The 144179-nt window shown below is 33.8% G+C and overlaps 4 protein-coding genes and 5 non-coding genes across 10 annotated transcripts; 5 read left to right on the top strand and 4 right to left on the bottom strand.

The window, feature by feature from the left end:
• Nucleotides 1-28065: 28065 nt before the first annotated feature.
• LOC142983127 (glucose dehydrogenase [FAD, quinone]-like) lies at nucleotides 28066-52352 on the top strand. The gene is made up of 4 exons (XM_076129970.1): nucleotides 28066-28821; nucleotides 43882-44039; nucleotides 50264-50378; nucleotides 50620-52352. The coding sequence occupies exons 1-4, from the start codon at nucleotides 28168-28170 to the stop codon at nucleotides 51934-51936; spliced, it is 2244 nt and encodes a 747-aa protein (XP_075986085.1). The 5' UTR covers nucleotides 28066-28167; the 3' UTR covers nucleotides 51937-52352.
• Nucleotides 45375-48020, top strand: LOC142983128 (glucose dehydrogenase [FAD, quinone]-like). The gene is made up of 2 exons (XM_076129972.1): nucleotides 45375-46186; nucleotides 46559-48020. The coding sequence occupies exons 1-2, from the start codon at nucleotides 46082-46084 to the stop codon at nucleotides 47882-47884; spliced, it is 1431 nt and encodes a 476-aa protein (XP_075986087.1). The 5' UTR covers nucleotides 45375-46081; the 3' UTR covers nucleotides 47885-48020.
• An 18677-nt stretch (nucleotides 52353-71029) lies between the features above and the next one.
• LOC142983182 (uncharacterized) lies at nucleotides 71030-73297 on the top strand. 2 transcript variants are annotated; one of them, XM_076130068.1, is made up of 5 exons: nucleotides 71030-71194; nucleotides 71462-71665; nucleotides 71949-72155; nucleotides 72676-72766; nucleotides 72946-73297. In XM_076130068.1, the coding sequence occupies exons 2-5, from the start codon at nucleotides 71480-71482 to the stop codon at nucleotides 73218-73220; spliced, it is 759 nt and encodes a 252-aa protein (XP_075986183.1). In that variant the 5' UTR covers nucleotides 71030-71194; nucleotides 71462-71479; the 3' UTR covers nucleotides 73221-73297. The 2 variants fall into 2 exon arrangements, with proteins under 2 accessions (XP_075986183.1, XP_075986184.1); XM_076130069.1 differs by having other exon boundaries at nucleotides 71459-71665.
• A 5022-nt stretch (nucleotides 73298-78319) lies between these two features.
• Nucleotides 78320-78392, bottom strand: TRNAK-CUU (transfer RNA lysine (anticodon CUU)). The gene has a single exon. It is a non-coding gene; the product is annotated as a tRNA-Lys (tRNA).
• Nucleotides 78393-79513: 1121 nt separating this feature from the next.
• Nucleotides 79514-79586, top strand: TRNAK-CUU (transfer RNA lysine (anticodon CUU)). Its single transcript has one exon. It is a non-coding gene; the product is annotated as a tRNA-Lys (tRNA).
• Nucleotides 79587-82313: 2727 nt separating this feature from the next.
• Nucleotides 82314-82386, bottom strand: TRNAK-CUU (transfer RNA lysine (anticodon CUU)). Its single transcript has one exon. It is a non-coding gene; the product is annotated as a tRNA-Lys (tRNA).
• Nucleotides 82387-109001: 26615 nt separating this feature from the next.
• On the bottom strand, nucleotides 109002-109074 carry TRNAK-CUU (transfer RNA lysine (anticodon CUU)). The gene has a single exon. It is a non-coding gene; the product is annotated as a tRNA-Lys (tRNA).
• Nucleotides 109075-110103: 1029 nt separating this feature from the next.
• On the top strand, nucleotides 110104-110176 carry TRNAK-CUU (transfer RNA lysine (anticodon CUU)). Its single transcript has one exon. It is a non-coding gene; the product is annotated as a tRNA-Lys (tRNA).
• Nucleotides 110177-132292: 22116 nt separating this feature from the next.
• LOC142982990 (uncharacterized) lies at nucleotides 132293-140513 on the bottom strand. Its single transcript, XM_076129747.1, has 6 exons — nucleotides 140429-140513; nucleotides 139649-139829; nucleotides 137146-137305; nucleotides 134194-134367; nucleotides 133590-133756; nucleotides 132293-132433 (listed from the first exon to the last, which is right to left on the bottom strand). Exons 2-6 carry the CDS (start codon nucleotides 139817-139819, stop codon nucleotides 132293-132295), a joined length of 813 nt encoding a protein of 270 aa, XP_075985862.1. The 5' UTR covers nucleotides 139820-139829; nucleotides 140429-140513.
• Nucleotides 140514-144179: the final 3666 nt, after the last annotated feature.

The following is a 144179-nucleotide window of genomic DNA, read 5'->3' as shown; positions in this document are numbered from 1 at the left end:
AGTGTGACAGGGGTGGTCTTTTAGGTCAATATTTAAAAAATAAATAAAATATAAGCATATTTTTTGTGACTTGCAAATTTCTTGTTTGCATGCAGTGTGGTGGATTCAGGGCATTACCCTTCTCTCGATAAGGGAGGATAGGCTACTCTTGACCAGCAGTGGGATAGCAACGGGTTCATATTAACTGCTCATAGTAGCATTTCTAAAAATCTTGAGTCACCACATTCAATGACACACAAATCGCCTAGCTTATTAACTGGAACAGTAAGCAAATTCAACCAAGCAGTCGATAGCGTAGGTGGAATCTAGTAATTTATAAATAGACTCTATCTATTTTTATCACGAAATAACTTTGCGTCTTAAGTTGCCCACGTCCAAAACTGCACTAACACATAAATCCTTTTACAGCCTTACTGTCCCGACTCCCAAGCAAAGGTTCCGACATTTACCCACTAAAATATTAACACGTAACCTTACACCTTCAAGAAATAGAACCTACTATGTACAGCTGGCAACGAAAACTCCCGAAAAAAGTAGGCTGTCTAATGTTATACGGTAGATTGCGAACTTGCGTAATGCCATAGTAAGCTGACAACGCTAGCCAAGGTTTAAATCAGGAAACCCTGCTAGCTATCCAAGTAAGTATTCCAAGTATTCCAAGCTAAAACACATGTATGTCGTATCGATTTCTGGAGAAATAAGATAGTAAACATGCAACGCAAACGCCTAGAAGTTATGATTTTTTTAATATTATCTTGCCTGTCAGGAGAAGTCCAATACTGGTCATAGGTATTTTCCACAGAATTCTACAACGCATGGTACTTTGCCGCCCTAATCCAACCGATTTCAATTATACAGCATTAACAAGAAAAAGGAGCTTACGTCTTTCCCTGGAGTAAAATCTATCGTTTTGTCAAATATTATGCATATCTTGTTAGCTGTTTCGACGTTAAAGGAGATTTTTATTTGCTTGTTTTTTTTTGTAGACTGTACACATTTACACTCGTGACTGTACACGTACTTTTACAAACTATGATTTAAACACTTTATCTTGACATTTGAGAAAATATTGTTGAACAATAAATAGTTTCTTATTTCTCTATCTTTTCCTTTGGGACGTTTTTTCCGCTCGAAATATAATGAATATTTACACTTGTTTTTATCGCTAGTTTCTTGAAAAACTAGGTTTGTATGTTATATTTTGTGAATTGATTGTACTTATATCGTTATTTCCCTGGAGTTTATGTATAGGTGTATGTTGTTTCGGCAATCGTAATTGTAGGTCGTTGACTTTGAAAGGTTTTATTTCAATCTTATTTCCTAGCTCTTACATTATTGTTAAAGTATCGAATATAATTTACTCTTATCAGCCTTTCTTGAAGCTCCCACCATACTCAAATGAAAAATAAAGCAAATTAAATTACAGTGACGTGACGAATATTTTGTGGTGCTTTGATTCCTGTGTGTAACAAATTTAATTTATTTACTTACTGTGAATTACATAGTCCTCATATCTATCGTCCTAGTACCTACCTGGAATAATGCAGAAAAAAAATTTAAAGCTACGAAACCTTTCCATTTACGAAATCGCAAGCAAAAGTTGGCTTAAGTAAACATAATATAATGGTATATATAATTATATACCGTGCCTTTGACCTTCGTCACTTCTATAGCGACTGCATCCCATTAAACTTTTTAATTAAACAAACAAACGGGTGTCTGGAACAGCTGCAAACTTTCATGAATTTAAAACGATTCTTTAGTTGATGTAAGATATCCATCACTCAAACCTGTTGCCTCTTGCATAAACGTCATTTTATTATGGAAATAAATGCAGCCGTGGTGTATAAAGTTTCTTCAATTTTCATCTTTACACATTTTGAGTTGCGACGCTGAATATTGTAGGAATCAAGATGGATTGTTGCTTTTATTTGTGTTTGTGTCATTTTATTTATATTGGTAATGTTTCTTTAAGTCACACGGTAACGGACTTACTTATTTTGTAAACATTTCAAACCAATCTTTGAACATGCTTAACTTGAGCTTAATTTTAATTTGTGTCTAGTTTTAAGGTAATAAATTACGTTTAATACATCATTTAAATTAAATATACATACATTATACAGGACCCGATGTCACCAGTTCTGGATAAGTATGAGATAGCTTATCAGACGAAACTTTGAAAAATATACTAGCAGGCAAGTTACCTAACACTTTTTTTAAATTTGAAACTTACCCTTAGTCTCCAAAACCTTCACATTCTTCTCTGTTAGAGTGATGACAGATTTTGCCTAGAAACTTGACTTTAGTCTCAATAACATTAAATTTAAACATACTTCCTAAAAATATTACACGAACTGTTTTTGCAAGCTCCCAAGCGCTCCATAGATTATTATGATGAAGCGCTCACATTACAACAACAGACTGTGCTTGTAAAATGAGTGCGTCCGGTTGAATAACAAGTACTGCGTTCAATTACAACTCAAAAGCTCGTTGCAGGTGCTCGCGTGAGTAGATTACTGGCGCGAGTTATGAGAGCCAGAGATTTTAAACTGATATGTTACAGTCAGCTTGTGATCTCAGTCTGCATGAAAATGTCACCCGTAGCCAGTTGCGCTTACCGGTTGGTAATCTATCTGTGGGTTAAGCAAACCTTGGCGCGGTCTATCCATAGAGGGGTGACCGCATAGTGGTATTTCAACTGGGCATCGTCGTGCTTTGGAGGCCACGTAAAGTAAACTTTAACACTAGGTTGATCACAAACCATACGATAAGAATAAGATCAAAACGTTTAGTATTCGTCAGTTGTGTATTTGAGGACTTCGTGGTTGTAAACAAACCAGTGGTAAAGATAGTCACCGCTGCCGATGTATCGAGAAGTGATTAACAATCCCTGCGAGACTATATCAATTTTTACTGCAGAAGTTTAAAGCTAAATTTTCGTATAATATAATGAGTCAGCGTGGGAAGAGTAGAGTGGTGTTAAGCGTGGTAACAATCGAGGGGAGTTGGAGTGCGTTTGAGAGAGACTCTGGGATACTGGTAGTGGTCTTGGATAACGGGTATCTAGGTTCTGCTGTTTTTGCCACTTCCGGAACAAAATTGTTGTAAAATTGCCAGTCTGTTTAAAAAGAATGACAGCTATTTATTTTATAGTTTTAAAATTCAGGTTTTTGCAGTTACAGTTATTTAAATAAAATTTTAAAGGCAACATAATAAAACGCATTTTTTTCAGATTTCATCTTTTGAGGTACCTAACGAAAGACAGACTTTAGCATTAACAATATCACAAAACTATGACTAACACTTAATGAGCCGACTACATTAGACAACTGTAGAATGAGTGCCTTCGCTTGAATAACAAGTACCCGCGTTCAATTACAACTCAAAGCTCGGTGCAGGTGCCCGCCGCTTGTTCATTACGGTCTAAGTTACGACATTTTGAGGAATGCACTCTTTAAGAACTTCATTATAAATGTAATTAAGTTATTATTATATACACTGGTATATACACTGTCATGGGACCCCACGATACAGGCTTGCCTAGTGTGGGGACCACGGAACGTCACCAACTGTGTAACCTTGCAATACGCAAAATGATCTCAGTAGTTGTAAGATAGAAGTTATAATAATGTTTTAATTTTGTTTGTATTTTAATAAACGTTTTTTCATTTTCATTTTTCAATTAAGACATTAATTTTGACGACTTTCGTGGTGCAGTGGTTTAAATGGTTTAGTGCGTCGGGAGGTCGTGAGTTTGATTCCTACACGGTACAAATATTTATAAATACGATCCATATGTAGATGTTTCGGGACTTTGTGTACGTCCTTTTGTAGGTTTGTAAAAGTGGCTACGACACATGCGCTATTAATTAATGCGGTAATAGTTTTTTAAAGAAATAATAAATCATTATGTTGCCCAAAATCATTTGACTTTGAAACTATTATGTTGTTTTATCTTTTTGTGATTTTACCACTCTTTTACAAATTTCAGAGGACATCTATAGTATCGGTAGCTGTCAATAAAGAAGAGAACAGTCGTAAAACCACATCAGAGGTCTAACGGGTGGTTTATAACTTTAAATATCTTCGGCACAAGGTTGACTAGAAATACGATTAAACATAATAAACGTTATCTGGCAAATACTCAACATTTTCCCGTAATTTGAAAGATAGTAAACTTTTTATTCTTTCGCAATATCTCGCTGCCTCCCCAACTTGCACCGCACACTGGTCCAGTCCGCATCCATTAGTCGATGCATAGTATTGTTCACAGAAGTAACAAGTTTGCACTGAAGCAACTCCATTGTTCCGCTATATGACAATTAATCAGAGGGAAAAATGCGAATAAGCTGTAGGAAATGCGAACACAATCAGCGTAATGAAGTATGAATAGATAGGGAAGGTTTTTTTTCGATTACTTTAGTGGTTTACCTTAATATTGGATTTGTGTACGAAATTATGTGATTAGGATGTTTATTTTCGTATTAGAGTATATGTGTTTATGTGGGTCAGTAATATGTGTCATAGTTAATCATCTGCAATAGATGAAAATAGGCCTATTATGTTGATTATGAGTGGCAGTTAGGTAAAGGATAGGATGTTGTCTTGTTGTTAATGTTTTGGTATCCGTCTTGCACCTGTAATTTAGTTCCTAAATTATGAAATACAAAGTTCTTAGTTAGGCAGACAATTTGACATAAAATGATGGCTACAAGCAACCAAAAGGCATGGAAGTCCGCGGAATGAGTGTTTGCCCAGCAGTTGGTATATAGGCGAAGTAAATGTACATAAAACTATCTTATTTACTTTTTTCAAAAATCAGTTCAATTTACTTCCTGCACTAAAAATAAATACTGACAAAATAGAAACTACTTATACAAAATTAATGGACCTTTGATTGCCCTGACACGATTTTGTCATTTTTAGGCCAATATTGGCCACTTAATGATTACTTTGATGTGTATCTATCAACGTAGATTTTTCTCAGAAACTCGTCTGACGCAGAAAGTGAATTTGTGGCACACAGGAAATGATGTCTAAATTGATATCAATATTTTTTGTATGATTTTACCTGTTTGTTTCTTGTGATATTAAGATTAATAGATTTTACGGAGAATCGTGGCTTTTTTCGGAAACCAATTTTTTATAAATATTTTTAACAGCATCTGAGATATTGAAATAAAAAAACTTAAAACTACAACGGACTTATTACTAAATGACTTTACCTCAACAAAATATACACTTAAACCTCTTCTAAAATCGCTCTAACTTTTGATAAAAACCTCATGAAAATCCCTTCAGAAGGTTCTGAGTTTATTGCGAACAGACTGACAGAAGTGGCGAAGGCACTTTGTTAATAAAATAAGAAGGAATGTAGTACGAAGAAGAGAATATCTACCAATCTATGAAAAACATCTAATGCCTAATAAAATAAGAAATAAGACCTCTAAAAATAAAATGACCGACAATCACTTATCCCAAAATTACTATTCGAAAAGTTCAATTGTAATAAAAAGATATGGATTAGCTAATTTAATTAAAGCTTTCGGTTTAGGGTCGTAATAAAACCTTGTTGATGGATTGATTTTATTTGAAAAAGTATCTACTTGTAATAAATTCTTTTAATTTTGCGGAGTATTTTGGTCAATAGGTCAATGACCTGAATATGCCATTTGGTACAATTTTTTTTCTTTATTTGTTTGTAGAAAACATTGATGGTATGTTTTAGGATTGAAATTGTAATTCCGATATTTTTTTGAGTTTCTTCAGGGGTTGCTAAACACTAACGAAAGTTTATTTGAAATTGTAACGATAACTATAAAATAAAATTACTTAATATTAAGCGTTTTGTTAATTAATTAACCATTTCTTAGTAAAGTCAAAATTATTTCAATAAAAGAGCCCGTTTTAATAAAAATATTATTAAATTCTAACTACAAACTGAAAACACAGCTTAATCAAATTTCGAATTCATGATCAATTTTATAAATATTTGTTGCTTTTCCAAAAGGCATTTAATAATTCAAGGGAACTGTATTTCATTGTAATAAGAAAGTTGGAACACCAAAGAAATTGTTGGTAAAACAAACGGGAAAATTTCTTTAGGAGATTTTTGTTTATTTTCAATTTAAAACTGGGAATTGTAAAGGTTTGAATAACAAATTGATTTTAAGGCACAACTCATAGATTTATTGTTTAATAGAGAAAACATTTTGTTTTAAATTTTTACGAAATATAATAGGTAACTCCTAATTAAGTTCTGAGCTAAAAGTAACACGGCAAAAAATCAAAAGTCTTCCGGAGTAATAGTTTTTGAATTCGAGCCAAATTCAAAACGTTTCATCTCATTTGAACTTCGAGGCAAAGGCAAACATTACATTCGGCCTAAAAGCATTTGGGAGTTGGACCGAAATTACTGCAACATCAGAGCGTTTGCAGTCAACACAATCATCGTATTCTAGGAATAAGGACTCAGTTTAAATTCGTCAAACGTTTCAAAGCGACTTGATAACCGCTCAAATAATTTTATTTGCTACATGTAATATGTATCTACGTAAAATACATTGTGATATATCTGTTAAGGTTGCTGTTCAGGCTCGTTGAACTTTGAAAAATAAATTTTTGAAGCGGCCAAAGATCTGCTACTAAAAAATCTAATAATGGATATTTTATTAAGCATGTCATTATCGAATGTCGCAGTGGGTTCGATTCCCACACGGAACAATAAAATTATTCGTGCATTCCATAAATTGTGCATTCTTAGTGCAGGAGTTGTCTTTAAAAAAGATAATGGTATCGTAAGGCAAAAAAAGGTAAAAATATTTGTTTGAATAAAATATCTTTTAATAAAATGCTGATAATGACATTATCTCATAAGTTGAGTTACAGTTAATTTCAAAAACACTTTTAAATCCTGTATAGGTTGAAATACATTATTCACAATTTTCCATCTCAATAACGGGTGGAAGGCAAACATCAAATATGCTGAAAGGTAACCTAATTTTGTTCTGCAAATTCTCAAGTCCCGAGTTTGTAGCACTTAAATATTTTGAAGTGAATTTATTTTATAGTACCTACTAGCTTAAAATGGAACGAATAAATAATAAACCGGTGATATTTTTAGAAAATTTAATATTATTCTCTGAATCAGTAGAATTATCATAAAATATGGCAGCTAAATTAAAATACTGTAATACTTCAACAACATTCAAATATTTTTAATAACGATATCATTTTAACCTTTATTTTTTATTGACCTTAAGCTATGCAAGGACTTCACCTTTGACCAAATTGGTGGATCGTTGGCTTAATTCATAATCACTACATAGTATAAAACAAAGTCGCCCATTTTGTCTGTAGTCCCTTCGTATGCATAAAACTTTAAAACTACGCAACGGATTTTGATGCGGTTTTCACTAATAGAAAGAGTATTTTCTCCAACAGGTTTTTATATATAATTGAAATACATTGAAACTATATTAGCTGAGTTATAGTGATTTATGTCCAAGAAGTCAGAAAAAAAATCTAATTGAAGATTGCATTTGTGCGTGCGCCGCTTATACCGTTGGATACAAGTTAGAACAATGTATAGCAAAAACATTGGTCTTTATTAGTTCTACAAAAAAGTCCGCGATGACATATATCCAGCTTTTTTATTTAAGTCACAAAAACAACTTTTCTGTATTAAAAAAACATTTAATTCGTTGGGTGATGTTTAACTGGTGATATAACCAATAATACATATATCCTTATCAAAATAAGTAAGTTCATCATCACGAGCATTTAATTTAGATTATTTTTGCAGTTTACAGTGTGTTATTTAGACATATAGTTTAGGAGATATCACGATATTAGTATTGCGGCACGGTACGGGCCGGCCGCGGCGGCGGGGGCAGCGTCCCTATCAATAGCGCGTCGGCGGCTGCGGCTCTTTCAAGAGTAACCTCTCGAGAAAACATGTTTGTATTGTCTAATGACAAAAAAGCTGTGAACGTTGTATATAAAGACATTCTGTAATATAATAATTGTTGTAAAGATAAAATAAAAATGTGAAAAGTAAATAAGTTTAAAATGTAGGTACACAACGTTAATCTTCTAAAAATTAATTGTTTTAAGTAAATAAAAAGTAAAAAAAAAGTCCATAAGGAATATAAAAGATACAAAAAGTACTAAATCAAAAATTAAAATAGATAGTGTACCTACATAAATAAAGTACAATCTAATACATAAAAAGGTAAAGAAAAAAATAAAAAAAAATAAAAGGAAAATAAAAAAAAATAACATGTATATCTACCTACAGGTAGTTTTTAATTGTAGATAGTCTTTAATTTTAAATATATGGGAAACCTTTCTCATCGTTGAAATGAAAATGTATGTATACCTTATATTATATTTCAAAAAATGTAGACAAAGTTAATCTTCTAAAAATAAATGTAAATAAAAAATAAGTAAAAGTAATAAAATGTAGAATGTAAATAATTTAAAAAGTAAACAAGAAAATAATAGTTAGATGTATATAACAAAAGTAGGTAAGTACATAAAAAAAAAACTAAAAATATAAAAAAACGGTACATCAAAAATATATAATATTAAAAAGTAGGTACTACGACTTTGATCTATACATATAAGACAAAAAAAAATCTGTACATTACTTAAATATTTTTCCAAAAACTGATAGGGGGGGCGATCAAAGTCGTAGTACGTAGTAGCGAAAATTTAATATTTTAAACGTGGTTAAGGGAAAGAGAAGTTATTGTGAATTGAAAATTAGTATCCAATATGTGTTGGTGCGTTGACTGTATTTGTCGAAGTAGCGGGATACACGCAAACGAAGTTGCGCGGGTCAGCTAGTTATTTATAAAAAAAATGTTTTTTCTTAGTTCAATTTTCGTTAGTTTGCTTGACGTTTCCCGAAAACATTGGCAACCGGGTCCGCTGTCAGTCCCCGTAAAAAGACTAAGAAGAAGACCCAAGACCACGTGGACAGAAGTGTTGCGGTGAGACATGAAGGCATGTGAGGTTGAAGGAGACGACGTCAAGGATAGGGCGAAGTGGAAAAAGAGTTGACGGAAGGCTGACCCCACCACCATGTAGGACATATAATCAAGAAGAGAGAGAAAGAGAGAGTTTTCTTGACGCAAATATCAGGCAAAGGCAACTATTAATTCAGCCTGCACTGGCCATCTGACATCATACGTTACATGGACGTTATCGGCCTAACTTAGATTGAGTTAGTTGTCACATAAAAACGTACGTCGACTTACGACTCTCTTACTTTATTGTTTTGTTTTGAAAACAATATTAGTATTGTTTGTTATGAATACATGTGAAGATATTGTTCTCTCAGGTAATTACTGACGGTCGTTAAAGGAGAGATATAATTATACGGTAAATGAATCTTGAAGAAAACATTCAATAGAATCTATAACTCTGGCGAAGACTTTTACAGTCATAACCAGCAATGGATAGTGGACTACCCAAACATTTGTTCTATATGGGCATCGAACCTACAAACACGCGCAGTGTTAGGTTGGTGACCATCTTAACCGCTGTGTCATGATTCTTATTAATTTTTGGGCTACTGTTTATTTTCAGGTTGTCTTGAAAATGATACCTAAGACCTCTAGTGACCTGAGCGTAATTACCTATGCAACTAATTTTCCATACATAAACTTAATCACGGTTCTATCTACCTAAAACATTTAACAAAATAAACCGAAAAGCATACGCTCAAAATTGCCATGCAAAAATAACTCCACGCCACAAGTATCTAAATCACTTAGGCACCTAAAATCTATGTTCAAATTTAAGGCAATATTAACAAAACACAGAGTTGGTCACATGTGCAGTTCGCGAACGTAATGCGAGGACATTTATCATTTTTACGACCCCCCCCTTCCCCTCTCTCCACCCCTCAACCGCGGCCCTACGCGGTGTCCTTACCGGTCTAGTTCATAATATCACCTTGTATGGCCAGATTTTTTTATTTATGCTTTATTTATGACTGGCCGTAGTTTCGCGTTAATGGCCCGTGATTTCTTTTTTTTTGGATTCGAGATTTGAAATAGTGGGGCAGATATTTTGTAGCGATTTAGGTACTTATGCTTGATGTTTTTATATTTATTTTTTAAAATAGGTTTTTTATTTAATACCGTTTGCAATGGTGTGCCCAAAGCACGAAGTAGGATATCTTCAAAATTCGTAATAATCTTTGAGAGTTATTACAAAATTAATTCAAGTTGGATGCCATTTTTAGATGTAAATCGGTGTGACCCTTCGAATGATGCATTGCATTGATCTAGCTTCTAAATAAAAGTAACTGGACTTCAAACAGTAACACGATGTTATTATAACTAACTGTGTCACACAAAAGATATAGGCAAAGGTATATTTCAATACCCATTTCTTCATTCAATGCTCCTATTAATTCAACTTACAACCAACCACATAATTCAACTACAGGCAACAATAAAAACAAATAAAACAGAAATTTGACAATCCAATGGCACTTCGGGAAACGGACCTGAGACGTTATCTGTACCTCAGCCAAATAGGCAATCAAACAGATAATTTGCAGATATGCAATATCAAATCGAGTCCTATAATATCCTGGGACCACAAAGGGAGGACATAATTGCAGCCTATAACACGTCACACGCATTGAGTCCAAGCATTGTAGCAGAATTTCAAGCAACATCTTACACTCGATTGGATCTATGCATTGCAATCCAACAATACACTTACGAGAGCCTACAATCAGGCTATGGAACAGTTACAGTAATACCAGGTTGAATATTCATGATAGATTGCAGATTAGGATCGGCTATTCAGGGGCATGCGTGGATGATTGTGACGCCTGTATTTCGTAATGATTATGGTTTTGACGATGATTTGTAGGAAATGATCTGTGTATCACGTGGTCTGATATATGCTTAAGGGTTTAAGAGAGTAAGCTAAACATGTTTGACGATTACGTTGCTTTTGGATTCTATAAGAAAAGTTGGCTGAGATTATCGTAGTTCCAATATAGGAACTATTGTTTCTTTAATTGCATAGTTTAAGCGATGAGATGTGTTAAGTTGATATTCGGAGTTCAGAACAAAGATCATTTTCCAATATTATTATTTATTGTTGCTATAAGTCTTACGGGAGGAAAACATACAGAAATTGTGAAAATGTATTACGTTTTCTTTCATTTCTATTAAGTTTTCGGGCGTCTGGCTTATGCGTGTACCTCTAGTACCTAATGATTAAATTTCAATGGTATATTCCTACTGCAAACCTAACAATCTAACAGATCAACTATAAGCACGTTATAAATAGGCTTCGTGGAACACCCTATCGGTATCAATTACACAATACAGTATTACGTAACCAAGTTACCGTGTACCAAGAATAGATAGCGAACAATATGTTTAACTAATTTCACCTAAAATCAAGTTACCCTGAAGCTATTTTGTATGCACGGCGGCTTCGGCTTAAGCAACAAGTAAGTGTATATTTTCAAACTAAGACGTGTTTGGAGTAGGCGTATGGTTTGTTGGTGAATGTTTGCTAGTATATAGTTAGCTTGGAAAATCATGATCGCTATTTTCTTGAGCTTCTTCGACCTTAGTACCTTCTTTCCTAAATCTTAAGTTATTGAAATATTTTACCAAAAAATGCAATAATAAATGTTGATTTCGGAAACATGTACACGGTTTAAGGTTATGTCTTCTATCAAGTCTAGGGCGTCTAGTCCTAGATCTTAGGGGGTACTGGAGAGTTTTTAAAGTTCCAGAGCTCTTCCATTCACACTCATCAGAAGAAAATTGCCGGGGGGCTTTTAAATGACAGCACATGACCTGGTCTATTCCCTTAAAAAAGTCAGGTATCCAAAAGGCTTTTTCTCCTCGAAAAAGGAAGTAGAAAAAAAGAGAGAAAAATTGTCTAGATCTTATTTTTTTTTTTTTTTTAATAACCCATATCCGTCCCACTGCAGGGCAAGGGTCTCCTCCCAAACGAAGGGAAGGGGTTATTTTACCAGAACATAAACACTGCTCACTTTTACCTCGCCATTTGAAATAGAAATATGATAAAAATATTATGTGTAGTCGTTATATCTCTCCCACAACTATCTGGATTAATATTTCAATCCGCCAAATATGAATAACACCCTCGATCACATAACAATTTTCAATTAATTACTGCAGTAATCAGATCCCTTCATTTGTTCACCAAATCTGTATGATTTTGTAAATGCATTTCAATTAATAAAATCGTTGATTACAATATAACATTAAGTTTGATAACAGTTTTGGTTTTCATTTTAACAATCAACGTTGCTAAGTGCGGTTTCGCTTATTATCATTGTATTGAACAAATTGAAAACTTTTGAACAATTTAATAATATGACCCGAAATCAATCACGTGTTTTAATGCAGTAGTTACTGTTAACGTGTCCCACTGCTGGGCAAAGTTTCTTTCTATTGTCTATTATTCTTCTCGATCAACATACTAGCTCAAAATAATTTTTACTTCGTAATACTAGTACTCCGTTTAGCTTGAGTAATCAAGTATACCACTGCTCCAGCCAAGTACCTGTACCATGAATTTCCTCGAAAAATGTCCAGATCTTGTCGTCAACTCCACTTCGAACATTTCCGCGAAGCCAATGATCTGACGGTGGCGCCTTAAGATCATTGGTATAACAAAGCACTTAGAATGATGGACTAAAATTGCCAAAAACAATGATAGTCCATCATTCCAAGTGTTTTGTTATACTAGTCCAGCCTAACCCCACTTCCAAAACCTAAGTTTGTAAAACACATTGTTTAAATTACAAAATTGCCTCTATATTGATTTTCCCTTAGTTTTAACATCAGAAAGCATAAACTTTAAGCAACATTAAGCTAAATATCTGCATTCGCGTCAATAAATATGTAGAGGGTGATTCTAATCACTACATCTGACTTTTGAATCCCGATTCAAAGGTCGATACTGCAAGTGGCTTTCTAATCTACGATTTCCATACTACACAAAGATCACGTTAAAGCGAGACAGAAATATACCTAATAATTACTTCCATATTCACTGTTAATACGTAAAACAAAGCCTCAATTTATCTCCTAATAATAACTCTGAGCTAGCCTTTTTGAAGTATGTTATTCTCACAATTTAATTACTACCAACATTTCCAGGAAAAACGACATAGGAACACAAAAACACTCGTTTTATTATTAAAATGGAAGCCTGCTTACGTAAATCCGGGAATAGAAATTAATTTGTTTGTTACTCCGACAATTTTCATTCTCTACAATACAACATATACGGGGAATATAACAGATTTGTATGTATTACATACAATTAAAAAGCTTTATATCATACGCTAAAAATGGTACGCCAATTGGCAGATTAAACGTATCTAAATTAATCACAATTTAAAGTAACATTTTGGCATCAAAATATTATATTTTACTGAAATAATAAATAACGAATAATAAAAAACAAACGAATATTGTAAAGTTTCATTGTACGGTAAATAGTAGTGAACTAGACTACGAATTGTATATTGAGTGTCTCCTGTAGTATTTTACTGAAAAATATATGAAAATATAAATGTATATATTTTCATATATTTTTAATATATATATTTAAAGTAAAATATATAAAAATATGCATATATTTTGAGACACTCGATACAATTGGTACAATACAATTAATGGTACAATACAATACAATTAAACATAAATCGTCCTTATCACACATAGGTATAGTAACGACGATGTTCGGTATGTCAAGGTTAAAGAGGTCAATACGCGGTTACTAATTTGCGTGATGGTTGTAAGTTCGACTCCTACATGAAAAAAGTATTTTTGAAACCTACAAATAATTGTTTTCAATATGGTTGCACTTTGTGTCCGTTGTGGTTTAACCTATGTCTTGCATATGCATAACTCGTAACTCAAAGTACAGCGCTTTCACAATCCCAATTAAAAACTCGTTCTATTGATTTACCATAAAACAACATAAAGCCTTACAATTTCTTCTGACACTCTATAAACTAGATCTTAAAGGCAAACTACATTCTTAATTGCGTAACAGATCCTTTCACAAAATTTGCAAAATGAGTATCCTTGATTACTTGTTTTGAAGTTTCAATACAGCAAATATTTCGATGACCTTGTGAAGAAATGTAACACTTTACTTTAATTATTACTTGTTTTGTTCATAAATTAAGTAATCTGTTTAATGGTGTTACATCTGCGATCGGAAGAATTTGTTTTTAATGTTTTTGATTGTGTATGATATTATATTGATTGCTGTAATTTGTTAATTAGTTCTAAAATATTACATGCCATCAAAAACATTCTGTAAAAACCTCAAGTCTCGCCGTAAAAAGTTGTGAGATCTATATAATACCAAGTCGATTAATCTATTTAGTCTCTACTTAAAGGACCTTCTGTCTTAAGTTATTACGTATGTTATTATCATGCCAATTAATAAAAATACCTTTAAAACAAATAGACCGACCTGGCCATCGCATGATTTTATTATTAGTATGTATATTATTAGTATGTATCACACTAAATCAGCACGACGAGAAGACAAGTTAATGCTCCTGAAATGTTAATGGCGAATTTGTGTTTTCTTGCGATGACCAAGTCGATCTATTTGTTTTAAAGGTATTTTTTTAATTGGCATGATAATAACATACGTAATAACTTAAGACAGAAGGTCCTTTAAGTAGAGACTAAATAGATTAATCGACTTGGTATTATATAGATCTCACAACTTTTTACGGCGAGACTTGAGGTTTTTACAGAATGTTTTTGATGGCATCTCACTTCTTTTTGTAGAACGAACATAAGTCCAATTTGTATGGAAAGACGTTTTTTTTTCATAATTCAACATATTTTCCTATGGGATTGTTATTCAGTTTCATGGGCTAAACACCCTTACCCACCCTATACCCCCTCCCGTTATGCCTCATATAGTAGGTACCTATTTACACATATTTATTTTATTTTCTACAGTAATAATAATTCATTAACTGCAAATGTAACCTTGTAATCTTATACATTTATATGTGATTACAAAGTTATTGTTGCAGTTGGTGTATTTAGAAAACTGGACCGAAATTAGAAAATATTACATTTTTCCCATGATTAAGACACTAAACCCTATTTGTATTCTAAATTTTAAGCTTCTAAGTCTGCTAGAAGTACCTTATACTTTTGATGATCGGTGAGTCAGTGAGTCAGTGAATCAGTGAGTGACAAAATTCAAAATTTTAACAAGTTGTCATTCTTAAACCACTGGTTCAATTTGACTGAAATTTTAAATATACCGTGTTTATACAATGACTAATTAGTTGCTGAAAATCCAGGCTTCTTGTTTTATCCACAACGAAATTATAGGGGTGTCAAAAATAGCCCGAATTGCTTCGAGAAAAGGATGTTACGGCCGTGCCGCTTTTTTTTTGCTCGACTTGCGGGGGCACTTCCGTGCCCCCAGATACTTTTGCATCATCGCTTTTATAAAGCTTCTTTCATTTTTATTATTTCAAAAATATCTTGTTTCCATGACAACAGTTTAAACACAAGATGGATCTCGTCAAAACAAAATCAGTGTCTTAGACCATCAGAGTCTTACAGCTTGACCAAGGCTTCTCTCGTAGCCTTTTAAATCCTCTGAGTCGCTTATTTTCTCTAACCATCTTCCTATAATGCTACCAAAATAAAAAGTCACACACACCTCAACATTTCCATCAACACAAGTGACTACTTTATCCGACTCCATTAAAAGGTGGATAACGGCGGTGTCAAACGCTATGTTTGCGTGTTTTTCGCTACATTTGTGGCGCAATATTGGAAGCTCAAGGGATTCCGGCTGCTTTATGAACCTCAAAACGTGTACCTGCAAAGTGTTATGAGAACATGGAATTTTTATGTACTTATGGCTTTTGCGAAGATGGAAGGGAAATGTTTGTTTTTACAGAATACGATGGTTTGATTATTGGGGAAAAAAAGTGAATTTAACACAATATAGCTCGACTAGTCATTACGCGCTTGTCCTCCAATGGGCAGCTAATCCAAATACTGACGTTCAAACTCGCAATGGAGATAATTCTGAGATGATTAAGTCTTGAAAATTTGGATAAGTACTGTTTTTAGAACAGTTCTTATGCGAAAAATTATAACATATCTCAGAGACGATAGGTTTACTTACAATTTATACATTCACTGTTAGAGGATCACAAATGTTCTCATTCACACACTATCTTTAAAGTCATCAATATGGTTAATTAGGTTAGACTTCCGTCCACTTGCATAGTAAATGAATTCTTAAACTGATCGGTTGTTACTACGTAAACGAAAAAATAGGTCAATATTGTCCGTATCAAGTTCCGCAAAGCAATAAAAAATCCTCCATACAAAATGATAATCTACAATATTTTCCTCGTTCACACGCGTTAATTTCAGAGTAGGTATAATAATACATAACAATTTTCCCACGAAATAAAAACTTGGTGTTACACATATCCTGATATAAAATAAGAATGGTTATATGCTTTATTCGTACGAAATAAATACAATCTTACAGTAATTGAATCTTATTTAGATTTTGTATTTGTTTCCCAAAATAATGTTATTCTTGAAAATTAAAGTAAGTATACAGAACACAAATGATACTTACGTAACATATTTTGACAAACTTTTGAAAACTCGTTTTTTTTTAATAAAAAAATCCTTAATCCAATTCTCTGATTATATTATTTTTGGCTTCTTCCAAACATACAAGACAAAACTTACTTGATATATTAATTTCAGAAATAACCAAATAAAATCTTAATGAAGGTCAAAAACACGCACTAGAGTTAAAAAGACATTGCACCGTCTATCAATTTGGTGCACCAAAAAAAATTTTCTAAAGTTTGACAAAACATTATTGATACTTTACTTCACTATATATTTTTATCTCCACAAGCACTCCCATTCAACACTGTACGAAAAATCTGCATACAACAATCAAAACGTAATCACACACTTCATTGCAGTCATCGCCCATGTCTGTATAATTTCTCACGCGCAGATTACATGTCATGACGTCACTATACTCTGACACACATTGTTTAATACTTGAATGTTCCTGTTGCCGTTGAATGCATCTCGGATACTTTTTGTTTAAATATATGCTTGAATTTTTGTTTTTGGATATATATTCGGAGAGGGATTACTGGATTTTTGTTGCTTGTTTTAATAAAGCGCTGTACGATATTTAATTCTTAATTCTTTAAATTATTAAAGACAAATGTTGATGATATTCAATGAAATCTCCCCGAAAAATTCACAAGTTTTGATCCACTCCTGTAGACCATAGCGGGAGAGCCTAAGCTATTTTAATTGCAGAAACATCGTTTACCCAAACATGACATTAAGTGTTCAGTTTCATATCTAAAATCAGGCATACAAAAGCCATTCAAACTATAGGTTCTTTATAACAGAAGATAAAACCAACAAAAACTCGTATAATTCCGCACTCAAAACTGTCATAATCAACCAGATTTGAAACAGATCCGCCTAAAGTGAATACGGATCACAACTATCCCCACTTTACCGCAAACCCCCACCTCTATTAAGTAAATAGCCTACTTTCAATAAACGCTTTTGGATCCTTATTCCCATGTCCACGGCTGGGCATAACTGCGAGGATATTGAAACAACGTACCCGAAGTGCGCATTTCACAAATAGAGACAATACAAAGTGGTTTCACGGCAGTTCGCTTACGACCACTACTAATGGTTACTCACTTTACGATACTTAAAAGTGATAAAAGTATGAGAATTTTTACACAAAATTATCAAGTTATTACAATGAAATTTTATTTCAAATGCACTGCCTGTTTATAATAGTAAACAAGTATGAATAAAACTTATATTTCTTATCATGTGTTATTTGTTTTGAAAAGAATAATTAAGCACGCACAAGTAGTTTAATTTAGTTTTATGACCATTGTCTGGTAACAATGATCGTGACTCATTTACTACGTGATTTTGTGCTTGAAGGTTTTGGATAGTATCAAAATTATAAATTTTATAGTTTTGTTACTTTATATTAGTTGTACTTGTACCATAATAATAATAGATATTCATTTCTAGTTTTAATGACACTATTGACACTTCGAGCAAGGTTTTACGTATTATTTACATTCTCCAAAATTTTCGTCCAGCAATATGAAAACTTTTTAAAATATTCAACAATTTATTATACTTTTCAATTCAAACAATCGTTTCAATTACTGTGAATACAAAAAAGTCTAAAAAAATCTCTTGGCAAACTCGATCGTAACTTTGTTCTAGAACTTATAGTAAGTAACATAGTCTCTAGTGAATCTAACCCAGTATTCGTTGAAATGATTCGTCTGCAGCCACTTTTGCATACAATTGTCCGGCACTTCTTTGTTACATCCCACTTGGGTGAACACGTCGAGATCAAAAATAACTGAATAGAATGCGAGCTCTACTCCGCAAGGCTCTTTACTAAGAGTTCTGTATATTCTTGTAGTTTTTCTTTTATATCCAAACACGGATTAAGAACTGTATAACCATATAAATTTTATACAGGTGCCATGATGTATTATTATCGAATATACATAAAGAAAAGAAGAAGATAAGAAGAAGATAAAATCAATAGGAACTTAATTAAAGACAAATATATGGTCTGTTAACATCCTTCTGATTTTGTTCAAAACTGTCTAGGAGAATCAGAAAAAGTTGAAGGTTTGAATAGCACCTAGATGAACCATTTATGAAATTACTTAATCCACAAATAGTTATTTAATGTACTTTTAATCGTCTGACTGTTTCCTCCCACGGCGCATATTGTGACTATACATTTACAAAATTAGCATGCCCTTTACAACAATGCTAGTCTAAATTCATATAGCCTAATGTAATTAGTAATTTTAGGGTATAAACAGGAATTATGAGGACAATAGCCGGGGAACGTATTAGCGCTTGTTATTTGTTATCGAAACACACGTTCGCTAGATAATTAATATATTAGTAATAATAGTGTATTGTAAGAGAATATTAGGGGTACTACGAGTGACGGTGACCGAGCAGTATACTTAAGGCTTTTTTTATCATTTCCAGTATCATTTTGACTCGTCCTGTCGAAATGAGGACTATATTTACGGAAATTAGTATTTTATTTTAAGAAGAATATTAAAATTAACGTTAACATTATGACTTTAGAAATTAAAACATGCAATCTGTGTTTAATATTACAGATAACGTCCATTTCCTGTAGTTTCAAAGATATTTACAATGTTTTTTTTTTGCCCTATGCAAAAGTCTCTCTTTTAATTCCAAACTTGTCTATCCTATGTAATATTTTGCCGCGATGTACCCGCAGAAAGGAACTTACAAAACTATAAAAATACGACATACACGGCCATACACCTGTACAAAGTGATCAATAGTTTTATCTCAGTACAAAAACGTAAAAAGTATAAAATCTCATAGCGATAATGGTATATTCCGAGAAAACATAGTAACACTCTCATTCAAGTCAATACATTCAATACCTCTACATTGAAGTAACGCTAACAAAAATTCAACATAACTTTTGTAGATCGTAAAATACAAAGTCACAAAGAAAGTTGTTGTGCATAAATCGTGAACATCTGATATTGAAAATATTGGCAAACGTATCATAAACTCGGCTCAGTATCGAGATAAACTTGTAAAAATTGTATACGTTTTGTAGAGGATGTTGTTCTCAGTATCAGTTTAGAATTAGATACTAGCCCATGACTTCTGGAAATATGAAGGTCTAGTTTAAAAAAATACTTGTATTCGAGAAAATATAATTTAGGATGTAAGGAAATAATTGATTAACTGATCAGTAATGTGTGTAAAATCACATAAATGTCCTTCTAGTTGCGCAGCCGGGAAAAAATATTATACAGACGAATATTCGTTCAATAATCGTATAGTCAGTCTAGTGTCAAAGTTTTCAAAAGACCTTTATCTTAATTGTTTACAGCCCGATTTTTACATGCCTGCGGAAGCACGTAGAGGCTCAGTTCAATTTCTTTAATGCGAGGACCCATCTATAGAACTGCCGTGTTAGGGTTGCTTTGCTTTCTGATGGCTTAACGACCGGTGAGCGCAATCCTCACTTGATACAAAACTAATTCAAGATAATCTAAAGGTCCTAAATATAGCAAATAAAGTTCTATAGTGTCTAACCCACCGTCAGCAACGCAACTAACTCAATAAAACTCGACCACAACATTTTTACTTGTCGCTTGCTAACCGTACATACTTGTTCGAAAGCGGAAACAGTTGTAAAACACTTTATCTTTCCCTTTAAAAGATTATTCTCTTTCACAGAAATAAATCCATTAGGGGCCTGGCGCTTATGATTTTCATCTATGTTGGTACTGTGAAATATAAGACAGGTTTGAATTAAACGCTATTTTACTTTTATATAAACTTGCTTACTTTTATCTAAAAAGAAAGTTTATTTTTCCAAGTGTGCAATACTTGGAAATATAAACTTTCTTTTTTCTTTCTTAGTTTTGAGACCAAACTTCAGTTTAATAAAAAATAAATCTGTGTCTTCCTGCGTGACATGTATGGAAGGATTGTTTGCAGGGATTGTACCAAGACGCGTTCTCTGGCTATTGTCTATTCCTATGAAAAAAGGCGTGTTTTTATGCCTGTAAACATATAAAAACGTTTAAATCCATCGAACACAATGTAAGTAGGTAAGTCGCAACCGACTAATCAATTTATTATCTTAAATCAAAATATTAACAAAATGGCAAGATAGATAATTTGGATAGCCAGTGCAAAATACGTATACGAGATAGGGAAATCAAATCATTAGTTTACTTACCCCTGTTTGTGCTAATTATTATCTTAACCTAGCTTCTAATTACTGAAAACTGTTTACTTAGCGTGACGTTAAAGTAATCTCAGGAACTATCAATTAGGCTATTCTTTAAGGAAAAGGTGTGACGTAACAAAGACAATCAATATAACTGCAATCCAATAAGGAACTGCGATCAACAACGCAACCGATAGTATCAATGCAATCAAACTGTGGTATCAAACTAGTATGCAAACTGGAACTGGGACGTTTAGAATTCTATTTTACGAGACAATCTGTATAGAATCTTACTATGAGTTTGTATAACTATTGTAGTTAACTACTAGAAAATATAAGAATAATAAATTTAACCCATTACTGTCCCACCGCTGGGCAAGGGTCTCCTCCCGTAAAGAGGGAGGGGTTAGGCCTTGAGTCTACCACGCTGGCCAAGTACGGGTTGAGGACTTTGCATGCCCTCAATAAATGTATTAATTTCTAATACACACATAACTACGAAAAGTCATTGGTGTGTTGCCTCGGGTTCGAACCTGCGACCACTTGCGTGGGAGGTATCGACTTATACCACTTGGCTATAACTGCTGCAGAAAATATAAGAAATAACAATTTATTGCGTGTTTTACTCCTGGTTTCGGCTTCACTTAAAATAAGAGAGGAATTTAAGTCTAGGGACATAACATTGGACATGTACGAATTGGATTAAATAACTACTATATTGTTCATACCAAGGCCCTTATTAAGTTGTCGGACTATAATTTCTTTATAAATCGACAGAAGGCGCTAACTTTGTGTATCTGAACATAGCAATAAACTACCGCAAATAATTACAAAGGACGTAGGCAAGAAGTGCACGTGACGAAACCCAAGGACATCGTCACGTAGTTTTATCTTCTTTAATTTCTAGTTCTATCATATTTTTTGTGCGTTGCTTGTTACTACATTCAGACAATCAAAGTTAACTGGTGCATACTCTAAATAGTTAGCAAATGGTAGTAACACGAGTCTGCAAACAATATTTGGACGTTAAATATAATGGGCTATTAATGTTCGATTTCTAAAGGCCCTGTATCGTTTTATTAACGGAAATTGGTCAGTGTGGCCAATAGATTGGAGGTACGGCGGTAATATGGGACTGCAAATAGCATATTTGTATGAATTATTGTTTCAATTATACTTCTATGGAGCATTGGTGTCCTTTGGGGAGAACGTTTGGTTATTGTATTTAAATTATTTTTATTGTTTTGTTTGACTATCTATGACACCGTTTTCATAAAGGTTTTAACTATATTCTTTATTTCATTTCACAATAAAGTATATTTTTCAGTACCTTAAATTGCAGTACCTAATACTTCTATTGGTTTTAGTTATAAACTAACCACATAGTATTTGTTCCACGATCCTAAACATTTTATCTGGATATCAGAAACAATATATTTTTCCAGGTAAAACTTATCAGAGTCCAGTTATTATATTCTATTTACAATTATAAAGTTCAACTTAATAAATAAATAGCCCGTCCCATGGGAAAAGCTTTGATAATATTCATGTACTTCATAATATAAACATGTAAATGAGAATGCTCTAACAGGCTCAAATATAACACGCTCATAAATATTCAACAACATTTGATTACGTTGAGTTTTACAAATGAATTCGACATGTTTTCAGTGATCATTCATTGTGGTCGCATCGATTTAAAATCAAATTGTTTCGCTTCATTTGGGCTTTAAATGTACCTATAAAGTTTTGTTCAATAACGATTAGTTTTGTATGAACCATACCAATGTATCCGTATATAAAATGTATACGACTGCTGACTGCTGAGGTCTCCGGTTTAATTCCCGGGTGAGGCAAAGTGCATCCTGTATGTGTATTGTTTCCTGCTAATATACGAAACAGCTACAAACAACAGGTCTTCAGATGCAGACCTGCAGGTTTAACAGGCGTCAGATATTATACATAAATAAATTATTATGTCGAATATAAAATATAACAACAATAGAATGTCGCAGTTGCATAATTAAATAAACACTATTTCTACAATCAATACCGAATAATGGAATCGGATTGGTGTATAAAGACACATCTCCGTTTCTTACGGATACCGGGCCTTAGCCTACTGTTTTATCCACAATCAAAGATTTGTCTTCTTAACGATTACGAAAATTAAATACGTCTTTGAGGAACTATGTGCTAGCCTTACCTTGCCTTGACTTACCTTGACTATTGATTGGCTTTGATAACAGAATTACTATTTTTTATTCATAGTAACTGTCTTGAGTTATCATTGATACGAACTCTTTTCCTTCTTTGTGTAGATCAAAGCAATAAAATGCAGTGTAATCGTTATATGAAATCATTTTAAATCAACTAGAAAAGATAAGGATTTGTTCAAATATTGAGGAAGTATACGCAAGTTTACGTGATCTATTATTCAGAACAAATTTAAGAACTGTCAATACAATTTAGTTTTAGATATAAATTTCACACTTATTGCGCTAATTCATTCTTCGCGTCTCTTTGTTTATTATCGGGTCAATCTATCTTATGTATTGTCGAACTGTTTCATACATTTCACGGTCTAAAGAGAAACTAGGCTAGTTTTTATATAATTTTCAGATATATAGGGTTTCGAAAGTTATTCATTTTTTTGTTATGTCACGCCCTCGTATTTGCAATCGGCAGTGAACTAGGGTCAAGAATAGATTATATTGTGTAATTGATAGTAAATATTATAATTTGAATGTACACATTAACTATTTTTTTATAAAATAATTAAGCCTGTTTATTGTACATTCAAGTTCCCTTGAAATAACAAGTTTAAAAAGTTTGAATGGTATTTTAAAAAATCGTAATTTTATTATGATGTTTCAATGGGTGTAATACAATTTTTAAAAGTTTGTATGGTATTTAAAAAATCGCAATTATGATACTTCAATGGATTCAATATTAATGAACTAAAAGCACATTAAACCATTAGTTAGCGGGAATAATTCTTAGTTGTTACTACAACTAAGAACTAAGTACCTTACTACAATTAAAATGATCGAGAGTTTGACATTTAAAATGTACTGCCAAAATATTTTCTACAACGTCCGCTAGAGGCGCTGATCAGATTTCGGTTGTCGATACTTGATAGTAGAGAATCGGGCTACAGCTGTATTAGGTTTTGACAATACCTACATAATACTTGTTTATACCCAGAAATCATGTGATAGAATCACGTACTCTCCTAAAAAATCTCAGCCATAAATTATAACAATCATTGCAACAAAACGCGTAAATGATGGTGATTTCTTATTACGAAACAAGCAAGGGTTTTTGTAGGTACACTATAACAATTGTAACAATGTCTGTGAAAGTCTGTAACCTAGTTTATAACACCATTGATCTGTCAGTTGAATGATGTTAAGCTGTAGAGAAACTGCGATGACGTCATTGAGTTGAAATCAATGTAATCAATCAAATGATTCAAGTTGAAGAACAAACAAGTTGGCCCTGGCTTGTGTCGTTCGAGTGTCCAAATAAAAATGTAACTAATTGTTTTCTAGGTATGTCTCAAAATTGCGGAGTAAGTGGTATTAAATAGCTCAAAAGATACGACCCTGCATCTCATTTTTGACATTTTCTAAGAGTTTTCTTTACAGACCAGAAGCATTGCTGACATTTAAGATACCATTTGAAAAACGTAGACTTCTTATCGTATGGTTAGTGGTCAACCTAGTGTCAAAGTTGTTCAAGCCCATAAGTCTTTGACATTGCTTAACGACTGTTATCTTAATTGACAACAACCGGCACCGACTTTTTACGTGCCCTTTGAAGCACGGAGACGCCCAGTTCAAATACCACTATGCGGTCACCCATCTATGTTATGACCGCGCCAAGGTTTGCTTAACCCACAGATCATTTACCGACCGGTGAGCGCAACCGGCTATGGGCGCCTCAGACTCCTTAGTTTGTAGCAATGGACAAAAAAACTTAAACAAAATTAATATGCCTACAAACATGACAATAAATACTTTCCTGCTATTTCAAAGGCGCAAACTTCCTAAAACCTTACATAAAACTAATATCCCATAACCCCCTAACTAGCAGATCATTACCCCATAACGTTCCCATAGTGGTCGTTATCGGGAGTATTTTTGTAAGGACAGACTTTGTTTTGAACCGATCAGCTCATTGAGATGCCGTTAAGCCTAGATATCGTGATTTAGTTAAGGAAATAGGTGGTATTATGGTTACAAGATAGTATTAAAAGGATACTTTTATTAAGAATATAGTTATGGTTTATAGTGATGGGAGGAGATCGCAGCTAAGTAACAGTCACGTGGATCGATCTTTAAGATAGAGTAACACTTGCCGAGGTTGGTTACTGGATGGGTGACCATATTATACCGAGTTTCTTCGTTTTTCGCAAGGCACGATAAATTATGGTATTGTTTGTAATTTTTCGAGAATTTTGACTTGTATTCAGAAACTTAAAAGTCTACCAACAAGTCTTACCAAGGGGTATCGTGTTATTACTAAGATAACTGAGTTATGGAGGTCCAATAGGCTGTCGCTCTAAGTAAAATACTGGTATTCAGTTGTACACGGTAAGATTTGTAAACACAAATGTGCGATTGTAAGGCTAGTGAGATTTAAAAATCTAAAAGGCTCGAAAAACGTTGACAACAAGGACTTTGTGTTATCATTATCAGAAATCACCCTCACTACTTAATACAAAGAGACTTTCCAACAAATAAATTCTATATATTAATTGACTTCCTGCCTACAAAGCGGAATAAAACCATATAAATTGTCATTTATCCGTTAAAAGCGTAACTAAACGTTTATAACCTCGACCTTGAAGTTACCCTACATTTGCTACCACATGCTGTTTCTGACAAAAATGTAGTAATTTGAATGTGACACTGACACTTGGTTAAAAAATAAATACTAAAAAACCTATTATTTACTGGCGCGACCCTGGGCTCAGTCATTAAAAGGATGGGTGACCGCTTTGGAGTTTTTAACTGAACCTCTCCGTACTTTAGAGGGCATGTAAAAAGTCGCCATGTAAGAGGCTTTTTGGGCAGATTGAACAACTATGACTCTAGGTTGACCAGCAATAGTCGTTCCTTAAGCATTAATGAAATAACAATTTAATTAAACATAAATTTAAATTGTACGTAAATAGAACAAATTGACGGATATCATGCGTATTTTAAAATAACCAGTTTTAATCGTATTTTCAGAAAGCTAGGTCAAATAGATAATAACATTATCACCACGTATTTATAGAGTAAAGTCATCTTGCCGCTTGTGTGTCTATTTTTTTGCGACGAACTCAAAGTCTATTCGTCGTAGTCGTAGTCGTTTTCACCATTAGATAGCGCTGTCTATAGTGGTGAAAACCGCATGGTTTTCGAATATTTTAGGGTTTTTTTACATATTTTTTTTACATAAGTGGTTGAAAAAGTCGATTGGGTAGATTCTGATGGCAAAATAATGTCTAATTATAGCTACCAGTGCTATTTATGTATATCAAACAAATGAAAAATTAACAATACAATATGCATAACATTACATTCTTTGCCAATAGGGGTAAATGGAGACTAAAGAACGCCATCTGAAACAATCCGTACACGCTTCCACTGCTTCATGAGACTAAAGAACGACACTTTCTACAAGGGAAGGTAGAAAGTGTCGTTCTTCATTAACATCCATACATCTTGTCATACAGGATCGCCGGTTGCAGGTACTACGCACCTGTCATTTTTGCTAAACGTTATCGCTATGGTTCGTGCATATCTTTCTAGGGCATTCACTCCCAGCGTTTTCGTTTACGTCTGTGTAATAAATTTAGTTTTATAGTATATAATTATAGAAAATATTTGATTACTTTTGATGTATAAATTTAATATTTTTTTAATTTGATTTTATTTGTTAAGGTTTTACAGTTCATAAAGTATTTGGGCCAAATTGAATTCACATAATATATCTCATTTAAAAATTGTGAGCCTACTAACCCAGTTTTGAGTAATCAATATGATAATTATTTTTCAATCGTTAATCTTAGTATTAATAAGCACTAATAATTCATCTAAAGTAATAGCGAGATCGATTCTCTACCACTATCGACTATCGACAACCAGCTACCTACCAAATACTGTACGAAAATATTACAGCGCCTCTAGCGGGCGTCGTAGGAACTATTCTTATAGTACATTTTAAATGTCAAATCTCGATACTCGATAGTACCGAGAGTCGCAGCACTGAACAGATTCTGATGTGTCATAGGTGACTAAAATAACACAGTGAGTGTGTTTAACCTAACTTTGTATTCTTAATGTTTACGTAGATACTACCGTAAAATATACATAGACTAAAGAGATGTACTTTTGCCTGTAGTTTTGTGACCAAACATAAGCCATGTAACTATAGCCCACGCGAACGAAGCCTTGGGCAAGAGCTAGTTTGAAACGCAATTCATTCAAACAAGAACCTTCGTGTAGTTAACAAACAGTTTTAACCTAAAACCTATATTATCTACCCTTTGGTTACATAAGCAAGGGTTATTAGTACTTATTAATCAACAGTTTAACCGGTTATAAGTCTTAGTTTCGTGTCAATTTACTCAGAAATAAAGACAAACACATTATAAAAGACGTCAAATGATAAAAAGCTAATGAATCGGTGATGAAATATCATTTTGTATGACAAACTCACGCGACACCATGAGATTTATTGTTAGATTGTAATATATTGTATGAAAAACCAGTCACGAAGAAATAAGTATAATTAAAAATGTTTATTCAAGAGCAATTTGTCGCCAATTAAATTAACTTTAAAAAATGTATGTATTAGTAAAAAAAATGTACATTGTTATAATTTGTGTCAATATTTCTTTATTATATCTCTTTATTTTTAGTTTGTAAAGAAAATGAAATTAGTTTCAGCTTATCACGTACTATTAGCTAATTCATCCGCTCTAATGCTGATTTGTAATTTACAATATTTAAAATACAATGAACGAATATATTGCAAAATCTTGACAATTGTATTAATTTGCTAACAAAAACAAAAATCCAACAAAAATCTATCGACACACACAACCCACGCATTGAAAGCCGTTGCAACCTTACTCTCTAAATTATCGTTAATACACGAACAATAGGTAAAGAGATTGGAACTCCCACCTGTTAACTCAACATCGCACCGTAGCATTGTACCTTTAGTTACCGTGACAACCAGACGAGTAATGTGCCGCGAGTGAAACTGTGCTAAACGTGGTCAAAAATGTCCGGCCAAAGTTGGGTTCCTGCGAACATAGCATCTATATGTCCCGAGCAACACGGGACTTTAACACAATGTTCCCCAACCGGGTATATGTTCCTTGCTTTAATCTCCCAGTTGTATGGAGGGACCACAATGAGTTTGAAGCCTGAAAATGACTATGATTGGAAATATCACAGTCCAAGTCCCGGATTTTCAAGCTTTAGCAGTTTTGATGATGTACCTTTACGACCTACATACAGCAGTGATCATTCTTCTGTGCCTTCACTAGGCCCTGTGTTACACGATGATTTCTTGCCTAAATATTCTTCAAAAGTAAGAAGTCATGGTCCAGGTTACAGTGAAGGAATATCACACACGTCTTCGTACTTCCCTCATTTCGATTTTGATAAGGAGTATTCAAAAACAGACCCATTTTCAAAGGGCTATGAGAACCCTTTTGCTAAGTATGAAAGTTCACCGAGCTATAATTATCTAAAGAGGAGTTTGGATGTGGAAAGTGCTGGGTCTTCGGCAGCAGCTGTTAAACAGAAGGTGGAAAAAGGGAAGAGAAGAGAAAAGAGACAAGCTTATGAGACATACGACTTTATTGTAGTCGGCGCTGGTTCAGCAGGATGTGTTGTTGCAAGCAGACTGTCTGAAGTCAAAAAGTGGAAGGTAAGATCTTTTTTTTTACTTATGTTTTGGTAAGGTTTGAATGAGAATAATGACTAGATGACAATGAATGTAGCTTCAGTCAGTATTATTTTTTTTACGACAGTTATCACATTCCGTAAATATTTCAGGTATTCAATTCAAAAAACATGAGAATATTATCGCTGTGAGTGGGCCACATTCCTAAAAAAACAGTTAAAGTATTTGAATTGGTTTTGCAAAATATTTTCGTGTATATAATATGCAAACGCCTACTCATCATACTCATATAAATTATTTATAAATTTAAGCGCGTATTCCAATGATTATTTTCAGCGTAAATTTTTACCTGATTACGAAATAATATAGAATAACAAATTGACTTAAAATGAAGTGTAAATTTTCAAAATAATTATTTTTAATTAATGCAAATATACAGGCAATAACACAATTCCAGTATAAATTATTTAAATTTAATTTGCTTACAATTTATTATATTTAATAATAATGATTTAGTTCGTTTATAAAATACACACAGTGGAATAACAACATAATGCCATCAAAAACATTCTGTAAAAACCTCAAGTCTCGCCGTAAAAAATTGTGAGATCTATATAATACCAAGTCGATTAATCTATTTAGTGTCTACTTAAAGGACCTTCTGTCTTAAGTTATTACGTATGTTATTATCATGCCAATTTAAAAAAAAATACCTTTAAAACAAATAGACCGACCTGGCCATCGCATGATTTGATTATTAGTATGTATCACACACAGCACGACGAGAAGTTAATGCTCCTGAAATGTTAATGGCGAATTTGTGTTTTCTTGCGATGACCAAGTCGATCTATTTGTTTTAAAGGTTTTTTTTTTTAAATTGGCATGATAATAACATACGTAATAACTTAAGACAGAAGGTCCTTTAAGTAGACACTAAATAGATTAATCGACTTGGTATTATATAGATCTCACAATTTTTTACGGCGAGACTTGAGGTTTTTACAGAATGTTTTTGATGGCATCTCACTTCTTTTTGTAGAGCGAATAGAGCAAACATAAGTCCAATTTGTATGGAAAGCCGTATTTTTTTCATAATTCAACATATTTTCCTATGGGAATGTTGTTCAGTTTCATGGGCTAAACACCCTTACCCACCCTATACCCACTCCCGTTATGTCTCATATAGTAGATACATATTTACACCTATTTATTTTATTTTCTACAGAAATAATAATTTAATTCATTAACTGCAAATGTAACCTTGTAATCTTATACATTTATATGGGATTACAAAGTTATTGTTGCAGTTAGTGTATTTAGAAAACTTGACCGAAATTAGAAAATATTGAATTTTTCCCATGATTAAGACACTAAACCCTATTTGTATTCTAAATTTTAAGCTTCTAAGTCTGCTAGAAGTACCTTAGACTTTTGATGATCGGTGAGTCAGTGAGTCAGTGAATCAGTGAGTGACAAAATTCAAAATTTTAACAAGTTGTCATTCTTAAACTACTGGTTCAAATTGGCTGAAATTTTAAATATACCGTGTTTATACAATGACTGATTAGTTGCTGAAAATCCAGGCTTCTTGTTTTATCCACTACGAAATTATAGGGGTGTCAAAAATAGCCCGAATTGCTTCGAGAAAAGGATGTTACGGCCGTGCCGCTTTTTTTTTGCTCGACTTGCGGGGGCACTTCCGTGCCCCCAGATATTTTAATAAGTATGACATATGTATTGTGTAACAAGTACTTTTAACTTATGACCATTTTTACATATTCAAAATAGATGCAGATTTTCTTAGATTTACCGAGCCTTCTTCCCATAGGGGTAGGTAGAGGCGAATGGAATTCAATCTATATATATATATATATTTTGATAATTAACACTTTTAATATAACGCTGAAGACAAGCATCGTGATAACATTATATACCCAAAATTTGTTTAACCCATTTTTTGAAGGCATGCCCTCAGTCCTCAACCCGCACTCGGTCAGCGCGGTGGACTCAAGGCCTAATCCCTTTCTTAATTAAGAGCAGTGGCGCAGAAATGGGTTAAAAATAGTAACACTTATTTATTCACATCTAACTAGCATACATCAACTAGCACACAAAATCTCGCCTTCTTTCCATACAAGTAGACAGAGACCAGAGAACGACACTTAGTACGATTCTTTACTTCATTCACATTTATACATTTTGTCTAACAAGCAATATTTCGCAAAACGATACTTGTTTTAACTCTATGTAAGGTTCTATATTTAGACTTAGATTGGTAATCGTGACTTATGAATTGTAACTAAGAATGCGATTAAGTAATTGTCGAACATTCACACAAATCGTTTCACCTATTTTAAGTAAAATTCAGTTTGAACTTGGTCGGTCATTTTTATAATTGCTTTTTTATTTATAACCTTGTCTGCTACATTATTTATATCACATTGTAAAGTAAGTGGTAAAGTGTTTTAGGTAATTCGCTATATATGTTTTTCCTTTTTTTTGTAAACCCGTGGCTGTCTCACTGCTGGGCAAGGGCCTCAACCTGAACGTGGAAGGGGTTAGGCAACCACGCTGGCCAAGTGAGGGTTGGGGATTTTGTTTTTCATTACTGTAATAATTTTATATGGGTTTTGACTGTTTAAAAGTACTAAGTGTATTAAAATGAAACAGGAAAAAATAGTTTTAAGGAAGTTATTAGTCTCTTTGTCTGAGTGTAAATTCACATCTGTGCAAATGTCCTTCCGAGTCCAGCCCAGGGATATATAAAAAAAACAATCTATTGAATATAAAACAGTCTAGCCATTTCGATGTTATTGCGTGACAAACAGATATGTACTCAAATAGTAGCAGGTATCACTCATGTACAGATTGTTTTTACAATATATTTGTTCCATAGTTTCAATTAATCTAATTCCTTTCCGACTATATCTGGCAACAGTAAAGTCTAAAGAGAACTAGCTTTGCAGTGATCTTCTCTTGATCTATATCAACAGCCGATGTCAGTGCAGGCATTAAGGATATTAGAGATTGGTCCAAGACTATTGTAGGAGATCAGACAATTCAACTGAAAATAAATAATAGATACGTTACGTAGAATTGAAGAATATAATAGTTTTATATTATTTTTATAAGCTTGGTGCCAGTTGGTGTCAGATAACTTAATTACCCATAGATGTAGTGACAGCAAATTACGAGGCGCCCATAGCCAGTTGCGCTCACCGGTCGGTAAACGATCTGTGGGTTAAGCAACCCTTGGCGCGGTTATTCCATAGATGGGTGACCGCATAGTGATATTTGAACTGGGCGTCTCCGTGCTTCGGAGGGCACGTAAAGAGTCGGTCCCGGCTGTTGTCTCCTAAGATAACAGTCGTTAAGCCACGTCAAAGGCCGCTCGGGCGGCTTGAACAACTTTGACACTAGGTTGACCACTAACCATACGATAAACAAACAACAAACAAAACAACTAGATATGCTAACTGAGACTTTTGCAGAAGTGGTGAAACCAGCCATTATTATTATATACATACTTCATTGTCAACTAATAGCAATGTTATGTTTCTCTAAATTTCAATAATACCAATTCGAATGTATTAGCCCAAGATTTATATTATTTCCCAAACAGATTTTAATTCCAAAAAGTAAAATAAAAAAAGCTTGTTATTTGAATTAATTGGAAATAACTAATAATTAAAATGTTTCCGCATCTATAATTATAAACAAAAAGTGTTTTCATGCAAATTACTGAGATTTTCCTTTAAATGCCATTGATTTGCAATGAGTGATGAAATCAATGAATCACTGCTAATGTCAGACAATACAACATAATGGGAATAAACGAACGATTTGTCGGAGAAAACATGCTAGACCAAGGTTAAGAGCGGATGATTGAGACATTGTTCCAATCTAATTAACTGGTGATGTTCGATTAGCTCAGTGATCTTGAAAAGGGCCGAGTTGCCTTCTACTCGATTAGTATCTAGCAGTTCCTAGTTATGTTATCAATTTGAAAGTTTACGATATTATATTGACAAATCTTTGGTCCTTTTTTAGACCAAGATGAATGGGGGTCTGGATTAGAACATATTTTTTTACCCGTGGTTATCCCACTGCTGGGCAAGGGTATCTTCCCGAATGAGGGAGGGGTCAAGGGCTTAAGTCCACAACAACAAAGGTTTTTAGGGACTTTGCTTGCCGTGAAAAAAATATTTTAGGCATGCAAGGTTTCATCACGATGATTTCTTTCTTGTGATAATTATTTCTAATACACACATAATTTCAAAATATTGATGTGGTGCCTCGGGTTCCAACTATCGACCAATGACGTAGAAGGTGTCAATTTATACTACTCGATAATAATCACTGCCCTGACATTATAACTACAAAAAAAAACTCATGAATAAAGTCACAGGTAGATGCTAGTACTTCAATATAATCCATATCAAAGGTTTCCAATTCACTACAAGTGCACAAGTGCAACCACGGTCATAAAGTTGTCCAATTAAAAACTGCATGCACGCCATTGTAATCCGTTGAGCAATAGTTGAGCAACCAGTGTTGCACCCATGCACTTCAGATTTTTATTCTTTCGACCGTAAAAATATATAATTATCAGCGTTCGGCTCGTGTTTAGGTAATCGGCTATATAATGTATTTGAATGTTATAAGAAAACTGAGATTTTAACTAAATGTATGGTGATAACTCAGAGCGAGAAGGTTATAGAGAAATATAAGATAGATATTTTGTTGTGAATTTCTCTTTCCTTTAGAAAAGGATTTTTTACTATTGGAGTGGTAACTCTAGATATAAAAAAACAAAAAAAACCGTTCAAAGTACAATTCGTGGGTCAAATGGTTTGTAAATAAATGCTAATTAAAGTTACATACATTATATGTACCTGTTATACCCAATTTAAGGCAGAGGTGTATTAAATCATCCACTTGCATTTTTTTAATAATATGTTTCATTCTCACATTAGAGTTATTGAATTATTGAACGTTAATTTTATAAATATACATACTTCTTTAAAATATAAATTGTATTTTATGAACTTTTTTGCATTCCCACCTTGAACTCAATTTTCTAGTTTACTTTATTGGTTTGTGATTGTGACTCCGATTATATCAAAATTGTGTCGACAAAGTTTTTGTTGAAAACAGACGCCTCTTTTTATTACAATCGCTAATAAAAATAAATTGTGTAACCCTTTTTTAAACTGTACTTTTAAAGCAAATTACTAAATCAAAACCAACCAATATTATTATAAAACAAATGTCAATAATATTCGTGCATATTATTATGTTAAGTAACATTCTTTATACGGCATTCACTGTTTTTGAAACACTCAGTTACATTTTTTTTAGTCTTAAATAAACAATGTACGTACTTTTTTTATAGACCTACAAAAATAGTCATTTTCGCTAATATTTAAAACTACAGAAAATCTATCACCACCGGCACACAGCCAAAATTCAACCAATAAATTATTAATATTCATTTCGAAAGCCAAAACTATTCAATACTAAATCAAGAACGTCTATTGAAGTTCAATGACCGATTACACCACGTGACCTTGAGTGAGGCTAAACCGAAGATATTCGCTACTTGCGGTTCAGCAGCTGTAGTTGTTATTTATATTGTACCGCTTATTATAGTTATAAATAGATTTTATTGATCTTGTGGTATTAGTATAATGGTATGGTTATTCATGTAATACGTAGCGAAAGATTTATTCTGATATATTATGATTTAAATGAGAAGTTAAGAGGCGCCTTTAGCCAGTTGCGCTCACCGGTCAGTAAACGATCTGTGGATTAAGCAAACCTTGGCGCGGTCATTTCATAGATGGGTGACCGCATAGTGGTACTTGAACAAGGCGTCTCCGTGCTTCGAAGGGCACGTAAAAAGTTGGTCCCGGTTGTTGTCCATTAAGAAAACAGTCGTTAAGCCACGTCAAAGACCTTCGGGCGGCTTGAACAACTTTGACACTAGGTTGACCACTAACCATACGATAAGAAGAAGAATGAGAAGTTATTTTCTTTGAACACGTTATTTTCTGCAACTACAAAATAGACAAATCTAAAAAAAATGTGTATGATATATGAGCTACGTTCACAATGAAGGATATCTGATTATTTCAATACATATTAAAGGTTATCTAACATAACTAACCTACTCAATATGTGCAAGTGAAACTGTGAACGAACTACTTGAATAAAAAAATGCTCTTTTTAAAGAGACAAGAAACAGTAAAGATTATTCGTATCAAATCAAGAATAACGATAATATTCACTTTCTATACATTAACTTATGCATATAGAAGTAAATTATCTATCAATAAATGTGTTCAAAAACTTCACAGGATTACCAGACGTGTACCTATAGAAATCAGAAAATCTTTTTCACCACACTTAAAAGTCAAAATTAAACGCTTTTGGTTTTCGATTACCAGACAGAAGTCATAACATGCTTTACCGTAATTTTTATTATTTTACGTACAAAATTTAATGCATTTTTGGTTTTTGTTTACTAAACAAAATAGGCCCACACCTGTCGAACCCACCTTAGGTCAAGGGCACCATTTAGCAATAATATGTTACGATATATCTTAACTGTCCAAGATCGAGTAAACCTTGCACGCACGTGTACTTTCAAAACCTTTGTACCCACATTTATTTTAAAAAACCTCTTTTTGACACAGACGAGGTTATAAAACAGATATCATTTTTAATTCGAATAATTAATAAGTTAGGTTTAATTTATGTGTTTGTGTGTTACGTGTTCGTTTGTACTTGTTTTAATAAATTTTTAACGTTTTAAATGGTAAATAATTTAGTAATTATTAAAATTTGTTGACACTTTAAGCTGTTCAATAGCGCGATTGTACCGACTGTAGAGAATCGTATTGTAACTACTGTCGCGCGATTCTCTAGTGCTATCGATTATCGAAAACTTGTCTAACTTTCGAGAAATGATTATACAAAAATCAGCGGGCTTATCACGTATCTCATTTGACAACTAGTGTACGTCAAATTGATAGTCACTATTCAGTACATTTCTGCTTTGACTTAACGTGTTAATTACTATAATGTAAGGAAGAAGGCAATGCACAACATAGTGACTTTTAAATGGTTGTCAAATGAGATACGTTATAGCCCCCCTGATTAGCGCCCCTAGCGGGCGCCGTAGAAGCTGTTTTGGCAGTACGTTTTGAATGTCAAACTCACGTTACTCGATAGTGCCAACTGTGGAAAATCGCACTACTGTTAATACCTCTAATTTAATAAAGTTACGATTATGTTGACACCTTAAACTGTTTAGTAGAGCGATTCTCTACATCAACTACGGCTAGCGGCTATTGACGACAACCGGCTAGCTATGAAAAAAAAATTATGTAAAAATCGGATAAGTACCTCTAGCGGGTGCCGGAGGAACTATTTCGGCAGTAAATTTGAAATGTCAAACTCTTCATACTTGATAGACCGACTTTATAAAGGTTGATTCTCTACAATCAGTACGATTGAGTTGATAGATCGAATTTATTATTCCCTGAAACATACAGAGCTCCAGATATTTAATAAATAACTTAAAAATAAAGTACAAAAGATAAACACTATTACCCTCATTCTGGTTATCGCTATCTGAGATCGTCTTTAAATTAGTATGTCTTAACAGAAGTTTCGAATGGACTTGCGAAGAATTAAAATACTGGATGAGATCCGTTTATTACAAAATTCGGGGCGATATAAATAATTTATTATTGAGACATTAAAAATTTATGGCATGAGACACCTGGATTACGTGTCATTTAGAATAAGTCATACTTTGTATGTATTAGACTATTTATATTTTTAAATTGTATTTTGTTTACTGATTACTACGGACCTCAGGTTGCCTGAAATAACGGAATAAATAAATAAAATACAAAAATAAATAAGACATTTCCTACAAATTAAGAAAAGTCCTGTCAGTAAGTTATAGTAATTTTGGATCACTCGTTACTCAACTCTAAAAAAGCCAGAAAGGCATTTTGTTACATGATGATTACTTTTTAAAATAAATAGGTGTACCTACTCAACAATGTATGTATGAAAAATATTGACGCAAGTAGCACTTATCCTGTAAAAGAATTGAACCCAAGACCGACAGAAATCGGATGCCTTTTCACCAAGACCAAAAATTCGGTTGATTACAATACTTTTATTCTGCACCGGGCATTATTACCTTTCTGAAGGCATAAAAGTGCTCTCAATAGTATCAATACACACGTTTCTTTACACAACATAGATCCTTCAGCAACTTAGAAAACACTTTATTGTTAAAAAGTCATTAAAGGCAACAATACTATTGCTTCATGTTACCTTTTAGACATTGAGCACTGTGTGTCACTTCATTGTACGAGTTTCGCAATAGATTGACTTCAATACTCTGAATAGTGACAATCAATGATAGTTTTTTTGTTGTTTGCAACATTAAGTATTTAGAAAATAATTACTATTGTACAAATAATTGGATTTTATGGCGTTGCATGATTAATGTATAACAAAATACGGGAACACGCATTTTACCTTAAAATGCCTAACGTTTCGGCGCAGGTTGCACTCGCCGTGGTCAGCCTACGACCATGGCGAGTGCAACCGTAAAAATGCGTGTTCGCGTTAATTACGCGCGTATTCTATTATACATTAAATAATAGGCTGTTCATTGTTCAATCTATATGCAACATGGCAAACGAAACACTCATTATACATATTTTTTCATCCGTATTTAGTAATATCCCTAGCAATAGGCCTCTATAACATAGAATTAACTATGTAAAAGGCAAAACATATAATATTGCGATATATTTCATACACCGCTGTCTACACCTTCGAGTATAAGAGGCGTGGTATTATATAAGTATGTGTTTCAATATTTCCTAATACTCTCTTTTTTTGTTGAACTAATTAGAATCAATTTCACAAATGACAGATTATAAATTGACTGTCCGAATAGAATCGCGGGAAATTTTTCATCAACTGTCAATCAATATAATATAATAATAGGATTTATGTTAAGGTATAATAGTGTGAACAAAATATAATATTCGCACTACGGTTGATTGTTTTGATTGATGAGTGATTTGATTACAATAGACTGTAATTTTATAATTTTTATTGCATATTGCTTTATACATATACATACTCGCACACAATTACAATAAGTGCTTTGGTAAATTGCGATGGTACTACGTGGTAAGACTACAAGGAACTGCCCGAAAATCTTCATATATTTTTTAATACTTTTGTCAGGTCAAAACAGTTAAACTAATTTAGACAAAGTATGACTGGATGATAAATTTTATCCTGGAATGATCATAAGTTTTAGCAGAAATATAACACGAGAGATAAATGCACTATGTTTTTAAAAATTAAAACACACCAAATCCATTCACAATTTGCACAATAGTTATCAAACAATCTTAACCGATTAGTACAATAAGTCACACAAAACATCAACTCAAGGAAACGCACAGTAAATAAGTAACGTATCTAGTGAAACTAACTCTATGGTACATAAAACAATGAGACTTGGGTCCCAAAGCGAAAAAGTTTCACAATCGCTGCTGTACCCGGTTAGGGTGTAGTCATACTGTCACAACTAAATACTTACTAAGTTTTGACGACTGTAGGCTAGTCTCCAACATTAGATATTACTTTTTTTGAAGAATAGTTTTGAATATTTGACAGATCCTTTATACAATATTATACTTAATTCAGAAATATATGTAACAATTCTCTATAAAAATTTAACCACTTGTTTCCCCTTTCGGCAAGATACTATGAAATATGCGTTACCAGTAACAAAAAATGAAAATGTTGATAATTATAACGCAAAACGTACTTAATATTAAATAAGTCTACTCTGAAAATGCTACTAAATATATTTTGATATGTTTCGCTAAACCTTCTTTGATTTAAATTACCTTTTTTACTGCTCTTAAGTTTTAAAATAAAATGTTATCACTACGAACCACAATCCGATCAAACAATATTTTACTGATTATTTTGTTCATACCCGCTTCATCTAGTTTTAACCAGTGTGACCGATACCGAAGCCAATACTGTTTTGCTGGTACAGTACTAGTTTGCAACATAATAAATGGGAACTAACTTTCGTTGAAACGGAATGCTTTTGATTCTTGTTATTGTTAATTGGCTTGCAGTTTAAAAACTATACATTATGACGCTTTTTTAGGATTTTAAGTGGTTTGGTGATTAACTTAGATGAACATTGAATTACGTGTTCTTTGTTTAATTAAGACATATTGGATTTAAATCATCGGAGCATAGCATACGTTCGCAGGCTGCAAATCAAATATCATTAGGCAGTTCCCAAAAAATGGAAATAAATTATACCTTATATCCTTCATATTTTATAAATAGCAATATAAATACACATTCGTATTACTATTATAAATATGAAAATCTGATAGTTCCACTTTCACAATTAATCCGTCAAACAAATTTCAATATGTTTTTGAAAGAGATATTAAACAGTTCTAAGTTTAATTTGTCTACATCGGACCCACAGCTCGAGACTTGACGTCTAACATAGGCATTTTTTTTTATCAACACCTTTACGTCTAACATTAATACGGGATGAAACTTTGAACCGGTCACCTAGTCATATTTTGTTATGTAAACCAGTTCAAAATTTAAATTAAAATACTCGGTCAAGCTCAATTTATGAGTGAACAAAATTTCGCGGTTTTATTATGCAAACAAACAATATATAAATTATAGATTGTTAATATCGATTCCGGAACTGATAGCCATTTACTTGAAACAATTTATGCGATTGCAAATGTGGGCACGCAGGAATTTAGCCTTAATGATAGAAAGGCATTATTACTTTGTCACGGCTTAAATGGCGGGTTTCTGTTGCGAAATAAAGGAATAAGGAGTGGTAACCTTTGGTATTTAAAAGGGAGTGACTTTTGTGGTCACTGCTATTAATAAATAAATAAATAAATATTTTGGGACAATTCACACACAATTCAATAATAATTGATTACCTAAATTTTAAACAATAGCCGGCTGTCGTTATTCTTGAGATTGTTTCTCTTGATTTTGATCGCCGTAAATTGACTTAATAAATATAAATTACTGTTTCATCATAAAGCATAAGTCTCCATCTGGAATGAAGAAGCTGAAACCTTGAGTCTTCCATGTTGGCCAAATTTTCTAAAGCTATTCCCAATTTCTGTAACCCTATACTATACTATATACTATACTATACTATACTATATACAGGGTGTCCCAAAACTCAACGATAATCCGAGACAGGATAAAAGGCCAAGTCATACCGGTTATAGAAAAAAAAAAAAAATCCATATCACTTAGTTCAGCAATAATAGACACTTTTCAAAAAAGTTGAAATTCCACACCCTTGGTCGCATTTTCAAGTCCTGTGATCACCAATGTCACAATTTCGCTGTGTTTTTTTGAATTTCGTGATTTTAATTAAATATGCTATTAATTGTATAACAAATTAATGCACAAAACATCGTTAATTTAATAAAAAAACTTAAGTTTTAGTGAGTCATCTTTCTCAAAAATATCGTTAGTCAACTTTGACGCTTCATACTGAAAAAAAAATGTACTACACTACCCTTGGCAAGTTATTTCAAAAGTTGGCGCATTTAATCAAGATTTCAAAATGGTATAACACTTGCCACTTTTCTTGCCACTAAAAATGTTATTTTTATTTGAACGAAGAGTATCCTCGCAGATGGATCGAACGCAGTGGTACAATTTTATGGCATCCTCGTTCCCCCGATCTAAATCTAGTAGATATTTTTTACTGGGAATGCATAAAGAAAAAGTTTATTCAAAATCAAAACAAAATCTATCAGAACTTCGCCTGAAAATTGACACAGCGTCAGAAGAATTAAATGCAAGGAATTTCGCTTGACTGGTGAAAAAATCTTTTGTACGCCGTTGCAGAGCCTGTATTCGTGCCAGAGGAAACATAATTAGAACAAATTCAGTTTGGGAACACGCGCCGTAATTTGAAACTATAAAACCCCTACTATGAGTTATAGTTCTCGAAACTATCCAATATCATAACACGAAGTCGATTAACAACTCACTTTGTACATGACTTCTACTGCGGCTCGAGTTGTAGATGTCTCATCAGTAGTATAGGTTACTGCTTGCCACAGGGTACTGGCGTCGATTCCCAAATCAGACATGTTATTTCAAAGGTTTTTTTCTAACAAATAAATAAATAAAATTGCAAATATTTATTTCATTAGAATTATTGAAATAAATATTTGCAATAGTAACCCGGAACAAACCTGTTGCTTTAGAAAATAAATGTACGTACATAAGAAAGATCAATAATTGCATTTAACCCGACCCGGAAATCGAACCCGAGAGCTCGTGGTCAGCAATCGTATACACTACCTGCTGCCACAGCGGCATTTTCCTTAACCTACTACAACAAAAATTACACTTCCTCTTATATTTCGACTGAGACTTAAGCTCTTTCAATTCCGAAAGACTTTACTAATAGGTTAGCGTGCTGTATTTGAAAGTAGTACTAGAATCCTCCCAGACGCAATTAACGACTGGTGTCTAATGACTTTTTACGTGCTTCCAGACGAGAACCGCTTACCTCACATCATTAAATAGAGTCGCATCCGTAGTTAAACCCGATCGTAGAACTTAAAAAGATTTAAGAATATCGTAACTTTTAAACTTTCGTTATGTATATGTATTATCAAAAATGTTTTTCCATCCCGTGAATGTCCCACTGCTGGGAAGGACCTCCTCCCATATGAGTTAGGTTAGTCCCCCACAATCTGACAAAATGCGGATCGCTTTGCAAGCCCTCAAGTAATACGCTAAACAATTTTTAGACAAGCAATGATATATCACGATGCTTTCCTATACATATTTTTGAAACTGGCACTAAATTGTGCAGTGCCAATCCAAACTTATAGATATAGAGAGACATAAAAGAATGTCTGCAAATCTCACAAAATAATGTTGTTTGATTTTTGTAATATTTTAACGGATTACGAGCACTGATTTCCCTATCCAATACCAGAAACCAACCAAATTTTCAACGAACAAACTAACTACAACTTTTATTTACGTACATAATTTGAATCTAATATTATTCCAACAAATTACAACCAATTCCGAGAATTGATCGAAAATTTTCATTGCAAATTTTAAACAAACATAGTAGGGGTACGAAACATGAAACCAAAATATAAACAAGTTCCATTTATCAAGCCCGGGCAGCGCCAATTAATTTAATTCTGATAGTTTAGACCCAATCAAACTTTTCAACGAGAGATGAGTTACGTTTTTATGTTGGAGAAATATTCGCTGGCTCGCTCCACGTTTTCATACTTCGTTTGATATTTAATAGATGTTACGGAGTTTTCGGACGTTGGTTTTGCCGAGTTTATTTTGGATACTAGCAACTAGTGTGTTAGTAGTTCGTGTAATACTTTAGTTTGGTCTGAATACTTTATTTTCACGAAATATTTAAGTGAAGTGTTACACGAGTTTTACATATTTTGTACGATCAAATGCTGAATTACATGAATACTATGAATATCATAAAAACTTTAATGTAAAAGATTGGTTTTATCGCAATAAAAAAATTAGTACCTTTCAAAATCCTTTTTTGAACCGACGGCGACGCGACTAAAAACATTTCGTTATCAACTTACAATTACTACCAACCATCAAGGCAATTAACTTTTTCAGTGATATAATTTCTTGTAGACATTCGGTCAAGTACTTAAATCACTTGTGAAGGTCATGACCTAGATTATAGGGCTTGCGACGAACGTTACACGCCCTCTACTTCATTGAACGATCACTGAGATATATCACAGATTTGCTTTTTAGAATAACTTTATAACATTTTAGAGTGTGGAATTATTTGTTGATTCTGATAAATTATGTAGGTATTGAAAACTTATTGTATTTGTAGTCGGGGCGGTGATATAGACTGCGAATCACCAGGCCTCGTTCTCGAATCCCGGGTTAAACAAAGTAGTCTTATGAAAAATATATTGCAATCAATAGTAGCCGAGTTTAGTCACTCTCGTTAATATGTCAATGAGCTCGCTCCCTATCCTATAAGACGTGGATGCATTTCTAAAACTTTGTCCAAAAATTTCAAGTTCTAAAATGAATAATACCAAAAATAACCACAAATATTATTTTACCATTCATCTATCGAAAACATAGTAAGTAAGTAAGTAAAGTAAGCTTACTACCTAATACACTTATCCAAAGACAACTAGACAGATCGCTAAAACGGCTTATCTTCCTTCCCGAAGTTCAAGGCCAGCATAAATCGTGTCCAAAATAAAATATCTACATCATTTTTTACCCCATATCAATTCGGGACGGTAATAATCTTACGGTCATATTTCCTAGTCTGAAATCCAGTTTTTTGGCAACTGCTGAGTCGCACGTGATTCATAGTACCAGTTACTTTTTAGGTTGAACTTGAGTGTGTTATTACTGATTTTATGACCTAAAGCGGTAATGGACTTACGTTATCTTTCGGTTTCTTCACACATCTAGATAAAAAAAAAATGCGGAGTTGTAGTTGGTAAATCATACCAACTACCACTACGTTGGTCGTTGTCGTTCATAGCCAGTTGCGCTCACCAGTTGGTAAATGATTTGTGGGTTAAGCAACCCTTGGCGCATTGTGACTTCGTAGATGGGTGACCGCATATTGGTACCTGAATTGATTGTCTCCGTACTTCGAAGGGCACGTAAAAAGTCGGTCCCGATTGTTAACAATAAAGATAACAGTCGTTAATCCATGTCGAGAACCCTCGTACGGCTTTAATTTCTTTGACATTATAAGGTTGACCATTTTGTTGGTGAATCGTGGAACGAAAAGTTCGGTGTTACGACAAAGGTTAATTCGGCAGATACGTTGTAGGTGACTTGAATAACGTTGCAAGCATGTTTAGCAGAAAGTTTGGCACAGAACGTTGCGCAGGTATATCTCTGTAATGCGAGAGTGGTTTATTAATTTGTATTCAATTTTCTTTTCAGATTCTTCTTCTAGAAGCTGGTCCGGAGGAACCAGATGTGACAAGCGTGCCATCGTTGGCTCCGACGCTGGGAAGGTCCAGCATCGACTGGATGTACCGCACCCAGCCTGAGGAGATGACATGTAGGGCACAGAGAGGACAGACTTGTGCTTGGCTGAGGTATGAAACTTTAATGTGTGACGTATTTTTTACAACAAAGGGATTTTTTCTGTAAGCAGCTTAATATGTGGAATTACAATTGAGAGGTCTTGGAAATGATTCAACCGATTCCAGATTGACCTGTAGCTTCTACCTACCTTCTAGCTACCGGCTAGCTATCAAGAAATTTTAGAAATCCTTTCGAGTGTTGGCCTATGTTAGAAGAAGAAAATTACTATCAAGTCATTGGCAAAATCTTCTAGAGGTATTGTATTACCTGTCTTATAATTTTACAGAGGCGGTCATAACCAGTTGCGCTCACCGGTCGGTAAACGATCAACAGTGCGTAAAGCAACTCTTGGCGCGGTATAATGACCGTATAGTGATATTTGTTGTTGTCAATTAAGATGACAGTGGGCAACTTTGAAATAAATTTAGTTTACTTAATTTTATTAAGCAATTCGGGCAACTTTGAAACAAAGTTGACCACTAACATTGGAATACAATACTAATACGATATAAGAATAATAATAACTCTTCACGCGCCATATTTAAACAAAGTTTTCAAACACGATTGGAAAATGTTAGAATGATGGAAACATCACCAGAAAACCGGACGTTTAACATTTTATTCAAAACGGGTGTAATGTTCTGAGAACGACGATAAGCCTGTAATATTCTACGTGAATTATTGTTTCAAAGTGGATACGAGTTGAGGATTTAATGTGGTGACTAACATCCCTACTTCAACCATTTGCCAAGTTTCATATAGACTACGTTTAGGCACGGATTAACTTTAGACTATCGTTTGGAGCCAACTTATTGAAATATCTCGACTTATTAATAATAGAGATGTGTTTATTTTGTGGTAGGTAGGTACAGGTGAAATATTTTTTTGCCGTTTCCTTATGTTTTATTAGCACGGAATAAGCAAATATTATTTAAGAATAGGTGCTTTATGTGCGTGGTAAGTATATCTGAATATTCTACTGATTTTGTTCGAAGTTCTTAATTGTTCCTTGATTTTAACAATTTATTAAAGATAACCATTTACATTCATGAAAGTACATCATATTTGCATAGTTTTAGCTGTAATTAAATAATGTAAAAAGTATTTTTTTAAAGTATCGTGCTCTTGAATATTAAAACAGGGATTAAAACGAAAAACATTTGAAGATTACTTTTAAATCTAATTGTTTTTGGTTTAAAAAATCTTTCAATTAGGATTTTCTATGAATTTTTCATTTCATAATGTTACTCTGACACTAAATTTTAATTCGTATGCAAACAAAATATTTAAAAAAAAAATGTTGAAAATGGATAACTAGAATTTTAGGCTTTTTATTGTGGGGTTAAGTAAATCTGAGTAATACGTGTTGAGTTGAATTTTTGTGTGAGTTTACACAAAAATTATACATATTGAAAACATTACTAACATTTTTTATTTACCAAAGTCTTATCTAGTCCGCATACCACTAAGGGCCAATTTGACCATTCCTTCGGATTAATGACGTATATTTTATTACAAAAATGACTTAACATAAATTAAAAAACAATTCTATCGCTCGTTATATTAATACCACTAGCTGACCCACGCAACTTTGCTTGCGTCACCTAAGAGAATGGGTCAAAATTTTCCCCGTTTTTGTAACATTTTTCGTTGCTACTCCGCTCCTAATGACCGTAGCGTGATGTTATATAGCCTATAGCCTTCCTCGATAAATGGGCTATCTAACACTGAAATAATTTTTCAAATCGGACCAGTAGTTCCTGAGATTAGCGCGTTCAAACAAACAAACAAACAAACAAACAATCAAACAAACAAACTCTTCAGCTTTATTATATTAGTATATTAGTATAGATATGTAGCGTCAAAAGAAGTAAAACACTAAAATAGAAGAAATATTTTTTTAATTATTTCATTAAATTCTTAAATTTCATTCATTTAGTAGAATTACTAAATGGATGTAATGTGAACTACTTAACCTACTAACGTGATTTTTAAAAGCAAAACTAAAAAACTTGATAAAACTAACTAACATCTATATTACAGTGGGCGAGTAATGGGAGGTTCGAGCTCAATAAATTACATGGTGTACATGAGAGGTAATAAGAGGGATTATGACGAGTGGGCCGATCTTGGTAATGTAGGCTGGAGTTATAGGGATGTAAGTATTATGTGTTAAATTAATAGACAGCAATTGTATGTATTTGAGTTTCAAATTGCTTGTTGTGGCTTTTAGATTTGCTTTGACGCTTATAGTGAGACTTCTCTTGGTTATTTTATTATTGACTTTATGTATTTTTATTTCAACTTTTCCAAGGCAAAAGCCTCTTGCTTTTTATGCCAGTATATTTTTTTGCTCTCAGGATGTTTGGTATTTTAAAACCATATATTATACACTTTTCAATTTGAGTTTCTTAAGTATAATATAAATAAATGGAAATAACCGAGTAAAGTCTTACTGTAAAACATACAAAACAATAATTTCTAAGAACATGTTTGAGCATCTAATAATAATATTTTGATTTTTTTTTAGGTTCTACCTTACTTTAAGAAATCAGAAAACAATCGTGATATCGAAGCCAAAGATTTGTACCATCATGGAGTAGGAGGTCCCGTTAACGTAGAAAGATTTAGCTTCGCTGATAAAAATGTAGGAGTACTGCTGCAAAGTTTTCGAGAGAAAGGATTTCCTTTGGTCGATTTTAATGGAGAACAGCAAATTGGAACTATGACTACACAAACAACGTCTAAAGAAGGACTGAGAGTCTCAACAAATGATGCATTTATAAGACCTATTAGACATAAAAGATCTAATCTAGTCATAAGAACTAATGCTACTGTGACTAAGGTACTTATTGATGACAACAATAGAGCTTATGGTGTAGTTTATAGAAAAAACAGTCAGTGGTTTGAAGTGCGTGCAAAAAAAGAAGTAATATTAAGTGCAGGTGCACTGAATAGTCCAAGGATTTTAATGTTGTCTGGTATTGGACCGAAAGCAGATTTAGAAGCGCTACATATTCCGGTTATCAAAGATCTCAAAGTAGGCCACAATTTACAAGATCACGCTACTACGGAAGCGGTAGTAATGAGACTTAGTAATAAAACATCAACACTGTTACAAGGACCTCAAATGCTTCAAAGCATCAAAAATTATTCCAAAAACAGAAATAAGTATGATCCACTAGCTTCTGTTGGTATTTTACACATAGTAGCGTTTCATAGAACAAAACTTTCTAAGGAAGATGAGTCAGTTCCGGACATACAATTTCATTTTGATGGAAGAAACGTGAGAGATTTTTACACCGACCCTACAACATATTTAGCGACGTCCATATTCCCGTTTTCTTACTACGACGGTATAAATGTTAGACCAATACTCATACACCCGGAAAGCAGAGGATATTTAACTTTGAACAAAACAGATCCTACTTTCGGCCCACCACTGATTTATCCGAGATTCTTCACAGTTAAAAAGGATTTGGATACTTTGGTAGAGGCGCTAAAGTTTGCGACTAAATTGGAAGACACGAAAGCTTTTAAGGAAAATGGAGTGAAGTTTATAAGGAAACTAGTGGAGGCTTGCGCTCAATATAAATGGGGGACTTATAGATATTTTGCTTGCGTAATAACGAGGTATACTGGGACTATATACCACCCCTCAGGCACTTGCAAAATGGGTCCACATTATGACGAAAATGCAGTCGTCAATCCAAGATTGAAGGTGTATGGAATTGAGAATCTTAGAGTTGCTGATGCGTCTATAATGCCTCATATTGTTAGAGGAAATACTAATGCACCTTGTATGATGATTGGAGAGAAGGCAGCTGATATGATCAAAGAGGAATGGGACCATTGACACTTGTGTTCTTTAAATTTCTTAACATATGCAAAGCAGAGCAGCAATCTACCTCATATTCCGAAATTTGTTGATTTGTATATAACTTTGTAAGGTTCATACTCTTGTCATTGTAAATAAAAAAAATAAGCTAAAATGTCTTTTAATTAACTAAATAATCCTCATAAACTTTTAACCCTAAACTGTTTCGTATTGGTAAGTCAACTTTTCATTTAAATTAAGTCGTATTTTAGAATTGTTACTAAAATTATAATCGTGTTTTAGAGTGTAATAATTTTTATTTTAATCTTGGAGCATGTAAACTTAAAATTTATGGTGAATGCTGAATAATATTCTATTAGGCTTGCTTCACACCTTTTCAGTTTGACACGTTCGGTTCGGCAATATTAATCGAATAATGAACCTGACTCAAAATAATTACTGCACTTCTACGGCTTGTGCCGATCGGGTCCGATCGTCACATTCGGTATAAACATTCAGATGTGGCGATGTCAAGTGACATTTTTGCCGAACATTCATCTACACATATTTGACTTTGCCGGGCGGCTAGGCCGATAATTGTCGAACAGAATTTGTGTGTACCAAGCCTTACATACGTGTCATAAGGGTCTATTTTATGAGGCCTGTCTTCAAGCGATATATAATTTTATTATTTTCTTATGAAATGTAATAAGTTTAAATGCTCTAAGTAATATTGTTCACTAGTCAGTAAATCTGTAGTTACTCTGCTACATTTTTTCATTTTCTTGAACAGAACTAGGGCAGAGTTACAACTGATTTCGACTAGTGTAATTCATTTGAATACTTTTTATTGAAGTAGTATGCTAATTATTTTAAATGTGTTTTTTTATGTTTGTAGTTGTGTTGTGTTTTTTGTTCAATATTAACACATTTTTAGTTAATTTTTGTGTAGATATTAAAAATTGAAACTGACCTCTCAGATGTTAGGTACCATCATGACAAAATAATCCCTTTTTAGCGCAATTAGTGCTTCTTTGAAAGAACTATTTGCACTGCAGAAAACTAGCGACAATATAATTATGACGCATTGAACTAAGTCGTACACAGCACTATAACATTATAGTTTACTTCTATGTATCAAGGAGCAATCTCTATACAACCCAAAGTAAAAGATTCAAGAATATCTACCTATATATCATAAATCAAATCATCCTAAGTATATCAGAATTTAGAATATTTTCTTCTAAAATAGGTATATTTCAATATTGTTTGAATAAAACTGACCTATTGCTCCTTGCCTGTATAAGCGCAAAGTTTTAACATCAAAAATCTTCTGCTACTGACAGTTTTTAAATTGGAAAAAAGCCACTTCGATACGCGACGTGATGCCGACAGATTTATCAGAATATTCTTTGTATTTTGTTTTATTTCGACTATTATGTAAGAAACGTGTAACAAACGTAATCAATTTACGTAAAATAATATTCAATGTGTTTATTGTAAGGGCTGATAGCGATATAATTTTATATTTTACTAGCTGACCCGCGCAACTTCGCTTGCGTCCAATAAGAGTGAATGGATGAAATTTTTCCCCGTTTTTGTAACATTAATTACTGGTACTCTGCTCCTTTTGGTCGTAGCGTGATGATATATAGCCTATGTCCTTTCTCGGGTATCAAAATATCTCCATAAGATTTCATGCAAATTGCTTCAGTAGTTTAGGCGCGATTGAGTAACAGACAGACAGAGTTACTTTCGCATTTATAATATTAGTATGGAGTATGGATTTCGTGTCTCTTTAACAATTTTAGTCTATAGTCAAATCAATTAGTCGGTTTATCTTAGATTATACCTAAAACCTTTTAGTGGTAGTTATATGTGTATGTTTAGTCATTTATGTGTTCATATATTATATTATTGTTGAAACATTTCAGTAGTAGAAAGTAGATGTCTTTTAAAAACAATTTATGTGCTTAACACCAATTTGTTTCTGTTATTTTTAGTGTGTGTTATTGTTGTTTGTTTTTTAGATTTTGTGTTTGTTTTTGTGTGTCGTCGCATGTTTTTAACCCCCTTAGTTACTTATGTGTTAATAAATAATTTAATAAATTTCCCAAATTACGAATTATACTGTAGCACGAACATATTTAGATACACAGTGTCGAGCCCAGAAGCAAATAAAAAATATAAAGTAAAAATATAAATAAAAATAAAAAGCTTGTGGCAACGAGTTTATATTGAAACGAACAATTTTGAACCACTTTTTACCCTCTCATAACTAAAAACTTCATTTATATCATAATATCAAAACCAACATCAATCACGAATTAACCATTCTAAGAACAGTATCAATTCGTAATTTGGTTTGAAACTTTAACAATAATATTATGAAAATTAATAGTACTTTTATGGTTGCAGAGGAAAGACCATGGGAGGATCCAGTGCGATCAACTACATGGTGTACATAAGAGGGAACAGGAGAGACTTCGATGCATGGTCGGAGCTTGGTAACCATGGATGGAGTTATAGAGAAGTATGTCATAGAAAAATAAAATTAATTTAACATATTAATGTCCCATGGCTGGGCAATGGTCCCCTCCCATAGTTACAGAGGCCTTACCCCTCCCTAATTGAGTCCAGTTAATCTTTCACTCTACGGATTATGCTATTTATCAGAATTGTATAAACATACTAGTACATTCGGATTTGAACATTGTACTAATTAAATAGTTTAATGTTTTCAACCCCAGATCAATGTATTATTTTGTATTCAGGTACTGCCATTCTTCAAGAAAGCAGAAGACAATCAAGACGTAGAATCTCACGATACGCGCTACCATTCAACCGGTGGCCCCGTCAATGTGGAGAGATTCCGATACCTTGACACCAACGCTATGATGCTCCTCGAAGCCTTCAAAGAAACTGGTTTACCAGTCAATGACCTCAACGGTGAAAATCAAATGGGCGCTGATATCATTCAGTCTACTTCCAAGTTTGGACAAAGATTCTCAGCCAACTACGCATACATTAGATCAGTAAGACACAAGCGACCGAACCTGCACATCATCAATAATGCATATGCTACCAAAATTATGATTGATCCTATTACTAAAGAAGCTTTTGGAGTGGAATACCTCAAACACGGACAAATATACACGGCTCATGCAAATAAAGAAGTAATCGTGAGCAGTGGGGCTATAAATTCTCCGAAATTACTTATGTTGTCAGGCATCGGCCCGAAGTATCATTTGAAGAGTTTAAATATACCAGTTTTATCTGAACTGAGTGTTGGCAGTAATCTTCAAGATCATGTGACTACTGATGCTCTGGTCATTGCTCTGACTAATAAAACATCTACAGCAGTAAGCGAAGAACAATTGATGGAAGAAGTGCACAAATATCATGAACAACATTTACCTAAAAATGGACCGTTATCAAACACCGGTACATTGCCTATCACTGCATTTATAAGTACAGATTACGAAGATGTCCCGAACATCCAATTTCATTTCGATGGAAGAAACGTAAGAGACTTTTACTCAGACCCGACAACTTATATAGCAACGAACATATTTCCTTTGGCCTTCTATGACGGACTTGCAGTCAGACCTTTGTTGTTAACTCCAAAAAGCAGAGGATTTATATTATTGAATACTACAGATCCAATATTTGGTCCACCTCTGATTTATTCAAGATTCTTTACTGAACCGGAAGATATGGAAGCTTTGGTTGATGCGTGTAGGTATGCTGTACGACTAGAAGACACGGAACCGCTCAGAGCGGCTGGAGCAACTTATGTTAAAATACCTGTTGAAGCTTGTTCAGGCCACTTGTGGGGTACCGATGATTATTTCAGATGCCTGATGACACAATATACTTCTACTATATACCATCCAGTTGGAACATGTAAGATGGGTCCGAAATTCGATAAAGAAGCGGTTGTAGATCCAAGATTAAGAGTATATGGTATTGAGAAGTTAAGAGTCATTGATGCTTCAGTCATGCCTTTGATTGTAAGAGGAAATACGAATGCACCTACTATTATGATAGCAGAGAAAGCTTCTGATATGATCAAGGAAGACTGGTTGTAGAGGGAAACTGCAAAGTCAATAACAGTGCATATTAAGGAGTGTGGATTGTGAGGTTTATCTTCGTCTGAAAATATATCGATGTAGTTGATTCTTTCCATATGCAAGTTTGCTGTCTTTAGTCTGACTAAGGGTCTTTTAAGGCCCACCAATCGCTTTTAAACATTCCTACAAGCAAAAATTTCACCTTTGTTACAGTGTAAAGTGTGTGTGTGTAAAAATATTAAAATAAGGACACAAGAACCATTAATTCTTAAGTAGTTCTAACGTATTTAATTATATTACGTTTTAGTTGTAGTTAAACCAAAAAATGCCCTATTTTATAAGCCGCTAGTTTATATTGTTTATGGGATTATGATGTTTGGTGTAAAAAATAATTAAGAGTAAATTAATTAAAGTTATTTTCGATTATTTAACAAGTTGTTGTTTGATTGACCCCTAATAAGTATAATTATTGTTAGATGAAATTATATTAATTGAGCTCCATCTGGGACTATCCGTCGAATTCAGAAAAGTATTTGGGTATATTATAATACTCGCATTTTAGAAAGTAGAATGCTTAGCCAAAGTCTCTGCTATCATTTCGTGATGCATAGTAGAGGAACACAATAATTACTGAAATTCCTACAGTTACCATACAAAACACATCTTGTATTTAAACCATGTATTTTATTTCAGTTCTTTCTCTTCTACAAAGGCCTCATGTAAAGATAAAAGCATTATTTTATAACTTAATATAATTTTAACGATTCTCTGAAAAACATTTGATCAATGTGGATTTATATTCGAAGAATCCTAATACTACTTGATAGGAATTAATGGAAAATCTCCTCATTTTTTACAAAACCTAAGAAACATTGTACACGTGAACATTTCTTAAAACATTATACAATAAGATTATATCACAAATCAAAAGAAAATCATAAGGTAAATCCTATATATTAAAACGTCAAATATTTCGAAAATTAAGTACCTTTTAGTTTAATTTTAATTTGCTTTCTAAATATTTGTTATTTATTTCAAAGAGGTAAGGTGAAGTGTATTTCCCTTTTAGCTATTGTTATCATACTTCAAATATATAAAGGTATCAACTGAAGCGAAAACTCTTGTAGGAATACGACAATAAAATTAACTAAATCACACAAAAGTAATTACTTTTCAAAAAATATAACAATTTTGTTTTAAATTTACGAATGTCCCATTGCTGTACAAGAATTTCCTCATGAATCAAGAGAGGGGTATATCTTGAATTCACCACGCTGACTAAGTGTGGGTTGAGGATTTTGCCTTAAAAAATGCTTTGAGTAACTTTCAGGTATGAAAGGTTTATGTAACTTATATTTAACTATAAAAGGAGAATGGGCAAAATAGTATGGAGCCTGGGCGATCCGCGGCCAAACTTGATTTTGTGTTTTTTTAATGTAGCTTGGTCCTGTAATTACTGTGTAGAAGTTTTATTGTCGCGATTACACGCGACAATAAAATACATTTTGGTTTTTGAGCACTTTTAATACTATAAAAACATATCTTTGGCTTATATTCGGAGATTAAATAAAAAGTACTATTTCTATTATTGCATATAAATATAGACATTATTAATTTTCGAACAATCATAACAAATAAATATATAAATATCGCAACAAGTAAACATTAAGTTGTTGTCATTAACTGTTGATTATGATACACTTCTATGTTATATAAGCCCTGTCTTGTATGCTCAGCTTAAAAAATAAGGCGTTCATAGCCAGTTGCGTTCACTGGTCGGTAAACGATCTGCGGGTTAAGCAACCGTTGGCGCGGTCATTCTATAGATTGGTGACCGCATAGTGGTATTTGAACTGAGCGTCTCCGTGCTTCCGAGGGCACGTAAAAAGTCGGTCCCGGTTGTTGTGAACTAAGATAACAGTCGTTAAGCTATGTTCTTTCGAGCGGCTTGAACAACTTTGAAACTAGGTTAACCATATGATAGATAGATACGAGGTACGATTGTTGTTCATGTTGATGGCATTGCAATCGTTATATGAAGATGTAACGTTATTACACAACATTAAATGCATTACAGACACGAAATAATTATATTTGTTCTATGAAATTCCATTATATTTACATGTCAATATATTGTTTCCTAAAAGAATTGCAGCGAAACGTTCTTAGTAAAAGTTGTTCCTAGTTACCATTACTTTAATTTGACACTACTTTCATTAATGGCCGCCGACCGCCCAGGAGTGCCCATTCTCCTTTTATATTAAACCTTAACTTCTCTGTATTAAGTAAACTTTAGTTTACCGATAAACAAAGTTCCTAAATAAATTCACCATGACCTACATAATATAAGTTGTTAAATAGTACAGCAAAAACTGGTTGGTAGTAGTTTTAGACAAATATCAGAACAAATACGAAGGCTACATTCATTGCGGGGTGGCACAAGAAAGTTGGTACAAAGACTAACACAGTGCGCGCCGCTGAATCATCTACGAAGATGCCGCGGTCGGGGCTAGGGAAATAGCGAGTAATTACGCAATGTTCTATTGTGTTCGCTATTTATACTATAAATTAGATAGAATGTCCATGACAGGTTAATATCCAAGATGAGACAATTAGATGAAATAGTTAAGTTATTTAGGAGATGGAAATGCTTTTTAAAATATCAGAGTTTATGATTTGACATATGGCAGGAGCACGTGACTGATGATTGAAACTAACTATCTATTCTTTCATATCAAAGGTAGAAAAGGGCAAAACAACAAGTTTACCGCTCATTATTGGGTAGAAAAAACTTACAAGCAATAAAAAACTAAGCAATCTATTGTAATCAGGAGTATTTTTCTTCAGAATGGAAAAATACGATACATCCGCTTCTTTCGTGGCTTCAACCAAGACCCATCTGCCGTTCCTACGCCCCCATTATCTACTTCCATAAACCGCTGAGAAGCAAACAATCTGTAGCCTGTGTCCTCACTCTAAAATCACAACCGTTTTACTTAGACCTCCCACCTACTTCCCTCGCTGCAGTCTTTTTGATCGATGGAGGTGTCTTTGTTAAATGGTTATGTAGTAAATTTTACAACGCCATAGACTTAAAACTTCGTCAAAGTGCTATAAATAAATAGAAGTGTGTCCTCCGTGGTCTTGATCGTTTAAAACCCTCGTTTTAACACTTGTACGTGTGATTACTCTGTTATTAGACTCATCTTTAGAATCTGTTTTGTGACGCAGTAAACGTTTTTCGTAAAGTTCTTCAAAGAATTTCGTCAAAAATATTTTCTGTCAAGAAAGGTGGATTATTTTCCCTTGTAACGTAGTCATGTCAGAAATAAATAATATCCTCATTTTTTATATTCCAAAAACGTACGAAAAATAATTAACCAAATCAGAACATGGGTTTGGGTTTGGGTTATTGTCGTAGTTTCTCATAGTCTCATATGGTTTTATCTGAATGTACTACGTAACTACTACAGCCTTCTATAGTAACCTGTCATATAACTAAAGTACCTACGTACGCAAATACTTCCAAATAATTCTTGAGAACAAAATATTTCACAAACCACTCCAGCACTCTGAGGGAATAAATCTTTAAACTTTGACGTTTAATACAACAATATAGAAACTTCCCAATGTACGAATAAGACCGTGATTTTTATATATGAGCGGAGCGATAACCTAGAGTTTTAGCGCCATAGAATCATTTCGTACCGAGATTTTATAAAAAATATCAAGAAAATGGTGAAAAATATGTTATAATGTTCAGTCAAAAAGTAGTCCGTTTCTTAAACAAAATGATAATATTATCCTACAAAACTTTTATAGTGTAAGAAGCTTTGAGTATAGACCATTTAACAGTTTAAATAAATTACGACCATTCAAAAGTTTCAATAAAATATAGTGTGATTTTACCACTAATTTACTTCTCATTATGACAAAACAAGACTATTTACCGTTTGCTATGGATATTGGATTTATTGTACAAACAATTTATAGACGTAGCAATAAAAATAAGTTCCTCAACTCGCTACCTAACACCCCTTTAACAGCACCCCTGTAAAGTAACCACGTAAGTTAATGTCTCGCAAGGGAGCTGTGCGTTGCAATTCCTTCCACCGCGTATCTTTGATCGTGCCTCTTATTAACTGCAGCCGAGGTAAGTTTGAGCACAAACTCTTTAATTTGTTTGTACAATTGTTCTGAGCGGAACAAAGGAGTAAATGAGTAACGCCTGTCGTTTTGTTCATATGTGGCGTTTTGTTACATGTTGCTATACGTTTTGTGTCAGGCGTTTCGGCCATTATCAGAGCACGTACTGTTATAACATTCTACTTTCTTTTTTGAGCGGTTTATTATTATAGAAAATATTAAGTGTTTGTTAATATACTGTCCTAGTACTAGGCAATGGTCTCCTTTCGGAATAAATGAATTAGTTAGGCCTTATATCCACCACGTTCAACAAGGGTAGGATTTACTCCAAGAACTGTTTAAAAACCTCGATAACACACACAAAAATCCCACATAATTATAAAAAGCCTGAGCCGCTGCATTGTACGTGTTATTGAGGGAGGTAACGGAAGATTATCTCAACAACAGATTAACGGTCGTTAGTTCTTATTTCAGTCGTTACGGCACGTGACAATGCTATATAAATCAGAAGTGCGCTGGACTACGTGTTTGTAAAGTTACTGGAAATGGCGTTTAAAAGTTATGGGTATTAATTAAAAGTATTATATGTACAAAGATTTATTATACCGTGGACTAAGTTTGAGACCGTGATACGCTGGTGTATTTCAAGCATCTCTGCCTACTCTTCGGGTTATAGCATACGGGATGATAAGTATTTACATAATGTCTGACATTTCGGGAACGGTGTTTAAAGCTTTCAAATTATAAGTACCTATTTGTGCATGTCACAAGTACAAAATTTTTGTCAGTATTATGATTAATAAACCGACTTAACAACAAGACTCAAGAGATCAGGTTCATGATAATTTTCACGCTCAAGACAACCATGGCCCAATACCTACTTCCATCGTTATATTTCTAAACTCAGGATTCCATGGCTATTAAACTAAATTACGGACTATTATGTTTCTACTCTTAATTCTGTTTGTAAAGGCTCATCTTAATACATTTCCTGAACATAAACTTCGTCAATTTCGTTCACTTCCAGTAATAGCTACGTGTAACTGCATCGAAGTTTCTCAAGAGGACACAATTAGATGTGGCCCGAAGTCGCCGCGACACTTGTTCTATCTAGTTACCAGTACGCTCGGATTTACGACTTTGTTATAAGAGCGATTGTTTTTCAATTGATGCTTGAGTTTTGAGGGAATTTATAGGAACTTATGCTACTACTATCAAGTTACCTAAGGGACGTATAAACCTGTACTTTTCATATATCAATGAACAGACATACATAATATCACTCCTGCTATACCGGAAGGGGTAGCTGTATGTAACGCCACCGTTGCACGTTTCACCTCTAACACTATTGGTCGTATGTAATAAACGAAGCCATTGCCATCTTTCGGGCACCTTTCCTAACTCGGGGCTCCTATCCTTATTGAAAATTATTTTAATTTCAATTAGAAAAGACCTATAGTAATTTGATCGATTGATTGAACCGGGATTGAACCCCACACCATATGATGAGCAGTCGGATGCACTACAGCCTGCGCCAAATTGACAGTGTACCTACATAGTCAATCTATTAAGTCTTCTTTGATAAGCAAAGACCACTTTATTAAATAATTTATATCTCCACATAACTCCATACATTAAATCACTAATATTCCGGACTGCATTCATCTACAACAATTTGTAGTTGTCACAGATGTATTACCGGACATCCAGCCAGTATTCTACAAGATTTGGCTTGCACTAACAATGACAAACTGACTAAACAAACCATTAATTTAGCGCCAACTTAGTCCAAAAGATTTGTATCTAGTGTACAACAATAATAGTTGCAAGTGCAACATCTTCACTTTATGTCATAGGAAACGGTAACTCCCTCCACCTCCTATTGTGTTATTAGATTGTCTCCGTGGCGCAGTGGTTCGATTCCAACACGAGTTGCTTCGGGTCTGGTTGTACTTTGTGTCCGTTGTTTGTACGTTTGTAAAAGTCCCGCTATATAAGAGCAATTCTTGGTGCAAGAGTTGTCTTTACAAAAAGGAAACTGCCTGACTGAAGTGAACTCTCGTTCTTCACAATTCGAGCCTGAGACTCGTGGTCTCACTTCCGGTTCATCCTTATAGGAATCTATTAGGGATCGGAATTTTTATATTTGAATTCGAACGATAATTTTAACATACCAACTAGGTGGATATTAACTTTGCCGCGAAATATGGTGGTAAATACACATGATTGTTTTGATCATAAAAAAATCCGATTTACTTACCATTTGGCATAGAAAAAATCTGTTGACATTCATCACCTCGTAGGCATAGACACTCAAATGATTTGTCCCTTTAATAGAAATCTATTCAGCACGCACATTTCTAATTGATATTAGGTATACTCACCCATTAAGAGAAAATATCTCCAGCCACTCCCTTTCACCCACCAAAACCTTCACCAAACATTCTAATCAAACACGAAACTTGCAAACAATCTGAAGATCTAGACATAACTGGTCCATAACAAGGGATCTATTAATTAATAGGAAACGTTATAACGGCCACATCAGCTGGAATCCTGCCGATGACATTTGTAAACAGACCCAACAGAGAGTTGGGTCAAATATTAACTTATCTACTAGTTGCTTTACGTATGTTCTAGAGAATAAGAGCAAGCGAGTAATTAGAGGCATGTGACGTCATCACGATCTTATTTAATCAGGTAATGCTTAATGTATTGTAGAAGTGAGACGGGTTTTTGCGAATGGTAAGAAATTGTAAATCATTCAAGGCACAATCATGCATGTATGAGGAAATTAAAGGTCGGCTCAAAGACAATATTTTATAATGGGACTAATTAAAATTTTAAAGAATCAGATTTAATCTCTGCAATGATAGCACTTCATTACAGGACAAGATTGAAAAATCTATGAAATGAAGATGAATGAAGATTTATGGTAGGAATTCGTATTTTTCGTTTCCTAGCTTTTTAGACATCAGGTCAAACCAAACCTGACACTCTGGTCAGCACACTTGAGTTCTATACAATATACTTAATTTTGACAAAATACCCGTAGTACCTACTACAATTAACCGACTTCAAAAAAGGAGGAGGTTCTCAATTCAACTGTACGTTTTAAAATCAAAGATTTAATGACACCAGTTATATCGCTATCACTTCTACAAGCACCACACATATGAAAAGCGCGTATATTCTCGTATGTGCGCGTGTGTACATCGGTGTGCGACTAAATTGTTCGGAAGTTCGCGTCTTGCTCCAAAACACACAAAGCTTAATGGATTACACGTCTTGTTTTACTTGACGACTGCTAGTTTTGTGATGTGCATGATTTACGGTACTCTTTTATCATGTTTTCTGAATGTGGAATCGTAATCGATGATGGTCTAGTTTTTTGGCAAACGATTTATGAAATTTGAGTGGATTTTTTGAATGAAGGTTGCAGTAGCACGATTTGCGCCCGCTAGAGGCGCTAATCTGATTGTTTTTTTTTTGAAATTTTTTTCGACCAGTTGGCGATAGTCGATAGTGGTAGAGAATCGAGGTACAGGATTTTTTTTCTCTTCTGTAAAGTAGTGGTGTTACTTTTAATAAGTAGAAATTGGTTTATCCTGATATCAGTAAATTGTATAACTTTAATATATTTCGTATCAAGTTTAGTCCAAAACAGCTGATAAGATTATATAGGTATTATCATAATTAAATCACTTTCAATAATGTTAAAAGCATCATTGTCTACCACAAAATATATCCAGTCTTTTAAACTTATCGGGAGTATCTTATCAAAAGCACCCTTTCTATCAAACCAAAATTTAAATATTCTTTCATCGAGGCATCCCCGATGAGTAATATGCAAATTGACACCGACACTTTGAAATCAATACCTCTAATCTGATTTAATCAAACGACTTTCAACTTAAACCAAAAAACCTAACAAAGAAAAATTTGCAAGTAAAAATTGTTCAAACACCCCATAAAGTAATTAAAGCGAAATTTAAAAGCATTATACGAAACACAGTTAACGCATTTACCGCTAAGAATTAATCTGCGTCTTAAAGTATTACTAAGACAATTATTATGCAAAGGAATTCGTAAAAAGAAAGTCACTTCTCTCTAATACAAAGTCTTACAAACTTGGGAATAAAAGCGGATGCAACTTCAATATGAAATTTAAATGAGAACGGTTCAGTTAGGTACCTAATTCAGCTACATCCACCTGTAACTTCATTCAAATTCTCTACGTAGTTGGAATTAATTCTTGTCTGAATTATGTATTTTTAAAATGGTCGGATTCTATTTGAATAGTAAGGCTGTTTACTGCTCTCAAGCGATTGCCGGTTGCTCGAACAAAGCAGAAAACAAAGCAGGTTTGTAGCAGGATGTGTAACCACAGAAATATTCGACACATTTAGTTGACGGATTAAAATAGCTTTTTGTTTACGAAAATGTCAAGCAGAACCTATATCTAATTCTAAGAATAGAATAGAATATATTTTTAACTGCATAAAATATGGTACCAAAACATGGTTTAAAACAATAAAATGGTACAAGATTCACTTCGCCATTTACAATACTTAGGTTTACATGATTTTCGATATAGAGATGCCAGAATTATAATACGTAATAGAGAAAAACACATTTTATATAGTTTTACACACAGCCAGTATTAAACAGTGATATCAATACAAAAACAAAATTATTTCCGTGAATCCAACTAAACAGAAACACTTTAAATGCACCCCAATCAAGTATACTGCAGTTCCTTTAAACAACGGCACAAATACAAATTGAACTGTTTGTTAGTTTTTGTAAGTATGACCCAAACACAAACATTGTATGAGAACTTGCGAACTCTACGCTCCCATATAGTCCAACAACTAAATAGAAAGCCTGGGCATGCACGACTTCTAAATTATCTATACTACTATCTATACTACTATTATAAAGCTGAAGAGTTTGTTTGTTTGTTTGTTTGAACGCGCTAATCTCAGGAAGTACTGGTCCGATTTGAAAAATTCTTTCAGTGTTAGATAGTCCATTTATCTAGGAAGGCTATAGGCTATGTATCATTACGCTACGATCAATAGGAGCAGAGTAGCAATAAAAAATGTGACGAAAACGGGGAAAATCTTGACAAGCTTATGTGACCCAAGCGAAGTTGCGCAGGTCAGCTAGTAATTAATATTTCAAGCACAAATTGAAGCTTCAAGCAGTGATGACATATTTCTTAAGGGCATGAAATTCCCAAACACGCACCTGGCCATTATGGTGGACTCGAGGCCTAACCCTCCCTAAAGATGGAGATCTTTCTGAAGGAAACCCTCACCTAGCAGTTGTGAGTTGAAAAAATAATAATTCAGTTTTCTTTCTAGATCAGGGGCTCCCAACCTTATCTTAGTCCGGGACCATATTTGGATCAAAATATCAAAATCAAAATAAATGATAATAATGATGCTGTAAATTTTAAATTCATTCACGGACCATATTTGGACTTCGTCCTCCCAACCAGTGGTCCGCGCATTACCGGTGGTCCGCGGACCACTGGTTGGGAGCCACTGTTCTAGATGTATCAAGCCAGCCACAGTCGGCTGCATACCTCTATCTAGCCATGAAATGTTTTGAATTCTGATTTGTATCTACCTCCACCAGCCGAGAACCTTACACACAAGGCTCTCTACTAAGTTGGTGGACTATAGGAAGGGAAACAAATTGCAACGCAGAACGTTTATTCGCCAAGTTTTGTACTCGCATGGCGCAGTTCAAGTAGTGTGTTGTTACAATGACTTTGTAATAACTTGCTGTTTTGAATCTGTTTAATTAGAATTGGCTAAAAAACTATTGTTTGTTATGAGTATAAAGTTAATAAATTAATTCTAGTTGGTAGGTGTTTAAAATTATATCTTTAGATTAAGAAAAAACCTATCAAAAATCTTCTAAAGCTCCAGAATATGAATTATAGGTATTTAGTTGTATGTCATGTTAACTGGGAAATAGGTCCTTCTTGTGACATGAGACATTAAAATAAGCTACCCCAATGTTTAAAAACGGTTGGGGTTATAAAAATATTAATTCTGTAAACTGTAAAGAAAACAATCGACTAAAGTATGTTAGAAAATAAATTAAATTACATGCGATTTTATTGAACGAACAACGACAAATAGATTTTACCAAACACTTTATTCAGATCCAAAACACGGCTGACCTCATTCGAACAACATGAAACTTCTATCGAATAAAATAACATTTCGAACAATAAAACAGTAAGAATACGGAGTCTTGACACTATGATAAAATAACGGCGCGCTGTAGAAAATGAGCGAAGTGGTCGACCATTAAGGTGTCGTCTATTGCACGCGAGATGTAGCTTAGCTAGTGATGTACTACAATATCGATAATATCTATCCTAATATTATAAAGCTGAAGAGTTTGTTTGTTTGTTTGTTTGAACGCGCTAATCTTGGGAACTACTGGTCCGATTTGAAAAAATCTTTCAGTGTAAGATAGCCCATTTATCGAGGAAGGCTATAGGCTATATATCATCACGCTACGACCAATAGGAGCAGAGTAACAGTGAAAAATGTTACAAAAACGGGGAAAATTATGATTATCTTAAGTGACGCAAGCGAAGTTGCGCGGGTCAGCTAGTAAATTATACTTCTTCTTATTCATCGTATGGTTAGTAGTCAACCTAGTGTCATAGTTGTTCAAGCCGCCCGAAAGGCCTTTGACGTGGCTTTAATTAATTAATTGTACTAAAGTTCAACGTAATTAGGTTTTTACGGACACAATTTAAATTCACAGTTAATTTCTCTACCAGAGATTTAATTGTTATAAAAATGAAGAAGTTCCGTTTGATAGAAATATAGTTCAATATTTAGACTGTTTGTTTATTACGTCCCGTTACTTAACTGACGATTTAGATGACATGATTATATTGTTGAGGTAAAGGTTAATAAATATCTAATTCTAGCTTATTGCCATACTGAAGGAACATGATCAAATTCCTTTATTTTTCGCGTATTATAGCCGTAGTATGTTGTTGACAGTAGACTTTGTTCAAAAGTAGTTAAAATGACATGATTATTGTTATAGGGAACTTTCAACAACATTTATATTAATGGGATCAGAAAGAATACAACAAAGCTGGAGTAAAATCAAGCAAATCTTGATTCTACTAAAATTACATTTTAGTTTCGCGCAGTTTCAGAAAAATGATTTTATAAACAAAAATTTAAAAAGCTAAATCCTCATCGACTTGCCTACATCCCTACACACTTCTATGCAGTCGACCGTAGGACAATGGTTCTGGCTGGGTTAGACGCAAATTGGCGAGTGGCAACCAAGACGAAGCAAAATAGAGGCTGCAGCACTCGAGTATCAGTGTCAGTGATCATTGAACATTGCCACAATACATATTGTTATATTTGATACGATTATGTATTGAAAACTTGTTCAACAATGTTTTTGAGTGTTGGAAGACTTTTAGGTTGTTTACCAACAATTTTAAAAGACGACGCACGACGTAGGTACTATCCCGCTTTAAATGTTATAATACGACTACTGATTTAGAGATTTTGTTCTTGAGAACTTGTTCAACAATATTCCTAAGTGGTGGAAGACCTGAAAGTTATATATACGCCGTAGAACCTACTTGAGAACTAACTGCTTTTTTTTAAATCTAGCATTAGATTTCCGATACACTTTTCGGTTTTTAGATTAGCCTATTGGTTTGATGTCGTTAAATTTTACCATTGCTTATAGTGTTACAGAATTGCACTATTTAGGATGCATAGAAATAAATTAAGAGGCACGATTATTAGCCCCGCTCATAAACAGAAAAAACATCTCAACTTCTTACGTCCAATAATTTCGTTGCAACAAAATAGTCGGATAAAAAGTACTTATCTATAATATTGTGTATTAATAATGAAAAATACCGAAAGAATATTATCCTTAATAAGTAACGTTGTAAAAGCATTCTCTGCATCTGTTGAGCGCTTTTAATGTTCAATGCAGCACATTTTCTCTACACTACAGAAATTATTAAGTATTAAAATAATATTATTTATTATTTTCCCAATACATTGTTGCAGTAATGACTACGTTTTGTTGAGAGTGTAGTAAAACTTTAGAGTCGGAAACTTAATTTATTCTTATTTGTTTCAGGGGAACGAAGAGGAGACCATGGAGTAGCGTGATTCTCTACAGTCAGTACTAGACGTAGTAGGATTTCGAGAGTTTGACATTTAAAATGTACTGCACCGGTAGCACTGGTCTTTACATACAAAACTTCTCGATAGATATTATATAGGCCGTGGATAGTGGCTCTACCACTATCCACAGCCTATATATCTATATACATATATAGTCGCGCTCTAATTTCTAGTTTATTACTACAATCCAAAAAGATAGATCGCGATTATTATTTTAGGTAGCAAGTTTAAACATTGCTTATTCAAATCCAATTTTGACAAACCTATTTCACAAAATTTATTTTTCTTTTGTAACACCTCCAGTTAGTCTAAACAAATATTAGCTACTTGGAACATAAAGAAAAAAATAAACAACTGACCCAAATATTTTTATTCAAAAACAGGTCACGAATAAAACTTTACATCGTCCACGAAACTTGGGGCAAATATTTTTCTTCTTTTGTAGGCTTCTTATAGACAATGCCTCGTTCAAAACTTCTAAATTCCCCTGACCTTCAAACACTTGCACAAGGACCTTACTTCGACCTATACAACCGTATCAAAAGCCAATGACAAATCTTAAAGAAAAATGCTCAACATTTTTGAAAATTCATCGAGAGTTTTTAAAATTCAAAACTTGGAGACGCAAATTTAATAAAGGCTCTGAAGTATAGAAACAAATCAGCTGTTTTAACTGTAAGATATTCTTAGGCTTTCGGATTAATTTTGCAAATGAGACCCATCTTCCGGCCCTTCATGAATATGCAAACATTTTTGCTATATCTTCTTTGCTTATAGCCCGTTTGTGTGCTGTGGACGACGTTTGCACACTTAAATTTTGTGGATAAACAAATAAGCTTACGCGTGTGCCTATTTGAGATCTTAAATGTACATTTGGAAATGGAAGAACCTTCAGTGTACAGATTTTAAGGTCGTGCTTTTACAAGACGATTAACTTTAATAATAGGCTGTCTTGTGTTTCCATTCTCATGTTGTTAGTAGATTATATTAAATATTGCCATTACAAGTTGAAGGAAATTAATAATTGTAGACACTTTTCCGCTAATTAAATTGAACGTGTTTAATGAAATCGTCTCTAAACACGTTCGTCGTTCAATTTAGTATCGATACTAAATAATGACAAATATAAATCATAGTCTCTGTGGCACGGCTGGTAGTGTATCCGACTGCTGATGAAGTCTTAGGTTCAGTACCCGGGTCGGAAAGTCAGTCTTTTCTAATTTATATTACAGTATTTCTCAATAGCAGCCAAGAGCTGGTAAATGGCAATAGGCTCGCCCCCTTTTACAAGGGCCTAACATAGTTACTAGCGAAGCGTGGGTATACTTCATACACCTCTGTCTACACTTTCGATTATGTGTGTACGTGTATAAATCATAACTGCATTTTTACGTAACAAATCCGATAAAACGACACACTTGAGAGTGTATAACCTGAAAATATCAACCATTAAAAGCTATAAAACACGGGTCTACTAAGATAAATAGTGCTAGAGACGCCATGTTTGGTAAAAGACAGAATAGGAATTCCATTAAAATGTCTGTGCCACTATTCCGTGTTATCTTTTTCTATTTGCACAGCTAGTGATGTGATCGGTGAATTTATTGCTAAGAGAAGGGTTATCGATGTAGTGATAATTTATGCATTGGTTCCTTTCGATGTTAGTACCCAATGGCCTGTTTGTTAGATTGTTTGTATTTTAAATATTGTGGTTTCAGAACTTAGTATGAAACGTGGAATTAAGTTTAAATGTAGTACGAATGTGAAATGGAGTTTGTAGGTGCATTATAATATGACGTATAAACGAATTGGATAGAACAGATAGTTGTTATTTTCATGAGTGTATATTTGTTAAGCCTGCGATTTATAATTCAGATTATATTGTGTTTAGGCAACCCATTAAAAAAGATACATATTCTTTTGCACGTGGTTTAAAACACTGTATGAAAACATTTTCAAGTTAAATTATAAAATTTACTTGATAATTACAGCCAGATTAATAATTATAACTCGAACTTAAGAATGAGGAAACTGGAGATCATAAAGTTAATTGCTTCAAATATCAAATTTAATTTCCGTATCCTAAAATCGGAAATGTAGAACAAGGAAAATATAAGTAAATCGTTATAATCCCGGATAATATGTAATGTTTGGAAATCAGTACAAGAGCTACTTGAGATTTAAGCTATCATTGAATTAAAAATATATTTATTGTAATGTTTTGGTATACCGTTTTTATATACCAAGCGGTGTAAACTGTATATGTGACTGCTTGTCTTGAAGTAGCAGTTTTGAGTAAAAAATGTTGGGTTATTCTAATGATTTTATTTTTGTAGAATTTTTATTTATTGCCAGGAGATTGGATACGCTCCCTATATTATTATGTTGCTATAGACTACCAAAAAATTATTCAAAGATTCATTAAGGACTATTGCATGGGAGGGAATAAACGTCAAAATAAGAGTATATTTCCTATACCTAGTTCTGTTTATACGTGATGTTAACGTTTTTGTACTCTCGACTAGTACACATATTATAATGCAACGGATTCTTGAAAATTAAAGGTTAGGATACCTTATTTGTTCATCCGACATTTCGATCGAATTACATAGACCGTGACCACAGTCTCTCAATCTTTAATTTTCAATCGCGTTTAAGACTCGTTGCAATATAATATTATGTATACGTGATTTTATAAAATTCACTAACTAATTGACGTCTTAATAAATTCACTTTGAAGAAATATCCGACACAAACTTCCTCATCGCTGCATCACTAAAGAACTTGGCCGAGACAAGTTAAAGTTGTCTTAAACTTTGTCCGATATCTTGTAGCGCATTGAAAGGTGTTCCTTGGATGCTTTTTAAAACTACAAAAAGTTAGTGTCGACTTTATTTTACAGGAGTTTGTGAAAACAGGAGCTGAAGCTTTGATAAAGTGAAGGAGAGATTATTTAATGAGTATGAGATTGACATAGTAGACTGAAAAAACTGCTATTTGCGAAATATTTCGAGGTGTGTAGTAGTTATAAAAATACTTTTAAGTGTCATTCATAATGGATGTATATTTTATTAATTTCATTTTAAAATTAATATATTCCTTCTAATTATAATAGACGTATATAAACTTTATGACGACCAGTATAAAGCAAGATTGGTGGTATGTATTTGTGTGATGTTGAGGTTAAATTAGTGACCCTAAAAGAGAATAGACTGTTTACTAGGTTTTGAGTAGATTATACTTCCATGTAAAGAAGAATTTTCTACAATTCCTCTTACTAAGAGCTGGTTATATTGTTACCCGTCATTGACTTAGTGATGTTAATCAATTACTCCTATGGATCTCAGACAAATCACCTCTCCTTTTTTGCTTTTCTATCATAGAGCATAGATTTCGGTAATTATAATTTTAAAGACCCAGCAATTGATACAGTATTTAATGATAATAACAAGTACGACAATAAAGAAACGCTTTAATATTAAACACTGAAATATACACGCGTATAACTTACATAAAAACGACTAAAAAGTAGAACAAGTATAAAATTCAGTTTGACAAATTGTCTAAGTAGATATTAGGCAAGTTGGGAAGCCGTGCAAAAAAATTCACAGAAACGGTGTTACCTTTCATTAATTTAAATGCTCTATTTAGGCTTTCTGAGCGCGGTCTCAGTGTTATGTAATTTCATCCATTTTATTATTATTTTTAATTGTATGGATATTTCTCTGGTACGGAGATTCCGTTCCGTTCATCTCAACACTACCAAATTAAGAGTCGTGGGTTCGATTTCCACAACGAATTTTTTTTTACTTTTGAAATTAAAATCCTCAAATCTGTTTCTTATTATTATTTTGTGCTGCGTAATAATTCGTTAATATCAAAAAAGTGGTATTACGTTATCTTAGTTCAATAATGTACCTACAAATTATCCCCACCATTTTATTGTTTGGCAGTAAGGTGTCCATTACAAGAAGAAAGCATTCGCTGTTGTTTTTTCTAACCAGTTGGTTAGATTTTTTTTTTATCAAATATAAAAATACCATAATATAAAAATATCAAATAAATGTTTCCCATCTCATCTTTCCCATCGTTCATCTTTCGCTTCGCTCATTACCAACCGACCCTACCTTCTAGTAGGTACTTGGTACGAAATACTTTTACATTTTTTATACTTTTTAAAGGCACTTCGTATAAATGGAAGGAGGCTTTCAGCAAAACTTTCTGTATTCACTAGGCTTTGGGTGTGACCGAGTGTCAAATTACGAGATCTTTTTCTATGTATATTATGTTTTATTATTTTCGTTATATTGACGATCAATTATATTATATATGACAAAGAAGATCAATTATATTATCGAGATCACTCAGTGATGACGTCTTGAAGCATTGATTAAGGTAGTCATCATGGTGAGGTTTGTGGATTCGGTTCCTGTTCAGTAAAATAATTGTTTGAACGAGCGAAAAGGTTGGATTTCGTGTTTCTTGACCCGCGTCATTATTTACGGAAAGAGATCTACAAATAAAAAAACTGTAAAAAATTCAACACTACTATAAAAATATATTGCACTTACAAAATATACAATATATTTTCATAGTATGAAATGATACTGAGAAAAATATTATTAACTGGCCAATAAATCAACATCATCAAGTTTAAATTGAAATTGTTAAGGTACCTATCAAAAAGCAGAAGTACTTGATTTTATATTATTATTATTAACACAACCCCGATTAGATCTGAATTTAACAGTCCATTAGAACCCACTTATCTGTAACTACATTAACCCTGAATTATCAAATTATCTAGATTCAGATATAACCTGGGTTCCAAATAGCCTTACCCAATTAAATCTCTCATGACGAGCTAACCACAATGATTTCACTCAATTTTCTCTGTCTATACTAATATAATAAAGCTGAAGAGTGGTTTTGTTTCTTTGAACGCGCTAATCTCAGTAACTACTGGTCCGATTTGTAAAATTCTTTCACTGTTAGATAGCCCATTTATTGAGGAAGGCTAGAGGCTATACAAGGAGCATAACAGGAGCAGAGTAACAGTATTTTTTTTACAAAAAACGGCGGAAAATATGATGACCCATTCTCTCTTAAGTGAAGCAAGCATAGTTGCGCGGGTCAGCTAGTACCTAAAAATTACCTATCAAAAAGCACTTGATAAGTACTTGATAGAACTGATCAGTCCATTAGAACCCACTTACCTTCAACAAAATTTACCCTGAATTATCAAATTATCTAGATTCAGATATGCCTTACAAGACGCAATTAAATCTCATATAAACGAGCTAACCACAATGATTTCACTCAATGTTCTCTATTAACCCTACAGCGGTGAATATTTATGTCTAGCAAGTGACCGGCTAATTTGCAAGGTATTAATCCGGTGCGGATAATCCCATTATCCGGATATTATGTTCCTCGTTTTATTTTATATCACTTTTCTGTGGGGTATCCAGATGTACGATTTTGAAAGGATTTTTCGGTTCCAACAATTTTTAACCTGACTCTGTCTTTGCGATAACAAGTGGCTAATTAAATCATTGTCACGAACTTAAACTACTTTATTTGATCTACACACTTTAAAAAAAGGATGGGCATATAACAATTGTATGTTTAATACAAGAGTGTGCAATATAACTGATGAATATTAAATTTTGGCAAGAAAGTATTTGTTTATTTAAACCATTTTTTTACTGGCCACTTACAGTGCTATAGATAGCAAATGAACACATTAAAGAAAAAGAAACAAATTCCACTTATTTGAATATAAGCAAATATAACTATTTTCTGAATCCATGTTTCGATATGGAAACCCTACTCAAAGGTAACTCGCAAAACTGCATCCGAAATGGCACAGATAATTAAGTGGGTCGGTAGATATTTTCGTACATTACCGGCTAAGTCTTGCAATTTAAAAGAGCTATTAGTTTTAATATCGACATGAACTGCGAACAAAGATAAGCGTCTCTTTAGTTTGTGTGAAGCTGTAGAGAGGACACTTTAATGTCTTATGGAAAGGGTTGTGATAGAGTGTTTATGCTGCTTTAGAAATATAGCTTTTTAGGGATCGTTTTTTGGTGTTATATAAGTCTTTAGAAATTATTAATTTAGACCTCCGAACGGAATAATAATTGGTATATAATACAATATTATCAATGTCATAACGTGAATCGAATCTTGATAAATTGTCAAAACATGCTCGAATAATAATTGTAGATCGTGCAATAATGTTTACCGCACCGCTCGATAGATGGCGTTGTTCTATATCTGAATCGCGGTGTTAAGATTCTCTTAGGCCACTATTTATTATTAAGGTCCTAACAATTATTTCTTTTAAATCGTATAAATAAACGGTTGTTTAATTCATTCTTCTCCCAGGTACCGATTGTACCCATGCACTCGTTCAATAATATACCTATTAACTGTCTTAAAACCAAAATTATAATGTACCAACGTCCAAAATTCTGTCTATCTGTTACGCCAGTGAAATTATTTACAAGTCTATAGAAGACGCAAAGTCAACCATACCATTTTTTTCACATCACGTGGTATAGTAACCGCGCCGCCCGCGTCCTTCACACGGCTGCGGCCGAGGTTAGACGAAACCGGTCTTATCTAACTGCGCATGTTTTCATCCGTCTCGCTCACACAACTGTTAGTCTCGCTCACACAACCGTTAGTCTCACTCTCGACGCCGATCCCAATCTAAATAACGTTCTCGAAACAGTTTCGATTCCAATTTAGAAGCATCGGTACGCTTGTTGTAAACGAAATTTGAATTCGTTCGGAATTTCAATTGATAAAACGGTGCGGCCATCTTTGACATTACAATACAAACAATTACTATAAATTATTGTGTATGGTTTAAATGTTTTGGTGCATATTAATATTTTTTAAAGATTAAGGTATGTAGCTATTTTGATTATTTGATTATTAAGTAAATAGATTGAATTAAGTAGAATGAAAAATTCTTACTTGTATATTTTTAGTAGTTGAATGTGTGTTATTGCTTATACGTTATTGAAAGAAAAATACCACGTGTTTCAAAATATTACACCTTTTTGCTTATTATTCAGCTTTTCCTTGTAATAATAACAAGATTATAGTAATTTTTTTATCATATTTCAAATTTGATTTATGAAGATATTTCCTTTTATTCATACTTTTAGTAGCTCTAACAGATTGCAAAAATGGGCAGACCGACATTTGGACAATTAGAGGCGCTTGCAAAATTTTTAGAAGAAAACCCTGGCATTGCCAAAGCAAAAATGCGCAGTGCCCAAGGAAAACAATCAACAAAGAGAAAGTGGGAAGAAATTGCTGTTACTCTCAATTCTATAGGCGGTGCGAAGAAAGATGCAAAAAGCTGGGCAAAGGTACGTATTATACACCTACTTCATTTTGCATCTGTATCAGCACGTAATTTAAAAAAATGGTTATTGACTCATTTTTTTTAGAAAACCCATTCGCGATATTTTTCTTGACATATTTAATTTGATAAAAAATATCTCTCATCTATTAACCAATTTGGTGAAGGTCATTTCATAGGGATACCATACTATGATTAATCTTTTAAATATTTGCATGGATTTAAAAATAAAACCCTTTAAAGATCATTTTCCCAACAATATTTTACATAACTTTACAATTTGTTTTTAGTATTGGGCTGATAAAAAATGTACATTGAGAAAATTCTGCGTAAAATATTGGATGTCACTCAGAAATGGTGGTGTGGAAGATTGTCCTCCCTCGCTGACGCCCCTTGAACAGCGGCTAGTGGCTGTATTTGGCGGTATGGAGTCCATAGTTGGTGAACTCCAAATTCCTGACGACTCCTTTCAAAACGCAACTACGAGTGCTTCACATGTAAGTTTCTCAGCTGCTTTCACTGACTGATTCTTACATGAAACAATTTATTTGCGTGTTCCACAAATAGCTATTTCGGGCCTACTTGTACTTTGTGTCCGTTATTTGTTGTATGTTTGTAAAAAGTCCCAGTGACACAAGAGCAAGTCTCAGTGCGGGAGTTGTATTAAAAACTTGAGGGACTCCTACTCTGAACTCCTGAACTTGAGGGACAGGTTAGGCAATAAGTCCACCACGTTGGCCAAATGCGTGTTGGGGACTTTGCATGCCCCCAAGTAAAGCTATTGTTTAACACATTGTTAAAGTAATAATAATATAATATATTATTATAATATTATTATAAGCCATGTCAAAGGCCTTCGGGCGGCTTGAACAACTTTGACACTAGGTTGGCCACTAACCATACGATAAGAAGAAGAATATTATAAGATCAATAAGTCACACTATATTATATTATACCGACGGATAAAGATTCAAAGTAAAGGAGGTTTATTTACGCAAATCTACTTTTTCATTGTAGGAGTCAAGTCAAAACACTGAAGATGTTGAGATCACAATCTTAGATGAGACAGAACCAGATTTTGCTGATACTAAAACAGAACGTGAGACAGGTAAGTAAAAAATATAATAAAGTCTACTATGACAATTTGTTTAAGCTTTCTAGTTACTTAAAACATATTTTTCCATCTATTGTATACTGATAATTGTTGATTATTTCGTGATTATTATCGTGATTGGTGAGATAATTATTAAATATAGCAGCTAGTGAAATTCGACACCTTTTTTCCAGAGCACTCACCAGCATCACCCAGTAGCGCATCAGATCGTGACAGAAGCCCACTCAGGCCGCAGTCATCAATGAAACGAAGTCCAAGATCTGAAGACGAAGAACAGACGTTCTCTTTCATGAATACAAAGCCAGAGGAAGCCGAAAATGCAACTCCGATGAGAGACGCAAATGCCAATATGGAGTTGGTTGCAAACGCGATAAATAATTTGGCAGGATCTGTGATACAGGCTGCCCATATAATTGCCCTAGCTTTACGTGATACAGCCAAAAAATGAATAAAAAAACTATGTTCCAGTTAATCGTTTTTAAGTTTTTCTAAGCTGTTGTAAATAATATTTAGTTATATGTAAGAGAAATAAATACAATAAAGAAGCTAAGATTTAGTTTGAATGTTTTTTTTATACATTTTACCTCAACATTCATGAGTGTAATCAATTTTCAATCTACTGTTTTGTAGTCGCTAAATATCTAAACCCTATAGAAGAGTATGCCGCCTCAGGTGGCAATTATCTTTCATCCTATAAATCCCATCCTATTAATCCAGTAATGTGTAGGAACACTAGGGTCCGAGGCAGAGGAATACCGCATGAGTATTGAATGGCGAAACCTGTCACTTTCTACATGGCTGTCTGCTCAGACGAAGGAACTAGTGAATCTAGGGCAGTATCTAAACAACATGAACATCACCAAGTCGAATCTTTACAAATGCAACAAGTTTTGGACGACTACTACGTTTACTTTTTTTCAGGCAAATTCACAAACACTTTCAAATTTGACAAAAATGGATTTAAGCATTCTGGAGTTAAAACCTCTTTCTTTTTTGGAGTTGGTTAAAAATAGACACTAACGCCCGGTTTCTCAGGTACATTTAATGGTAGTTTATCTATTCAATAGCGTTTAAACTCATACAAAATACTAACCCTTTATGGTGTAATACCACAAAGCAACATACCGTTAGGAAGCCCTAAAGCCTGTCAGAGCGACCATGAATCACTCACGACGTGAATACATTGCGTTCAGGACACTGTCTTGGAACATTACTCATGAAGATACCATTGACTTTACACAATATTATGTGTATTTTACATAGTCTACCTGTCAAATGACGTCATATTTCTTCTTTTAAATGGTCTGATAGTTCTGCTTGATGAATATTTCTAAACGATTTCAATGGATAGCAAGCAATATAAAGATAATTTCAAAACTGAAGTTCAATTGCCGTTATTATTGTCAAAGACTTCCCCCACTTATGTACGAATATTCCCTTCTAAATGTATGCAATTTTCTACAGTCAGTCCTATCTTATATTGGGAGTTTGACATTTGAAATGTGTTAAAAATGTAGTTCCAACCGCATCCGCTTGGGGCATTTATCAGGTTCTCCTACATCTGACGATACCGGTTGTCGATAGTGTATATGGTTACGAAATCGCAGCACAGGTAAACAGGTAAATTAACGAGTTCTACTTTTCGAGAAGCTAATACATGGATCTTAACATACAGTTAGACATCCAATGTAGTAGTGTAGTATTACGTATATCACTACATTTTTTTTAAAATGACCCTAAATATAAAAAACCCTCAGTAACAAAATGTCGGTGGGATTACATAACGTTCCAAAACGGGGCCATTCATATTTTCTGAAAAGCGTTTAACATAATGCATTCAAATTATATTATTTCCATGTTATGTAACATTCTCGCTAATGGTACACGACAAAGGAGTACAAACGACAAAAGAGTTTTTCGTTTTAATGTATCGTTTTATAACCTTGAAATTTTCAAGGAATTTTGAATGTAATCCTTACTTTTTTCCACAAATTTGATACAGCACTGGAATACGACTGTAATAATTTAATTATGCGACAAAATGTATGGATGTTAATAAGGCATGAGAAGTTTGTAAGGATTTTTAAATGGCGTTCTTTGGTCTCTGCCTTCTCCTGTGAAAGAAAGGCGTGATTTTATGTATGTATGGATGTATGCATGTATATATGTATGTAAGTATGTAATTTGATAGTACTGTATCAGAGTGCCTCCTTTCCGTACTCCATGCTGCTATCAACTATCGAAAACCAACTAGAAAGTTGTAGCGCGATTATCTACAGTCGGTAACTATCAAATATTTAACGTTTGACATTTATAATATACCGCAAAAATAATTCCTACAGCGCCCGTTAGAGGTGCTGATCAGATTTTCGTACAAATTTTCTCGATAGCTAGCTGGTTGCCGATAGTCCTTATTAGTAGAGATTCGCGCTAGTGTTCTAAGTTTATATAAATCCTTCTTATGGAATATATTGCCACTTGCGAAGTTCAATGACCTCTTTAAGTCTTTACAAACATCGAGTATTCAAGTACTAATGCTTTCAAATAAAACACTATATCGTTTTCGCAAGATATATTTATTTTTATTCTAAGCGGTCCTTCCTTTCAAGATGTCTGAAATGAGCATTTTATTTACTCGTAGTATTTTTGTACAAACAGAATAGCGGTCCGGATAAGAATATTTCCGGATTTCTTGATAAAAAAACTTCTTGTAGTTAATGTATAACCGGTCGTAATGGCAAGTTTATGAAGATTTTTTGTCGAGAACGTTCTCGAATGTTCTGAAGACAATTTAATGGATTTGTGTGTATTGGATTGGATTTTTGCGATACAATAGCGATTATGATCGATTTAAGTATAAGGAATTTATTTAAATTTGTTGCAGTAATAGAAATGCGTATCTTAGAATGTTTGATTGTAAAATTAAATTATGATGCTAAGAAACTTTTTTGCGTTTACACATATGAAAACTCATGAGAAACCTTCTATAATAAATAGACTTATATATTATTATCCAAAAAACAGCTCAGCGGAATTATGAAAGTATTTTTACAACCTTCAATGGATAATATTCCAGCATACTGGCGTTCAAACTAAAAGTATTACTTTTAGAACATAGCACGTTATATTTAATGTTTGTTCAGAAGTCTGTAAGTTGCATCGCTCTGCATCCATTATGGCCGAAAAACCGTATCGAAGAATGCGGTCGACTAGATAAGTAGTGTGCGCTAACGACTGTTCAAGTTAGTTTGCAATTTGCAAACCGTGCGGTTTGTTTTGTGCCGTATTAAGGAAAAATACACTTTAAAGTACTTACTTTGTAATCCTAAATGTATTTTGTTTATAAAGCACATGTATACTTAAGTCATGCCTCATTCTCAAAGGAGTAAGTAGAGACCAAAGAATTTTGTTCGTAAGGTACTTAATAAAATAAAAATTTATACAACTTGTCAAATAAATTCGCCTAAACCATTCACTTACTCATAACCTGTTTGTGTGTACTCATAGTTAGTGTATAAGATCATTTTAAACACTTCGCCATTAAAAAAATACTGCCAATATACAAGAAATTTATAGTGGTATAATATGATCAACTGCTGCGAAGTTGCCTACGGTTAATCTAATAAAATTATTTTACCTAAATCAGGCCTATTTCTGTCTCAAAAACTATATTACCTTATTCTGTTTGATGCAAATTATACTTGCAAATTTTTATATGAAAGCAAATAGAGATATACTTACCCATTCTTTTTACGACAAGGTAAACAATGTTTTATTTTTTCTTTATAATTATTCTTTACTGGCAACACAGGGAAGGAAACAATGTCACTAAAACCTTGAGATGAAAAAAGAAATAAAAAACCGGCCAAGTGCGAGTCGGACTCGCGCACAAGTGGTTCCGTACAACAATTATTTATACATATCAATTAGTTCTGTGAATATTTCAAGCATGTACATGTTGCCGTTGGTAATATCCAGTAAAACGAGCAAAAAACACATTGATGTGCCTTGCCCCCTTAGTTTTTTTTTAGTATTTGTTCAAATACACTGTATGTAAAAATTTCAACTGTCCAATTATCACAGTTTATAAGATACAGTTTGGTTACATATATAGACAGTGAATTTTCAATTGTAGATCCGTGTTTCGTCCGTCTTGTTACAGAACTCTAAAAAACAAACTCATATTTTTACAGAAAACGATAATTACATTATTATGTATACATTAAAGGGGATTCAAGGGCATAGGGGGAAGGCCGAAAGCCGAATCTTAGAAAACAAGACAGTAAAGTTTGATAATGAGATTTCATTCGGCCGTCCGTTCATAAATCATGTGGATGCGTGTACCAAGTTGTAAAGGAAACATACCTTTGAAGGGTATTTTATGAGCGTTACTTCTAGCTCTGTTCGGTTTTGGACCTATGTTTTACGGTTTTAGGGTTCGGTGAGTCCGTGTTGTGAACCATGTGACTCGATTTTGAAGTTATTTTGAATTTAGTCCACCATTGACGCGTTTGATTTCCCGGCATTTTTGAGATGCGTGTAAAAAGCTTTTGCACAAAAAATACTTAAGAACTTATTATTTTTTTAACAAACACAAAAATCGGAAATTTTATAAGAGAGTAGGATGGTAACATATAGCCGTATTAAGGACGCGTATCGTAATAAAACTCATACCTTCTATTAAGAATATCTAGCAGAAGCAAACCCGAAGTAATTTCTCTAGCTCGAAGAACAAGTTCGAGATCTTTTGGTCGCTACCACATAAATAATACAGTCCATGGCAGATATACAGAACTCCTTAACTAAAAATCCATTTCACTCGTACCAAATATTTTACAATACATCGTATTCGCGTATCTCCAGTCCTCATACGAGAAATAACACGTCAATTTTGTTCTATTCTCGGTAAAAAGCCCCTGTATTTTTATTGTTACCGATCGACTTATCAAAGGTCACAGTTTAATATGCTTGTTTCGATAAATATACGCTTTCGTAAATAGGAACGATATGTATTGCTGATTTGTTGCTGTTTTTTTGTACCGGAGTATTTCAAGTCCTTTGTTTTGATTTATTCTCAGAGGGTCTCATTAGTTACCCATATTTGTTTATATCTGTGGCGCTTCTCGATAGTGTCTCAAGAGGTCTCGGGTGTGAATCCTAGTTTGGGCCAAAAAGTATTTTCTGAGTGTTTCTGTTAATTTCTCAGAAATTGCCCGGAGTTGGGAAGTTGGTGTCGTAGTAGTCTTCGTGCCTTGGAGAACACTGCGTCCTGCGCCTGATAGCTCAGGCGATGAGGGTAAAGGAATAACGAGTGTACCTATGTATTGCATGTGCACTATACACAAAGTACTGCACCATTGGCCAGTTTTAATGAAATTGGTCACCCTGGCTGGTTATCGGCTATGGACATTATTATATTTGCGTTATGAGTATAAAAAAGTTATGAAACTCCATTAATAGTTCTGAACTACTAACCTCAAGTCTGATTCCAAACTAATCACAGCAAAACCGTTAATAATATTAATATTCAACCCACAAAAAGAGTTGCGCCCAACGTGGGGCTCGAACCCACGACCCTGAGATTAAGAGTCTCATGCTCTACCGACTGAGCTAGCCGGGCATGCGAAGAATTGTCATACTTATCAATCGGTTAAAATACACTGTTTAGCCCCAAAATAAAAGTAAAACTATTCTAGTTTTTATTAGTAGTCTTACCTGCGTTGAAACTTCGAAAATAATAAAAAATCGCAGATTTATGGTTAATGCATGGAAAATTTTCATACATCTCCATAAATAAAGTGTTCGAATCAAATAGCATTACCTTACCTTCCCTATTAACAGCATCAAATCTAGTCTAAGATCATTTTGACTGCCTCCGTGGCGCAGTGGTTTAGGTCGCCACGCCACTACCATTACGTCGTTCGATTCCCTCATGGGACAATTATTTGTGCGACCCACAAATAATTGTTTCGGGTCTGGTTGCACTTTGTGTCCATTGTTTGTATGTTTGTAAAAGTCCCCGTGACACAAGAGCAATTCTTAGTGCGTTATTTTTAAGAAAAAAAAAACTTGTAGGTACTTTTTAAGACAAATTCTCAAGACATCGTACCGTACTCCTGTAATCTTAAATTCAGTTTTATTAAGGAAAACCTGGTACATGATAAAGCTCATATTTTATGCACCGTTGCCATGATATAGCCATCAATTTTATAGACTATCCTCCCCGTAGGGGATCAACCCATGAGAAATCATATTTATGGCTTTTGGAAAAAGATCCTCAGGTGTGTTTGGTATGAAAACAAAATCTTAAGGAAGTGTTTCGTACACGAGACTTTACTTTTTTTGGGAAGACTTCCTGTTTTAGTATATCTATTTTTTTTTTAATTAACTTTCACTGTCGCATTTCTTAATTTTCTGTTCAATTATAAATACCCAGGTATTATAGGCCAGTAAAACTGAACAACATTTTAAAAATAAACTGATTCAGTTCACTAAATTTAATTTTAGGCCAATTTTTCCTACCAAATAATGTTGGTAAATACTTTCGAACAGATAATGTATGCTTTTTCCGTAAAAATTAAGTTACCAGACGATAAACTAACGGGATTGTTTGAAACATTTACCTCTGTACGTACATAAAAAAAAAATTGTTCCGATCTTGTATTTCTAGAAAACTCTGCCTTTCTGAATTACTAAAGTTTGAGTATAAATGTGAGTCAGAAATACTTGTCATTTGGACATGCCCGGCTAGCTCAGTCGGTAGAGCATGAGACTCTTAATCTCAGGGTCGTGGGTTCGAGCCCCACGTTGGGCGCAACTCTTTTTGCAACCACAAAAAACTTCTAAATGACATTATATTTGTGTTTTTGCCATTATCTGGGGGCACGGAAGTGCCCCCGCAAGTCGAGCAAAAAAAAAGCGGCACGGCCGTAACATCCTTTTCTCGAAGCAATTCGGGCTATTTTTGACACCCCTATAATTTCGTTGTGGATTAAACAAGAAGCCTGGATTTTCAGCAACTAATCAATCATTGTATAAACACGGTATATTTAAAATTTCAGTCAATTTGAACCAGTAGTTTAAGAATGACAACTTGTTAAAATTTTGAATTTTGTCACTCACTGATTCACTGACTCACTGACTCACTGACTCACCGATCATCAAAAGTCTAAGGTACTTCTAGCAGACTAAGAAGCTTAAAATTTAGAATACAAATAGGGTTTAGTGTCTTAATCATGGGAAAAATTTAATATTTTCTAATTTCAGTCCAGTTTTCTAAATACACCAACTGCAACAATAACTTTGTTATCCCATATAAATGTATAAGATTACAAGGTTACATGTGCAGTTAATGAATTACTATTACTGTAGAAAATAAAAAAATAGGTGTAAATAGGTACCTACTATATGAGGCATAACGGGAGGGGGTATAGGGTGGGTAAGGGTGTTTAGCCCATGAAACTAAACAACATTCCCATAGGAAAATATGTTGAATTATGAAAAAAAAAACGTCTTTCCATACAAATTGGACTTATGTTCGCTCATCTACAAAAAGAAGTGAGATGCCATCAAAAACATTCTGTAAAAACCTCAAGTCTCGCCGTAAAAAGTTGTGAGATCTATTTAATACCAAGTCGATTAATCTATTTAGTCTCTACTTAAAGGACCTTCTGTCTTAAGTTACTACGTATGTTATTATCATGCCAATTAAAAAAAAATACCTTTAAAACAAATAGATCGACTTGGTCATCGCAAGAAAACACAAATTCGCCATTAACATTTCAGGTGATACATACTCATGTGATACATACTAATAATCAAATCATGCGATGGCCAGGTCGGTCTATTTGTTTTAAAGGTATTTTTTTTAATTGGCATGATAATAACATACGTAGTAACTTAAGACAGAAGGTCCTTTAAGTAGAGACTAAATAGATTAATCGACTTGGTATTAAATAGATCTCACAACTTTTTACGGCGAGACTTGAGGTTTTTACAGAATGTTTTTGATGGCATAGAACAATATTTTGAAAATAATAAGAACGAATAATTTTCGAATGGCTTTTTTTTACTTTAACGTTAAGTTTGTAGATTTTTAAAATGTAAATAACGATATAATAATGTGTCTAGTTTCAGTAGTTTAAAATTTCTACTAAATAGTCCACTCCAAAGGTATATCTAATTCATTTTATATTTCGATAAAAAAATCCTGTAAGCCCTAAAATAATAATTACTTTTGAAATCTCTTCAATATTACTTCCTTCAACATTTTTACATCCTGCTTTCTAAGGAACAAGATTGCCTTGAACTGTGCCTAATATCAAAAATCCATTACTGTAGGCAGGCTTCCTAGAATATTTTTTCTTATTTCTTCAAGATAAAACTGAATTATATTTAATTAAGTTTTTTTCTAAAGATAATGGGGTTAAGTACAGAAATGATTTATGCGATTATTTCTATAACATTCTTTAAAGATTTATTGGGGTGAAAATACCAATACTTTTATTTATTTATCTTTCTTACACCTATCTTAACAGGTTTGTACTTAAACTTCTGAATAAGCATTGCTTATCAAGAGAAAAGCTGTCATATTTTCATTCATTTACGGTCACTTTGGCCATACATTGGATCGTTTATTTGATAGGTACTGATCGATAAACCGTGCAACTTAGAAGAAAATATTTAAAAAAATATCGATTTAATTGCAAAAACATTGCTATATTTAGTTTATTTTTAGATAGGCTATTTTGTGTATTGCATTAATTATCTACAAACACTAAGGCAATACAGTTTCACATATACATACTAATAATTTCACTTCGATCCACTTTAATCAATAAATAATCTTATTTTCATAACTGTAAGGTTCAAATTACCGTATATTTCAGGCAAATCATAATAGAACGCCCATACGGTTTACTGTGAAGCATTTGACTGAGTTATACATCATAAACTGCACGTTTTAACGTCTCATTTACAATTAAAACGGTACTATGGATACAATTAGATGGAATTCAGGTCTATTTTTGTTTTAGGAGCACTGAATGTAATGTTATTGTTTTAGAACTTTTATTGAACTTTGGAAGAATAATTGGAGAGATTAAACTGAAATCAGAGTTTTCCAAGTATCCAAAAAATAATATAAGGGACCTAAAAGTTAGGTCTCTGGTCTCTGCCTACCTATGCAAAAGTTAGATAAGGTTAATCTCGAGTAAATATGTGTACACTGTCACGTTTACAATCGTATTTTTTGGATAAATAATTTTGTATTAATAACACGAAACGATTTTAAAATTAAGTGTGCCGTGTATACATATTTTTACTCGTGACTGTACAATCTAAAACAATGTGGGTGTGTATTATTTATATTTCAAGTTAAAGCATGCTATGTAAATACGTTTGAGTGTAATGCGATATACACACTTTCACCTAAATAAATAAAAGAAAAAAATCTCTTGAATTCAGCTGAAATAGTTTAACTGCGACTACCCTCTATAGTGTCAAAGACTAAAATTGGTTTAATAAATAACAAAAAGAGATGCGCCCAACGTGGGGCTCGAACCCACGACCCTGAGATTAAGAGTCTCATGCTCTACCGACTGAGCTAGCCGGGCATGACAAGTACAGTCATACTTATCAATCTGTTTACCCAAAATTATTTTTATTACAATGTTAGCACTGAATTTTATAAAAAAGTAATTTTCACGGTTTGTTAACTTTTTATCCCAATCGTCTGAGTAACCAATGTCGAGTTATTTTTATCTAAACTAGATAATGATTTTATTTTTAGATGTCACGTATGGTAATTTTATGCAATTTGTACTCAAATGTAAAAACTAATATATTTAGATATCTCTATATTCTACTTTTCGAATTATCGAAAGGTACAATTACGTGCATTAATATGTTTAGTACATAATAATATACAATGTATATTCAACGCAACACAGTGGGTACAAGTCTAAAAAGTAGAGTTTTTAAAAATTAAAAGCGTGTTTTGTTTATAAATAATTAATTTAATTGTTGTCTTAATCACGAAATGGTATTTCGTAACATAAAATATATAGGTGTATACAATGTTTTCATGAAAAGATACCCAAAAAATGCTCATGACTGTACTTTTGATGATTTATGTTCGAATTTCATTTTATTTAACAATGGAGAACGAATATGAGAAGATCTATGTTTAAACAATTCACAATTAAAGTGCTTTTTATTTCTGCTATATCTTATAACCATTAAAATATTAAGATCGTACTATCTCCAAAAATCTAATTAATTCCCAAACACTAAAAATAAATTAATAGAACATTTCTACCAAAGCTTGGTCACTGTCCTAACGAGGCAGCAAGGAATACATAAATAACATCGATACAGCCAGTCACTGCAGATCATGCCTTCACAAATTAAACTTTCTGGCCAGTCATACCTTCGTACAGCGGTGGATAAAGATTCTTTGTTTTATTTTATGCTTAGGTTTGTAAAGAAAGTATGTTCTTGTGAAAAACAAATAGCATTGGTGATCGGTAGTTTCACGCGTTTACATTTAAATTTTATTTAAAAAATAATTACATAAGCGCCCGCCAGAGGCGCTGTTCAGTTTTTTTTCCAAATTTCTTGTGCATTTTGTAGTAGTAGATAAACAAAAGTGCGAAGTCAAAAATGGTAAATAAGTTATGAAGAATCATCAATTGAATATACGGTTACACTATCCATCTCTTTCCCTCTCATTGACAAATTTACTTCTCTAAACACGTGCAAGAGAGACGTTGTCTCGTTATCACGTCCAACTGCACTCCGAACAACACACGTGACAATTGTTCTATTTCTACTGAACATTTGAAACTCAACAAGTGAAGTCAAAGGTGTCGGAACTACAAAGATTTCGTTCCAAGTCTTTTGTTTTTGAATCGAATTTCTAAGATATTTGCTAGCTTTAAGATGCATTCTGACTTACTTTTGGAAAAGTATTTCGTTAATATACTAGAAAACTATGATATTAGAATGTATATTATGTAATAATAATATTAATATACAACATTATTAACAAGAAAAGTATTTCCTTACATTAAAATTGTAACCAAAATTCGAAACAAATCAATTCTTGTTCAAATAGCTGACAAATCTACAAAGGCGATCACGTTGGAAACAGAAAAAACCGTTTTTGACATTCAAAAAAACTACTATAAAAAGTCGAATCGAAAAAACTTGTTTTCCACCAGTTCCGCTAATTCATTTTTTAACAAAGAATAAAAATTCGTAATTTTATTTCCATCCGGGCAGCATGCGGTCATTTCCCCGACTTCCAAAGTCAATATTAATTCTTCACGCATTAGTATACAGTGGATCGGACATTTTTCATAGTAAATTTGAAAAGTCAATAAATCAGGCACAGCCTCCACCTGTCGTTTGAGCTTTTATTAAAAAAGTTCCCATTGTTCAAGAACGATTTAATTCAAAAAATTTTGACCGAGGAACGGTATTCAGAAATTAATTCGCAAAGACACTGTCTGAATTATTCAGATGGGATCTTTAGAAAGGAAATATTTGAAGTATTGTTGTGAATGGATTTTTGGTGAAAAGATCATCAATTGGTAAAAATCTATTTTAATTTGTCTAGCCGCTGTGCAAAGTCAACGGCCTCGGAAGAAATTAAAAAATCGGAAAATAGTCTTAGGTTAATTATTTGCTTGACTTATTCCGGTTTTATCAAGGAACTAAATTATACTTTTAACTTTGATTATTATAGCAACAAAATTCTTAATAATCATATTTTATTAAAACGATCGAGTTATATATAACTAATAATAATATTATAAGTCATAACTGAGAAAAAAAATGTAATGACTAGTTACAAAGTTTTGTACTTTTTGATGGTTTTTATGTGTAACAAAAATAAATGGTTTAAAATATTTTAGTTCGAATTTTTATTCTTTTACACATTTTTGATCCTTTGAACGTTTGATAAAAGCCGCAGTAACTTTTTATTTAACTATATACAGCAAACAACCAATCGAATACTACAATATAAAAGACCTTTGTTGTATGTCAAATTGGATTTTCCTATGACGGGATTTTTATTAAAATTTTTGTGGTAAAAAAAACTTTTTTCAGGATTTACAGAAAAGCGATAAAGGCTTTGTGAGACAAACAATAGCTTAGGTTATAAAGGTCTTTGATTCCAGCAATAAAGTGGAGTTCCTGATAGCAAGTCTTCTAGGAACTGTTCGATCGATTCAGTTCAAGAGAAATGGAATATATTCCAGTATTTTTATGTTCCATTTATTGAACCAGTTATACAAAGAGACAGTTCGAGAGGTTAAATATATTTAATGTTTCTTTTTTTTACACCGTATGTACCTATATTATGTATAATCAGTAGACTTTTCTCATCAGGGCGTATGTGTAACAAGAGATCACGAGATCTCGGATTCGATTCCGGAGTCGGGCCAAATTCTCTTGGACTTTTCTAACTTATACTAGGTATATTTTTCCCTATTACATGGGACTAACATGTAGTAACAAAACGCGGGTGTATTTCACACAATTTGGTTATAGCAGTGTTTTTAAAGAAAAGATGAAAAATGGAGAGTCATCACTAAGATTGTAATGCCATCTAACGGTGAAAAGTTTAATCTAATTTTGTGTTCTATATTTAGTATCCGGAACTTATTAGTTTAAACGCCTACACCATCTTATGTCAAAGAGAAACTTATCTCAATTTACCCAACATATCACGAACTACCAACTAAGTTATAATCAAATCAATAAGTCAATAATATCGGTGAATACAAGAAATCATTTGGCGGAGTTTTGCATTCCATAGGGAATTGACCTTTACATCACCCGATACGGATCCGTCACGACATTGACACCTAGTTTTTTCACTTGCAGCTGTATTGACTCAATAGCATAGCCAAGATTAAGAGCTTACCTTACCTCAAATAAGATTCTAAAATCATCGTATTGCGTCAATTTTAAACTGTCTTTTGTGCAGTACCCAAAGTAGTCGGAGTATCACTCCGTTATCAGTGCCTGTGAATTACGTGGTTTTGATTTCCACTTAATATCTAAATAGTCGTGTAAACTTTTCAATAATGTATACCTACAACTCCCCACCATTTAATTACTTAGTATGAGATTGTTCATCTACAAATCAACGTTTTTTTGCCTAGTTATTATAGGCATAAATATCGGATCGATGTCGTTTCAGCTAGTGTTGTAACACCTCTTGTGCACGGGACTTATTTACGCCGAAGTTACGGTTTACGTACGTATCGTAAAAGCGATTTATAATGGTGATCCGAAGGGTTCGGTAAGTTACGGTTTTCATGGCATATTTGTGCGGTTGTTGTTTTTTATTTGGGTAAAATAAAAAGGGGTTTGATGAGGGGTTTTTTTGAATATACCTTGTGTTTCTGTTTGTTATTGATTTAGCTTGGAATTATTATTCTTGCATATTAAAAAACTTAAGAGCACAGGTTCGCTTTACAATTGTTTTTATAGAGTAGTGGCACTGTGTGAATGTGCACTAAGTCCCAAGAACAATATTTCGGCAAAGATTTCAATTCGTTGTATTAGAAAAGTTAAATAAAAGTGTATTCGAATAATCGAAACCAAACTCATATCAAAACAGAACTACAAAGAGTTTTAAGACAAGTTGATAAAACAAAATCAACGCTTTTATGATAGTAAGAGTAAAAGAAACATGATGTCTTCCCGCTTATCTACATACTCTCTACCAAAGAAGGAATATTTTAAACAAACTTCAAAGCTATCACAAAACTAAACTAAAGTTTAAAGATCACGTATTCTCGTTCACGAAATCTTCGCAAAGTCCTCACGCGTAACAATCCATAATTCATAATTTCCCTGGCATGTATTACGATGGAAGTTAGGAGACGACCCTAACTTGTAACTTGTACATGTAAGCTAATTTAGTCACCTAACGACACTCCCAGGAATATGAACTCGTCGATACGGCTAACCGATGAGGTAGGGTTGTCACATACATACACAACTCTTTGTCGTGACACAAAAATTGGTAATATCTTACTGCTGTAGCATTAGCAAGTATTTTCGATGATTATTTTTGTTTTTTTCAAGGATAAGAATATGTAGTATTAGTTTCTGTAACACAAGGGCGTTGCTAACTTTTAGCTATACTATCAGCTATGCTGAAATATATTCAAAGCAGTTGGCAGTTTGCAATTTTTTTATAGTCAGAAAAATTATGACCTCTTAATTCCTGAATAAGTCAAGTATATTTACATGCCACAGTTTTTTCTTCTTCAACTCAAGATCTTGACATTTTTTACAACGTTAATTGCTGAAAGCTATATTTGTGCACTGTATCAACACATCAAGTTTAATTTACAAATTAACCATCAACTGCTTGTAAATTTGTAGTATTTACTGTAACGCAGAGGGTAGCAACCCTATGTTCACTGTTGGGAACATCCAATCCCCGACCTATCAGCCAGTATTTGGTTTAGCTTGGCTAGCCAGGATAGTACCACTACTATGAGTAAACTACTGTAGTTAACGTGAGGTATTTGACCATACTCACATATTAAATGTAATATGTAAAAGTACGAAATGGCTCTCTCTTCATTAAGAGAGAACCATTTCGTACTTTGGATACAAAATAATTATGTTGAAAGTATTGATAAGATTGTGTGCTCTAGTACATTTGATTTTATTTCGTGATTGCTTGATACTTAGTTCTTATACTTTAATAATGACAGAGTTTTTTCCTGGTTACCGTTTGTTTTTCATTGACTCTTCCATTGTCATGATTGAACGTTGGCAGACGATTTACAGTAATAATAATAATATTAAAACTTTAATAAGGGTCTAGGTATCATCACAATTTTTTAGGCTAATAAAGCTATGCCTTTGAAAGTTTCATTTTTTACTATCGAATAGTACCTAAACTACAGTGATACTAAAGTAACCAGTAGTAATCAAAGTGACCCCTGTAATATAGAATTATTAATACTATACATTGCCAGTGGCAGTTTACTAAGTCATTCGCTAGTTTAACGTTTAGAACAGTTTCAAGGTCCTCAACACTCGTTAAACAGATTTCTCAGGAGACAATGTTTTTGAGATTATGTAGTTTAGAAATATAATAATAGTTGGAGTTCAGTTTCTTTGACTATATTTTTAGGACATAGATATTGAATTATGAAGCATAATATAAGTACATACTTAAACTTACGGTGAAAAAAAATGAAAAATATAATATTTTGCCTCTGTGGCGTGTTCGGTATTGTATATGATTTGCACAGAAGTTCTGGGTTCGAATCCTTGGTCAAGAAAACAATTCATTGATTATTATGGAAGAGACACCGAAGAAATTAATAACAGTCAAGTTAATTTATTAGACTGAGATTCATATCAAGACACAGGACAGACAAGCAAACAAACAACAACCTACAACAAATCCAATTAGAATCGATACCACAACGCACAAAAGCAAAAGAGCAAATCATACACTCTATTGCTCTACCCAGGAACCAAACTCACAACCAACAAAGCAACTATCAGAATCACGGTTAAGCATAGATATTTCAAAGTAAACGTTGTAAAATTCCCAGTGTAGGAATAAACTAGAGTATTTTTACAAAGCTCTATATTTAGTTGGTATAAGCCTCCGCTCCCGGTAACTCTGCGAATAAGTTAAAGCTGGATTCTATCGATCGTTACGTAATATCCTTTTCCTGAGTGTGTTCCCTGTTCGGTACTGATTTCGTTGTAGAAATATTTGACTGCCTCCGTGGCGCAGTGGTTTAGGTCGCCCACGCCGATACCACTGCGTCGGGAGGTCGTGGGTTCGATTCCCACACGGAGCAATTATTTGTGCGATCTACAATAAAATTTTTCGGGTCTGTTTGTGCTTTGTGTCCGTAGTTTTTATGTTTGTAAAAGTCCCCGCGACACAAGAACAATTCTTAGTGCGGGAGTTTTCTTTTAAATATATATATATATATATATATATATATATTTCGGCATACAATATTGTGAAGTAACTTACATTAACGTCCCGAACACAGTGTAAAACTTTATGACGAAAATCAGTGAGTTTTTCTGATGGTGAAAAAAGATGAAAAAGATGAAAAGGTCGGAGAAAAGACTAAGTTTGTATCCATATTTTTCTTTAAGCGTTTAAAGGTTAATTCTGCCGTAATAAAATATTTAGAATAAGGTTTAATCAGCTTACGATGATACAAGCCAATTTTCAGGAAAAAATGTGATATTCTTTGAAAAATCTAATTAATACTTTACACCATCTTACTAAACATCCTTTCCGAGTAAAACACATACTATAAACACAAAAAATAGGTGAAACACAAACACTTTCGCTGATTACTTTTAAGCGCGTTTTTACCGAAATACCTTGAAATAAATAGGGACTATAAACATTTATGTGTTTCATACTGTATTACTTTTAACCTTATAGAGCCTTAAACATAATGCCTGATATAAAAACTGCGATGAGATTTCTGAACATTGCCTATATGATTACGTACTTTTTTATAGGCAGAAAAATATGACTTTAATTTCAGTCTAGGTTATAGGTATAATTTTGTGTTATTTCTTGTTGAATAGAAGAGAGTTAATTGAATACCTGTGTTTGAAACTGCCTAAAATTGAGTGGCTAGAAATGAAACTAAATCAAATCACCTTTGTGACCTTGATCGATAAAAAATAAATTCTCCTACTCGCAATGGTTATTACTTCTACTGCTGTTACTTTTCCACACAAAAAGCTAGATTTTTTTAATTGTGTCATAGTTTAGGTATAGCATGGGTCATCACACATATTATTTATTTCTTTGCACTCGGATGAAGTTACGGGTAGTATCTAGTTTTAAACGCTATACATTTTTTATATGCGTGAATCCAGTGCAAAGGTGGTAAAAAAACTTACGCGTCTCAAAACTTTTAATGGCAATAATTCGAAATAACTATTTTTTTATTTAATAAATATATGTTTCCCAAATGAATCAGTACCCAAACAAGACTTCAACTAGTAGGTAGTGAATTCTTATGAAGGACTTTGAATATTTATATGTATCTTCATGTATTGTGGACATGTTACCTTTAATATTAGATTTACTTTCACTTTGTACATCTATTTCTATTCCGATGTGGCTTATTTATACTTTTCATATAACGTACACTAGTATTTTTTTTCATTTACTTCCTCATTCCTGTATACTTTTACTAAGAGATTAAGTTTGTAATAATAATTATGAAGGCTCTAATTTTCTAAAATTCTATGACTCACAGCTTTACAGGGTTAAAAGGGAAACACTGTTAAAATCTAAATTTTAGTACATCCCAAAGTACGATCTTAAAATTTGTCACCCTCTATTATTTTAATTATTAAAGTTTTACTTTCATTCCGTTAAATAGTGTTAAAAGCCACACTTTAATATTGTTTCGGTAAGCAAATAAATAACCTTAATTACCACAATAAATTATAACACGTAAACTATATGATTTCTAACTTATCACCATAATCTATAAAACAGCTTCTCTTCTATATTATATTCTTGTAAAAGGTAACATTTACTAAATAGCTTATAATCCGGCCTCCCCCGTCACTAGTCGTTATCCCTTTAAAATGACCGCAGTAACGACACTTCCACATATCTTGTACGTTAATAGCAGCTAGGTTTAAAATTTTCATTACTTTTTATATGTGTATGAAGAACATTCTTGAAGGTAAAATGTTCTTGAGAAGAAATGATGTTTTTGATCTTGTAATTGATTAAGGGATGATTTATGTCTTCAGAAAACTATTATCTTTTATCGAAAAAGACTTAAAAGACTGAAGACTCTCGAACTAGACTTTACTCGCAGAGCTTTTACTCTGTAAGGTACAATCAGACCTTAAACAATCTATTATAGTCCAACAATTCAATAGCGGGAGTATGTTGTATACTTGGTATTTAGAACATCAGTAGCGAATCACACAAATATTTATCCCTTGTGTCTACCCTAACACTTGCCCCCGTCAAATAATTTGGAGAGAAAAAATCGTGAGCTATTCCTTTACAAAACTTTATATAAAATCAGCTCTTTCAACACACTACCATAAATATATAAAACACAAACGCTTAGAGAATTTTAAAGCGGACATCTTAAACTGTTTCATATATCGCAGCACGTAAAGACGTCAGAGTTGCTTCTCAAACTAACGTGTATTACACGTGTAATGTGATGTCAGAGAACGGAAAATTTCTGACAAGCTGTTACAGCGATGTAAGCAATGCTCTGTGTTTATACTTACACACTGACCGTCTTATTCATAAACGTTGTGTAAACTTTGAATAGTTATAATACACTCAGCGGCAGAAAAAGTGGCCCAAGCGCTTATCGTGAATTTGTAAACAAATTAAGTAATATATGAAAGATATATTGTTGTAAGTAGTTGCGAAGTGATTTGTTTAGTGTTATGAAGTGTTGAATTTCAGATTAATTTAAGTGACGGATGACTTTTTCTAACAATGTGTGTTAGAACTGAATTCAGTGTTGATTCGAGAGGTCAGTTGAATTCTGTATTTTGAAATATTGCTGCACGGAAACGATTTTCTTATGATTTTTATTGATTATTGGTCTATTTAGATTTTAGAAAAGATTTGAAGATGCCACTTACTGCTGAACAAGTGGCTTAGGTGGTCTTGTTGTCCGATCAGGGCCATTACCATTGAGAGGTGGCTGCATTTTTCAATGTATCGCGTACCACTTTAAGGTCTGCGATTAGGAGGTATCGTGAGACTGGTCTCTACACGCGGCGACTAGGAATTGGACGAACACGATGTACATCCGCAAGAGATGACCGATTTGTTAACCTCGAGGTGCTGAGAAACTGCTTTCTGACAGCGTTTGAGATTCACTAGAGGCTTCAAGCGGCACGCGGAGTCATTCTTAGTGAACGGAACATGAGTCGAAGGATAAAAGAACGTAATTTACAGGCAGGAAGACCAACCCGAGTACCAGAACTCGAGAGACACCATCGAGTTGCGCGATTACGATTTGCTCGTAAACATGTGAATTGGCTATCGACCAATGGAGCAAGTTCTTGTTAACCGATGAGTGCTGAGTAGCATTAAGAGCACCAAATGGTCGTGAGAGAGTGTAAAGACGCCATTAAGGACGGTTTTTTCCCAACACAACACGTCAGACGGTCAGTTACAAAGGTAGGTCTGTTATGGTATGGAGATGTGTATGTTTGGAGGCACGTACGGAGCTTGTCATCGTAGATCAGCGCCTAACAGCAGCCGGGTACATTGAAGAAATCTTCCAAGACCATGTTGTACCACTTATGGATTTCATTGGTCGGGAGGATTAACTCTAATGCAGTGTAATGCGCGCGCTCATAGCGCCCGCGTTGTGGTATCGCACCTTGCTGATACCGGGATTCAAAAACTGGCTTAGCCTGCTCACAGTCCAGACATCAACCCCATAGAACATGTCTGGCACATGCTAAAAAACAGTGTATGCGCACTGCCCAACCCACCAGAATCACTTGGTGAGCGAAGAACCGCTCTAGTCAGAGTGTGGGATAAAGTTCTTCAAGAAGTAATTAAAACATCCTCCAAAGCATGCCAGAATGCATGCAGGTCACCATAAATGCTAGAGGAGGTAACATGCGGTATAAACTAGATTTTTTCTTTGGTGCAGAATTAGGTTTTTGCAAAATCTTTCAGTAAGCGATTTCGACAAAAACTGTATTTTTTAATTTTTCCCATTTTTGATTAAACATTACGACTATTTAGTGTAAATTGTAACTAAACTTGTGTATAAACTGTTTAACTTATAGTTATAGCCAAAATAGTAACCATATATTGATATTCTAAAAAGTTTTATCGTAGTTTTGCTTTGGGCCACTTTTTCTGCCGCTGAGTGTATTATGTGTACTACCCTAGTCGCGTCAGTTTAAAAACGTTAATAGTTATACAGTGTCTCTTTCAATCAAATTATGAGTGAAAAAAACAAAACACTGCAACAATAATGCATAGCATACGTAACGTAACGTACAGTCAACTCCAAAAGTAGCTGATCATACTCAGTCCTTTGAAACCCTATAAACTGAATTGTGCACATTATTCCATGGAAAACACATTTGCCTTTGGTTGAAATGTTTAATTCTAACTCATTCTACTTGATTTTGAACAGTTATTTATTTATTAAAGTTACGGAACACAGAGATTTTGAAAATATGAAGTTGTTCAGCTACTTTTGGAGCTGACTGTACGTTAGGTAAGCTATGGTAACGTTTACAGCTTATAACATCATAGACAAAAAACTACTGTAAGCGTAAAAGCGTGATATTCTTTGAACTCTTTAATACTTTTCAAAAAAGGAAAGAAGCGTCATTCTAATGCTCTCACTTCCTGTTCTAACCGTGGTATCTCAGCCGGATGTATGTTCAACCGCTCGGTGGTTTTTGTGCTGAGCATATAGGATGCTGGCTGGTTGATGGCTCTATGAATACTTCTGAGGGTACATTAAAATCAGTCTCGGTTGTAGTCAATTACAAAACTGATGACTAAAACGCGGCTGAAATAACATTGACACTATATAGAAAGAAAAAAAGCCCATTATACTAACAAGTTTTAATTGTAACAAAATAAATCAGAGACACTTTTTTCGCTATAGCAACTAAAAACCTCTTAACCCTATCACTTTTACATAAAAAGGCAAAAATCAGAAACTTTGCCGCAGCAAAATTACGAACGTTTCGAAGAACGAGAATTCATTACCTTTAATAATAGATCAAAGAAAGAATCTTTAAAATAGAATCCAATTATTGCTATATCCAATGCAAATTGTTCGAGATAGCATTTACATCGGTTTCATTCGAAAGAAAAATATTTGCACCCGTTTTAACTTTAGATCACGTTTCTATAAAGCTGTTGGGATTTAACTTGCAATTTTAATGTTAAGCTAGCGTTAATTTTCCCAAAAAAATATAATATGCTAAGGTCGCTCTGTAATTTGTCTCTCTTGTCCAACAAATAGCATATGACTGCCAAACACATGGACCAGATACGATACTCGGGTCAAGCAAACGTATCTTTTAATTGCTACACTCAGGTGACAATCGTGTACGTCCTTGTCAAAGGGATCGTAGGAACGTGAAAATCTGATATTATATCGTTCATGAATCCTGTAAGTATGTTAAGAATTTTTATTTCCTCTTTCAAGTGTAGGAGATAAAAATGATGTTTGTAATGATTCGAATATTTTCGATAATTGTTCGTAGTATTTAATGCCAATCTTCTTCTACCATCTAATTTGCGGGTTAAATTGTTTAACTTTTTTATTAACCTGCATGGTCCTATTGTTTGGTAAAGATCTCAAAGGTGTTAATTTAATTACCTAATAAAAACGTATTTATCTCAAAAACTTTATTACAGACATCTGAATTCTGAGAATTAATTCAAACTCAAATTAATTGAGTCACGTAACCGACACTTATAAACGAGTAACTTGAATGCATTGCATAACGCAAGGAATATCTCGAACAATCCTCTTAAAATATGGATAACTTCACTTTTCCACTGTTCAAGTACTTATGTAATTTATTGGCCGAACTCTAATTTTATTTGGATGTTGAACTACTGGATGTGCTGTGAAGTGCCAGTTGGGCGTAGTTATGAATTGTTTTGTTTGGTAGTCATATAATAACTTTATTTTGAATAACATTAATCACGTATTTACATTTTATTAGTAGAGTATGAATTAAAACCTCAAACCTTTTACAATTTATCAATACTGTGTATTAATACCGAAAAAACTAAAGCAAACTTTAGTTAATTTATTTGGTATACAAATGATGAAGACTTATTGCTTTCTTCTGCTTCATTCTACCAGTGGTCTAATGATTATCTTCAGTCTGTCCCTTCATCTTTTAAAACGATAATGTTGCCTTTAACATTGACAGTCATTAAAATCGTGAAATTGGAATTTAAATTCAAAACATCCTTTATTTAATAAATAATGTACAAGTTATTTAAAAAAGTCAAGTACTTAGTTATAGTTGTCTTTTTAGATTCAATATTTCATGGAATCGCGTCTTTGTCCCTTCAATAACCAATCGATCCATGTATCTTTTCTTCTAAGAATAAAACCGTTCCGGCGGTTATACGGCGCTTAAACCGGCGTTAGCTTTGCACCCGTCCCCGTATATTATGTTAACTGCTGTGGCTCGAGCGTCGATTTATGTGAGGTCGAATAACGTCTGACTTAATAGGCGAATTGCGAAGATTTGGACATCGCTTCACTTGTGTTGTGACTTTGAAAGACAACTCGAGTAGTAAGCAATCTGACTTTTATAAGATACGAAACAACAAAGAATAACGTGACGAATATAGATGACACAAAGATTTGTTTCAAAAATTAAACTCTCGACCGCTGTTTATCATTTCTCCAGGTTATGTTAAACATCCACTTTTCGCAATGAATATTGACAGTCGCGTGTAAAATGGGCAAACTCTAGGCTACTATTAAGAATATATATATTGCAACTTGCATAAGAAAAAGTTCCGGTAAAATGTACAAAATATTATTGACCCGGAGACGGCTTGACGAGCAAATACAAACACTAACCAGACTACAAGGCTCTATGACTGTATACAGCATATTATATATAACTCTCATACTTTATTGAAATTAGCCGTCATATCCAAACACCGTTTAGGAGGACATTACAGCCTACAAGACGGTGTATATGTAGCCAACTAGGCATTCTAGGCTAATACATGGTTTATAACATGAATCCAAGTACATATTCAGTCCATTGTCGTACTGTCAACATTGCGCTGAACAAATAGTGGCGGGTTCAGATTACATACGCTTTCTGTACGAAATTAGATATGTCTGCTATTATGTTGGAATAGAATAACATAAGAAGCAGAATCTATTTAGCATTACATTAAGTTAGTAAAAAAAGTACTTAACTCAAATGACTAAAACTTTTAAAAGTTTCTGAGGTGTATTGACAATATTGACAAGTGGTCACTACCTAATCAATGCTTTGCTGCGTTGCGACTGCATATATTATATTTTATAGAATAATGTTTTTTTTTTTTAGAACCGTTTTTAATGCCCTGTTTATAAACTTTTTCCTTATTTAATCAAAAACATTATTTATTATTTTATCGTCACTTTGCTAGCAATATGCAATTAATAAAATGCAATATTTAAGATATTATGTTAGTACTGAACTTTGGCGTTTGGCTATTATAATTTTATTATACGTTTTTTCCCAAAATTAAGTAACTGTATTAAACAGGCTACCGTCAGTTGCATTAACCTACAGGTCATTGATATATTAAATTAACCAAAATACTGAAACTGCAAGGTTTGAACTTAGGAATTTTGATACAAATTTCCTCCCTGTAATACAATTTTCCCATGTAAACCCACCAAACGGTACACAATAGCGTTAAACTTTGAATCACTTAGCGATTCGCCATTAACTTAGTACTAGTTTACAGTTATTCGTGACGTCATAATTATTGCCAGCGCTCTGCCAATTATGTGCCACAATACAGACTTAGGTATGCAACGGAATGTGAATCAACCACATGCGATTTTAGCCTTTAAAATTATTGGATTAGAGGTGTATTTGGCTTGTAGGTGCATGTAGTTAATGTGAATATGATTTGGTTGTGTTAATAGAATGCCAGTAGTTTGGGCTATGTGTAAACTAATATTTGTGTTGAATATGGAAGAGTTTGTTTACTCCTGTTACCATTTCTGCTTGAAGACCACTTTAAGCTAATTTCTACATATGTTATTTATTGCATTAAACTGCAAATAACTGCATGTGGGTGTGGGTCGGCGTTTAGCGCAACTTTTGATGAACCTAAACAAAATATAAAGCTTTTGGAACCATCAATCGTTTACGACTTACTGGGAACTGAAGCCTCCTTATAAGCGAATGTTCTATTTTACGCTTTCTACTTCCACTTTAAAGCACAAAATGCAATTTTTCGGTCCTCCTTATTTAGATTCCTTCAGAACTTTAAGCATTCGCATTGTATGTTTTTTTATATACTTATTAGAAAACGGGAATTAACGCCTTTTAATTATAATGCCTGACGTTCAGTTAGGACTCCTTGTCGTCCTATCCATGTTTTCTTATGCGGTAAAATTAATATTTTTCATACTTACATAGAAAAAATAAAAGTTCTATCCTTAGGAACTTCAAACGAATCTAACATATTATAATAAAAACTTACACATAACATTAATAAAAAAAAATCTCTTTCATCATACCGTCTGAAGACCTTGAAAGCCTCGTCCTTGTTATTACAATAGTACTTATTACCCAGATAATTCATTTTCATACATTACTTCTACATCATTCAGTGATATATTATTTTCTAGACGTTATTACGTCATAATAGTACTTAGTAGTTTTTTTTCATAATCATGCCCATTTCTATTTCTATGAATTGTGTTTTTTATTTGATTAAAGTCTTTTTCTTAACAAATAGGTTTTTAGTATATAAATGATCTGCTACTAATACGGGTTAGGTTTGAAACTAAACACAAAAATAATAGGTTAATTCTAATTTAATGTAGGTCATAACTGAATTTCGATTTTAATTATTCTAATACTGAGCGGCACTGGAACTTGTAAAATAACTGAGATTTTCTTCATCATTCATAGTTGATATTAACAATTTAACCGTGATGTATAACGAAATGTTTCTTATAATAATGATATATTGGAATAATAACACATAAAAATAGCAGGTGAAAATTGCCACTTATAAACTCATTCGACAAACAATATTTTCGAAAGACTAGACTCACATTAGCAATATAAAAACTCGTACAAAATAAAGTTACTTTGAATAATATGCTTGACAGAATCAGGATATTTCATTGGGGCGTTTCAAAGCATCCCGAAATCTCATTTAGAGCGGAGGGCACGGGGACATTCGATTTGTAGGCATGATGCAGTGACACATTGAAAGAAGAAAAGTGAGAGATCAACTTTCAAAGTAAAGTAAGGTAAAACAAGTCGTAGTTGTAGCATTCATGACTGTTTAACTGCAGGTTTGGCGCAGTGGTTTAAGTGGTCACCTCGCCGTAGCGCCGCGTGTGGTAGGTTCCAATCCCACCCGGGCCAAATTTTTGTGTGATGAGCCGGGTTGTCACTTTATCTATATAAGTATGTATTTAGATGTATATAAGTATCTTTATCAGTTATTTGGTTACCATAGTACAAGCTCTGCTTAGTTTGGAATCAAACGACCGTGTGTGAGTTGTCCAATAATATTTATTTTATTTTTTATATCAGAGGGTGTAGGCACAGAGGGTATGGAAGTAACACCCCCTTTTCGCCATTACAAGTCAGCTCCATGTTAAAGGGCGAGCCTATTACCATAATCAAAACATGTCACGAGATTCCTAGCTAGTTACTAAGAAGTAATATTCTAGTGATCTGAGGCTGGCAACACTGGTGTAGTGACTTGAAAAATTTTGCTCTCAGTTTTAAAATTTGATTTTTATTTATTTATTACGTATTTGTCTATAATTGTGTCTAAAAGTTGTAGATAAGTGTAATTAGGTTGTCTTCTACTAATATAATAGTCAATCAAGATGAAAAAGTGTGATTAAGATAACAATATAATTTTACGCCAACCAAGTGTCAAGGCGTCAACGTATTTAAATTCAAACAAGGAATAAGTGTTCGATAAATACAGGGAGTATTTCGTATCGCTTGTTATTATTAGATTTATCTATAATCCGCTAGATAAAGTGTAGCATATTCAGGCTCACTACCCCCATGCTCTTCAACATTGAATCAACGAAGCACTGATTCAGTGTTATAGTCTTCCGTTGTAGCTTACTTCCCATTTACCATTCAGTTTAATTAGTATTGTAAGAGTCTAATTGTTAGGTTTCCTACTAACTGCAACGTTATAGTTTTTTTAATTAATTTTTTTTTTGTCTAAACCTACCCACTGTTAAACATCTTGTAACATCATTGTAATTATAGATTAACTGCAAGGTCCAACTAACCCCTTATTATTTCTCCCCTATATCTTTATCTGTGTTTTTCCTCTCTCTTTTGTTAGTTATTTTGTGTATATTTCTTCTAAAACTATTAACAATATTAACATAGACCATCTTAATAAATACTAACTTTCCCCAACTAATTTTCTCTTAATTCTGCTGTATATCTCAACTTTCTTTATAACATTTCAGATCCTTTGTTGTTAATTTCAACCATGATGACCAGGAAGGCAACAGCAAAGGATACTGAGAACAAGCTAAAACTTGCTCTGCTCGAGCTCAAGAAGTGCAAAGATGAGAACAGCCTGCTGTTGAGGGAGCGTGTTGACTGTGAAGAAGAGATCAAGGAGGTTAACCACAAGGTTGTATCACTAAAGGGGGAACTTGCTGAGCTCCATATTGAAAATATGGACTTACTGGATCAGCGGGACAGGCTACAGCAAGAAGTTAGCTCATTTGGCAGCTGTAATGAGACCTATGAGTGGTCTCTGAGCCGCATAAATGAGCTAGAGACAAGCCTGCATGAAGCCTACACTAAGATCATCTCATTGGAACGGTCAATACAATCATTTGACAGTAGTGCAACTCATCATTTGTATTCTGAGCTTATAGGCTGTAAATCTTTATTAACTAGAGTTAGAACAAATAAAAAGTTTAGGAAATTCAATAGAATTAGTAAGATAATTAAAAAATTAGAATTAAAACTCAAGAAATTTAACAAACTTAGTTTATTGGTTAAATCAAATAAAGATTTGATTGAGGAACGTAGGGAACTAGTTTTAGAAGTCAATAGTTGTAGTGAAGAACTCATCTCCAGTAGGCTATTGTATGACAGACACACTCTTGACCTTAAGTCACAAATCTCACACCTACAATCTAAATTAACAAAAATTACCTTAGATTATGAACGTGAAACTCACGATTACATACTAAAATACGACGAGATTGCTAAAGTTGGCAGGGAAAATTTAGAGCGTGTTAGGGCCTTAGCTGATAGCACTCCATGCACTAGGTGTTCTCAGTCTCAGGGACCCCCTTGTGACTTAGAACAGTTAGAGCCCTCTCAAATTAGTTTAGGTACTGAGACTTCACTGACCGACTCATCTGACTGTATTCCCTCTTCCTTCATAGATCTTAACACAAAAAACAGAGTAGCTATGTTCTCAGATAAGTTAGGCATTAACTTAGGACCTATAATAAACAACAACTTACATTGTAGTTTTAAAAATAACTGTTACCATAACCTCAATTTAAATCAAATAGTAGATAGAATTAGGAACACTCACTTAGATATAAATACAACAGTAGTTTTACTGATAGGTGATAGTTTAGGTTTAGATAAAACTGATATTATTGATAGTATTAGCAGTTTATTGCAATTAGATTTAGGTAAATTAATTATCTGCGCATTCCCATACTCACAATCTCTTACAGAAAGGGAAAATAAGCGTATACATAGGCTGAATAATCAATTACATTTAATGACGTCTTATCATAGTGATAAGTTATTGTTTTTTGACACTAATAAGTTTATTAGTAGTTTTATTTATACTCAAGAAACTATGTTTCTTAATAGTTCGGACAAACGACAAATTGCTACATTGTTAGCTTATAATATTAACACAGTTATAGGTGCTATAACGCAGTTTAGGTTAAGGGACGACCCAGTATTGTGTAGTTATTCTAACAATACTGTGATTAAATGTATAGGTAGTGTAGTTAGCGACAAGGTTACGAATAATGTATCCGATTCTTTAAACTGACAGTTAGGACAATGGATAAACAACTAGGCTCATTAAATTTAGTACATCAAAACATACAAGGTTTATCCAGCAAGGAATTAGAAGTAGAATTGTTTTTACAAAAACATAATGTAGGTATTTTCTGTGTAACTGAGCATTGGCTACACACGGAACAAATAGCAATAAACAATGAGTTTTATACAATTATTAGTGCGTATATTAGGAACAAAGCTAGACATGGTGGTTCACTGATTATGGTAGCTAACAGTATTAAATGTAAAGAACGTAGGGACATAGTCAATTTGTCAATAGAACGCACTGCTGAGGTTTCCTGTGTCGAGCTAGAGCGACACATAGTAGTTTGTATATATAGACCACCAAATAGTGAGTTTACTTTATTTGAGTCGATAATGGAGGATATATTGAAACGTTTAACTATAAGCAACAAGTATGTAGTAGTGTGTGGTGATTTTAATGTAAATTTACTTGAGCAATCTTCGACTAGTACGAGACTTAAGTCATTATTTAAATCATTTAATTTAGTTTTTTTATTTAATGAGCCCACTAGAATCACTGCACATTCTGCTACATGCTTGGACAATATATTCTGCAACTGCGAATGCTTAGGTAGGGAAATGTTAAGTGAATTAACATCGGACCATTGTGGACAGAAGGTTATATTTCCTGTTAGGATAGATAATAGGTTAAAGAAAATTACTTGTAGGCCTATTACTAGGGATCGTTTAGTATTATTTAATAGTGAGATAGCTAGTGCTATGACGAAGTTAGACGACACCGAAGAACACCCGGATAACCTTTACACATCGTTGTTCAACATTATTGAATCCAAGTTCAAAACTATCTTCAAAGAGAAAACCATACTAGATAACAATAGGAATAGGAAACTCAAATTTTGCGATTGGGCGACAGTAGGTATTTATAAAAGTAGAGCTAGGCTGTATGAGCTTTATTCCATGAAACAGTTCAATTTTAATCCTAAATTTCTTCAATACGTTAGGAACTATTCAAAAGTTTTTAAGAGAACTTGTGTTGCTGCTAAATCCTTACACTTAAGCAACAAAATTAAAAGCTCAGACAATACGATCAAAACCACATGGAATATCATTAACAACGAAACAGGTCGTGCTATCCAGCGCGAAAATGATTTTGAACTGAAAGTTAATGACACGATTATCACCAACAACTTAGAGGTTGCTCAGACGTTCAATACTTTCTTCGCTGATATTCCCACAGCTACAACTAGCTCCTTGAACTCCTGTCCTGCCAAGGCAGAATGTTTACTTCGAAATAGCGTAAAAGAGTGTGGTAGTGTTTTTTTCTTCAAACATATCAACTCTAATGATGTAGTTAAGGCTTTTAGGTCGCTCAACTCCAAAAAAACACCTGACCTCTGGGGCATCTCTGTTAAATTAGTAGAAAGTATAATCTTGGAAATAGCCCCCCATTTGGCTTTAATATTTAATAGGTGCGTAGATGCTGGTGTGTTTCCGGACTTAATGAAACACAGTAAAGTAGTACCACTCTTTAAGAAGGGATCTAAGAGTGAGCCCAGCAATTTCAGGCCCATTTCCATCTTGCCTGCGGTTAGCAAAATCTTCGAAAAGGTCATCTTAGAGCAGCTCGAAAGTCACTTTAACTCGAATCAGCTATTTCATGGTAAACAGTATGGTTTCACAAAGGGTAGGTCAACTATCGATGCAGGTATTTCGCTCGTCAAGCATATCTATGATGCTTGGGAGACATCCCAGGACGCCATTGGGGTGTTCTGCGATCTCTCCAAAGCATTTGACTGTGTCCAACATAATACGCTCGTTAGGAAGCTCCACCACTATGGAATTAGGGATACAGCGCTCAATTTACTTGCGTCATATTTGAGTAATAGGATTCAACGAGTAGATATCAATGGTGTTAGGTCTTCAGGTTCAGCTGTTTCTCTTGGCGTGCCTCAGGGTTCGATACTCGGTCCGTTTCTTTTTCTCGTATATATAAACGATCTCCCCTTTCAGGTGCAGGATTTATGTGATATTATATTATTCGCAGATGACACTTCTCTCATTTTTAAAGTAGATCGTTCGAAGTCCTGTTTTGTCGATATCAATAGTATTCTAGAACAGGTCCACAACTGGTTCACTTGTAATAATCTGTTATTGAATTCTAACAAAACTAAGTGCATTAGGTTCACTATGCCCAACGCGAGGAATTTAGGTACTAACATAGTCGTAAATAGGCAAACTATCGATTTGGTAGATTCGGCAACTTTTTTAGGTATCAGTCTGGATAGCAAGCTCCAATGGGGCACTCAGATAGCGCATCTCTCGGGGAGACTCAGCTCCGCCGCGTACGCAATCAGAAAAGTAAGACAGTTTGCTGGTGTGGATGCGGCAAGACTGGTTTACTTTAGTTATTTTCACAGCGTCATGTCTTACGGTATATTACTGTGGGGTAAGGCTGCTGATATAGATGTTATTTTTGTCCTTCAAAAAAGAGCTATTCGTGCAATATATAGTTTAGGAGCGCGAGACTCCTTGAGAGAGCTTTTTGGGCAGATAGGGATATTGACGGTGTCATCACAGTATGTCCTTGCAAACTTGTTGTATATAAAACAAAATTTAGGGACTTTCACAACAAATAGCGATAGACACAATTATAACACTAGAAACAGACACAAATTAGTAGGTCCCCATCATCGTTTACACAAGGTGCACAATTCGTTTGTAGGTCTCGGCATTCGTTTCTTCAACAAGCTTCCCAAGCACATCATTGATTTACCCCTGCCTAAATTCAAAGTTGCAGTTAAGGAACATCTCGTTAGGAAAGCTTATTACAGAATTGATGAGTTTCTAAACGACAATAGCTCTTGGGATTAGTCGCTCGCTTGATTAGGATTCTTTGAAATTAGGGAACTTTGCTATAAATTGTATAAACTCAGTAGAAGTAGGTCTAAATATTGTAAAATATGGGCAATTAATGATGCAAATAGGTGATGTTACGTACAACTTGATTTTAATTATAAAACTGTCACTTTTTTCTTCTATAATGTTACAACCAATGTGCTCACTTGCTGCCCATATTCTTATTATCACATGCTAGTAGGTGCTCCCAACATACGGTATGATCAGAGACTAATTAATAACCTTGCTATATTCATTTTCCTTAATAATTGACTATTAGTCTATATCGCTGATTGTTGGCAGCTCCTCGCATGATCAATTATTGTATCAACCACATTGTAAAACTTTTGGCGATTGAAAAGAGTGGCCGTGAGTTTCTCGCTAGCTCTTCTCATAAGGCTCTACCCCCTTTCCGAGCTAGTGGTAGATTCAGTAATTGTAACGACTATCATAAGTGTCAATATTTGACCTAAATGAATAAATGATTTGATTTTGATTTTGATTTATTAAAATTATAAAAGACCAAAGCACTTTCGCCAAACCAGCAATGGAACCTAAGACTTCGTAGTCTCATTCAAATCAACTGTATGAAATACATACGAGAATAGAAAAGCATGTTGACGTCTTTTTATAAATTTAATTCATATTCGCTGTTCATTCCATCTGTATGTATCAAACGTTATTGAAAAGGCATTGTATGGAGATATTATTGAGGCATCTCAAGAATGAAAGGCCACGGATTTCATAATGTCAGATTTGTGGAATTTTATCATTGGTTACCTTGAAATATTTGGGACTAACCCTTTAGCAGGTAAGTATGTGGACTAACCGCACGAGTATTTTGGACGTAATGGCCAAATATTTTCATCAGCTCTTGTGGTTACGGTCTAAGTATAGACCACTTAAATTTAGTGGTTATACGGCTCAGTGATTATTAAGGTAAGTTTAGTACTTCTAATAAATGAGTACGGTCAGTTACAAAAGTTGCTTAGCAAGTTCATCTTAATCAATGCTTAATGAAGAGCATTAAAAATTTCAATCAATTTCAACTGTTTTGTCAGAGGAAAAATATGCATGTTTTAGAATATAGGGTTTAAGATTTAGTGACTTTATTACTTGCCTGTACACGTGGTGCACGATGTTAGAATAAACGCAGACTACTCACATATTACAAGCTTTTCGGACTTACGTGCATTGCTTTAAAACGAAACAATAATTGAAATGTATGAACAGAAGTTTCGTTTTGTAAAAAATATTTTTAAAGCATAAAGTCAACAATCGTCACCATCAAAGTTTGGTTAGGCTTGAACTAAATAAAACTTAATATCATTATTCCTCGCTATTAAAATTAAAATTACTAAACCACAAAGCAGTCCCTTGCAATTTAGTTACGCTATAAATTTCATAACATGAATAATAGACAAAGTCCAAACAAGTTCTTTACTTTTTTAGTCTCCATTTGCAAGTAATTCTCACATGATTAACAATTCTTTGTTTCTGCCATATACTCCGGAAAGAATGTAGACCGTTGCGAACAAAACATCGATGCATTGTCCTCTGTTCTAGTCTAAGAGACTACGGGTAAGTATAAGGCAAGTAATATTTTTTAAATTTATATTTTTCATCCATATTCATAATGTAATATTTACATTTTAGTGCAGTAATTTTTGTTAGTATATCCGTCTTGTTTGGATGTAATTTAACAGAATTGTGGTTAATAAATTTGCGAGAACTAAGACGTCGCCCTTGGCTCTGTGGTTAAAATAGCTCTCTATCACGTCGCTACTAATCTACGCTGCGTGTGTAGGTGGTGTGTCAATTCCCGCTCATACAAAATACACATAAAGTATCCTTGTGTAAAGTACCTACCAACAACTATTTCGATTATGATAACACTTTGATTTGCTTTTTCTATGGTTGTTAAAGTATACCAACCAGGATATCAATTTTTTTTTTAATAAACGATTAATAGTTTCTAAAATTGAAGTCACCAATGATAAAAAATATAGTAATAAGTTTACTGTTTTATTTAGAATCTATCACATATAACAAAAAACGTATATAATCGTAAATAAGAACACCACACTACAAATCATTCAACAAACACCGTACTTCCAGCTATCTCTTAGCCTAGAACTGGCATTTTGCATGTGATTGTGCACCACGCTCGTAAACACTTGTAATTAAGTAAACTGCAGCGCTGCAGCGCTTAATGCATGCTATTACATACGAGGGATGAGGTTAAGTTGAATTCATACTGGTTACTTTGTTGCGCTTTATGCTTGCAACATTGTTGAACGATTTGTGGGAAGGGAAAAAGATTTTGGACTTTTATGTGATTTCGGATGACTGTTAAAAATATATAATATTTATCTTGTAAAAGCTTTTATAAGCTAAATTATGATTATTGTTAAGTATCTAGTGTTAGGCAGAAAAAGGTGGTCTATACAAGACTGACTATCCCGTGAGTGATATGATGGAATCCAATTTATTACCCTAGAAAGATTATTTGGTCAGACTTATTCGGTACAGAAACTCACAATTACATGTCTACTACTTATACTTTAAATATCTGTGCCATAATAATATGAAGTATAAAAGAATTCGTAACAAGTTACTGTCCAATCCATTCTCTATCGTTTCCATAGGGAACTCGAAGGAATTATTGTTTAAATTGGAACGTCCTGACCCATATTGCAGGAGCATTGATATAAGCATCTTTATAAGAAAAATTAAGCTAAAAATATTTCCAGCATAATAAATGCTAATAACTACGCTTCAAGAAGTACTCTAAACGTATCCAAAGAAATCGAAACCTTTGCCCAGTAGTAATTAGGGGTTAAAAATATTTTACTCGCTTCCGCCTGCAAATTCGTCTGCGTGAAAAGATTTCCCGTGGTAAAAAGTATCCTGTGTTAATCTAAGTTATATACTAACATGAAATCTCATCAAAATCCGTTCAGTAGTTTTTCGTGAAATAGTAACAAATATACATAACATTCTCACAAAATTTCCCATTTATAGGTCATATTAGTAGGACATAGAGCATCAAAAACCTGCCGTAGTGTAAACGGCTCTTTACCTTATTGCTCAGACGAATTTGAGCTTTTTAAAGCACTCGCTCGAAACGCTTTTTTAGCTTTTGTGTTCTTGTGTATGACGTTGGGTTAATGTAGCGTGTTTAAAAGTGGATGTAGGTTAATACTCTATGCAATAGGTTCAGTTTGAATGAGAGCTATTAGTACTCTCGATAAGTTAGGTCGTAAGAACTTTTAAGAAGAGATTTTTTTCTTTTGGTGGAGGTGATTTCTTTTTAAATAAAAATAGTGAGTATTTTTGGTAAGAATACCAAAAATACTCTCTATTTTCTATACTCCTCATTTTCACTTTTAAAATTTTATTACTTCGTAATCTTATCAAGGACCTTCTGGACTATCTAATATTATGGAACCATATACAAATATTATGGACTTTCGAAGATTTGAACTAGTAAGTCAATATTCCAAATTCTGGGTGATTTTTTATTGTATATATTTTTCGTCATACGCAGTTATGTTTCTAATACTACGCCCACAATAATTTGATACTTGTGCCCCGAAGTACTACGAGAACAAAATGAAGACTAGGCAACCGACTTTACAGTGACAAAATTACAAACGAAAATGTAGAAAATGTTTTCATTCAATGCGTGTTATCTTTGTACATGACTTTTTTACTCAATTACGCAACACAAGGAAGTGCTATGTCTTTATAATTCTCGGTCAAGGTCGGCATATGTCTTCCCACGTGATAAAGCGTGCGAGGGATCAGGCCCACCTACGAGTTTGAAACTTTGGAAAATATTGTTGTTAATGATGGAGAGGATTATTTTATACTATTATTATAAATAATTGCTATTAATTACTTTTTTTTTCCTTTGTTTCTGCTGCCAATCAACGATAACGAGCCAGTTTGAACCGTGGTATGGGAACCAATATATGTATTATTATGGTAGGTAAAAATTAACCTTTAACTACTATTATGTTCGTGTTCGTTTATAGAAATAAAATATTATAGAGACAAAAAAAACTTTTATCGGTTAGAAACTTTCATATCCGAGTACGATATCAAAAACCAGCTTTTTTTTCACATTTCGCACATTCACTTCGGATATCAAAATAAAAAATAATTCACTTACACAAAAGCACACTTAAAACAACCACAACAAAACAATAGCCTTTACAAAATTCATCTGAAAATCTGAAACACGATTTGCGGCCATCAATTCAAAGGAAAGCAGACAACGGTGCGATTCAGTGCGACTGCCCTGCCATCTATCATTTGTTCCCGCAAACGTCGATACGTTACTTCGCATCGCGTTAGTACATTGACGGATCGCGTTCAATTCGCACTATTGCAATAATAGAACAATGCTTTACTAAGAAATGGAGTGCTGTTTTTGTTATTTAATTGTTCCGTTTGAAAAGACTTGATTGCTTGAAATAGTAGTTTTGTTATAAAGAGTCTTTGTAAAAAGATTTTGTACATGAATTGTTAAAAGCAGCTAGTTAAAACTAATTATTCATAGGCGCCTTACAAAGGCGTGTTTGGCACATTGGTAATAATTATGCAAAAATAATCTCAATAAATGATTTCGACTGTTTGTCTCATGTTGGTTAAGTTTTTGCTTTGATTATATATTTTTATGATAACGATTTTTCTTATTAACGCCAATATTTTCTTTTGACTTTACTATTACTTACGAGTAGTAGAAATTAGGATGCTGAATAAACAACTCTCTTAATTAAAATTCCACTAATATTCTTTAGTAACTTGCAGAAAACACCAAAAATAACAAAAATCTATTTCATGGCCTGTACATTTGCAGTTTGGATACACCGTCTGACTATAACTCTCTATAACAACTATTAATGTATAGAACTACCAACAAATCTAAACATTAACCCTAAATCCTTCTTGAGTCCACACCCACATTCGGTAACAGCCGATAGATTCCCATTTTACTGTACAAACTTTAAATGAGATACCATTTTATGACACTTTGGGAGGCACAGTTTTTTTCCTAGTCTGATCGAGTTTCCAAATGTTTTGTGAGTTGATACTTTTAGAACAATTTTATTTTTGGATGTCGTGAAATTGGAATTTGGAGGTCGTATTTTAAATGGCGTTTGTGACGTATTAGGTTGATACACTACTAAACATGCATTTTTGGAACTAAAAAGTTTATAATGAATTCGAAATGGAATTCTCGGATCTGCTCGTGGTTTTAAAGTTCGAAATCATATTAATTTGTATGTTTGTAAGATTCTTTCCTATAGGAAATTCGTTTCAACATGTTTAACTTAAAATGCTATCTATCTTTATTAAGGAAACATTTAAAGAAACCTTTTTTAAAGGTATTATTTGTCAAAAAATATGTAAAACAAAATAAATGTTGATCAAATACAATTAAGAAGACATCATTATTAAGTTTTCTTAGCAATTATTTTACATTCTTCATATATCATCACCAAAAAGATTGCGCCCAACGTGGGGCTCGAACCCACGACCCTGAGATTAAGAGTCTCATGCTCTACCGACTGAGCTAGCCGGGCATGCGAAAGTTTGTCGTACTGACTGATATCTTTATCCAACCGTTAAATATTTACTTTTTACAGATATTGCAAACAGGTGTTTATGTAATAAAAAGACGGTACTTTTTATCGGTAACTGGGGTGCTTATCAAAGTTTAAATAAACATTATGCAAAAAGTAGGTCAGAATCGAAATAAATGTCAGGATTTATGTAATCGTAAAATTGAATAACGTTCTCGTTTTTTAGAAATAGGGTCTAAAACCAAAATCTTTGACTAGTTTCAAAAAAAAATACGTTGCATGTAGTAAACACAATTTTTGTGAGACAATAATAGGAAATAAAATCTTTATTTTATATACCAGTAATTTTAAAGTTTTTGTAAAAAGGGAACCCTTATAAATTCGTAACGGCTGCCTTATTAATATGATAGCTACACTTTCAAATTAAATAATAATGTGATGAATGCTAATCAGTACTTAATTTTAGAAACAATATACTTAATAGTTAAGGATCAAAACCAATCACACCTAGTATACTTCAATGACATTATTAAAAGCCAGCTTCTATATCTATTAATAGATCCTTTCAATTTTAATTAAATAAATAAACAAATTAGTATTTCGACGATCCCTGTTCTATTACAAGTTGAAGCTCAGGGGGAAGGCTTTAACTGTGGTCGAGTTTTGTCTCTTGAGACTCAAGCCGAGACTAGTTCTATACAAACTACTAAAAAGTCTCGTGTACACTGTTTATAAGAAACTAAAAAGTTATAGAGAGATTAGTTTTCTGTGTCTTTTTTATAACTTTGCGCTTGTTATACCGAAAGTGTAGGCAGAAAAGTATTAACCGACTTTCAATTGTTAGTCATGTCTATTAGGGGCGAACTATTGCTATTTTCTGTGTGGAACGATAAACTAACAAATATACAATTCAGGAATACATCTATTAATTATATTCTGTTTGTATTTTGTATATTTTAAAAACAGTGAAGAGACATTTTACAGGAAGGAATATAGAGAGTATAGCGCTTATTAAACGTCATTTGGCATGCCCGGCTAGCTCAGTCGGTAGAGCATGAGACTCTTAATCTCAGGGTCGTGGGTTCGAGCCCCACGTTGGGCGGTAACTCTTTTTGTTATATTTTAAAGTAAGTAATTTGATACCACGACCACGATTCTTTGATACTTTAATCTCTTCTTAAAACAAGAGCTGTCACAACATTTGACAATTAAAATTACTTGGCTAAAATTAGTTCCTGTAAAATACGCTAGGGGCGCTGATTCATTAGTTTTTTTAAACAGCTCTTCAGTACCTAACATATTATTATTGATATTATAAGATCAGAATATAAAATCGTATTGAATACTGTCTCATGGTTCAACCGTATTATCACATCAGTATGAAATATATTCGTTTTGTATAAATACCATGAAATAGGTAGGTACACATGAATATTGAACAAACTTATCTGCATAAAAATTTCCCAACCAAATTCTCAATTTTCACTAGCAACACACTCAAGAGGAAAGGAAAATAAATTCCACATTCGCCATTAAAATGACAAGAAGGTACAATGCTTTATCAAACAGATAGAGGTGATTGGGTCAAGTTTGGATGGTACTTGCCTTTCAATTTCCGCTGCTATCCGATCTGAGACTGGGCGGCGTTTGAACCTTATAAGGCTTTGGAACAAGTGATAAAAGGTACTGTAGGATTCGTTTAGTTTAGTTTTATAAAAAGATTTAGTGAGAAGAGATGTTGTCTTATACAAGAAAACAATATGTTACGCTTGATGTTTTCCAGACTTATGACGAAGAAATGATTTAGCAGAAATGAGATTATCTTAAGATTCGATTGTTCACTTTGAGCCTAGTAGTAATTGGAGTAATGAGGCTTAAAAAAAGTATAAGCTCGTTTTATAGGAATGAAATAATAACTTTATTATTATCCACTTTGCTAGATCAATCAGTCTTCTGTGCCTGCAGAGCAAAAGATTCCAAAAACTTCAAAAAATTACACTTAAGTTAAGGAAATGATGTAGTTTTTGTGTCATTCTAGAGACAGAAAATGAAATAAAGAAGCGAAAGAAAGAAGAAGAAATAGAAAATGAGTTAAATCCTGTATCGTAAGAATCATTTGATTGAAATATTCGGGGAGTGTCAAAAACGCTTCAATCATTTCCTTTGCACCAAACAGTCTCTACTAACTTTATCTAAGCCGTGAGTCTCACCCCTGTCACAACTTTGTTTATAAAGAGAGCCTCTATATACGTTTTATGTGATACACTAGCATTTTTACTACTTACTGTTTTATTAGTTCTGTCTTAGCTTATGTTTGTGACTCGTACTCATGGTAGCTCTAAAACTCAGGCGGAGTATGTAAAATGGAAGTGTTTTGTGATATTGAAACAAGTATTGTAATAGCAATAAGTTAAAAGCCTACATACCCATTTTTGTTGGCTTACACTTCTCGTTAAGTGATGTGTAGTAGGTATTCTTTAGTCGCAGCTTCCAGGCGCTCATAGCCAGTCGTGCTCACCGGTCGGTAAACGATCTGTAGGTTAAGCAACCGTTGGCGTGGTCATTCTATAGATAGGTGACCGCATCATGGTATTTGAACTGAGCGTCTCCGTGCTTCGAAGGGCACGTAAAACGTCGGTCCCGGTTGTCGTCAATTAAGATAACAGTCGTTAAGCCATGTCAAAGGCTTTTCGGGCGGCGTTAACAACTTTGACTCTAGGACCACTAACCACACGATAGATAGATAGAAAGCTAAAGAAGACCTTTTGTCTCTATCTTTATGGTAAAAACCATAATAAATGACTTTAAGTGATTGGTGGCCGACTCTCTCAAGCACGATGTACTTATGCGGGTCGTGAAATTTTCATGTTCTTTCTTTCAATCTTAAAATCCTTTGAATTAGTTAACTGATAGACACACTGACAGATATCCATTGCCTGTTTGCTAGGTATACAAATACATCGACTAGTTTATTTTGAACCTGCTGTTTGTCTAGACGAACTCATGTTCTTCTTCATACGGTAAGCAGAAAATCTCAAACGCGTAGACGTTGCGAATACTTTATTTTATATCATTAACTCGCCATTAGGAAAAGGACACATATGCCATCTCAAATGATAAAAGGGAAATCTTGATTTATCAACCCATAAAACAAACCTGGAAGCAAAGAGAAAAGATAATACACTAATAGACACAGTCCAATAATTATAGACCGTATCGGAATAAGTAGCCTAACACAAAGCACTATTCGTCATCAGAAAAATACACTCTAAAGTATTGTAATAAAGGTGAATTTAGCTTGAAATAACAAAGGTCGATAACAAAGGTATGGTATATATGTCAGGCAGTGTTCGATACAGGAAATTGAATAACAAATCCTTCAGCGAGGCTGCGAATAAGTGTGTGTATCCTGCATTTTTGATTTATACGTGCCTTCGACTTGGACGAGTACGACGACCTTATGACTCGTTGCTTTGAGTTTTATAAGGTCTGGTGAATTTTTATACTGGTTTTTAGGTTTTGGATGATAAATTGGCGTTTCTATACCAGAGGTAACACTCGTTGCAGTGACTGACATAGTTTTACTCTTGGTATGAATCATTCTTTTAGCTCTTAGATAAAAGCTTGTAATATTAAGATCAGCAAGCTCTTATGGCGCTCTTATAAATGGTTAAAACGTCGCAAAACAGTTAATTATTTTGTGGTCAGTTTTATTTTTGTCTATTCGTTACAAAAACATTAAATTATTCTGTAACAGATGCTGAAACATCTTCAGCCTGGACGAGAATTTAGCCCAGACTGTTACAAAAGTAAATATAGTTCTAAAAATGGTACAGAAACCTCCAACCATACATTCAAAACATAATACATTCGATAAAATCAGTTGAGCATTCACAGGAGCAAAAAGGAACCCCGAAAAATGTGCACAATACTTATGAACTGGTACACGGATATCCATATCGTGGGGCCCATTGTGATGGCGAAGCTCATTTGACCTACTTTCGTGGCAATTAGATATATTTTTTATATATTGATACTAGTAGTTTTATTAGAAATCTAGCTGACCTGTGCAACTTCGCTTGCGTCACATAAAAGAGCCATAATTTTTCCCGTTTTTGTAACATTTTTCACTGGTGCTCTGCTCCTATTGGTCGTAGCGTAATGATATATAGCCTTCCTCGATAAATGGGCTATCTAACACTGAAAGAATTTTTCAAATCGAACCAGCAGTTACTGAGATTAGCACGTTCAAACAAACAAACAAACAAACAAACTCTTCAGCTTTATAATATTAGTACAGCTTAGCTTAACGTAGCTTTATAATATTATCACAATACTTATGAACTCGTACACGGATATCCATATCGTGGGCCCCATTGTGATGGCGAAGCTCATTTGACCTACTTTCGTGGCAATTAGATTGTTCCTTTTGATATATTGATAGTAGTAGTTTTATGAGAAAATATCTTTGTTTTCATATCGATATTGCACTCAGTAATGGGAAAGTTGAAGAGTAATGGCCTGTGCAATGGGGTGCGAAAATGGGAATGCAGTGTCGTAAAATCTTGGATTGATGGTCGGTCTTTGATGTTAGTGGTTCGATGTTATTATTATCGTTGAAAATTGGTTTGATAATTTTTTTGTACTGTTTAAAAAAGAAAACTATGTAGGTAATGTACATGTAACGTAAGTATATCAATTTATTATTTTATTGGTTGTCAATGTATCTATGTAAGTATGTATTTAGAAGTATATAAGTATGTTTATTGGTTATTTGGTTACCATAGTACAAGCTCTGCTTAGTTTGGAATCAAATGACCGTGTGTGAGTTGTCCAATGATATTAATTAATTTATTTTATATTTAATTGAGCGGTGTGCCACTATAACCAAAAACGCGCAGGATTTGAGCGTTGTACTGTCTCATACAATCACCTACAAATCTGCCACAATAATAAAAACAAATGCCCAATAAGTGGTTTTTAGCACATGCATAATACTCTCAAAGGTACTTAAAACAAACTATTCGTTATCGATGTCAATAACCTTCGCATATCACTATCCAGAACATTTTTATCATAGTTTATTAGGAATATTTGTTTATAGTACAATGACCACGTTTACTCACTAAACCCAAACAAAAAAGAAAAACATGAAATACTCGGAAAATGTCTACACCAACAGATTGTCATAACAACCTGTAATTCTCAGAACCAACCTCACAAGAACAATAACGGTCGAGTTGATAATCGTATCAATATAATCCAAACATTAAATCCCGAAATACTTAACAGTATATACAAATTCAAAATATTATAAACGCTTAGAATATCGTTCAGAACTTGGCAAGTCGGAACATAATCCTGAAGGATTTGTAAATTCATTACCCACGATAAAAGTTGCTCAGAATTAAAATGGAGATTATCAACTTGGAAGGCACCGAAGTTGGATGATTGGCAATTTTTTATGCTGCCATTAAACAAAGTTGCAGTTATTAATAAACGGGCCTGATGAATAATAAAGTAGACGGTTAATTACCAAGCTGGTTTATGTTTTGTATTCTGAGATTACATTGTGAAATAAGGTTCAGTATACAATGATAAATGGCGAATTGGAAAATTTTAACGAAATATTCGCGTAATTAAAAATGTATTACGAGGGGTGAGTAGATTTTTCAATGTTAGTGTTATAAGCACTAACACATTTTCAGAAAAAAAAGTAGCAACTCAATAGTATAGTCTAAAAACTTAGTAGAGAACCTTGGTAGGCACGATTTATATACTTAACAGACAACTATCATATACACTAACCTATGACGGGTCACTGATATTCTAAATTCTGCCATTTTTTGTACCTCCGCCAGCCTTGAACCTACATACAGGCAAGGCTCTTTACTTAGTTGTTAGACTGTAGTAGTCAAATTGTATGTCAACTATTTCAATAAAAATACATTAAAGGATGTTATTCAAATTACAGTTTTTAAATAAAACCAAATCGCCCAACGAAATTACAAAACGCCCTTGAAAAACACCAAACAAATACTGCCACAATTATTATACCAAAGAAATGTACGCTACAATATAAATACAAAAGCGAAAAACCTTCACGACCATCAATCACGAGACGTCTCACATATTTATAAACAAGTCGATATTGCGTCATACAAGTTTTCTTCCTTCCCGTGTGTAATAACATGTCTTGAGAAAATCAGCTTATAATATACTCAGCTTCAAACAAAATATCCTACTTCCTACTTGTATTACAAATGCGAAAGTTTCTGAATTTGTATGTATGTTTGTTACACTTCTGCGCTAAATCTACTGAACGGATTTTTATGCTTGAATCAAGAGCAGTGATAGCCGAGTGATTTAAGTTGCTTCTCCCATGCAAGTGGTCAAGGGTTCATAAGCAACACACTAATGACTTTTCGAAGTTATGTGTGTTTTAGAAATAATTATCACTTGTTCTAACGCTGCAGGTAAACATCGTGATGCAACCTTGCATGCCTGAGAGTGGTTTAGAACAGTTCTTGAAGGTATGCAGTCCCCAACCTGCAATTGACTATTAATGGGTTTTTATTATAGTTTGATGGTGACGGCAATGAACTCTCGGACCAATTTCGGCCAAGGTGGTAACATACAGTTTACAGCCTGGATTAAAACAGAAGATTTTTTATCCAAGGTAATTATTCTATGCGGGCAAAGTCCCGGGTAGAAGCTTGTACTCTATTTATTTGAGAAGTAATCCTGTAAGTGCTTTCTGATTTCAAGTTGTTGGATTTACAGAATTGAAGTTTATTTTCTCTGATATTTAGGTCAGCCTCATTGAGTTGTAAAAATGAAAAAAATATTATTTCATCGACACGTGATTAGAGTTTAGATTTAGATGCCACTATTTGAAGACATCGTGATTGATTACGGTAAGGTTATGTGGAGTATCCTAGTAAACACCGATTACTTTAAAACATATTTTCCAGAAGTTAGACTGAAGCTGACTGACTGACTGACTCCCTCTGGACTGCTAATCACAAGATCCCGGATTCGGTCGTACAAAGTGATATCGGTCTTTTTCTAATTTATTTTAAATCATTCTCTATAATAGTCCAGAGTTCGGTGACGTGCTCGGTATATGGCAATAGGCTCGTCCCCTATTACAATGGAGTTACACCGTTAATGGTAAAACGCGATTGTATTTTATACACCTATGCCTACACCAATCAGGTATAACCGGCGTGATTATTATGAAAAATCAAAATATCTATTACAATAGGTAATACAGCGTGAAGGCTGTTAAAATACAGATAAAGTAGAGCCTTCACTGGTAATATCCGGTATGTGCGAACAAAAAGAGGTTGCGCGCCAATCTCCCTTTGTTTTCTCCCTATTGATTGCTACTACGGTATTGGACGTTAGGTTTCGTGCTGACTTGGTGGATAATTTGCTGGTTTAGTTATTGTACCTTAGTTAATGTGTAAGTCTGTAAGGTTAAACCAAATGAATAACTGTCAAAAGATCTATCAAGATAAACGATGATTATATCGTGAGCTTTGCCCAATTTTAGCGTTGAAGCAAAACCGTCGTTTTTATATAATAGTATATGAAACTTTGTCTGATGTTAGCAGTCACCGTTCATTACCTTAAGCGTAGTACTAAAGTTAATTTCAGCTTATTATTTAAATGTAACTGTTCTCCGAACACTAACCAGCTTTAGTCATTGCCAGAATACTTCTTATTAAAAGAGAATTCTTCTGTAGACTTGAACAATTAATTTATTTTTTCCATCCAAAAGTTCTGGGCCACACTCAAATAGACCTTTACAACCAAAACGTGAATTGTTCTTGAAATCCTTATAATATTTTGTGTATTTCCTACACTACATGACAAACCACAAGCCTACTTCAATATAGTTCAAGGTTCAACGGTAAACCGCGCAACATCCGCCTAGCGAGGAAGTATTTAACTATGTGTGCGATGTTGATGAGTTCACGGCCGCTGGTCAAACGTGTTACGTGTAAGCATGTGTTGTGTGCCATTAGGATTATTATGGATAGGTTGAAGGTATTGTTTTGTTGTTGAGAAAATTGTGGGTGAAATAGTCGTTGAGCTGGCATGAAACGACGGCGTCCGTGACAGTCTATGGGGCTTTTTGCTTCAATTTGTAATATTTTGTGCAACGCAAACACGTTTGTTACGTCTCTGTTTAAAAAACACAATTTCACAGACAGAAGCTACGAAATCGTTTTTCAAAAATGGTAATCAATCACGTATAAATAATAAGTATGACGATAAAACCACGTGATGTAGGTAATTTGAACTTTGAAGTAGCAGTAATTAGTAACTATGCATTTGCTATAATATTCATGAATCTAATTGGACGAATGAGGAACTGTTTCAGTTTCACATTGTTCATACAATATATTGCTAAGTTACTATCTTGATACAAAATTTGGCCCTTAGACAAAAAATTCTCAAAAATACCAAGCGCAATCAAAAGCAGTCCATATTTCTGGTTGTTGTCCGTAGTTAGGACGGCAAACACTACATATGTACCCATCTGATACGCGGTGATAGATGGTTCGTAGTCTTGCTGGAATTCGACCGCATGCTTTCTGAACGGAATGTGACCGCCAGTTGATTGGAAAGAACATGATTTTACGGTAACTTGTTATATGGACGGCTGCCAAGAGTCGTTGCATTGTACCTAATTTCTTCCTAAGCGCAATAAAATCTTAAAAGTGATAAGCGGGAAAGACAATCGGTAAGACAGTGCATGAACCTCAATACGTTAGTATTTGTATAAGAAGTCTGCCTTACATTTCTATAAATATTATTAATAAAGCCTATTCCTTTCTGACGTCATTTTGATTGTATCCAGAATCTAAATGATGTGCCAGCAATAAAGTACCACAATTAAGTAATTATGACGATTACGTGGTTATGATACCAGTAAGCTATATCAAAGTCAAAGTCAAATTTGCTTTTTTTTATAAACTTTTTACATGTATTTATATATATAGACATGGTATTTTTAATTTTCCACTGATTTGGGAAAGCTGTGTTTTGAGTCTAGCAAGAGGTTTTCAATTTCATATTAGAGATCTCCAGTTGCAACATTAATCTTAATGTTGGGACATGGAACCTTCTACGCAAATAACCAAGTTTCTCGTAAGTGTATTAATATATACAAATTGTAAAAAAATATTGTTACTCGGTAAGTACGAAACAATTTCATCCCAACATTTCATCGCCACACTCCACTTGTTGCGAAAACCGAACTAAATAAAAAAATCATCACATACAAAAGGAACAGTTTTACTACGCTGCAGTGTACGTATTTACATAAAGTCGATATACCTTTAAATCTCTGAAGATTGTCTCAAAACGTATCGGTGTAGGGCTGTAGCGACACTTTCCTTATTGAGTTGATGTTTACTTTTCGAAGGAAATGCGGTTATGTAATCTCACGAGAATTTTCCTGAAAGTGAGTATGTGTTTGATCGACGTTTTGATGGAATGTAGGCCTTATGGAATAAACGTGAAGGAATTACTGCTGTTGAAGTAATTTCTATTAAGAAATTGTGGTGACATGGAAACTAGCTTGACGACGCTCGTGGCTATTGAAGAGGCTTGCATGTATTCGATTTACATAACGGTAAAATATTTGAGTGAGGGTAAGTAGTAATGAGAAATAAGAAACATGTATACAAACAATAGATTTTTTTAAGTTATATTTATTTTTATCTTTAATTTATTTATTCGATTTTTTATGAATAAGCGACTACAGGCACAAAGAAGAAAAGGAAGTCCCGGAAAGCAATGGAAAATTGTTTGAAGTTCTTTATTAAACTCCAGAAAATTAAATAAATAAATTCAGAAAATTCCAGATCTTAGACAGCCCTGAACCGTATTTATCCTATATCTTCAAGGTTTTTATTGACTGGGGAACTGTTGTGAGGTTTTATTACGTCGCCGTACATTTCCCACTCGTATCGTAACGCTTTGTCACGATGAAACAGAACTTACTAATTTGATTAGCTATTCACGTTAAACTATACTTCATCGTCATCAGCCTAGCCTTTCTTATATACTTATCTAATAAGATAGAAATGTGAGAATTTGGTTTATGTTTTCTCATGCTTGGATGGATTTGAATTTTTGGATGTTTGGGTCTTGTAATGATGTCTGGATATTTGGATTTTTGAATGATTCCAAAACTTCGGAGGGCATGATGTTACTTTGCAGTGTTATAGCTTAATGACTACATTACCACATAGGCTATAGAAACACAGCTTTCGCTCTTAGTTTTGTATGTAACATTAAATAAGTCATATAACTACGGTTCACGCGAACGGAGTTGCGGGCTGTAACCAGTTGTGTAACTTCACGTATAGACGAATGGAACAGAACCTTCTAATTTGATTATACCTTCTGTTTTTGTTTGTGGTCTTTAGTAAGTCAAGGGCAAGGTTTTACGACTTCTGGTCAAATAATGAGGTTATCAGATTTGTTTTATTATGAGGAAAATGCACCTTTTCTGTTTCTTTCAAAATATAATTAAGGGCGTTCCTCATTTAATTTTTACAAGCTGCAATATGCAGAATAATATTTGTTTTAGAGTGAAAATAAAACGTATACGAAAAATTATAGTAAGTATAATTTTTTTCAAATTATATACTTACTATAATTGTTCTACATACATAGTATTGTATTTAAAGCAATTGTAGTGTTACGACCTAAATCAGTATCATAATAAGTTTAATTAAATATGACCAAATTCGAATAATATCTAGAGCTACAAACCTTCTATAAACGGCACATTACAGCCAACTAAGATTTAGCCCACACGTCAAAAAAAATCCATTAAAATGCCCAGAACCAAATCCCATCAAAATCTACAACACCGCAAACGATATATGAAGCAATTCAATACAGTTAGTACAGGTGTACGTCACTCGTAAATCATTGTATAAACGTTGTAGCGAAGCATCGACGAGGTAGAGGTGTTCATCAGTTATGTATACAAACATTTTGAAATATAGTACTCGTTCATCCGTCATCAGTTACTTTTATGGTGAATACTACACACGATACATTCTTCTGCTTGCAAGTGGCTCTCAATCTTGAGGTTCCGTTCTGGGTTGGGTACAACTGTGGTAGAATACCGTTTATTCAGGTGTTCGACGAGATAAAGTTGTTCGTCAGTTATGCAGGGCATACTAGACACGATACATAGCCGTTACAGGCTACATGTAGAAATATTATATATGTATACCCATAATATACAAACTTCTTTTTGTTTTTTTGTACACGGCAAGGTCAATAGTAAAGTTCTAATACTGCGTCAGGTAAAAATGCGGTCTAAGTAGAGTATTACTCGATCATCTGGTTTCAGGCTCCATTCCCGAGTCAAGCAAAGGCAAAAAACATAACTCATGTGTTACAAAATCGTCGAATCAACATCGAAATGTAAGAAACGTGGGTGTAAATCATTCCCCTCTACCTAACGTCTTCCACGACTCCTACTCAAACAAAAGATCCACTGACAACCAGTTTCACTAACAAAAAAGAAATATCTAAAGAACGTTAAATCTTGAATCCAGAAAACATTTCAATAAAATGTTTAGCACCAAACAAATGCAAGGACTTGTAAAGAAAGTAATAAAGTGAAATAAACATTTCCTTTCAATATTTTCAAGCAAAGGAGTGTTTCTCGGCATTTCGTGTTCGAAGTCAAACAACACTGTTACATTCGCACAATACCTGAACAAATGCACCTCATACTAACTAGATGTATTCGTGAAAGAAAGAACGAGGTAACAGACATTTTTCAGTTGAAAATCTCAATAGATCGTGAGAGAATTGTACTTTGAAAGTATTTGTTGGGTGAGGACCTAAATGATTTGGCAGATCATTAGGTCTCAGATTCGTTTCCGGGTCAGGTAAAATACTATTGTTATTTTCTGATTTATATTAAGATGTTCAGTCTTTATACAGACTATGGCATATTTTCTCTCATTCCCGTCGGCCGTCTTATAGCATTTTAGTATTTAGCGATCAGGTAAATAATGGTTAATGCGTGCTGAGGGGGAGGCCTATACCCAACAGTGGGTGGATATGGGCTGATTAGATAGAAATAATGGTTTCTGTTTTGCTACCCCCCGTTTTAAGGAATACATTAAGCGGTAATTTCTCTATTCAATAGCGTTTAAACCCATATAAAAAGTTTGAATAGATAAACTGAATTTTCCTCAGAAACCAGGCATAGGACCAGGACACTTTGGGTGGCATCAAAAAGTATTAGCAAGAAAGAAAGCAATTAGGCGTCATCCAGTATACTTTACTTAAAAAACTCATACAATATTTAAAATATACAAAGCTCTTTTAACGAATAGGTGTAGTGTACAGAAATTCAATTACAGCCTTTAACAAGTCTAAACCAAAAAAAGCTTACCAAAACAAAACCATTAATCAATATAACACAAATTAGGCACGAGCCTAGTTCTAAATTACCTACTTAAACCCTAATAAAAACCACTTAGAAATCAATAAATTAACATTTAAAATGAACAGGTGTAATCAGAAGCAGTTACTTGGTGTTGCGCGGCGCGAGTGAGAATGTGTTTCGTCACGAGATCGCGTGTTACACTACAATGGACAGAGAGCATTAGCTTTTCATTAATATTACGTAGCAACACCTCGTTTTGGAAACGATGGTGTTCGTTGTTTGCAAACGAAATCAAAAACTTTTTTGAATAAAGACCTTTGAGCCATGTGGTATATATGTATACCACATGGCTCAAAGGTCACTTTTTTTAAAGACAACTTCCGCACTAAGAATTCCTCTTGTCTCGCGGGGACTTTTACAAACATACAAACAACGGACCTCAAAGTAAGTACAACCAGACCCGAAACAATTATTTGTGGATCGCACAATTAGTTGCCCCGTGTGGGAATCGAACCCACGACCTCTCGACGCAATGGTGTTGACGTGGCGACCTAAACCACTACGCCACGGAGGCAGTCATATAATAATATGATTAACGTTACAAAACATGGTGTTTGTGACATGCCAATAAGCCGGAGGATTTGCTTTGACATTTTTAGCGACATCCATATTTGCAACTGGTGACATTTGCCGCGGCACATTTGTCCTCTAGTGTATTCTTGGCTTAAGAATACATCTAAGTATACTAATATTATAAAGCTGAAGAGTTTGTTTGTTTGAATGCGTTAATCTCAGGAACTACTGGTCCGATTTGAAAAATTATTTCAGTGATAGTCCATTTATCGAGGAAGGCTATAGGCTATATATCATCACGTTACGACCAATAGGAGTAGAGTGCCAGTAAAAAGTGTTACAAAAACGGGGAAAATTTTGATTCATTATTTCTTATGTGACGCAAGCGAAGTTGCGCGGGTCAGCTAGTCTCTAATACAATTAGCTATAGGTTGAAATTAAAGGGATTCATAAAAAAAATATTACGGCTGCTTTAACAGTGAGGCAGTGATTACTTAACATTTCTTAAATGGAGCGTTAGTTTACACACTTTTGGAAGCAGCAGAATAAAATATAAATTCTAGTAGAAATAAATTATAAATACTATTTGAGATATGTAGCAAATTAGCAATAAATATTGAACTCAATAACAGCAAATCATGCTGCATTCAACTATAGTCCATTTGTCATTCAAATTACAATCTCAGTCCATACCTGTCTATCTTGTAATTAAATCTTAACTCTATAATCAACTGTAACGCGTTTGTGATATATTATTGTCTAAGATCTAAGATCATTTGCCAACATTTGTCTTGAAATACGTGAATTAAATTAATTTACATTGCAAGAAACGTTTGTTACCAAAACGTGTGTTTGCTGTTGCAATTTTTTTTTTTTGGATACCGGGTTCGTATCTGCTGATTATTTTCAGATTGGTAAAGAAAGGAAAACATCTTTAAAATAGTAGCTCGAAAGCTTTATTTGTACCTATCCTTGCGTTCAAAAAGTTATAAAATCACCTGGAAACGAATACAACCAAATAAGAAACTAATGATAGGAACAAAATTAGAGAGAACCGAAGAAAAACTGTTTATAAATCGTAAAGACGTACGCAACCGAATCAGCGTAACAAGATAGAAAGCCTAAGTCGGGCTGGCCTTACTACGAGTATTTAAAAAAAATGATTTGAGTGTCAAGTAATACTAATAGTGTTTTTATGTAGCAATGTAAAATTGCCATATTTTGAATAACAAACACAACAAATCGTACACAACTCACTCAGTATTCCCCAGGGACGAAATATAAGATTACCTTGTATTTCCATGGGTCACCAAACTGTTTCCCATAAGTAATGGTTGTCGGGAATCCCATGGAATCATTTGTTTGCTGTCAATCCGCAATCGACGGAAGATACTGCGGTATCATCAATTGTTATTGTCAAAATAGTTAACGTGCCGCGCATATTTATTGACTTTCTAAACAATTTATTGTACAATACTGTACTAGAAAACACTATTTTCATTCGACATTGCAAAACGTTCAATTCAATTTTTATAAAGTACTTGTAAGCTAAAAACTTCTTTGAATCACTCATTCATGAAACGCCATTCCATTTAGTAGTTTTGTAGGAGTGGATCAAGTCAGTTGCATCTTTTCATAGCTATTCGTAGCATTATAATAGCTTTGTATATCTTAAATGATATGTAGATGATATAATATATGTATATTATGTTTCGTTTTCAATGCAAAATTTCATCATCAGGGCATCATTAAAAACAGCTATCGCTCTCTTTCAGCAAATCAAAACCTAAAAATGCCTCGTTTCTTCAAACCCTAAAATTATTTATTTCCTTCACAAGTCGTGTCGATTGTGCGTTAAATTATACATTTTAACAATGAAACTACAGCCATGAACTTAATAGTTTCTTTTGGGTATAATCAAGTAATAAACGCTTCAAAGGTCGCGAGTTCATTGATTTGCTGTTATAGTGTTTTATGGGTTATGAAGTTTATGGTGATTTGGTATTCATGGTTTTAGAATAGCGGCAATAACTAGGTTATGTACTTATTAAATGAAACCCGTTGTATGTAATACATACTATGTTCATGTCAAGCGCGTGATATTACTAAGATATTAACCTAATTGGACTTACACTACTTATAAATTTAAACTAGTTTGAGCAAATTTTTGTCTTACTTTTGGATCAGTGACATATAAATTATGGTTATTATTTGATGCAAAAAATACAAGATATTTACGCAAACGTGCATTTTATCTTAGATTTCTGGGTGTTTTGGCCCAGGTTAAATTGGCCGTCGTCCCAAGCAGACAACTTACGTCCACGCCCTTAATAAAATAACGTAACTTAGAGCTTATGTAAAACTACAGACCGCTTTCACCCACACTAACTTGTACAGTTATTTCAATAAACAATAAAATAGTTTCACAAAGCATCTCCTACGAAAATACCACAAAATTCTTCACCAATCAACACGACTAAAACAGTAGTAAATTGAAAAGCCCTTTGAACAAACGAGTTATCTATTCTAAGGACAAAGAAAAGTTTACCCACGAACTGAGAATAAAGGCGACCGAGGCAATAATTTACGTCGGGACATAGTTATTACGCTGTAAATAATATTTATATTGCGATACACCATTTAACAACGTCTATCGGTCCGCGATGATATTGTAAAGGTGTTGGAATAATGTTTCTTTGTCATTTTGAGTTTGGTTTCGTGAGTTTTAGGTCAATAGAAAGTTGAATTAATAAGATTATCAATTTAGCTGTCGACCTTTTGTATGCTTTAGCAGTAAAAAGTAGAAAGCTACTTCTTATTTCTAGCACTGAATGTTAGTGCTAGAAATAAGTACTAGCTTTTTCCCGGTATTCCGCGCGATAAACTTAATATTGCAAATTGGATTTACCATTTTTACAAACCAACCAAAAACGCGTTTTCACGTTCATACTATGTGTGAACTTTGTAAATAAATAAAATATTGATTACAAAACTCCAGAAGCTAAAAGGACAATAATCCCAATAGACGATTGTTCTGGCTAATCCTTAAACAGCTTAATTATTTTGTAGTAAAAGAAAGAAATAGTCGTTCAAGATAAGACTTACAATCGAAATCACTGTTATGGAACTATTTTAATGTTTGTAGTAAAAGCTTGTCAAAGAACAGTTCCAAATAAAAATAAATAAATGACCCTTTACAAACGTATTCTTTTAAACAGTTGATGCATTTCGACTAAATTAGATTTCGATCGCAGAAGGCCACATTAGGACCGATGACAAAAATATACATACCATCTGCTAATCCGGTCCTTTAAAAAACAGACCCAATTGTATGCACATAAGGTTGAATTTTGTATTTAAATTGAGGCTCTTCAATAAAGGTAAGTTTCCTTTTTCTTGGGTTTATGGGCACTTTTTGGGACAAGTCATTACGTATTTTGCTATTGTGATTCCTGTAGAGAGAAGGGAAACGTTTTCCTTAAGATATCTGATAACCCCCTTCAAGTTTAAATGCTTATAAATTCTTTGAGAACTGTTAGTAGGTTGCGCATTGCGACAATGTGGATTTGATTCCCACGTAACTTTTTAATGCCATTTTTATATTCTTAACAACAACCGACCTTTACAATAAATTGAATAGGTATTAATACTATAAACATGAAAGTAAACTATTTGCTAATCACCGTGTTATGTTATGATATTTTAACTGTGATATTAATTTAGGAAAAATTCGACAGAGCCAAAAAGGACACAGTTCCCAAAAAAATGTTTGTGCTGAAAGAGAGAGGGTTTAATTTTTTTTATTTTACATAATATTACGTTTTACCATTAAAACATAAAGAATTATATTATGATCTTAGTAAGTTTTGAGGCGCCCGTAGCCAGTTGCGCTCACCGGTCGGTAAACGATCTGTGGGTTAAGCAAACCTTGGCGCGGTCATTCCATAGATGGGTGACCGCATAGTGGTATTTGAACAGGGCGACTTTTTCCGTGCTTCGGAGGGCACGTAAAAAGTCGGTCCCGGTTGTTGTCTACTAAGATAACAGTCGTTAAGCCACGTCAAAGGCCTTTGGGCGGCTTGAACAACTTTGACACTAGGTTGACCACTAACCATACGACAAGAAGAAGACAAGAAGAAGAAGTAAGTTGCGAAGAGTGAATAACTGATAACATTACAACTATTTGTCAAATCTTGTCATAATTACCGAACAACATTAGATAGGAACAAAAAGTCCACAAGGTATTTCACAAACTAACCAACATTGGCCACCAACATATGGCTCAAACATTGGCTCAATTACGCATTCCAAAGCGGGTGGTATTATGAGCACGTTCATTAGAACGATAATTAATTGCCTCCGCTGTAAGTGGTGCAGCCTTTAAATTAACTACTACTTGATTATACCTAAACCGCGGTTTCATTATCGTACATACATTCATACATATACACAATATAGTCATAGATTCATAGTTTATTTTTGCATCTGTAGCCACTGTAGCCAGTGAGGTTGGTGAACAGGTTAAGCAACTGTAAATCACGAGTTCCTAGGTTTGATTTCCGAGTAGAACAAAATGCCGGGTATTGCCAATTTTTGTTCAAATGTTCGCAATTGTACAGTACTCTTGCGTTTTTCTAATTTCTGGTAAAACTTTTCCAATAAAAGTCCAAACTTTGCTATATCATCATTTTAAGTTACGCTTCTAAACTTTTCATGTGCTTAAGACCCACAATAGAAACAGCAGACCTTATGAGTACAGAGAAGTACCTATTGCAATTTAAGAACTAAATATCTATACTAAAAACAAACAAACTGCAACAAACATTCACAATAACTTTATTTACAAAACGCTACCATTTTAGCTAACTATTGCAATTTTATTTATATTACATACCCAGTTTAACTTGAGCCCTCTAATAACTTGGAGCTCAAGACTTTTGTATTAAACAACTCGTTCAGGAGAGGTCTAGATATAGTGGATGATATTCAAACAAATATGGAAAGTTTTTCCTTACTCTTAACTGTGTAAGTTTAACCGCAACTATATTTTTGTTTAACTTAGAATGTGAATGATTATTTTTTATTTGTTTTAGCAACTTAAATGGCTTTACGACTGGCAGGTATGAGTAGAAATTGTTTCTTAAAGGATGAAAGTCACAACCAATTAGACAAAATGTTTTAAGTAGGTAATCAAAAGTCATTATATGAAATTTCAAGTAGGTACTGTCCTGTGGTTTAGGTAGTAGTGTATGTTTCTACGTATCTCTAGTTCTTATGTTTGATTAACAGGCGAAACAAAATTTAAACTGTTTTCAGTTTGGCGCTTCGCAAGCAGTAACTCTATTGACTGGGGTTAGAACATATCAACATTTTAATAAAATCATTATATGTATTTCGAGGAAAAAGAATAAACAGTAGTATATCTATTCTATACACGGCACATTACCATACTCCGGCTATTGAACATATTCTAGTCTAAATCCCATTAATAAGAAAACGAATCTTACGTTTAACCCAAACGTGAAATTCCTCAGAAAAGTTGACGTCGGGCAAGCGGACCAATGTAAAAATATGAGCCAAATCCTCTTTACAGCAAGTTTTTGAGTGATTATTTTTGTCCGATCTCATGTAACGCACTTTGCTCGACTTGGACATCGCGACCGAAATCTCTAATCAGCAGTCACTCTTTACGTATTTATCGAACATTTTCATTAAAACATCGTACCGATGTAGTCGGCGACTATAAAAGGTATCACCACCACAAATATAGGCCGTTATCTCTCATACACGGATGCACAGACCTGAACCGATACACCGTGTTAGTTAGCTGATTAGCTAATACATTTTGTTGGTTTAACGTGCTAGTAAACGTGTGGTTGAGCGGCTGTTGACTAAGTAAAATGGCCGTAAGTTGATCTATGGCTGCATTTTGATACAAAATGTTCACTTTTTACAAATTAGTTGATGATTACGATTGTTTTCATTAAGAATAATGAATGTCATAAATGTATTTAATTGAGTATTTTTAAGGACAGTAATAGCCTGACAACTTTGCATAGCACTTCGGAATGCACGCATTATCTAGAGTATAATTGAGATCAAGGGGTCGTGTGTAAGTGGTAATTATGTCCTAATGTGGTTTCGACCATACCAAAAAAACTGATTAATTAAAATATAAACTATACAAACACAAGAACAAGAAAATAACTGTGAATGAATGCATTCCAGCTTCATCAATTTTCTAACGGCAGAACTTAACCTTTCATCCGAACCTGATGCTTTATTTTCTGCTCCATAATTGTTCAGGACTTTAATTGAATTACAATTAAGGTAGAACTGAAATTATTAGAGTTTATCTCGCATATAACATAAACATAGCAATATTTGCTAAACGTCAGCATCAATATTTCCATGACGGGGTAAACTAACAATGTGTTAGATGTGCTATCTCATGAACCCAGTGAACTACGCTAATTGTACCGGCATAACCTACTGTACAGATTTAGATAAAAATGTATCGTGATGTCAGCATTTTGTATGCTTACTGAAACTGGTAAATAGTTTTGATAGGACTAAAATTGCTTCTGTAGCGCATTGACAGTGGTTACGACCGCTGCACAGAGGTCGAATTCCAGGATGTGCAGTATAGGATTTTCAGCGCGTAGGTACCCAGAATATGGAGATATTAACATTTAATGTCCAGAGATTGTCTATGTCTCGAAGAGCATGTAAAGCTAACAGTCCTGCACTTGGTTGACAAATTCTTACCGTTTTCGTATTATCCAAAAATCTAATTTTGAAATTTCTATAAACTTAACAAAATTAGCTGTCATTTTTTTACCAATTTTACATTCAAATTAATCTCCAATCTAGAAAACTACAGATTTCAACACAAAGCAATGACTTAAGCTATCATAAAATACAAAATCTCTCTCCTTCTTCATTTGTATCGGTATTTTCAAAGGGTAACGATTTCTTTTACCTCTCCTTTGTATCATTAAAGGGTTCAGAAATAATATTCTGACCCCTCGTTAGTGGCTTCAACTATTCTAAGATAAATTTCTTTATTATTTTCACCTTGGAATCGTTTGAAAGACTTAAATAAACCTTGTAGTTTTATAGAATATCTTTTCTTTTATCTCGCACCTATTATTTGGTTATTCAAAATGTTTCAATTCTGATGTGTCGTCAATTACCGAATAAACTCGAGATTACAGTATCAAATTATGGGGACGACATAAAATTAAAATCCGTATTAACGTATCTAATAAGTAACTTCTTTCTTTTTCTTACTATATTTTCAAATGATAATAAAAATTTAAATATTAAAAATAAATGAAAAATCAGCCATATATTTTCTGACACTGAATATAAAAACTCATCTGATGTAACTAATCAAATTTCACAAATTAAAGCACGTCGAAGCAATACTTAACAAGCGCCACTAACATAATATATAAACTTTTTATAGTTAACCCTCAAGTAGCAGCAAAATTTATAGGAAATCCAGAAGAGAATCTCAATCTACCATAACAAACCCATTAAGCGCTAATGAATTCGTAAAGAACATTTCACAAAGTCTATGATTTACACCACACAATAAATAGAGAGAGGTCGAATTGAATCATTTCCGTAATAATGACAGACATTTACGAGCAAAACGAAACTCGATTAATTTACATAAATTGAGAAATTCGTTTTCATAGTTGATGAATATTTGGTAGACGATGGATGTGGCACAATGGAGCGAAACAGACGCGAATTTATCAATAATTACGCCAATAATTGGGCATGGAGACGACTTTTAATAAATAAATACTTAGCAATTATTAGGCTATATCGGATATTTTGTGGTGCCTTATGTTTTTATCTAGGATTGGTCGACCTACAGGTTGGCATTCATATGTAGGTACATAAACAATAGTCAAATGAAACGATAATTTATTTATACAAGGTGTAATATTTTTTTATTTCAAAGTTTTAAATAGAAACTAATTATTTGAAGAAATATTAGATTTAAAATCTAGTAGGCTTAGATACATTGCTTGTCTCTATGGACTAAAGCCAAAGGAGACATTTATGCACTTGAGGTTATTATTTCGCCCACTACTAGCATTTTTTTTATTTTTAGGCAGTCTTAAATAAGTCCCAAACCCGCAATTGGCCAGCATTGTGGACTCAGGGCCTAACCCCTTCCTTATTATGGGAGGAGACCCTTGCCCAGCAGTGGGATATTAATGGGTTATTTTATTTTTAGTCTTAAATAACATACATAAAATAAGTTTGTTAAAGAATATTTTATTTTCCAGCCGCATCCGATTTAACAACTTCATCGTCCAACAAAACCTCGTTCGCGGGGCTAATTAATAATATTGAAATGGATTGTTTTTGATTAAACTTTCCATCGTCTGTCTCTTTCTTACCGACTAAATATCACTATTGCCCTCTCAGTCGGTAGCCAAAAAGATCATTTTGATTGACACTGGGCTGGTTAATTCTAAGTCAGAATATTTACTTAGTAAACTGTTATTCGTGTTACTTTCCCTTTGATTTGTATGTACTTTGTTGTTGTTGGTCTTCATTTAATTTGAGTGTTTGATCTATGAAATTGTTTATGAAAAAATTGTTTGCAGAAGAAAATAATCCGTTACTTTATGATGATGACTTAAAATGATGTAGTAAACAATTTTAGCGGATCAATTATGTACATTTCTTATTTTATTTTACCAAAAATGACGTGGAATCGATCCATTAGATAATGCAATGTTAGCTTAATACTCTTTATTAGGTTCATAATTATTATGTTAAGCAAGTTAATTTTAAACGGACATGTATGGCCTGATTTATGGAATGTAGAGGAAGCAAAATAAATATGATGACAACGGAACTCTACCAATTATATTTACTCCCTATCTACCCCTATATGAAAGCTTAATATTGTTCCCTAAAAATACCGTATTGATATGTGACAGTAAAAAATATCAAAAATAAAATCGCGATTTTCTTCCAAAACGATTGAGATTCAAACTAAGAAGCACCCAAACAAATTAAAAATATCATCCCCTGAGGCTTTGTCTACAAAACTTTTTATCTTTCAGCATATCAACGGAATTCGTTCAAAGAAAAATAACTTATTTAATCAAACTTGAGAGGAAACATCTGTGATAAACATCTCTATCTCATTAAAATTATTTTCGACGAAAACGGATACTGGTCGACAATATTGGTTGATTTCTTTGTAAAAGGACCTTTGTTGGACAATTTAAAAATAAAGTAATCGACTTATACTTATTTTTTTGTATTGAGTATCGTCTATTTCGGTCGACCATGTGCAAAACCGGTCCTAAAGTTTAATAAACTCTAAGTATAACTTTAAATATCTTACTGTTCATGTCACTTACGACCTTTACAGCAGCGACAAAAATACTTTTATCAGTATAATTTAAAATCCAACGATGGTACCGGGCGAAAAGTGCCTTCAGTATTTATCAAAATCAGAATTTTATTGTATTATTAATTGTATCATTATAAAATCCTGATAATACATCAAGTCGGTAAAAAGACGTAAAATGTAATGGTATATGGACGCACTATTCTCAACTAAGAATGATAGCTTTACAAAATCTAATTAGTAAAACAATTCGTAATTATTTCCTAATGCAACAGGCTATTTTGATCGACAACTAATCACACCACATTAGACTAACCACAGACACCTCTACCCGCAATATTTCATTGAATAATCAAATTGGTTATTAATTAAAACTATTACATTATAACACCTGTAGAACGTTGGATATTACAGGCGATTACACTTTTATCTGATACTCGTAAAACGCTTAAAATTTATTGGATAATGAGAGGAAAATAATTTTTATTATATAAACGCTAGAATGTTTGTTATAATGTATGATTTTTTCCTCAATATTAAGCCAGTTCACGGAGAAGAACGGCACACAATCAAGCAGAACTGCACTGAAATTACGAGTATTATGGATAAAAGTTTGTAGTCTCATATAAGGAGAAATCTGTGAAACTACTAGACCAATTTAGGTATTTAATAACTTCCTTAAGCAGTCTAAAACATAACTATTTTGCTCGAAAGCTGGTTCTTATGGGAACGCCTTCATCTATGTTTTATTACGACAATCAAGAGCTTTTACATGCTAATAAAAACAACAGCTTAAAATAAAATAAGTATATTTAATTCTCATCATCTTCCATCGTAATATTAAACCTGGAGGAGTGTTGGACCTTGACCTCTTGCATTTCTATCACGTCGGGGATCCTGTACGCCATTATTGCAGCCCCATAGTTGCCGAGACCAGTGTCCCAGAACAGCACCTGAAAACAAATAAAAATACGCTGTGTCTTTAAGGTGTTAACAGAAATAAAAGAACCTTGCGTAAACTACGAAATATTTTGGTTAGTGCACTATTTGCTTATCTATGTTATTGTTCAAATAGTAAGAAGTTTTCAAATTGTGACATCTACAATCAATAAATTATGAAACTGTACAAAACCTCGAATTTCTAAATAAACGCTGGTCGCCGCCGCTCCGTCCAAAATTAATAAGACTATATTATATCATAGTAAACTATTTTCAGAAACAGCTTATGTACAGTTCGTAAAATCCCATATAAGAGCAGCAACACCTGGGCATATTATTATGTTAAGTCTCAAACATACTTCAACAATTTTTGAGCTTATGCAGCAACCAATATGTGTTCAAAAATAATATTTTCTTTGCACCGAGCGCCACCTGTTGACTGTACGCTGCAAATTCCCGTACTCCACAATCAGATCTTGATTGATCACTGCACGACACATGGGCCGACAGCTCACCGATCATCCGTCGGTATAAAGATTTTATCGCTACTGACAAAGTGACTAGGTCGTTTTACTGTACACGGATTTTAAAAACACCCTTTTTTACTTTATGTAGGTTTTTACTGACAATTTTTCTATTTAAAATAGACAACATCCGCACTAAGAATGGCTCTTGTGTCGCGGGGACTTTTATTAACATACATTCAACGGACACAAAGTACAACCAGACTCGAAACAATTATTAGTTGATCGCGCAAATAATTGTTAGGTGTGGGAATCGAACCCACGACCTCCCGACGCCATGGTAGCGGCGCGGTGACCTAAACCACTGTGCCATAGAGGCAGTCAAATGACTAATAATGTTGACAACCATAGCTCAAAACCAAAAAAAAAACATTCCAAAACATGACTATATTTAGAGTGAAAGATACAAAGATAGGATTGATATTATATTGCCACAACGTCATTCCGTTTGGTACGTGTGAAAAGGTTATTGTAAAAAATATGCCATTTTTAGTCAAGGTCAACCTGTATATCAAATTTCACCTGAATCTGTTTAGCAGTTTAAGCGTTTTTAAGTAAAAAAACATTCACCCAAACATCCTAACATTTAAACATCCAACCAAATATTAGATAGAAGTTAGTTTATCTTTCTACTCATTCAACTCACCTCGCCATCAATAAGATACCTAACATAGTAAATCTCGTTCAGTTTGACAAAGCCCAGCTCTTCGGCTATTACATGTAGTCTACTAGTAGTAAATATACCAGCGATGGCAGGAACATTAGCACTGGCACTAAGTAGCATGGCCGCTTTGAGCATTTCTTTGCCTATACCTGGAACAGGACAAAGATATTAAAAATAAAGAATATATTGGGTTGTGTGTTGCATTCTTTACCAAAAAAAATATATTTTAAAGACTATAGAATAAGAATGTTTCATGTTTTATTTATAGTAATTAATTAAGTTTAATGTTCGTATATAATCACCTTGTCTCTTTCATAAAAGGCAAAAGTTAAGATTTTGTTACTTCAGGCTGCTTTCTAAAAACCTTACGCTTAAACTAGGAAACCAAAAATGCTTCTGATAGTGCAATTGTATTTCTACCAAATCAATTACCAAGTATTTGCTGTTTAATTAACTAATTATAAAAGCTCAAGGCCTATTGCTTCTCACTCTTCCTGGACGAAAACCTTGGCCAGTGAGACAGTGAAGGGTTGAAAAACAAAAAAGAAGTGTGATATTACTAAAATATCCTTCACATTTTACTTACCTCGATGCCGATAACGGTTTTTCAAAGCCAGTATATAAACCTTAAAATATTTCCTAACTTTCAAACTATCGTACACATCGACTGGTTTCTCAATCTCATTGTAGAAGGTCATGACAGACGAGTACAGAGGATTGTGCGTGAGCTTCACACGACTGAATGTACGAGAGAATGCACCTGAAACGAAACGTGTGAATTAGTTTCTTTAACAGTAATTTATTTATTTTAACTGGACATTTTTACAGGTGAGACTGATTGAACGGTGTTGATAGAGCGAGCTGAGAATATGGTTCCCACGCATGTGGTCGAAGGTTAAACTCAAGACGACGATCACTTACTTTTTTGAAATTAGTTATTACCTAAATATGAAATACATCGTATAGAATTAATTAAAACATTTCCTGAGAAAATGTAAAGCCTTCAATACTTATATAGACCTTTTTCCGAGCATAGTAGTCTAGGAGGTCAAATCGATATGATCCACCAATAATTCACAATTGAAAAAATCTTATAAAATTCCTTTCTTTAAAATGATTTTATTGACAAAAAAAAAGTTTTAACTCGATATTTTGCCTAAGTAAGAATAGCTTACGTTTATATAGTTCTACCAAATAGTTTTTTAAGTCAAAATCTATTTAGAAAAACCCAGGTTATTCAACCGAAACATTCCCGCATCACACTCAAGCCTAACTACCACGTACATTCCACGAAAACCGTCGTACAAAAAATACAGTTAACATTCACAAAAGCTAGCGATTCACTATTTGGAATCTATTTGCGTATCAATCGAGTTGAATAAAACTCGATTCGTTGAAGGCAGTAACATTAGGAGGCAGATTCCTTCGATGCTTTGAGCCTAAATTTTTACTGCATCCGTAAAAAGAATTCCGATTCAGCTATAGGGTTTTTAGGTATGGCTTGATGTGTAAGCAACAGCGGGCTAGAGTTGTCGTATAATGTATCCAACGTTACTTGCCAGTCGCTTAATTAAGTAAAACCTGATTAATAAATTAACTACGGCAAAGAAGTTAAACTAAATGATAAATTGCCTACTTCATTTAAACTTACCGTACTTTGTTTTCATGATTATTTCAGGATAAACTCGACTGTATTTAAAAAATGTAACTAGTACACTTTTCTACATTACTAGCGAAGAGCTTTATTATACAAAAATAATAATATAATATTCTTGAATTTCATTATTGCCCACAATATTTGCTCAACCCCTTCAACCGCTTCAACTGCTACCGCTTGTGACGGCTCACAAGCGGTAGCGACTACAACAGCGATTAATCCCCCGCTACCTCTTATAACTCAAACACTATTTCTTGTACGTAAATTGGATTCGAAATAGCAGATACGGGTAGCTCTATATTAGGGGTTGTGATGGTATCGTCGGGCACAACACTGCCAACTTAACGTGAGGTGCGCTTATTTTCTGATTTTATATTGATAACGTTACGAATAAACAGTACCTAGTGTATTTGCTTTCGAGGTTTTGTACGCGACTGTACCAGGTGAATTAGAATATTGGCTTTCAGTTAAAGTGCTGATTGTGTTGGTGAATTTATTGTAATGTCTTTGACGGTTTATTTTTGGATTACAAGCAATTTGGGGGGCAAAATGCACGTTTGTTGTAGAAATATCAAGTAAGCTCAACTCCTTGTGTGCTGCCATACGAAGAAATATTACAGAATACACGTATGTTAATTTGCGCTAAAACAGCTTATATCGATTTAAACGATTGGCGTGTACAAATGTTTAGTTGGTTTAAGACAATGCCACTTTCCGCTGCCTCTCCTTATGTATGCTCAGATCTTTAATACTACACCACGCATTGATGCAGTTTTAATGGGTAGAGTGATTCAAGAGGACGGTTTATGTGTGAAAATTGTAAGGATCTGACGAAAATAACAGCAAAACGATGCAAATAACGAGCAAAGCCATGGTTGGCTGCTAGTCAAACAAAATTTATTTAACCCTTGAAAGTTGTACCAGAAATAATGAAAAAATTCCATCCACATACATAGACTACCACAAACTGACCTCAATAAAATTTTATCCAACACGTTTGATAAAAGGCCCTCATTCTGATAAAACAATGGAAAGTTTTGTTAAATACAGCCCAAAGCGTATTTCTCGTGACGGTTTCATGGAAAACAAAGTACCGTCGAGTTATTTCTGAGAAACAGATGACACTGTGCGGGCTTCGGATTAAATACTGAATTTGTCAGAAATTTGTCGAAAACGAGGTATCTAATTAAATACAGTGGTTAAAATACGTTAAAGATGTTTAAATGGTACTTCATAATACAGTACAGTACAGTAATAATGTAGGTTTGTTTAGCTTATATGCAGAATTTTATCTGGCCTATGCCATTTTTGAAGTACTGGATTAATACGTTCCTTTCCTTACATTCCAACTACCTAACTGTCTAAATCGATGTAGTAAAAATGTTGATATAGAATTGGGCCAATAAATACCTCCTTTTTGGGCCCATATCAACCTTCTGGACTTACACTGTCGCGAACTGAGTCTCAGAAGTTTGGCAACATTGTTGCCGAGAGCCTAAACAAAAATATCAGGATAACCTGGTTGCATTTCATAATTACCGGTGAGAAATCGCATACGACAGGGCGATTTGGAAAAAACCTTTCTTAGCTGTGAGACCCTCACACAGGCTAAGGGTAAGAGACGGGTGGACTGAATATAAAGTACTACAAGTATTAGGTCGGGTAAAAAGTATTTTCGCATTATAGTATGTATGAACTTGTAATAAAATCTCTTTGGCTTCAAGAATCACAAATGGGTTCACTAGGTTTCTTTCAGTGAGCTCGTGTGGTACCCAAATATTGAGCTTTTTTGTGTAGAGAAAAAAATGATTACAAGTTCATACATACTATAATGCGAAAAGACTTTTTCCCCGACCTAATATATTAAGCTGTATTTCTCACTTCGTTCCTGTATCCTCATGATGAGCACTCCCACCAGTTTGTCCTCGCCTTCCTTCACAGCCGCTATGGACATCTTATCTTTCATCCAAATCCTGACGTTGTGCACGAACTCATCCGTACCTTCTTTGTCGTCAGCCATTTTAACCGATTTGTATGTGATCTGAAATCAAGTGATTTGGTATTAAGAAACAAATATGTAGTAAATCTTCATCTTTTTAATTTATATTCAAGTGCTTTCGTCCGGAAAACATAATTTCGTTAAACTCACTACACATAAAACATTTATTCGTGTTATCCACAAGTAATATAATTCTTCCATGGTACAGGGTAAGAATCCCGTTACCCATAACCTTCTAAAGCATTAACTAATAAAGTCATTGAATTATATTACCAGTCTGATTATTCTGTTTTGAAATTCTCACTATCAATTCGTAGTTTAGTAGCGTGATTGGTAACAAAAATATGTCTAAAATAAATCTCTACAGACATCGTAATTGGAAGTAGAGATAGATTCAGAAAAACTACTAAATTCAGAATTGGTAAATTGCTTACATCGATTACGCCAGTAAGACGACTCTTAATCAACGTTATTTATTCCTTTACAAATCCAACGTAATCAGTTTTGAGAAATCTGTTTACCATACATTAGTTCTCGAGACTCCAATTTCAGTACGAAACAAATTTTATTACTTTCAAGATAACTTATAGAAAGTAATATATTTTATATTCACGTAAATAGTAAAAGTCTCAAGTATTTTAATCAAATCAACAGCGAAGGCATTTTTCAAACAAATTTAAAAAATTGGACACAAACTGAATGAAGTTTGCTCTGTTAATAAAGTTTAAAGGAGGCTTATTAAACTGAAAAAAAATCTCTTAAAGTATTTTTCAATTATTTACCGAAAGAGTTTTAAGTGCGGCCTGAGTGATGGCGGGCATGATCGTAAAATTTTAAATAACACATCAATATTGTGTTGTTTTTATTGTAATATTTTTACGAGATAAATTCAACTAACTGGCGGAGTCAATTATTATAACTTGGTTATTGCTACAACTACGAACAAGATTTTACATAAGATACAACCAGTTTCTTATATAGAAACTTTCACACACAAGATGGGCTTTTGTTCAATGTACAGACGTAGCCCTTTGAAATATTCAAATATCGTAAAGTAGTTACGTACAAGTATAAGTAACAAGTAGAAAATTAATCAAAAGTACAAGTACTAAAATCCCTTTCCCACTGGAACCCTAAGCAATATCTAGCCGGTTTGTTTTTGACCCACTTTTTTCTCCAGCACAAAACATCTTAATTAAGTAAATTAAGATTTCCGAACGGCCGATTCATCTTTTTTGTTGCTTCTTAATTAAATACTCGGGTTCGGACAGACGGCGCATTGCCGATGGTATTTTTCGGAAGGAATTTTGCAAGTTTTCCTTAAATTACGAATGCAAGAACTCGGGTGTGAAGTGCTTAATCGAGTGGTAACTGTCCGTTGAATAAAGGAATTTAAATTTTTAATATTGTAGAGTACTTTGTGTTTCAATTATAATTTGCAGATCGTTTTATATTGTTATTAAAATTTGACTGCAAAGTTTGTTGAAGCATAATATGATATGAATAGCTAGACTAGAGATTAAAGTAAAACAATAGATGGATTAAAAACTCATTGTCACAATATTCGTGTCCGTTGATTTATGGGGACAACGTCCATACATATTTTCTAATCTTCAAAAAGTTTTATTATAATATATTTGAAACAAACTTTGATACACCGTCTAGTCTGTTTCTAGATTGTCAAACAATCTGAGGTTCAAGGATCGGGGCCTAAAGATTTATAAAAACTATAGAGCTATATTTTCAGTATCAAAATGGCTTTAAATGTTTATATCGTTACTTCGTATTTCCCTTTCCTCCTACATCTGTCTATAGGTAATTAGTCAGTCTAATTAGATACGGATTATAACTGGACGGACGGCGCAATGCCATCTGATCTCCACAAATGACTAATGAACGTGTCTGTAAGCGCGTTAATGTTGAATCTAGATTGAAATTAGTTGGATTAATCTGTTAGGTGGACGCATCCGTCAGGGCACTAAGTTCATAGTCTGTAATGTGAATGTGATGAAATGGCCGTGCTGTATATTGCGTTGGGTTATTTAAATCCGCATCTTTAAAATACCTACATTTGTTCTTTATTTTATTCTTTAACTGACTTAAAAAAGGAGGGCCTTAATTCGTACTTGGTCCATCTATCCTCATAACTTTTAAAATTTTGCGTACCATGACAATTCTGTATCATTAAACAAGAATGAAGACTGTTTTTTACTTAACGTAACAGCAATTGTTTGAAGTCGTAGTAGCAAGCTGTCCTTTCCATGTATCGCCAGCTGTGTCTGAGAAATAGCAGAACCCTCGTTCCATATGGGCGGAAGGAGAAAGCCCGCACTAATCTTATCGCAGACATATTTAACTAACGAAAAGTCCATATTATTATCCTACCTCTTCAGGTAAATAATGTTTCTTAAGCAGCCGTACAGCGTCATCATATCGTTTGTCCTGTAAATCTTCGAACCTGACTCCACAGGACACTCGGCCCCAAATCGAAGGAGCTTTGATCCTTTCTTCTAGTTGTTTCATTTTCTCCAACGTTTCTGCGTCGCTTTTCGCCATTGTTTAGTGTCTGAAAGGAGAAGAATAGTTATAAATTAGAAAGAAAGATTCTATAGGTATCTTTATTACTACATTGACAGCCCAATGTTGTGTTGAGTAGTCCCTAGTATATGCTTATTTGATTACGAAACGCTTCCCGAGCCAGTGCCAATCTCATCCATGCATCGAGGAAATACGGTTGAGCATGGATGATCGCATTTCATCCATGCTCATCATAGTGAGCAAGGATCCGGTTAAGTAAGCTATCGAATGCTAGCAAGCTTGCTAGCAGTTTGGCCTGTCACCTACAAAGAAGACGATAATGTAAGGAGTAGTTATCTATAGTCCATTAGTCGTTAATTAACCATTCAGCTAGCGCAAACTTCAATACGTAAATGGTATTTTTGCCAGATAAATTTCAATATTTATAAACTGCAGTCTTCAAAAAGAGCTCCCGCCACTCAACAACACACGAAAAAGACAATAGTGTTGACCTCTCATTGTACGCATAGTATTGAAGGCTTTATAAATACGCAAGAGGCTTATGCTGCAGTAAGCTGATAAAAGCTGCAAAAAAGATCAGAACGGACGCATTACGCCTGCGGCAGAATTTGTATGAATACTTAATACCTTTTTCAATGGAGTGTATCCGAAGAACGTAAAATAATCGTATTTCGTCAGGTTGTTTATAAAAATGGTTGCTTGTCAAACTGACACACGATTTTTTTCTTGTTTAGTGATTAGACTAAAGGTGGTTTGCTGGCTGTTACACCATTTTTACGGTAGACTTTCTTGGATATTAAAGTTCGCAAATCGCAAGTTATCCTACACTAATGCGGGATTGAAGAGAAAGAGGTTTTTTATTGCATAAAGTAATACAAAAAATAAAATATCTGTATGTCATAAATCAATATTTTCTGCAAAAAAGCATAGCACTGCCTTCGATTGAGTAACGCTTCTCACGACACCGAAACTAATTATCATTTTTTTAAACGAAACCAACAGCAAACGAGTATTGAACACGTTACGTTAAAAGTACACGAAAAAAACTCACCTCCGCCAATATATTGTTTCTCAAACAGTACATGGTGGAACCACCATATACAGGGTGGCACGGCAAACTGGTGCCGAACTCGCCTCAATAAGGGAAGTTTGGTAAAAAAAGGAAAATAAATCAATACGAACGTTACGGCATTCATAAAAGTTTGCACGGCATCAAGTCAAATGACTTGCGAGTTAAGCATAGTTTGTTTGTAAAGGAATGGTTCCGTATTTAATGTTGTTTTAAAAGATTCCTTTTGGCAACTATCCCTGCTTAGCATATTTAACCAACTTGGTGAGTCAAGCCAAAAGGCGCACCTTCGCACAAATATATCTCTGCTATTATTATGTTATTTGTAGTCCATTGAAAAGTTACCTAAGACGAAGTTTTATTTTTTTATATGTGGGGGCGGATCAGTCTAAGCTTATGTTCAAGCCTCTCAGTCGGGCAAGAACTGCTAATGATAGTCAAAACAGCGACATTATGCGGCTAATGAAAAGTACCATTGGAAGGCACTAATTTTATCAATATTCAAAGTCATTTTGTAACAACTAATTGTAACTGATTGAGCTTCAGAATAGATTTTCTGAGAATATTTTGTTTTGTTTTTTTTTTTCAGCACTAGTAGTAATAAGATTTGTAGGATCACTTACAACAGGTTAGTAGTAAACGAACTACGAATATAAAGTACAATCAGATTTGTTATCTAAAATAATGTTCTATGTACTCAGGCCTCAAGTATTGTATTTTTTACTATTGCAAACGGTTCGGAATTAATACATAAATCAAAATCTGTTTTGTTGAAATCCCGGGTCCGTGGAACAAAAACAGTGCGGTATTATTTGAAAGCTACACTATTGAACGTTTTAACTGTTAGGTTTAGTTCTAGATTACATTTTGAGACTAGGTTTTATGTAGCATACACCATATAACTACACACATCTTAAAACAATTTAATATGTTGCTTACGATGTTAGTCGCATGCATCAATACTTTTTGCCACGTATCAATCTCGCTAAAAACGTCGTTGGGGCTAGCGTTGTTTTACTTTTTTTAAGAAATGATAAATATCGATCCACAATTGCCCGACCCGGGATTCTAACCTTAGATATTAGCCTACAGAGGCATTACTGTGTATTAAGGCTTTTATTATCTATACTTAATATTATAATGCTGAACAGTTTGTTTGTTTGACCGCACTAATCTGAGGAACTACTGGTTCGAATTGAAAAAATATTTTTGTGTTGAATAGATCATTTATCGAGGAAGGCTTTAGGGTATATAACATCACGCTACGACCATAGGGAGCGGAGTAACAACGAAAAATGTTACAAAAACGGGGAGAGTTATGATTCTCTCTTACGTGACGCAAGCGAAGTTGAAGTTGGGTTAGCTAGTGTGTCATAAAATCTCACTCACGAAATCCCAATTTATCAGATACAAAATTAAAAAAAAAAACGATATAATTTTCTATTTCAATACTGAACCCAAATACCGTGTAAAGCTTAAATCGATAGTAGACGTGTTTCAATATAATTTGATCGCGACAGCGAACTCTGACAATAGTACAAAAGAAACAACAGACTATTTACTGGCAATGCAGGTGGTTTCAAGGTATGATGGTACCGCCATGGCGGCCATAGCATGACTGAGGAAGACATTACTGACGTTATATTATAGAAATTGTCGTGTCACAGTCAGCTTTGTACAATTTTTAGACTAAAAGTTTCGTTTTATAAAATCAACTATAAATTATTTTTTAACGTATTTTTTTTGTTGAGACTGTATGTATATATGTTACTGTAAATGCCCGAACTGTGGTAAATCCTAAGATTTTCCGGTAAAACCTAAGATTTACCAACTCTCAATGGTAAAAGTCCGAACAAGCCTGAGTTTAAAAACTATGTTACGATATATAAAAAAATCCTTCTTCATAACTATGTTTATAACTATTTCACGGTGTAACTATATACTGTGACATACTTATAAAGAAGGAGTTTTGGGCAAAGCGACATGGGTAGGTTAGGTTAGAAGGCTAAGGTGGGAGCGAGCGAAGCGAAGCTCCCACCTTAGCCTTCGTGGTTATTTTTTTTTAACCACCCAGAAGGAGGAGCCCCGCGTAGCGGGGCTCCGGCGACATCTCGACATCATCAAGTGAATATAGGTAAAAGTTCGAAAGAAAAGAATTGTTCGGACTTTTACCATTGCGAGTTGGTAAATCTTAGGTTATACCGGAAAATCTTAGGATTTACCACCGTTCGGGCTTTTACAGTAACATATATAAGACGACTATACGACTATAAGATATATAGTAGATATAGGATAAGTCATACAACGTGTTATGAGTTATGACATCATCGGTTCATCACACATTTAACGGAATATACCTAATTCATACATACCTATCGAAATGTGATATTGTAATTTGTAATGCTGCCTAGTGGTTGTTCGTAACATCACAGACAAGAAAGAGCGAAAAGGTCTTCTGAGAAAGATAAAAACATTTCAATAGTCTCTAAATATTTTTAAATTCTTGGTACTTTTAACTTACTATGTTTACCCACAAAAAATATGCAAGAACATACTATTCTTAAATGTTACTGCACTCGCGCAGGGAAACCAGCCAAACCTATAGACTACGTCCTTACTAAGACGAGCAATACCTATGCAACTTCAAATTCAATACATACAAAATGAAACACTCAAGCGTATCAAATTCAAAACGTCAGTGAAATACGTCAACTATCACATTCGAATATATCTCCGTACGTCTATTAGATTGATCGACAATCGAGAATTGTGATAAATCGATCCCGTTACTGCACTAGTGATTAATCGGTGTTAGCTAATTGATTTTGGCTGTGGTACCGCTTCGATGGTTAGTAACGATTATTATGTAATCTGTTGATCGATTAACATCTGTGATATTGTGGAACACTGGCCATCTATGATGTCTTAAAACAGTAAAGTAGACCATAAAGAAAGTAATTTTTAACTGACTTCAAAAGGCGGTTCTCAATTCGATCGTTTTTTTTTAATAACCACTGACAACTAACCAATTAACTGCCTCTATTGCGCAGTCGTTAGTGTATCAGATTGCTGATCACGAGGTCGTCTCGAGTACGATTTCTGGGTATAAAATGTTTCTTGGTCTAGATGTAAACTTCTTCAGGAGTGGTGATAACGGCTAAAAATATAAATATGTGTGAAGTGTGAATTTACACACTGTTTCAGCCTCATAGCTGGACATGGATCACCTCCGCAAAGGAGATATCTTAGATCTTGGACTTATTTGCTAATAGACGTCTAAAAGTAAACTACTTCAACTACTGAGCCACA

The sequence above is a fragment of the Anticarsia gemmatalis genome, chromosome 23 (assembly GCF_050436995.1).
Source record: "Anticarsia gemmatalis isolate Benzon Research Colony breed Stoneville strain chromosome 23, ilAntGemm2 primary, whole genome shotgun sequence".
Taxonomy (NCBI): domain Eukaryota; kingdom Metazoa; phylum Arthropoda; class Insecta; order Lepidoptera; family Erebidae; genus Anticarsia; species Anticarsia gemmatalis.
This window is presented reverse-complemented; position numbering and strand designations above follow the sequence as displayed.

Excerpts from the sequence above, each read along its gene's own strand:
- LOC142983127 (XM_076129970.1), top strand. The coding sequence starts at position 28,168 with ATGTCCGGCCAAAGTTGGGTTCCTGCGAACATAGCATCTATATGTCCC. Across the intron at positions 28,822-43,881 it reads CTGAAGTCAAAAAGTGGAAG|ATTCTTCTTCTAGAAGCTGG; the intron begins GTAAGATCTTTT and ends TTTTCTTTTCAG. Across the intron at positions 44,040-50,263 it reads CAGACTTGTGCTTGGCTGAG|AGGAAAGACCATGGGAGGAT; the intron begins GTATGAAACTTT and ends TTATGGTTGCAG.
- LOC142983128 (XM_076129972.1), top strand. The coding sequence starts at position 46,082 with ATGGGAGGTTCGAGCTCAATAAATTACATGGTGTACATGAGAGGTAAT. Across the intron at positions 46,187-46,558 it reads TAGGCTGGAGTTATAGGGAT|GTTCTACCTTACTTTAAGAA; the intron begins GTAAGTATTATG and ends ATTTTTTTTTAG.
- LOC142983182 (XM_076130068.1), top strand. The coding sequence starts at position 71,480 with ATGGGCAGACCGACATTTGGACAATTAGAGGCGCTTGCAAAATTTTTA. Across the intron at positions 71,666-71,948 it reads ATGCAAAAAGCTGGGCAAAG|TATTGGGCTGATAAAAAATG; the intron begins GTACGTATTATA and ends ATTTGTTTTTAG. Across the intron at positions 72,156-72,675 it reads CAACTACGAGTGCTTCACAT|GAGTCAAGTCAAAACACTGA; the intron begins GTAAGTTTCTCA and ends TTTTCATTGTAG.
- LOC142982990 (XM_076129747.1), bottom strand. The coding sequence starts at position 139,819 with ATGGCGAAAAGCGACGCAGAAACGTTGGAGAAAATGAAACAACTAGAA. Across the intron at positions 133,757-134,193 it reads AAACCGTTATCGGCATCGAG|GTATAGGCAAAGAAATGCTC; the intron begins GTAAGTAAAATG and ends GTCCTGTTCCAG. Across the intron at positions 132,434-133,589 it reads GGTATCTTATTGATGGCGAG|GTGCTGTTCTGGGACACTGG; the intron begins GTGAGTTGAATG and ends ATTTGTTTTCAG.